Here is a 144,179-nt window from a genome sequence, read left to right on the forward strand (position 1 = left end):
ACTATCAATTCAAGAAATTATGCCCCCCCCCCCAAATTCAAAAGGCAAGAGCCAGGCTGGCATGGTGGTACAAAGCTTTAATCCCAGAACTCTGGAGAGAGGCAGAGGTAGGAAGATCACCATGAGTTCAAGGCCACCCTGAGAGTACATAGTGAATTCCATGTCACCCTGGGCTGGAGTAAGACTCTGCCTCAAAAGGACCAAAAAAAAAAAAAAAAAAAAAAAAAAATTGATAATAATAAGATGAAATGATGTTGGAAAAACTAGATATCCATATACAGAAGAAGAAAATTAGACCTATTTATGATATTATATACCAAAAAGTCAACTCGAAATTCATTAGAGACTCACATATAAGACTTAAAATTATAAAACCACTAGAAGAAAATATAGGGAAAACTCCATGACATTGAACTGGGCAGTGATCAAAAGCTCCAAAGCACAGGCAACGAAAGCAAAAATGGCAAGTGGGGTTGCATCACAGTACAATCTGTTGTGGCTAAGGAAACAGTGAGCAGAGTGAAAGGCAATCATAGAATGAAAGCAAATATTTGCTACTCACAAACCCGATAAGGGGTTAATGTTGAAACTAGATAAGGAACTCTCATGGTTTGATAACAAGAAATAACCTGAATTTTAAAAGGGAAATAGGCCAGAATAGACATTTCCCAAAAGAAGAGACACAAATGACCAGCAGACATAAGAACAGAAGCACAACATCCTCATCCACCAGGAAAACACAAACTAAAACCACAGTAAAATATTATATATTATGATGGTTATCATTAAAAAGATGAAAGGTCAATGTTGGCAAGATTTTGGAGAAAGGCAACCCTCATACATTGTAAATGGAAATGCCAACTAGCTCAGCTGCTACATAAAAGTTCCTCAGAAAACTAAAATAGAACTACTATATGAGACAACAATTCCAAAACCAGTTATATATCCAAAAGAAATGAAATCAGTAGATCAAAGATGTATCTGTATTTCTGTGTTCATTACAGCATTACTCATAATGGCCAAGACATGAATGCAATATAATTTTATATCAGTAGCTGAATGGATAAGGAAAATGTGATATATATTCACCATGACATACTATTCAGCCTTAAACAAGGAGAAATACCATCACCTCAGAAAACAGATGAGCACAGAGAGTTATGCTAAGTGAAATATACCCAGCACAGAAAGATAAACACCACAGAAGTTCGCTTAAATGTGGGATATTAAAACAAATGCACTTAAGGAAGTAGAGTGAGATGGTGGCTGTCAAGAGCTACAGAAGATGGGGAAGGAGATTTGGTCAAAGGATATAAAAAGTATGATAAGAGGAATAATTCCAAGAGACTTTTGTACAACAGTGACTATAGTTAATACGTTGCATTTTGAAAATCACTGAGAGTAGATTTTAAGTATTCTTACAGCAAAAAATGGTAAGCATGTGAGGTAATATATATGTCAAAGTAGCTCAACTGGACAAAATGTATACATATTTTAACACACTGTGTTATAACCAATAGATATTTATTAAGGTTTTTATTAAAAGATGCAAAATATTTCCCCATGCAATAAAGAAGATCATATAAAATCATGTCCTTTCCATGATCATTTCTTCAGATATGAATTCTGCAAGAGATGAGAAAGAATTACAGGTCAGGCATGGTTGCACATGCCTGTAACTCTACTACTCAGACATGGAGGCAGGAGGACCATGAGTTTGAACCAGTCTGGGGTAGTGAGTTGAAAGTTGACTTAACTATATAGCATAACTCTGTCTCAGAAGTACCAAAGCCTGGGCTGGAGAGACGGCTCAGCAGTTAAGGCACTTGCTTGCTAAAGCCAAAGGACCCAGGTTCGATTCACCAGTAGCCACATACAACTAGATGCACAAGGTAGTACATGCATCTAGAGTTCATTTTCAGTGTCTAGAGGCCCTAGCAGGCCCATTCTCTCTCTTCTCTTCTCTCTCTCAAATAAATGAATAAAATATTTTTAAGATATCAAAGTCTGATTGTGTAGCTAAATGATATAATGAGGCCTTGGCAGGAGGCGGGAAGGGGGGTATTAAACTACAGTAATGAACTCCATAGTTAAAGTTGAGCACTTCTGGGATATTCCTTCACTGAAAATTCTTTTCCCTGCTTTCAGTCTCAACATGGCCATAAGCAGTGCTGATCTGGACAGTATTTGCTAAAAACATATTGGCATCTAGATTCCACTGCTATTAACTAAACCTAAAGCTCAATCTAAACGAGGGGTGCTGGAGACACAAGAGATTGCACAGTCTCATGGTAAATGGCAAGAGACCCCGTCACTCCTGGTCCACTTACAACAGAAAGATAAAGCCCAACATCAAAATTGTTTGGGTTGATAATCTTCTGCTCTTTCTCTTCCAGACAGCAAATAACCTACACCCCCCAAATCCCTCGATATTTCATGCTCACATTTTCCAAATATTTAAGGCTGCTGCTGCTTCTAGATAGCGGGAAGCAGCTCAGCATGTCATGTTATCTCTCCTTAATAACAAAACGCAGACTGCCACAATCAGCTGACACCAAGATGCACAGGCTGCCATCTGAGATAGTCGTTAATGGGAGAAGCACGGCGTCCGTGGCCCGGGTCTCAGAGTCACCGTCAATGTGTATTAACCCTGGATAGCTCTGAGATAATTGCAAATGCACATGAAAATGTGTGAGACAAGAAGTTCAGCATCTTTAATATTTGATGAACTCCTTGGTATGTGGCCAGGCTCTCAGCCCTGCCATCACCCTTCCCCCACACTCCCTCTTCCTGCTTAGGTTCTGAGTTCCAAGTCTGAGTTCTCATCATGCTCCATGTAGACACTGTTCTCATGCTATTGGGGTGCAGATGGCCCATGTCTGGCTATCCCACAAGGGTATTCCCTTTATCCCACTTGTTAAAGATACACAATAGTTAGCTGAATGATATTACCTTTCTAAAAATGAAAGAAAAGGCAGGAAAACAAATTGAAAGGCACCCTCTTTAAATTCACTGTGTTTTCCAAAGCTAGGTTGGTGCAATTTAAAGTGATTTTTTTTTAAGTACCCACCATTTCACTTACTAGGGGAAGGAGGCTGTGATTGGGAAATTATCTGTTTAGTTCAGTGTGCTCTCAGTAATATTGTAATGCATCTGCTCCTGCTTTTGTTTGTTTTAGGAAGTCATTATCTCTTCACCTTTAAAACACACTTTTCCCTTTTGATCTGTAGTTGGCTGTGCCTATTAGCAGAAGTGTGTGTGGATTATATTTCTGAGCAGGTTTCTGGGTAGGCAAGGCTGTCTCCAAGACCCATGCAGGGCTGAGGCTGAGAATAGAGAGGGTTAGGGTCTGCTGCTGGGTCTATGGTGTGGTTTAAGGTGGATGGAGCCATTGCTAGAAGTAAACTGTTATCACAAGACCTGCTTGCAAGCAGTGCTGAACAATCTTGAAATTGAAGTGAAAGATACTAAGTAACACAAACTCATGCACATCTATAAATGCCACCTGAGGGTAAACATAAAGACAGAGCATTTTACTGCTATACTTTTTAGCACTTGTACATAAGTTATCAAAATTATGGTTAGGATAACTATAATCATACAAGTTCATGGAAGCACAACCAAGAAGAAAAGAAATCTGACATCAATTACATAAGGTGTGTGTGTGTGTGTGTGTGGTAGATGGTGTAAGGTGTAGAGTATCTTATATTTGTCAGCTTAACACAAAAGAATATGAGAAGATGTCTGATGTGGACCTCGTGATAACCACAGGGAAAAGTATCCAGCAGACAAAGGATAAAAAATAGTCAAACCACACACACACACATGTGTGCGCCACAGAAAAAGAAAAGAATAATACAACTGTAAAACACATGGGAAACAACAACAAAAGCAATATTGAATCATTACTAATCAATAACTATTTTAAATGTTAATGGACTAATCCTCTAATCAAAAGACAAAGACTGGCTGAATGGATTTCAAAATACAAGGAGTAAGTATATATTCTCTATAAGAGACCTACCTTAGTTTCAGATTTAAGGACACACATAGTCTAGGGATAAAGGCATGGGGACAGAAATTCCATGTAAGGGGTAAGCAAAACAGAGCAAGGGCAGTTATATTTACACTGGCTTAAATAGATGTTCAGTCAAAAACCTTCATGAGACAAAGTAGATCATTATTCAATGATAAAAAGTAAAATTCAACAGTAATCTATAGTAATTACAAATATATATGAAGTCAACAAGAAGTCACCTAAATATATAAATCAAACTGACAGTTCTGAAGGGAGAAACAGATAGCAATGCAATGATTGCAGAAGCCTTTGGTGTCCCCATTCTCAATGGTGAATAGATCATTTAGACAGAAAATTAATAAGGAAACAGGCTGAACAGCATTGTATACCAAGTGGCCTTCACTGAACTCTACAAGACTTTCTTCCCAATAACAGAATAATATACAATCTTCCCACAAACTTGCAGGATAGACCATTTGTGAGGTCACAAAGTATGTAATAAGCCAAAGAACTCCAAAAAAATCATTGCAAGTATCTTTTCTGACAATTATTTATGTATACAAATATATATAGCTTCAATATACAGGAATAAAAATAAAATTAGAAAGAAGTATTAGAAAGAAATTAAACAGACATGGAAACTAAATGGTATATTCTTGAACAAACATTGGACCAGAGCTCAGATTTTGCTTCTTTCAAAGAAGAGATCAAAGAGAAATTTAAAGATGACAGACAAATGGGAAACAAAACCTTACCCACACTAACTGGAGACAGCTAAAGCAATAGTAAGAGGGAGGTTAGAGTAATAAAAGCCCACATTTAAAAACATCACAATAAGCAATCTAAACTTACACCTCAAAACTCCAGAAAAAGAAGAATAAACTAATAAGCATAAGAAAGGACATAACTAGAACTGAAATGAAAGTAGACTGTAGAAAAACAATAAAACAGGTCATCAAAAATCTTTGAAAAGAGACTGAGCAACAAACCCTTAGCTAAATTATCCATTTATTTATTAAAAACAGTAATTAAAAAGGAGATGTTACACTAAAAAACATTATAAGGAACTGTTATATATAATTATGCAACAGCCAATTGTCCAGAAGGAAGGAGTAAATTCCTAAAAATAATTAGTTAAACAGTATCAGGAAGAAATTGAAAGGCTGAATAGATTAATGAGAAATAGGTAGAATGATTCAGTGACAAATGTCCCAACAAAGCATGACTCAGGGTCTGAATCCACGCCAGTGAGTTACACCAAATGTTCCGATAAGAGCTAATGCCAGCCTTTCCTAATAGAAATACATTCCCATAGACCCACAAAGGACCCTGAGCCAGAGCAATCCTGAGCAAGAAGAACAAAGCTGGATGCCTCTTTATTTCAAAATGTATCTCAGCTCTTCAGTTATTAAAACAGCATGGTACTGGCTTAAAGGCAAACAGAGATCAATGGCATATAACAGAAAACCTAGAATTCAATCTACACATTTTAGGTGAACTGGTATCAAAGAGTGCTCAGAACACAAAATGGGGAAAGTGTAACCTCTTCAGTATATAGTGTTGGGAAACTGGATGTCCATATACAGAAAAATAAAACCTTTACATACCACTGATAAAAGTCAGCTCAGCTAGGCATGATGGCACATGCCATTAATTCCAACGCTCAAGAGACAGAGGTAGAAGGATCACTGTGAGTTCAAGGCTATCCTGAGACTACATAGTAAATTCCAGGTCTGCGAGAGCCTACCTAAAAACAAGCAAACAAACAACAAAAAAACAGCTCAAAATGAGTTAAAGACATGACTTAAATGTAAGACCTGAAACTAAAATAACTAGAGTGAAAAGGCAACCTGTAGAAAGAATCATAAATCTTTGTACATTTTACTCATGTATCTGATAAGAGTATATAAGGAATGCCTAAAACAAAATGACAAACAAATTAATTTTGACCTATATAGACATTTCTCCAATGAAGACATACAAATGGCCAGTGGGTACATGTGAAGATGCTCAACACACCATTAATCACCAGGGACACGCCAGCCTGAACCACCATGTGTTCCCATCGCATGCTTGTTAGGATTATCATTAAGATAAATGATAGTGTGTTGGCAAGGTTGCGGGAAATGGTGGTGCCTTTTCTGTCACTGAGAATGTAAATTGGTTCTAACACGGTGAATTCTTGAATCTGACATATTTGTGTGACCTAAACAAGCTCCGGAAGCTTACAGAAAGAGAAAATGGAGTGGTTGTTGCCAGGTGTTGGATGATTGGGGAGAAATGGGAGGATACTGCTCAAAAGACACAGTATTTTGGAAGGAGTAAGATCTGAGATCCAGTGTACACCACTGCGACTATGGTTACCATTGTTGGGATGTGCACTGGTGCTTCTCACCTTATGATGAAGTTATATCCCAAGAAACTTGCCATAATAAGTTGAAAATGCTTTCAACACACCTAGCTTACTGACTGATAACTTAGCCTAGCCTGCCTCATACATACTCATAACACTCATATTAGCCTGCAGCTGGACAAAATCATTTAATATGAATGTGTTTGATGATACAGTGTTGAAAATCTCATGTAATTTATTGAGTGTCTCTATCCAGAAAATGCTGGTGACTGCACACTGTAGGCCACAGTTTGGTATCCTCATAAGCATGTGGCTGACTGAGGTTGCAATTCACTGCTACTGCCTGACATTATGAGAGTCTGAACCTCATATCGTTGGACCAGAAGAAGAACAAAATTAAAAACAAACAAACAGACTGTTCCTACTGAATGCATATCACTTCACAAAATCATAAAGTTAAAAAAGTCATAAATTGAACCATTAGAAGTCAGGGACCATCTGTATTTGAAACCTGCTAAGAGGGTAAACTAAGTGTCCTGGGCATGCAGATGTAGTGAATATTTTACGACAAATATATGTACATCAAAACATCAAGCTGGGGGGGAGGAGGGAGAAAAGTTATCAATGATCTTAACCAGCAGTGGACCCTGCAAGCTCTCTATGGCTGGCCAGCCAGGCCAAATGTACCAACTGGTACAATAGTGGCATGTCTGTTATGGGGAAAACCAACTACTCTCTGAGTGGATTTGAGGTCTGCTTCGCAAGAGGGAATTCCAGCCTGCTACTGAAAACCTTATTAAAAAGCCTATGATTGGGGAGGTCATAAACTCTAGGGGTGAACTACTTCTGTTGTTCAGCTAAATGGTAAGTTATGACCACCATACTGTCCTCTAAATACTTATGTTTATGCTTATATATTAATGCTACTTTCACATTTGGGTATGGAGGCTTCAGATGGCAGTGACCACTGGGGTGACTTGAAACTTACTAAAATGTTGAGAAGTGACAGTGGAGTGTTCAATTCTGTATGGGACATCTCTATCACACCCTCCAAGGCCCAGGGACCATTGTGGTAGAAGTGGCAGAAAGTTTGTCAGAGCCAAAGGAAAGGAAGGAGTGCTTGTGTCTGGAGTGTGTCTCCAGACACAAAGTGCCCTTGATCTCACAGTGGCTGATGCTACCTACAAAAGACATGTATGAAAGAAGGAAAAATGATGACATCAAAATAGAAAAGATGCGGGCTGGAGAGATGGCTTAGCGGTTAAGCGCTTGCCTGTGAAGCCTAAGGACCCCGGTTCGAGGCTCGGTTCCCCAGGTCCCACGTTAGCCAGATGCACAAGGGGGCGCACGCGTCTGGAGTTCGTTTGCAGAGGCTGGAAGCCCTGGCGCGCCCATTCTCTCTCTCTCCCTCTATCTGTCTTTCTCTCTGTGTCTGTTGCTCTCAAATAAATAAATTAAAAAATATTAAAAAAAAATAGAAAAGATGGGCTAAAGAGATGGCTTAGCAGTTAAGACACTTGCCTGCAAAGCCTAAGGACTCATGTTGGATCTCTCACCAGATCCCACTTAAGCCAGATGTACAAAAGGTGAGGCAAGTGCAAGGTTGCACATGCCCACTAGGCGGTGCAAGTATCTGGAGTTTTATTGCAGTGTCTGACCCCCTGGTATGTCAATTCTTTCTGTCTCTCTTGTTATTTCTATAAAATAAAAATACAAAAAATTTAAAAAAGTAAAGAAGAGACTAGTTGGAAGGAAGAAGGGATTCCGTGACTGGGGTACTTGGGAGGAAAAAGAGGGAAGGAAGCGGGAGGGGGCTATGATCATAATATATTGTCTATCTTTATTGAAGTTGCCAATAAATAATTTTAAAGGAACAAAACACATCAAATTGTATGCCTTAGATATGTACAATATAATTGGTCAATTATATTCCAATAAAGCTGAAAAGCCAGAGCTTCCAAACAGATTCCATCTATAAAATTTTAATGCAAGATCATGTGCAATTGCCATCCATATGTACTGCATCTGTAGCCAAGCAAAACACCATTTGATTTATTACTGCTGGAGAATATTAAGACAGTGTCTAGGGAAAGGCGCAATCCTTTGTGCTCACGCATACAATAAAGGTCAGCAGTGTCCTCACTGGCTTATGGCTCTGAAGGAATGAGCACAGCCATTGCGCCTTTGAGCTTGGTGAGACAGGGACCATGTCTGTCACGTCCACGCTTACATATCTCTTCCAGGAATCGGCACAATGCCTGTTTATCCATTGGCAAGAGAAGTGAGTGATTCTTACCTCTTAGTGATTACAGGGATTGAATAAGAAAACAGAATCTGGTTATTCCAGTTTTCTTCTCCTTCCTTCCTTTCTTTCTTTCTTTCTTTCTTTCTTTCTTTCTTTCTTTCTTTCTTTCTTTCTTTCTTTCTTCCCCCGCCCCCCTCTCTTTTTGCATAGCAAACAATGCAAAAGTTCAATGCTCTAAACCAGCTACAATATTTACCTGCCCATGCAGCTTCATTTTAGGCGGGATGTGGAAGGAATAGGTCATTCCTGCTGTAATAACCATCGGCTGGGGGAGCTTCATGGTGGGGGCTGGAACTACCATTCATTTGTCTGGTCCCGATTCTATGCTAACTTTCCATTTAGTGACCCATGTTTGGGCAGCCTGCCAGGACATCTACACCAGCCTCTTCATATGATATGCACTTACAACATCTTCCATGCTTTCCTAGGGTGAACAGCTCAAGAGAGACAACCACTTGAAACACAATGGCTTGGAGGTATGCTGGGGGCTTCCAGAACACTTCTATTCACCCAGGCAGATGGTCATAAAGATCAATTCAATGTTAAGGGGAGGGAAACAGACTTGAGAGCTTGTTGAGCAGTGATATTCGGGACCAGGAATATTGTGTGTCCTTTTGTATTTTTTTTTAATTTTTATTTATTTTTGAGAGCAACAGACAGAGAGAGAAAGAGGGAGAGAGAGAGACAGAGAGAGAGAGCGAGAGAGAGAGAGAAAGAGAAAGGGAATGGGCATGCCAGGGCCTCCAGTCACTGCAAATGAACTCCAGATGCATGTACCACCTTGTGCATCTGGCTTACATGGTTAATGGGGACTTGAGCCTTGAACCAGGTCCTTAGGCTTCACAGGCAAGTGCTTAACTGCTAAGCCATCTCTCCAGCTCCATTGTGTGTCCTTTTATGGAAACACAACCTGCCGTACTCACACTATGGAGTGATGAATGTTTGACATCATTTTTAAAGATGAAATGGTAGCTGGGTATTACTAACCGTTTCATTTACAGTGGGAATACCTCTCTTCAAATATTCCCTTATGTAATGATGGCTTTGCCTTCTGCAACAATAAAGAAGCTCCCACTGGTGTGAGCAGGTCGCAGATTCCTACAACACAACACGTGATTTTGTAATAGAAATGTGAGAGTTAAATAATAAAAACAGGTTCTCTCTCTGGGAAATGTATGTGAAATGAGACTTAAAGTAAGGAATAATATTGATAACTTTTTTTAGGCCACAACAAAAATAAGATCACCTGAGCAGATGGCTATGTTTTGCTGGGGTGTGACTTCAGGGGTTTTTCTAATGAAGTAGAAAGAGAAAGAAAGGGCTGGAGAGATGGCTTAGAGTTTAAGGCACTTGCCTACAAAGCCAAAGAACTTAGGTTCAATTCCCCAGGACCCACGTAAGGCAGATGCACAAGGTGGCACATGTGTCTGGAGTTCCTTTGCAGTGGCTGGAGGCCCTGGCGCGCCCATTCTCTCTCTATCTGCCTCTCTCTCAGAACAAACGAACAAACGAAAGAAAGAAAGAAAGAGAGAGAGAAAGAAAGAAAGAACAAAAGGAAGAAAGAAAGAACAAAAAGAAAGAAAGAAGACTTTTCTTTTTTCTCTCTCTCAGAAAGAAAGACAGAGAACGCAGGCAGCATAGCTTCTGCAAGCATAGCCATCTTCCTAGAAACCAATTTTCAAGTCTTGTGTTCACTTCTGAACATAATAAGGAAAAGTTCCCTCCAGTTCTTGAGGTAAATCAGAGGTGCATGGCCTCATGATGGCAACAGCCAGAACTCTCTCTTCTGGATCTGAAAGCCCCTGGAAAAGGCATTTCCCTAATTCTGGAGTTGAAAAGGTGTAAGAGAGCCTTCTGTCTGAGTCAGCCACAAAGAAAGAGTTCTAGGATTTGGACAACATGCAACTTAGTAAACAGGGATTTCTTTTCCAGTGGTCTGTCTTCTCAAGCCACACAGACCAGCTTTGTGTGCCCAAATAACTGCTTCTGGGGCATGTGTTAAGCCTCTCACTAATAATATTCCTTATCTGTGGAATGATATTTCTTGAAGGTCAACAGTCTGTTGGATACAGGCTCAAAATAAGGAAGACAAAGAGACACAGTTCCTATGTTCATGACCCTGACAGACACTACAGATGAGCATGAAGGGTGTTCTGTTAGTTCTGGGGTTTAGATTAGCTGAGGGCAGCTCAGGCTGGGAGGGGAGCTGAGCGGAGTAGGAGCCACCTGCCATTCGCTTGTGAGCCCTGGGTGACTGGTTGCTTAGATGTGGAGCAGGAGCCTCAAAGGAGACCAGAAAACAGATGGATTTCACGTGGTCAGCTTTAGAGGCTGGCCAGGTTTGCAAGATGGATGTGCAGTGGGTCCGTCTCAGGACCTGGAATGGAAAGGTGTGGAAGGAGAAGGAGGAGACAGGAGGCCATAGCTGCTCCTAGTTGTTTTTTGAGGTAGAAGCAGATAGGAGGCCTCCGTAGGGATAATACGATACCTTCCACCAAAAAGAGAGGGGGAGGGCTGGAGAGATGATTTAGTGGTTAAGACGCTTGCCTGCAAAAGCCTAAGAAGTCATGTTCACATCTCCCGGTCCCACATAAGCCAGATGCACAGTGACACAAGCGTGCAATGTCACACTTGCACCCAAGGGGGCACATGCATCTGAACTTTGTTTGCAGTGGCTGAAGGCCCTGGTGTGCTCATTTTTTCTTTCCCTCTGCCTCTTTTTCTCTCTCTTAAATTAATAATAAAAAGAGAGAGGGAGAGGATGGAAACCATCCCAGTTTGGATCCTTCTATATCTTCCACAGTCCTTTTTTGTCCAAAGTGTGGGGTAGCATCCCAAAGCTTGTCACGTGATGCTGATCCGACTTATCTCATTTTTACTTTTAACATTCTCTATGAAAGAAAGGGCTTTGGAGTAGGTCCAATGGAACAAGTGCAGCTTGCACTAAGACTATAGTCATCTCCCCAGACTTCCTTCCCAAACTGATCATTCTTCATAGCATCACTGAACAAATTAACCATGAGAACGCTATAGACACCAACATGTCACCAATGTATTACGACGCTGGCAAAGTGGTCATTTTGTCTTTGTGGATAAACTTGAGAAGTTGGGTAAATTAAATAGCAAAAACATGCATCTTGAGAATATCGATGAGCCAGACAAGATGTCTCATGCTTACAATCTGGCACTCAGGAGGCAAAGAGAGGAGAAGCATGGCAAGTTTGGGGCAGGCAGGGTTGCATAGAGAGGCCATCATTTATGGGGGTACTAGAGGCCCAAAATGCCAGTCTTCACATTTACACGACAGGCTCTCCCTTCATTGAACCATTCCCCCAGTCTCTCAGCAAGAAATTTTTACATACTAGTTTCAACTAATTAATAAAACAGCACTAAGGTTAATAATTTTAAGGAACTGAAATCTCGGTCAAATGAGAATTTAATCCACTTATTTCTGGAAATAAAAGCAGATTTTCTTTATACTTAGAATATTTCCTGACAAACTGGTATTTGAAAGAAAAAAACCTAAATTTTATCTTCAAACCTAAGTATTAAGTTAACACCAGCATTTACTGAGCATAGTGTTTCAACTAGTCTGAGCTCTGTGAACACAGGACTCATTACAATTTTGTATCTGAACTTCTAGAAACTTTTCTTTTTGTGGGCTGCTACAATGTTGTGTGCCTTTCACACAGTGTGAACATAGCAGCAGTACAAATACAGGCGTGGGTTCTGAAGATGAAGGAGCATTCATCAGATGAAAAAGAATAGTCTCATGGGGCTGGAGAGGTGGTTCCGTGGTTAGTGCACTTGCCTGTGAAGCCTAGGGACCCAGGTTTGACTCCCCAGTACTCCATATACAGCCAGATGCACAAGGTGGCACATATGTCTGGAGTTCTTTTGCAGTGGCTAGAGGCTCTGGTGTGCCTATTCCCTCCCTCCTTCCCTCCCTCCCTCCCTCTCTCTATCTCTCTCTCTCCTTGCAAATAAATTAATAAATATTTTAAAAAGTATACTCATGGTATTTTCTGAAGACTGTCACTCAGTGTAAACCTATATTGAAAACTACTCTTCCAAACTCATGTTTTAGAGTGAATATTTTAAGAAATATTTATTTATTTATTTATTTATTTATTTATTTATTTATTTGACAGAGAAAGAGGGAGAGAGAGAGAGAGAGAGAGACAGACAGACAGACAGACAGAGACAGAGACATCCACCACCTTGTGCATCTGGCTTACACAGATACTGGGGAATCCAACCTGTATCTTTGGCTTTGCAGGCAAGTGCCTTAAGTGCTAAGCCATCTCTCCAGCCCAAGAGTGAATATTTTTGAGCAAGTCTAGCTAAATGCTTAGAGCTTGTCAGTAAATGTAAATGATTAATATTCTTGTTGTTTATTCACTGACTATGTCTAATTGGCAACATAGCCAAAAGAAAGGGGCTGATATTGAAGCAAGAGGTCACACTAGCCAGTTCCTCTCAGCTATCCCTGGAATTTGAATGTTTGTATCCACAAGTGAAACCTTCTAGAATTTTGGGCAGGATTAAAGGAGTTTAAACTTTCACTCAATTGATGTCTAGCATGCTAAAACGCTGAGGCCAGTCATATGGCATCATATAACAGTGCCCTGAGAACCAAACTATGGTGCACACATCTTAGAGGGTCTTTGAGTAGACATGAGCCAATTTGGTAGAGAAATAAGGACTGGAACATTACATTATTGCCCACGGACAATTTTTACTATTCTTGCAGACTACTGTGGTTATTCTCAAATAAGATCATTCTGCAGCTGAGAAAAGATTTTACAGCTATATTTTTTTACCTAGAATTCATAGACAAGAGGTTGTCAGCCTCTGAAAGTGCATGCGGTATTTGGGGTGCAGGTATGTAGGGATTTGTGCATGCATACAAAGCAAAAAAGGATTTTGATTTCATCAGATTGACAAAGGTTTATAGGAACCCCAAACTAAGATTCTGAACTTTTTTTTTTTTTTTTTTTTTTGAGGTAGGGTTTCCCTCTAGCTCAGGCTGACCTGTAATTCACTATGTAGTCTCAGGATGGCCTTGCACTCACAGCAATCCTCTTATGTCTGCCTCCTAAGTGTTGAGATTGAAGGCGTGGGCCACCAGGCCTAGCTCTTCGTTTGTTTGTTTGTTTGTTTGTTTGTTTGTTTTTTGAGGTAGGGTCTCACTCTAGCCCAGGCTGACCTGTAATTCACTATGTAGTCTCAGGGTGGCCTCAAACTCATGGCAGTCCTCCTACCTACGCCTTCCAAGTGCTGGGATTTAAAGGTATGTGCTACCATGCCTGGCTATATTTTTTCTATATTTTAATGTATGTGTGCATGTGCACGTGTGTGTGTGTGTGTGTGTGTGTGAGAGAGAGAGAGAGAGAGAGAGAGAGAGGGAGAACGGGCGCACCAGGGCATCAATCACTGCAGTCAAACTCTAGGCCCATGTGCTGTCTTCTGCAGATGTGCAGTCTTGTGAGCTTGTCTCTCCTTGTGCATCGGGCTTACTTGGGATCTGGAGAGTGGAACATGAGTCCTTAGGCTTCATAGGCAAGTGCCTTAACCACCAAGCAACCTCTCCAGCCCAAGATTCTAAACTCTTAATGTTAATTAAGAATAAAATTTAATCTGGTTAGAGTTATTGGACTTGGAGCTACAGAATTTGTTGGCCCTGTTTGTTTTCAAGCTTGTATTGGTTCAATTTTTCCTTGTTATGCTCAGTGCTATCTTTTGCGGTGTTAATGTTTATTCTGTGCCATTATGGTTATGGTTTTTTTGTTTTTGTTTTTGTTTTTTGTTTTTTTGGTTTTTCGAGGTAGGGTCTCACTCTGGTCCAGGATGACCTGGAATTAACTCTGTCATCTCAGGGTGGCCTTGAACTCATGACAATCCTACCTCTGCCTCCCGAGTGCTGGGATTAAAGGTGTGCGCCACCAGGCTATGGGTTTGTTTTTTGTTGTTTTTTTGTTTTGTTTTGTTTTGTTTTTTGGTATGGCTCAGACTATGGGAATGTTTGAACAACATTGAAATTGATAGAAACCTATGGGGCCTTTTTGTTTTGTTTTGTTTTGTTTTCTCATGGTAGTGTCTCACTGTAGCCCAGGCTGACCTGGATTTCCTAGTCTCAGGGTGGCCTTGAACTCACAGCAACCCTCCTAACTCTGCCTCCCAAGTTCTGGGATTAAAAGCATGCACCACCACACCCAGCCCCATGGAGACTTTTAAAGTTGGGTTGAATGCATTGCATTTTACATCATGTATGGTTATCAGTTTATGGGGGCCAGGAGTGGTATGTGGTGGTGGTTTGATTCAGATGTCCCCCATAAACTTAGGTGTCCTGAATGCGAGGTCCTCAGCTGGAGGCAGTTTGGGAATCGGAGCCTCCTGGAGGCAGTGTGCTCTTGGGAGGAGGCTGATGGGTTTGTCACGCAGCCTTGCTGCTGTTGTCTACCTAAGTTGTCCAGCAGGTGATGTCCACACTCTGTTTATGCCAGTGTTTTCTACCAGCAACCGGAAGCTGACTGTAACACCTGGGTACTAGGATATCAAACCCAGGCTGCAGGCTTTGCTATCCGGCGCCAGAGACTGAGTGAATGGGAGGCCCCAGCAGGAAGGAATCCCGTGACCCTGGGGGAAGCCTGGCGGCTGGACAAAAGGCTCCCTAGGTTGTTCGCAGGGCAGCCACACGGGGGCAGCAAAAGCAAGCATCAGACGCAAGTGACAGAGTCCTTCCAAAAAAGTGTGTTTTTAAGGATATAAATCTGTCACAGGACCCAGAGTCAAACTGCTGGGATTCCGTGGAATAGTTCTTTAACGACTCATACAGTTTAGCCCAAAATAATGCACACATTTAACTTAAAGATTCGAAGAATCCAGTAGGAAACGTGAGTATGGTGCAAGGATTTTCTGAGTAGGAAAAGGAAGGAGGTGTGCTCTTCTTTCATTTCTTCTCGGGGTTGGGACCTGGGAACTCGGCACCGAGGGGAGGCTTTTCTTTAAAGGGGCGATAGGCAGTTCACGGTGCACCGATCTTCAGTCAGAACCGGGGACGAATGGAACCACTTATGAGGAACTTAATGGATGAGACTCCTCTTTAAAGTTATACCCGGGGAGCTTCAATGATGGTCCTTCCCGAAAAGATCCCTTGGCCCGTTTCGTGCTCTGGGCTTTGCTCTGCAGTCCAGTGGGAGCAGCAAGCCCAGGCACTTTCCGTGTTTCCCCCATTCCCCCCAACACTGCTACTTGTCACGTGACGGCTACGTCAGCTATCACCTGTAGACATGATCATTCAACACTCATATGGAGAACCTCAATCAGATTTGTCATGAAGCACCACGGATGAATGTAGCAATGAATGTGTGTGTGTGTGGGGGGGGTGAGGCTTGGGGACCAACTTCCTGCATGAGATAACATATTCATGAGACCTTTTGTTTTGTAGCACATATAAAAGAAACGTGAATATAAATTACACTGCAAAGACAGTGGGCTGCAATTACAGCTTTATATAATAATACTATCTAAGAGAATATGTTTAAAAAATGAATGGAAAAAATATTTTTAAACATTAAAGTACTTTTTAATTTAATTTTAATTTCTGAGGTAAAATGCTTTTTTAAAATTTCGACTTCTGGGCTGGAGAGATGGCTTAGCGGTTAAGCGCTTGCCTGTGAAGCCTAAGGACCCTGGTTCGAGGCTCGGTTCCCCAGGTCCCACGTTAGCCAGATGCACAAGGGGGCGCACGCGTCTGGAGTTCGTTTGCAGAGGCTGGAAGCCCTGGCGCGCCCATTCTCTCTCTCTCCCTCTATCTGTCTTTCTCTCTCTCTGTCTGTCACTCTCAAATAAATAAATAAATATTTTTTTAAAAAAAATTCGACTTCTGTAACAAAATACAGAACTATCAGATACCCCTGGAAAAAATATGTATATTGGGCTGGAGAGATGGCCTAGCGGTTAAGCGCTTGCCTGTGAAGCCTAAGGACCCCGGTTCGAGGCTCGTTCCCCAGGTCCCACGTTAGCCAGATGCACAAGGGGGCGCACGCGTCTGGAGTTCGTTTGCAGTGGCTGGAAGCCCTGGCTCGCCCATTCTCTCTCTCTCCCTCTATCTGTCTTTCTCTCTCTCTGTCTGTCACTCTCAAATAAATAAATAAAAAATGAACAAAAAAAATTTATAAAAAAAATATGTATATTATACATATATTTCTGTAACATTACATACATATAATATATGCAAACATTTGAAGACTTTATAGAAAGCAGGAAGTCTAAAAGGCACTGCATGATGGAGCTCAGAGTACTTACACCTTATGTACACAGGGAACTATGAATTCATCTTTCAATCAAATAATAAAAGGTAAATACTGAATGTAATTTACTGGTTAAAAAAGGCAAGGAAAGCTAAAAGGAAATAAATACAGAAACAATACCAGCAAATACATGCAGAAAGAATATAAATTAGTCAATATTTATGTACCAGGTAAAATAAGAAGGAAAACAATAATTAAGATAAAATATTAGATTATAGCCAGGCATAGTGGTGCACACCTCTAATCCCAGCACTTGGGAGGTGGAGGTAAGATGATCACCATGAGTTCAAAGCCACCCATAGAGAATTCCAGGTCAACCTGGATTAGAGTGAAATCTTACCTCAAACCCTCCCAATATGTGTGTGTGTGTGTGTGTGTGTGTGTGTGTGTGTGTGTGTGTGTACTAGATAATAAATTATCAAAATAGTGATATGACAAGTTCAATTAAGAGTGCAGACTTCAAAGCAGGATAAAATGTAGAGAAGCTACTCCAGAAAGCTTGGAGTTTATAGGGTTTTATTTTATAGCCCTTTGGGTTGTGGGAGTTGCAGGATGCCAGCAAACAAATTCCTTGTATATGTCTGAAATTTAAGAAAAGATGCTCCCATAACCTGTGGTAGGTAAGTGTCTCCAGACCTTTAATTTTTTTAGCTTTCTGGGGGAAAAAAAAGTGCTTATTAACTTTGGCCTGGCTCCAGCTGTTCTTCAGTCCTGGCCCCAGTGGGAATTCAGTCTGTGCCTTCTCATTCTTGCTCAGGCTGGCTGGCAGACCCACATGTGCTCTCTCAACCTAATACAGGCACTGTTTCTCAATAGAAAATGCATAATTGGCTCAATCATGTGCAAATCACACCCACACCTGCGGAATCCTGTTTAGTCCACAAAGGACAGCTACCCAATTCACAAGCACAGTGTCTAAAAATAAATCAAGACTAACTTCACATGTCCAATTGCCAAATGATGATAAATTCTCTTCTCCCTGGTTCCTTCTCTGGTCCATAGCACAGCAGCCTGGGAAACTCTTGAGGTCTAGAAGCTTGCCTTTGTTTCTAACTTCCACGTTCAGCCTCCACTTAACCAGCCACTTTCAAGAACTGTCTCCCACCCTGTGAACACTGGAGGGTGTGAGGGTGCTTTTCATTATGTCTGAGTCTTGCTGCTAATGATGAATTACATTCATCTCCAATGATGGAAGTTTTCTAAACTCTTATCCTCAAGTCTTACAAATAAATACTAAATGAAAATAATATTCTTATTATGTGACACTTCCGACCAAGATGGCAAATGCCTAGCTGTGCTGCTGATCCCAGGGAAAGAAAGGCAGACCAAATGGCTGAACCTTCACCAGGCCCTTAGAGGGAACACCTGAGCCACAAGACACTGGAGAGGGTATGATGAAGACAGACCTCAATCTTCTACAACTTCCCTCCCTCCCTCTTTCAATCTCTCTCTTTTTCTTCCTTTTCTTAGTGGGCACTGACCTGTAACTCCCAGTACCAGCATGGGGCTATCATCCACAATGAGCTTTTGATCAGTGAAACCTACAAGGTTTCCTAAAAGAAAGACAGATTTCTGTCGGAGTACTTGATGACCCACCAAAGGTTAGTGGTAAGACCCTACTGCTGAAGACACCTTATGCGGTTGACACATAAAATGGAACGGCATGGCTGGAAGCTGGAAGAGAGTCAGTCCCCAGACAGCGCGTCTAGCGCCAAAAGGCGCTACATGGGCAACTGGGGGAAAATGACCAATATCTGTCCAAGCAATTTATGGTCTAACCTACTTAGCAGCAATAACCTGTTGTGATGCCCACACAAGTGCAATAGTGGCACACAGCCATGGTGGGGAACCAATTGCTCTTGATTCAGCTAACTGATCTTCTCAGTGGCACGGGACCCATAGCTGGAGCTAGGAAACAAGTCAGAACCATATCCAAACATAAGCCCACTCTCCATTATCAAGCTACCATCAATCATGGGCTACAAGAGGGCCTACACCTACTAAATTCTCTATAAAAAAGTAAGGGCTATCTCATTTGTCCTGGTGCTAACTTACTCTTTGTTGGAGAATCTGCTTCTCTTTTTCAGAGAGGTGTAGATCCTAAGGAGAGAGCCACCTCATCATACCTCAAAAGGGCCCTGGCTGAAACTAAGAACAATTGACAAAACAAGCAAGGGTGCTGTTTTCCTGGTGAACTGGGTACCAGCACAAGGGGGAAGGAGATCAACACAGAGGAAAGTCAACTCCTACCAAATCAGACAGCCAGAGACCCAGAGGCCCCCACCACCTCATCACTGAAGCAGACCAAAAATGAACCCAACATGTCTCAGGGAAATTTTGCGGAAGAGGGGGCGGAAAGAATGTCAGAGCCACATGTTGGGTCGATATGCAGAGACATTTATCCTATCTATAACTGAGGGCTAACTTCACAATGCATGACCCATATACCTCAACAAGGAGGGGCCGGGGGACGGGGTAGGACATGGATGAGCCTAATAATGGTACCAAACTGACTGTATTTGCTGAATACAAAACTAATTTATAAAAAAAATAAAAAAATTAATAAAAAATATTCTTATTATGTGACAGTAGCAAATATAAATAAATGTGAAAAATACATAAATTATTCTGTTAGCCTGTGGGGGTAGGTGCTTGTAGTGTGTGTTTTTGTTTTGGATTCATACTATTATTAATTTTTTTTAACACAGTAGATATCTTTTGGGCTGAGTGAAATGGCTCAGTAAATAAAAAACTTCCTGTGCAAGCATGAGGACCTGAGTTTGGATCCCCAGAATCTGTGTAAAGCATCTGTAATCCCAGTGTTCCTATGGTGAGATGGGAGTCAGGGGCAGAAGGCCCGCTGGACGCTCATGGAATGGCTAGCTGGGTAAACAGCAGACCCTGTCTCAAACAAGGTGGAAGGTGACAACTGACACCCAAGGTTGTCCTCTGACTTCTACATGTGCACCATAGCAATGCGTGCACACACACACACACACACACACACCCCGATAAAAGAATGGATACCTTTTGTATTTGTGTTGAGAAACGGGAAGTAAATGTAAAGAATACAGTACTGGGAGAAAGAACCCTCCCTTTACAGAATTTACCTTCTAGAATCTTTTACAAAAATGGAATCATTCCATACCTACAGCTTTTTAAAAAAGTATTTTATTTATTTATTTGCAAGCAGAAAGAGACAGAGAAGAGAGAGAGAGAGAGAATTGGCATGCCAGGGCGACTAGCCACTGTAAACAAATTCTGGATGTGTGTGTCACTGTACATCTGGTTTTAAGTGGGTACTGGGGAAGTGAACCCAGATCATTAGGCTCTGCAGGCAAGTACTTTAACCACTCAGTCATCTCTCCAGCCTCATGCTTACACTTTTAAAACCCGATTTGAATCCATTTAAAATGCATATTGCATGCATTGTCATGGTGAATATAGATCAATGTCATAATTAAATTTTAACTAATTTATTTTTTGCAAAGAAAGAGAAAGGGAAAAGGAGAGAGAGAGAGAGAGAGAGAGAGAGAGAGAGAGAGAGAGAGAAAGAATGGTTACCCCAGGACCTCTTGCCACTGCAAATAGACTCTAGATGCATGGGCTACTTTGTGTATCTGTCTTACATATGTGTACTGGCAAATCAAACCCAGGCCAGCAGGCTTTGCAAGCAAGTGCTTTTATTGCTATGTCATCTCCCCAGGCCCAATGTAGTACTTTTAAAAATATATATTTGCACTCAGAGAGCTAGAGAGAAGACACAGAGAGAATGGGCACACCAGAGCCTCCAGCCACTGCAAATGAATTCTAGATGCATATACCACTTTGTGCATCTGGCTTTATGTGGGTACTGGAGAATTGAACCCAGGTTGTTAGGTTTTGAAAGCATGTGACTTAACCACTGAACAATTTCTCCTGCTCCTGATGTAGTACTTTCAAGTAACTTCATTCTCTCTATATATGTGCCTTGTTGTCTCTCATAAATAAATAAATAAAATATATTTTTTAAAGGGCTGGAGAAATGACTTAGCACTTAAGGCACTAGCCTATGAAGTCTAAGGACCCAGGTTCGATTCCCCAATACCCACATAAGCCAGAAGATCAAGGTGGCATATGTGTCTGTGGTTTGTTCGTAGTGGCTACAGGCCCCGGTGCACCCATTCTCTCTATCTGCCTCTCTCTCTCTTTCTCAAATACATAAATAAAATATTTAAATAAATAAATAACTAATAGTCATAGTCATTTAAAAGTAGCACTGGAATGCACCATAATTTTTATATAATTCCATAATTGTAAATGTTAGCTTATATTATCATTTGATAATTTTTTATGAACTCTTGAGGAACTTTGTACATTGATACACAGGAAGTGGGTATATTCATTCCATCACATGCAAAAGATAAAAGTTTACACTACAGTATTTTGAGTCTTAGAGCAGAGATCTACTTTCAAGTTAGCATGTACATATATCTTCTCATTCCCTTTAGTTTTCTTTGCACAAATATTCCATTTTAAATGAAGTTAGTCGTGATGAACAGTGAAGCATTAAATATTCTTATGCATATAACTATACACAGTTATATGAATATTCATCCCTTCATTTAATCAGACTTTGTAATTGGAATGCATGCTTGGTATAAAATTATAAGGAGAGAAATTCATTAAATACAAAGTGCAAATGGCATTTTCTCCTTTCTTCCTTCCCACAGTCCAGCTGCTTGGAGATAAACAACAGCCATCTCCTAACATTATTACTCTTACCAATTCCCCTCACAGAAACCATGTGTGCTGTATAATACTTAAAAAAATATTTTTTTAAATTTATTTGAGAGAGACAGAATCAGACAGAAGGAGAGAGAGAATGGGCACACCAGGGCCTCAAGCCACTGTTAATGAACTCCAGACACATGTGCCATCTTGTGCATCTGGCTTAGTGGGTGCTGGGGAATCAAACCTAGGTCCTTTGGCTTTATAGGAAAGTGCCTTAACCACTAAGTCATCTCTTTTGACCACATAACATCTGTGGTATCTCTTCTTTTGCAACTGCACCCTGAATTTTAGGCATATCCATTCTCCCACTAAATTCACTCCAGCTACTTATTAGTTCTTGTTATTCCTCATGTAGGCTGAAGGAAACTATGAATATTCCAGTCTGGGGTCTTTCTATTTGCTGTACTCACTGCTTGGAAACCTTGACCCTAGATTCCCATGGTTCCCTTCCTTGATTCTTCAGGTCTTCATTCAGCCTTCACCCCTAATTACCACATTAAAAGTAGCAGTGCACTTACTATGTCCTTTCTTGGCCCTACTGTCCTCAGGACCCTTGTTTGTTGTCTGCTGTTCTATTTTTTAAAAATTTTTATTATTATTTATTTATTTGAGAGCGACAGACACAGAGAGAAAGACAGATAGAGGGAGAGAGAGAGAATGGGCACGCCAGGGCTTCCAGCCTCTGCAAACGAACTCCAGACGCATGCGCCCCCTTGTGCATCTGGCTAACGTGGGACCTGGGGAACCGAGCCTCAAACCGGGGTCCTTAGGCTTCACAGGCAAGCGCTTAACCGCTAAGCCATCTCTCCAGCCCTGCTGTTCTATTTATCTTACCCATTTATTTGTTCCTCATTTGAACTTCCCACTAGAATGTAAGCTGTATGTGGGTAGGAAGTCTATTATTTCACCTTCAAGCTTAGAATAGTTATTGACATCATATAGAGATTTTAAAGGGATACTCATTTAATAGAGTGATGAATAGTAGTGAAGGACACAAATAAGTCATGGGTAAATTAGATATTGGTTTTCCAAAATATTTTTATTTATTTATTTTCAAGGAAGGAGGGAGAGGAAGAGAAAGAAAGAGAGAGAGAGAGAGAGAGAGAGAGAGAGAGAGAGAGAGAGAGAGAGAGAGATTGAGGGAGAGAATAGTATGCCAGGGCTTCTTGCCACTGTAAATGAACTTGAGTCACATGTGCCACTTAGTCCATCTTTTTTATATGGATACTAGGGAATCAAACATAGCAATTGCCTTTAACCACTGAGCAATCTCTCCAGGATATACATACATATATGTATATATATGTATATATCATATACATATGTATGTATATTATTTTGAGTTTCAGCTTTACCAAGGTCATATGAATGAACTCCATGATCTTGGACAAATTTCTTAAAGTGACTTAAGACCATAGACTTAAGTCTTAAAAAATTTAAGACCACTCAACAAAGCTTTGTTTTTCCTCTTTATTGTTATTATTATGATATAAAAAAGCATAACCTTGCTATTTTTCTTCTTTAAACTTTTTGCTTAGCATACACAGCATCTGAGAGCTTCCATCTGAAGCACACTGACTCATGGTACTTTTTTGGGTGTATCCCAGCATTCTGTGCAAGTAATTGTCAGTTAACAGCTTCATTTCTCCAGGCTGGCTTGGTACTAGGGAAGTCCTTTGAATCTGGGGACACCCTAAGCTTCCTTTTGCACACAGCCTGACATAGCCACAGAGGTGGATCAAGGTTAGATTGTTCATGTTCATGAGCACCGGGGCCTGGTGTGCTGCTGTTTCCCTGAGAATGTCCATGCTAGGTCTTTTCAAAACAGCTGCTGCCTTCCTAAAATAGCTGCAAAGGATAAATTAGCCCACCAAGAATCTGTTTAGTTCTTTGGCATTTAAGAGAAGAGGAAATGACCTAACCATGTCTCTTATAAACTAATTTCCAGGAACTTCTTTTGGCCAAGACTCAGGTTCAAGTTTATTCATTACCACATTTTTCATTCACTTGACAAACACAAACTTTTTTTTTTAGTAAACATTATGGAGACATAACTAAAAAATTTGCCAAGAAGATTCTTTCTGCCTGATATTCAGGGTGCAGTTGCAACAGAAGAGATATTACAAATGTTGTGTGGTTAAAAACATAAAGCACACATGGTATCTATGAAGAAAATTGATAAGAGAAATAATGTCAGAAGATAGCTGTTGTTTATCTCCAAGCAGCTGAACTGTAGGAAGGAGAAAAGGATATTTTGTGCAAATTATTCAGTTGCAGACATGAAGCTTTTATTTTGAAGGCATGTTAGATGGTTGAAGGAAGTGTCAAATTGTGAATAAGATAAAATCCTTCCAACAAAGTTATGTGAGTTGCAGGAGAATGGATACAACGGGAGATAATCATGTTCAGTGAATTAGGCCAAGCTCAGAAAGACAAGTACCACGTGTTTTCTCTTGGGGCTCCTAGATTTTATATACATACATAAAGTCACACATGTATATTGACATAAATGCAGAAGTAAGACTGTATAGGGATTCAAGGGAGCTCATGAAAGTGGGAAAAGGGAGGGTCGAAGGTATGAGAGGCATGTGCTCAACATGCAACATACACACATTACCAACCTTAAAAACTCACAAAACAGCTGGGCATGGTGGCACGTGCCTTTAATCCCACATTTGGGAGGCAGAGGTAGGAGGATCACCATGAATTCCAGGGCAGACTGAGACTACAGAGAGAATTCCAAATCAGCCTGGGCTAGTGCGAGACCATACCTCAAAATAAATAAATAAATAAATAAATAAATAAAACAACACAAAACCCCAGCAAAGGCCTTCCATACTCTCTCTAGGTGATAGTGCTCTTATAACAAATAAATGATGTTAGAACTGAGCTAACAGCAGAGAGCCTTGCTCAGATCAGAAAAGATCAAAGAAATTACACAGTTGGGGAAGCTCTCCATGTCTGAGAGGTGGCACAGTATTTCAGCAAGTGGAGGAGGGCAGGTGGAACACAGTGAGGCCAGACCTGTGCCATACTATTGAGCACGAGTAATATAAAGAGGCAGAAATGAAGAAATTTGCTGGCCATAGGAGAGGAGCCACGTGGTCAGCAGGAAGAGTTCGTGGGGAACTGATAGAAGAAAATCAGAATGAGACCACAGCAAGAATGAGGCGTCTGGAAAGAGCTGGGTGCTGAAAGATCATGAGTGCCAAGAGCCATTTGGAGAGAAGTGATAATAATGAAGTGTACATAGAATGAGCTGTCCACAAGGTTTTGTCGGAAACTGTGGGGTGGGGACAGGGTCATTTGGTGAGGTTTATAATGCCCACACTTAGTTTTCAATCTAGGCAAAGCCCGCATCTGGCTCGGGATTCACATGGGCATGGATTCACTGGAGTGGGACCAGTGAAGACCTTTGCTTCTGCTATGACATCTGGAGAATAAAGCCCCCAGTGCTAGAGTATTGATAAAAAGCTTAAAACTTTTCCTGTATGGTGTCTTATCCCCAGTAGGTCAAGGAAGGCCCTCTTCTGAGACATAGCTCCCAAATATGCAGTCTCCAGAACTTTGGTAATAGTTTCTGAAACTATTTGATTGCAGACCTAAGAAAGACTCTTTGGAAATTTAACTTGGGTGTATTTTGCTTTATTCTGTGACAGTACTTACTGTTAAACATGGAAATGGAAGATAAAAGCATAGTATTCTGATAGAGATGAAAACACACAGGTGACTGTTATTTTTGATTATCATTATTTGAACCTGCTTATAGTTGGAGTGTTTCAATTTATTTTATGCTGGAAATGTATATTAATGGTGTCTAGAGACTATTTAACTATGTAATTGATAATAGTACACTTGGGTTATTTCTAACATACGTGGGTTATAATGTGCTTGCTCTTGTGGCCATTTCTTGTACTTTTGAATACCACATATGAAACAAGTGCCCATGAGCCTTCCTTCAAAAAATTCTATTAGGAAGGGAAATATAGAGCAGGGAATGGCCAGAGGGGGAAAAAAACCTGTTAGTAGAGCAAACAATACGTATTTTGTAATGCTACTGGCTTATATAACTGCTAATATTTTGTCTCTTTCAAATGTATTTCATGTGACTGATGTGCTACCTAGTATGCTTCAAATATATTTTAGGAAAAGGTTTATCTTTGGAAAATCTGATACTTTTTGTCGTGACTGGGGCATTTTAAATTGTGGTCTTATTGCCATTTGTTTTCATCATCAAAAAAACTGGACTTGTGTTTAAGGACTATATTATATACTGAACAGTATCAACACTATTGGCTTTGGAGAGTAGACAGAGTAAGATTAGCTACACCATAGCAGATCGAAAAAGGATGCAGTGTCTATGGTCATGCCTCCCTGAACACACATGGTCTCATCTGGCAAACAGGTTGTAAAATAAAGGATAAAACAGAAATGTTAACAAATTTCTTTGAAAGATAAGATAAAGGTTAAAGCCCTTTTAAGTCAACTTTCTTTGTATACATAATCCCTCACTATCCATCACTGTCTTTCCTTATACCACTGTGACTGCTGATCAAAGCTTAGGACAAAGTCTTACACTACAGTCACGTGATGCTCAACAACAGGAATGATGCTAAGAGATTTGTTGTTAGTTGATTCCATTGTGTGAACATCACGGAATGGACTCCCACACACCCGGACAGTTTAGTCAATCGATTGCTGTGACTGTGTGATGGAATCGAGATACAAAAGACTTGAGTGTGTGAGGCTGCTCTGGCATAATGCAGCATAGTGCTTTACAGTGCATTTGTAGGCAGAAATATATTCTAAAATCATAAATATTACAATAAATGCATAGGCCACAGCAATTTTTTGTTGTCATTCTCAAGAGTTATATACTATGCATCATCGTATTGCTGCCCTGTTATATGATCAACAGCGCAATAGATTTTGTTTACGCCAGCATCACCACAAATGCATGTGCAATGCTTTGCATTTCAACAGTTTGATGGCTATGACAAGACAAGGCAAGGTTTTCAGACCATTATAATCTATATGATCACCATCATTTAGGTGGTCCATCAATGTCGAAAAGTTATCATGTAGCTCACGAAGGCACATTTGGTCAAAATGTAAAGGATGAATTCTTTATGTATGCATTACGTAACTTTTCCAAAAGTATTTCAGCTCCCTCCCTATAACAAAGATGGGATAAGGAGAGAGACATACAGACATTAAATGTTTACATAAGTATCTGTGAATCAAGAAATAGCTCTAGGGGGCTGGAGAGATGGCTTAGCGGTTAAACGCTTGCCTGTGAAGCCTAAGGACCCCGGTTCGAGGCTCGGTTCCCCAGGTCCCACATTAGCCAGATGCACAAGGGGGCGCAAGCGTCTGGAGTTCGTTTGCAAAGGCTGGAAGCCTTGGCACGCCCATTCTCTCTCTCTCCCTCTATCTGTCTTTCTCTCTGTGTCTGTCGCTCTCAAATAAATAAAAAAAAGAAAGAAAGAAAGAAATAGCTCTAGGGGGCTGGGGAGATGGATCAGTGGTTAAGCACTTGCCTGTGAAGCCTAAGGATCCCAGTTTGAGGCTTGATTCCCCAAGGACCCATGTTAGCCAGATGCACAAAGGGGGTGCATGCATCTGGTGTTCATTTTCAGTGGCTGGAGGCCCTGGCGTGCCCATTCTCTCTATCTGCCTCTTTCTCTCTCTGTCTCTGTCACTCTCAAATAAATAAATAAATAAATAAAAATAAACAATTAAAAAAATAGCTCTAGGGATTGGATGCATGTAGTTCAGTGGTAGTATAGAAATGGTAGTGTAGTATACGTGAGGTCTGAGGTTCAATACCCAGCATAACATGTACAAGAAATCCATTCATTGAGTATTCAAAGTTGGCAGTTCTTTTCTTTCAGTACTTTAGAGCACTATCACAGTGTCTCTGGCTTCTGTCACTTCTGATGGAAATCAACAGTAAGTTATATTGTTGACCTTTTGAGATAGTCTTATTCCCCCATTTGTCTGATCTTTTTTGAAAAAAAATTTTTTTACTGACAACCTCCATAATTATAGACAATAAGCCATGATAATTCCCTCTCTTCCCCCACATCCTCCTTCACAAATCCACTCTCCATCATACCCCCTCCATTTCTCAATTAGTCTTTTTATTAATTTTTAAATTTATTTGTTTTTATTTTTTTTAATTTAAATCTACTTATTTGCAATCAGAGAGAGAGATAGAGAGAAGAGAGACAGATAGAGAGAGAATGGGCACACCAGGGCCTCCAGCCACTGCAAACAATCTCCAGATGCATGTGACCCTTGTGCATCAGGCTTATGCTGGTCCTGGGTAATCGAACTTGGGTCCTTTGGCTTCACAGACAAATGCCTTAAGAACTAAACCATCTCTCCAGCCCTAAATTCATTTTTTAAAATATTTTGTTTATTTTTATTTATTTGAGAGCAATAGACAGAGAGAGAAAAAGGCAGATAGAGAGAGAGAAAGAATGGGCACGCCAGGGCCTCCAGCCACTGCGAACAAACTTCAGATGCGTGCGCCCTCTTGTGCATCTGGCTAACGTGGGTCCTGGGGAACCGAGCCTCGAACTGGGGTTCTTAGGTTTCACAGGCAAGCACTTAACCACTAAGCCATCTCTCAAGCCCTCATTTTTTTTTATTGATGACTTCCATAATTGTACACAACAACTCATGGTAATTCCCTACCATCCCCACTTTCCCCTTTGAAACTCCACTCTCCATCATACCCCTTCCCCCTCTCAATCAATTACTCTTGTATTTTAAAGTCTTCATCTTTTCTTCCTATTATGATGGTCTTGGGTAAGCAGAGTCAGGCACTGCAAGTTCTTGGATATCCAGGCCATTTAGTGCCTGGAGGAGCACACTGTAAGGAGTCCTACCCTTCCTTTCGCTCATACATTCTTTCTGCCACCTCTCCCACAAGGGACCCTGAGCCTTGGAAGGTGTAATAGAATATTTCAGTGCTGAGCTCTCCTTTGTCACTTCTTCTCAGCACCATGGTGCTTTCTGAGTCATCTAGAGGTCAACACCATGTGAAAAGAAAAGCTTCTCTAGCCAAAAGTTAGAGTAGCATTAATATATGGGTATGGACATTAAGAGAAGAGTTTACTGGGCAGTTTGGTGAGCATAGTATATACATTTAACCAGACACAAGCAGACGTTACACCCCTAGGGCTCATGACTATCCCTCATGTAGGTTTTCAGTCTCAGGGGTGTATTCCCTTCCCATGGAGCAGGCCTCCAGTCCAAGTAGAGAGTGGTTGGTTTCCCCCATAACAGACATACCACTATTGCACCCATTGGCTCATTTAGTCTTGGCTGGCCAAATATAAGGATTCCAGTGTACACTGTTCAGTATCATTACTGATGATTTCTCTCTCTTCCATTGAACTACATGCAGCATGGCTTTTTCCAGCTCTCTGAGAGCTGGTATACATGGAGGAGGTTTTCAGCTCAGCACCAGCAGGATTTCTCAGTGACCTTACAGCCCAAGTATGTGGAGTCTTTAGCAATAATGACTTACCATCTATTCCTGGTGGGAAACCAAGGGCCTTTGCAATGGCCTGTAATGTTTTGTAGGCATCAGGGACCTCCCTGGCCAACAGCTCACTGGGACGTATCCCATCCTTGGCACTGAAGATTTTCTAGTAACAATCTATGGCTTTGGAGTGTTCCATTGTCCAAAAAAGTAGTTCTCCATATGACTTATTTATATCCTCTTACACTTTGATTAGCCTCCCTCCACATTTCCTTTACACAATTTCTTCCCCTGACCTCACTTAGGCCCCCCCCCACCATAAATCTGTTCTTCTACTTACATATATACAATACCCTCCTATTAAGTTCCCCTCCCTCCCTTTCTATTCCCTTTATATCTCCTTTCTAGCTTACTGGCCTCTGCTACTGAATTTTATTCCTACTCACATAGAAGTCCAATCATTTGTATCTAGGATCCACATATGAGAGAGAACATGAGACTTTTGGCTTTCTGGGCCTGGGTTACCTCGTAAGTATAATACTTTCCAGACCCATCCATTTTCCTAAAATTTTTCATTACTTCATTGTCTTCACTGCTGAGTAGAACTCCATTGCATCTAGGCTGGTCCCATTTCCTAGCTATTGTGAATAGAGCAGCAATAAACATGGTTGAGCAAGTATCTCTAAGGTAGTGAGATGAGTCCTTAGGATATATGCCTAGGAGTGCTATAGCTGGGTCATATGGTAGATCTATTTTTAGCTGTCTCAGGAACCTCCACACTGATTTCCACAATGGCTGGACCAGATTGCATTCCCACCAACAGTGTAGAAGGGTTCCTCTTTTACACATACTCGCCAGCATTTGTGGTCATTTGTTTTCATGATGGTAGCCAATCTGACAGGAGTGAGATGGAATGTCAACATAGTTTTAATCAGCATTTCCCTTATGACTAGGGATGTAGAACGTTTTTTAGATGCTTATATGCCACCTGTATTTCTTCTTTTGAGAACTCTGAGTTCCATAGCCCATTTTTAATTGGGTTGTTCGATTTCTTATTACTTAATTTTTTGAGTTCTTTATATATCCTAGGTATTAATTCTCTATTAGATGTACAACTGGCAAAGATTGGGTTGTCTCTTTGTTCTATTCACAGTGTCCTTTCATGAGTTCCCAGTGGTTGATCAGTGGTTTTTATTTCCTGAGCAATTGGGGTTATATTCAGAAAGTTTTTGCTAAAAACATTATGTTGAAGGGTTTCCCCCACTTTTTCCTCCAGCAGTTGCAGAGTTTCAGATGTGATTTTTTTTAAATATTAACTTTTCTTATTTTTATTTTTTTAAAATATTTATTTCAGAGAGACAGACACACACACACACACACAGAGAGAGAGAGAGAGAAAGAGAGAGAGAGAGAGAGAGGGAGAGAATGGGAGCGCCAGGGCCTCCGGCCACTGCAAGCGAACTCCAGATGCGTGCGCCTCCTTGCGCATCTGGCTAACGTGGGTCCTGGGGAATCAAGCCTCGAACCGGGGTCCTTAGGCTTCACAGGCCAAGCACTTAACTGCTAAGCCATCTCTCCAGCCCTCAGATGTGATATTAAGGTCTCTGATCCATTTGGACTTAATTCTTGTGCATGGAGAGACATAGGATTTATTTGTATCCTTCTACAGATACATATCCAGTTTTCCCAGCACCATTTGCTGAAGAGACTGTCTTTTCTCCAATGAGTATTTTTGACATTTTTGTCAAATATTAAGTGGCTATAGCTTACGTCTGTGTCCTCTATTCTGATCCATTGATTTACATGTCTGTTTTGTGCCAGTACAATGTTGTTTTTGTTACTTTGACCCTGTAATATAGGTTAAAATCAGGTATAGTGATGCTGCCAGTCTTATTTTTGTTGCTCAAAATTGTTTTAGGTATTCAAAGAATTTTGGGTGCTTTCAAATGAATTTTTTGGATTGTTTTTTCTATTTCTGTGAAGAATTACATTGGAATTCTTTTTAAAATATATTTTATTAATTGACTTATTTATTTGAGAGAGAGAAAGAGGGAGGGAGGGAGGGAGGGAGAGAATGGGTACACCAGGGCCTCCAGCCATTGAAAAGGAACTCCAGACTTATGCGCCCCCCTCGTGCATCTGGCTAACATGGTCATAGAGAGTAGAACTGGGATCCTTTGGCTTTGCAGACAAAAACCTTAACTGCTAATCCATCACTCCCAGCCTGCATTGGAATTTTTATGGGGATTGCATTAAATGTGCAGATTGCTTTCGGTAAGATTGCCATTTTCACAATATTGATTCTTCAGATCCAAGAACAAGGGATATCTTGCCATTTCCTAGTGTCTTCTGCAATTTCTCGTTTGAGTGTTTTAAAGCCTTCATTGTAGAGATCCTTTACTTCCTTGGTTAGGTTTATTCCAAGGTATTTTTTAAATGAAATTGTGAATGGGAGTAATTCTTTGATTTCATCCTCTGGATGTTTGTTGTTAACATATGAAGGCTACTGATTTCTGTGTGTTTATTTTGTATCCTACTACATGGCTATAGGTGTTTATCAGTTCTAACCATTTGCTGGTAGAATCTTTAGGGTCCTTTATATATAGAATCATGTCATCTGCAAATAATGATAACTTAATCTCTTCCTTTCCAATTTGTATCCCTTTTATGTGTGTCTCTTGCCTTATTGCTATGGCTAAGACTCCTATACTATAGTAATTAAAAGTGAGGACAGTAGACATCCTTGTCTTGTTCCTGATTTTAGTGGAAAAGCTTCACATTTTTCCCCACTTAGTATTATGTTGGCTGTACTCTTGTCATAAATAGTCTTTATTATGTTCAGATATTCCCAGTCTTCTGTAGGACTTTTATCATGAAGGGATGTTTGATTTTTTTCAAATGATTTTTGTGGATCTAATGAGATGATCATGTGATTTTTGTCCTTCAGTCCATTTATATAATATATTACATTTATCGATTTGTGTATGTTGAGCCATCCCTGCATCTCTGGGATAAAGCATACTTGGGTGGAGTGAATGACCTTTCTGATACATTACTGTATTCTGTTTGCCAATATTTTTTGAGAATTTTTGCATCTATATTCATGAGGGAGTTTGGTCTACATATTTCTTTTTTTGTTCTATGTTTGCCTGGTTTTGGTATCAGGGTGATGCTGCTGGCTTTGTAGAAGGAGTTTGGTAGGATTCCTTCTTTTTCTATTTTATGGAAAAGTTTAAGAAGCATTGGTGTTAGTTCTTCCATGTAGGTCTGGTAAAATTCACTAGTGAATCCATTTGGGCCTGGACTTTTTTTAGTTGGAGATTTTTTTTTTATATAACTGCTTGGAACTCCATACTTGTTATAGGTTATAAGTGGTTAATTTCATTTTGATTTAAGTTGGTAGGTCATATAAATCAAGGAATCATCATTTCTTTCAGAATTTCAAACTTAGTGGGATATATATTCTTATAGTATGTTCCTATGATTATTTAAAAAATTTCCCTGGTGTCTGTTATTATGGTGACTTTTTCATCTCTAATTTTATTAATTTGTGTCTCTTCTCTTTTTCTTTTGGTCAAATTTGCTAAGGATTTATCAATCTTGTTTATCCTTTCAAAGAACCAACTCTTTGTTTCATTGATTCTTTGGAATTTTTTGTTTATACTTCATTAATTTCTGCCCTAATCTTTATTATTTCTTCCCATCTACTGATTTTTGGTTTGCCTTGTTCTTCTTTTTCCAAGGCCTTCAGGTGAAGCATTAAGTTGTGTACTTGTGACCTTTCTAATTTCTTAATATAGACACTTAAAGCTATCAGTTTCCCTCGTCACACTGCCTTCATTATGTCTCAAAGGTTTTGGTAAGTTGTGTTCTCATTATCTTTAATTCTATGAATTTTTTTGATTTTCTGTTTGATTTCTTCAATGACCCATTCATCATTCAGTTGTGTACTGTTTAGTCTCCATGCTTTTATATATGCTCTGTAGTTGTTCTTGTTGCTGATTTGTAGTTTAATACCATTGTGATCAGACAGAGTACAATGAATTATTTCAATTTCCTGCGTTTGTTAAGATTTTCTTTGTGTCCTAATTTATGAAACATTTTTAGAGAATGTCCCATATGTTTCTGGAAAGAATGTGTATTCTGCAGCATTTGGATGAAATATCCTATAGATATCTGTTAGGTACATTTGTTCTATGACTTCTTTTAATCCTGATGCATCTCTGCTTATTTTTTGCCAGAATGACCTGTCAATTGATGAGAGTGGAGTGTTGAAGTCACCCACTACAACTGTGTTTGGTGTTATCTGTGACCTTAGTTCTAATAGTGTTTTTTTTTTTTTTTATGAAATTGGGGGCGCCCATGCTAGGCGCATATATGCTTAGGATTGTAATGTCCTTTTGTAAGAGAGTTCCTTTAATCAATATGAAGTGACTTCCTTAACTTTCCTAATTAATGTTGGTCTGAAGTCTACACTGTCAGATCTTAGGATAGCAACCCCTGCTTGTTTTCTAGGCCCATTTGCTTGAAACAGTTTCCTGACCTTTCACCCTAAGATAGTGTCCATGTTTATAGAAAGTTGAGTTTCTTAGAGGCAAAAAACTGAAGGATCCTGATTTTTAACCCAGTCTGCAAACCTTTATCTTTTGGGTTGGGGCATTGAGGTCATGATATTAAGAGTTATTATTGAAAGGTGTCTATTTACTCTTGCCATTTTTCTTGTTTCATAGTTCTTCTAGTTTTACCCTTGCTCTCTTATATTAACTAGTATTTAAGTATGGTTTGCTTTTTCCAGGCTCCTTATATGTGTGATTTTCTTTCTCTTCAGCATGGAGGATCCTGTCAAGTGTTTTCTGTAGAGCTATAGAGGTTTTGTCTTCAAATATTCCTTTAGCTTGCTTTTGTTGTGGAATGTCCTTATTTCTCTGCTATTTAAATGGATAGCTATGCAAGATAAAGTAGTCTTGGTTGATAATTGTTATCTTACAGAACTTCAATACATCATTCTAAACCCTTCTGGCTTTTAAAGTTTGTGGTGAGTTCTGCTGTTATCCTAGTGGGCTTATCTTTATATGTGACTTGATTTTTCTCTCTAACTGCTTTCAAAATATTTTCATTGCTTTGTGTGTTTTGTAGTTTAATTATAATATGACAGTGAGAGATTCTTTCCTGATTTTGTCTGTTTGGTGGTCTACAAGCTTCCTGTATATTGGTATCACTTTCCCTACTTGGGGAAAGTTTTCTTCTATGATTTTGTTGAAAATACCTGTTATACCTTTGGAGTGAATTTTTTCTCCTTCTACTATGCTCTGAATTCCTATGTTTGAGCTCTTCATAGTGCTCTGAATGTCATAAAATTCCCACTCATGCCTTCCTGTAGTTTGTCTTTCTCCTTGTTGGACTGTATTAGATCTGCCAACTGGTCTTCTAGCTTAGATATTCTGTCCTCTCCTTGATTTGTTCTACTGGTGAGACTTTTTACAGCATTTTATATTTGACTTACTCTGTTTTTCATTTCTAGTATTTCTGATTGGTATTTTTTCATTATTTCTATTTCCTTACTCATGTTTTGTACTGACCTACTTATTTCATAAAGTTGGTTTCCTCTGTTTTCTTGGGATTCCTTCAGGAGTTGGTTTTCTTCTTTGATTCTTTTGATTTCTTCTTTGGTTTCTTTGAACATATATACATGTATAAAGATAATTTTTTTTTTGAAATCTTTGTCAGGCATTTCATCTAAAGCATTCTCACTGAAGGTCATTTTGGTGGATTTATAATTTTTGGTGGGATTGTATTGTCTTGATTTTTTTGTATGTTTCTTGTATTATAATGTAGAGATTTTTGCATCTTAAGTTAATTTGATGCTTGGGTTTTCTAATTATCTGCAGTGTTATTAGCCATGTAAATCCAACATTATCTATCTTCAGTGTAGGAGTTTAAGATGCCTGGTGTAGCTCTTATAATACTCAAAACAAAACAGCAGAAGTGGCCCTAGGTGTTAAGTTTGCCTGCTATTCAAGTATTGTAGTAGACTGGGTAAAGCAAATTACTGGCAAATTCTAAAATTCAACTGAGCAACATAGACATTCAATCAAAACCAGCAGAGAGTATTTATACAAGTGTTGGCATTAAACAGATAATCTAGTAAAGCCCAAGTCTCTAAGGGTGTGTGTTGCCCCATACCCTTAATCCTGTCCACTAGGAGGTTGAGATTTCTAGACTGAAACAGGTTCCAAGTCAGTCTGGGGGTGAGTTAGTCCCTGCCCCCAATAGTGACAGAAAAAAAAAAAAAAAAGACAAAGGCCCTAAAAATCAAAAGATATCAAAGGCAACCATAGTCAACACCAAAATACAGCCTATTTGTGAAGGGTAAAGGCAACCAAGGATATAGCATTCAAATGTAATACATAACCTTTCCCGACATGGAAAGAGAGATAAGCACTTCCAGTGAAGGTCTATGTATCTGGCTTTGTATAAGTAGGTCCTGTTACCTTTTGGGATGGATTCCAATTTCACCAATGCTGAGTGCCCACCTTGATCCCTCTTAGTGCTGGGTGGCCTGATGTGAAGGAGTTCTCCAGATGTTCATGGTCCTGATGGTTGGGGGATGGGGAACTTTGCAGAGTGCTGGAGTCATACCAGAACTTTAGCAGTTCCTTAGCTGATCTCCACTGTCTTCCCTTTCAGATTTCTTCCCTTTGTGAAGAGGTTGATGTGAGTGGGAAACCCCAACACCTTGTTTCTGCTCCTGCCACTCTGTGCTGCTGGCCAGGTGGGTTCACGGACCTGGGATGCTGGTGTGTTGGTGGGATTCTGGCCAGTTTACTCCTTTCTGGAAGACTTGTTCTCTCCTGCTTCTCTGCTTAGTTGATAAGAATTTATACACTTCCACTTTTTAGTACAAGAGTGTATTTTACTGTATTTATGTTTATTTCCCTCACTAGGCTGCTTTGGGGTGGCTAGTGTGCGGCCATCATACCCCGAAGTCCCTGTCTGCTCTTAACTATGTGTGTGTGTGTGTGTGTGTGTGTGTGTTGAGTGTGCATGTAAATTTAACTACTATCCACTTTAATATGGTTTGCATAGCATTTATTCTTCTTTCTGTTTGAAAATGATCTGTTCACCTACTGAGACATTCTTAGCTCTTCTCTGTTCAAATATTGGTTCTTATTTTCTCCATGCCCTGGATTTTAGTTACAAGTAATATCAGCCTTCCTCATTGGATTTCAAATGTTTTTAATGGGTTTTTCTGTATTTCTCATTTTTCTTCTTACTTCATTTAGGATATTTGTTTATGACCTTGTTATGTGGATTATGAATTCTAACTATGTTTCAATACAGCATTTTCAATAAAATATCTATGTAGTCCTCCAGTGTTTGTGGATTCCAATTCCTGGGTGAGATTTTTTTTCATCTGATTTCCCATATTTTATGATATATATATATTTGTTGTTGTTTGTTTTTTGGAGGTAGGGTCTAACTCTAGCCCAGGCTGACCTGGAATTTACTTTGTAGTCTCAGGGTGGCCTCAAACTCATGCAATCTTCCTACCTCTGCCTCCTGAGTGCTGTGATTAAAGGCATGTACCTCCATGCCCAGCTATTTATAATATTTTTAAAAAATACTTTTATCCATTTGCAAGCTGAGAGAGATAAAGAAATGAGAGAGGGAGGGAGGGAGAGAGAGAGAGAGAGAGAGAGGGAATGGGCATGCCAGGGCCTCCAGCTGCTGCAAATGAACTCCATATGCTGCCCCATTTTGTGCATCTGGCTTTATATAGGTACTGGGGAAGTGAATTCAGGTCATTAGCCTTTGCAGGCAAGCACTTTAACTGGTAAGTCATTTCTCCAGCCCTACTTATTATGTTTTTAAAAATATTTTAGTTTTATTTTATTTACAAGCAGAGAGAGTGAATGGATATACTAGGGTCTCCCACCACTGCAAATGAACTCCAGATGTGTATGACACTGTTTTTTGGTTTTGATTTATTTATTTATTTATTAAAGAGAGAGAGAGCAAGACAGAGAGATAGAGAAAGAATATGGGCATGTCAGGTCCTCTAACTGCTGTAAACAAACTCCTGATGCATGTGCTACCTTGAGAATTTGGCTAAATGTAGTCACTGGGGCGCAGGGGTCTTTGACTTTGCAGGCAAGTGCCTTAACTGCTAAGTGATCTCTCCAGCCCCACATATGCCACTTTTTGTGCATCTAACTTTGTGTGAGTACTGGGGAATCAAACCCAGGCCATTAGGCTTTGTAAGCAAGCACCTTTAACCGCTGAACTATTTCTGCAGCCATTTTCCTAAATTTTAAATACACAATAATACAATTATTTGAGTCCTCATCTCTGAACATTAATATCTAGAACATCTATGAATCTATTTCTATCACAGTTTATTTTCTGCTTATGATTTGTGACCAGATGATGTTCTTATCTTGCCTAATATTTTTTTGTTGGTTGCTGCTAAAGATGGTGTTTTTAAAAATTATAGATGCGGGCTGGAGAGATGGCTTAGCGGTTAAGCGCTTGCCTGTGAAGCCTAAGGACCCTGGTTCAAGGCTCAGTTCCCCAGGTCCCACGTTAGCCAGATGCACAAGGGGGCGCACACGTCTGGAGTTTGTTTGCAGAGGCTGGAAGCCCTGGCGTGCCCATTCTCTCTCTCTCCCTCTATATGTCTTTCTCCCTGTGTCTGTCGCTCTCAAATAAATAAATAAAAAAAAATTATAGATGCTCCAGGAAATGTTACGTTCCTCCAGGAGATTTCTTCTTCCCTCTACCAGCCAAGTAAAGATACTGCCTCATAGTAAACTCATCAGAGCATGATCTGATCTCAGGCTGGAGTATGGCTTTGGTAAGAGCTGGGGTCTGGGTTTCTTCTACCCCTGAGCTGCAGCTCATGAAGAGCTTCCGTTGAAGACCTGGCGTGTTCAAGGCCATGATCTTCTTTCATTATATGCTCTCTTTCATTGTAGCTGAATCTCAAAAAAAATGCTCCACTTTCAAAACTTAGTAAGAAAAAAAATCACCTCATATTCATGAAGAGTCAGAATTTGGCATTGTATTGTGGAAGGGGAAGTCAAGTTTGGGGAGGAAACCTTTCTGGTCAAGAACTTCTGTCTGTCTAGTTCTGTAAAACCCCCAGAGCTCTGCTGACCCGCCTTCCTTAGCTTAGGCAGAGCCCAGACCTTAGCTGTCTGCTTGTCCTCAGAGCAACAAAAACCCAAGGGCAAATGCAGGTACAGAGTTTTTCAGTTGGATTTTATCCCTGTGGTCTTCATTGCTTCTGCATACCTCTAGTACCTTAGAGTATATGATTTAGGATGAAGTACTTTTAAGTTCAGATAGAATTTAGATAGCATGTCATCAAGCAGCATTATAATATAGAATGTTTTTTCCTGCTTATTTATACCTTGCCATTAATGATCATTAGAAGCTTTTACTTTTGTAGATATTTTCTTTCTTAATTATTTATTTAGTGGTTGGCTAATATGATTAAAAATCAAAGCTATATTATTGAGCTCTCCCAAATGATACTTTAAATATTCTTAGATCTTCAAGTATATCTCCTCAAATGGTCTTGTATATATGTATGTAGAAGAACAGATTACAGGGAGTGGAATGACCTAAGTGAGGCCAGGGGAAGAGATTGAGTAAGAGAGGGGTGGAGGAAGGGTCATTCAAAATTCAAGATTTTTTTTTGTTTTAGTTTTAGTTTTTGCTTTTTGAATTTTGTTTTTCAAGGTAGGGTCTCACTCTGGCTCAGGCTGACCTAAAATTCACTATATAGTCTCAGGGTGGCCTCGAACTCTCAGAGATCCTCCTATCTCTGCCTCCCGAGTGCTGAGATTAAAGGTGTGTGCCACCACGCCCCAGCTTCAAGATATTTTGAGTAAGACATATGAAAGCCTACTTCTTTGGATAATGGCACATCCAGAAGCCATAGATTGCTACTAGAAAAATTTCAGTGCCAGGGATGGGATACCTACCAGTGAGTTGTTGGCCAGGGAGGTCTCTGCTGCCTCCTAAACATTACAGGGTTATGCCAAGGCCCTTGGTTTCCCAGAGTAACAGATGGTAAGACCTATTGCTAAAGACTTCACATGTGTAGACAGCAAAATCAATGAAAAATCAAGCTGGTGCTGAGCAGAAAACTTTCTCCCTATAGACCAGCCAACTGAAAGCTGGAAAAAGCTGGACTGCATGCAGCCCTATGGGAGACAGAAGTCATCAGCAGTGAAAACAGTGGACACTGGAAGCTTCAAGTTTGGCCAGACAGGGCAAATGAGCAAATGAGCGCAATAGTGGCATGTCTGCTTTGGGGGAAACTAACTGCTCTCTAATTGAACTGGAAGCCCACTCTATGTGAGGGAATACAGACTTGGTACTGAAAACCTAATCAAAAGCCTATGGCAGGGCTGGAGCGATGGCTTAGCGGTTAAGCACTTGCCTGTGAAGCCTAAGGACTCCGGTTTGAGGCTCGATTCCCCAGGACCCACGTTAGCCAGACGCACAAGGGGCGTATGCATCTGGAGTTTTGCAGTGTCTGGAGGCCCTGGCATGCCCATTCTCTCTCTCTCTGCTTCTTTCCCTCTCTGTCTGTCACTATCAAATAAATACATTAAAATAAACAAAAAAATTAAAATTAAAGAAAAGAAGCCTATGGCAGGGAAGTCATGTGCCTTAGTGGTTTAAAGCTTGCTCTTGTCTGGCTAAATGCATATATTATTGTCAGTAAACTGCCCTGAAAGCACTGTACTTGATGTTCATATTCATATATTAATGCTACTCTCACTTCTGGTTAGAGAAGCTTCTCTTTTCATATGACAACGACCACTGGGATGTCCCAAAAGGCAACACAGTGCTGAGAAGTAGTGATAGAGGGGTGCTTAGCACTGAAACATCTCTAGCACACCCTCCGAGGTCAGGGTCCATTGCGAAGAGGTGGCAGAAAGAATGTAAGAGCGAAAGGAAGGGCACCACTGCTAACAATGCAACTGCCCAGAGAGAAATTGGCCTAGATATCCAAGACCTTGCAGTGCCTAGCAACACCTACACAACACCCTCAAAACAGGAGAAAAAGACTATGGCATCAAAATGAAAGAGACTGGGCTGGAGAGATGGCTTAGCAGTTAAGTGCTTGCCTGTGAAGCCTAAGGACCCCGGTTTGAGGCTCGGTTCCCCAGGACCCACGTTAGCCAGATGCACAAGGGGGCGCATGCATCTGGACTTCGTTTGCAGTGGCCAGGGACCCTGGCGCACCCATTCTCTCTCTCTCTCTCTCTCTCTCTCCTTCTTTCTCTCTCTGTCTGTCGCTCTCAAATAAATAAATAAAAATAAAATAATATTAAAAAAATAAAAGAGACTAATGGAGAGAGGGAGGGGATATGATGGAGAGCAGAGTTGTGAAAGGGAAAATGGGGTGGGGAAGGAAATATCATGGTTTATTGTCTCTAAGCATAGAAGTTGTCAATAAAACAATTAAAAAAGAAAATTATTAGGCTATCAAATCATTCAGATTCATTTTGTTCCTGTCTTGTTGCTCTAGGAAGAACCCGCTGTCCTTCACAATCCTTTCTCATGTGATGGTAAGTTCAGGAATTTCTGGAGTAAGATATAATCTTGAAGTGATGCCAGGGCCCTTATGCAGGCTGTGCTTTGATGGATTACCCGGAGGAAATTTGCCCCAAATTGCCCCAGCAAGGATGCATTGAGGAGCTGTTAGCAGGGTTGGGGTGGGCAGTGCCTACTCAGAAAGGGAAGGTGAAGAGGGGCTTCTCCCAGAGGGGGTCTTAGTAGCCTGCTGGAGTATCTCTGGTCAGAGGATTCCAGAAAGCAGCATCAATTTTACTTAGCTATAGCTTTCTATTATCTGTGGTTGGCAGGTGTTGTGCATAGTTTTAACATATTTGTAAAGAATGCAGATAATGCCCAGCCATCTGCTCACTCGGGATACATTTAAAATAAAATTTTAAGGTTTAGTACCAATGAGTAATAAAAACCTTCACTAATCAGCTCAACATGAGAACTCTTCTCTGGCCTCTTAATTTCTCTGTATACATGAGTGATCTTACATGACTTCATTTCCCTTTCAGCTTCACCTTGCTTCTTCTCGAGATCTTTCACATTCTATTTTATTCTTCTACCTGTAGTCTCTTGCCTAAGATGGATATGTAGATATGTAGATGAATACTAATTAATTTAAATTTTTTCATTTATTCCATTTTCTAATAAGTACAGCACAGTTAAATTGCCGTAAGTGCTAAATCACAATATGTTTGCAGTGTTACTTGTTTCTGGCCAGTTAATTTCTACTTTATTTCTTTTGTTTGTTTGTTTGTGTGTGTGTGTGTGCGCACATGTGCATATTACATAGTTATGCACATATATGTGCCCCGTGCACTTGCTCTACAAGAGCAGAACATCAGAAGTCCCACTCAGGCCCTCCTCTGTCCATTCTCATTTTGAGCTGGAGTTTCTTTTACTGATACCACAGCTCCTTGTTTGTCATGAGCCATGGCGATCCCTCAGCCTATGCTCCCCTTTAAAGGACTGGGAATATAGGCACATGTGGCCACACCACGCTGTTTCCATGGATCTGGAGATTTAATCATGGATGGTTTCAGTTCCCACAGGCCCCTTACCTCTTGCAGAAAGCACACTAGTCTGCAGAGCCATCTCTCCAGCCCAGTTTTTTCTACTTCACCGTCCATCTTATGTCAGTTATGCCTCTAAACCATACACATTACGATCAGGAAAAGTCCATGACAAGACCTGAAATGAATTGGGAAAGTTAACAGTAGTTGGTTGCGATGATTGAATTATGAATAATTTACTTTCCTTGTTCAAAGAGTTCTCCCAAGAGCTGTAATGATAAAAGTAATGAAACTGTGAAATTAAACATCCAGAAGTATAGATAAGTGGCACAGTGAAGTAGACTATATTTGTGTTAAAATATGAGTCTTATTTAAATGACTTTGTATATTTCTCATTCTTCATCTTAAAGATTTCCTAGCAGCAGTGATGGTAAATAAATGACCTAATTGAATACTATTGTGAAAGGCTCTGGGTTCAGTCCCCAGCACTGAAAGAAAAAAAAAGCAGTATTGCTATCATGTTGCTCAGATATTAACTTCAAAGGAGAAGGGAATTTTTCAACTTCCAGATGTGCTCTAAAGACATGAAAATAAATCTGAATGTTTGTATTTAAATGATTCCTTAAACCAGTGATAATTTTGATTATGCTTTCTAATTGCACAATCAGATTCTAAAGGAAGGCATATTTCTTGGTATTAGTGACTGGAAAGAAAATGTGTAGAAATGTTGCTGACTGATTATTTCATGTTACTAGCTTCCTGTCTTTGGTTCAAATCTCATGAAAGAGAATCAGTGCCTACTTTGCTCAACCTCACTGTCAGTCTGTGCTCTGCACAGCCTTGGCTGCATTTCCCTTCTATTTCATTTGATAACAGCATTTTGCAAGAAATGGAAACAAAGTTAAGTAAGGACATATCTGAAACAAAACCTGGAGAGGGACTGGGGAGATGTCTCAGTGGTTAAATGTTAAGCTTAATGACCCAAGTTCAGATCTCCAGAACCCATGTAAAGTTGGATTCAAGTAGCACACAGGTCTATAATTCCAAGGCAGCTATGGTAATGGGAGGTGACATCAGGGGACTCCCAAAGCTCAAAGCTCAGAGGGTCTGCTAGTCTGGTGTTTACAGGAGCAAACAACAGAGGTCCTGTCCCAAACAAGGTGGAAGGAGAGGACCAACACCCTGAGGTTGTGACATACATGCATATACATACATACATGAACACACACACACACACACACACACACTAAAATGAAAGCTGGAGAAGAACAGGAGAAGTCATGACTTAAGAAACAACAAACGCAAAGGGCTGAAGAGATGGCTCATCTTTCAAAGGCTTTTGCTGGAAAGAATAAATGTGACTTTTATTTTGTCCATCAAAACCACAGAGGGTTTCCACAGAATCCTTTCAAAAGATTCTGAATGGGAAAGAGGAAAATATTTGGTTGCTTCTCCACAGACCTCTTATGTGAGTTACATTTGATGGAGATCTTTTTATTTCAAGTTACTAAGAATGTTTAATGCAAGTCTTAGCTTTATTTACCAACCTTCCCTTCATCTGCCTGACCCCTATTTGGGTTCATATTAACATGTATACCACACATGCTTATGTAAAATTTTCTTTTCATAAAACACATTCAGGGCTGGAGAGATGGCTTAGTGGTTAAGCGCTTGCCTGTGAAGCCTAAGGACCCCAGTTCAAGGCTCGATTCTCCAGGACCCATGTTAGCCAGATGCACAAAAGGGTGCATGCGTCTGGAGTTCGTTTGCAGTGGCTGGAAGTCCTGGTGCAACCATTCTCAATCTCACTCTCTCTATCTGCTTCTTTCTCTCTCTGTCACTCTCAAATAAATAAATAAAAATGAACCAAAAAAAATTAAAAAAAGAATTTTAAAACACATTCAAAGTTTTATTCTTACATTACTGTCTCTGATCCATGTTAAAATGATTTTGCACAGGGTCAGAGATAGATATTTAGTTTCATTCTTCTACATGTGGATATGTGGTTTTCCCAGCACCATTTGTTCAAAAGGCTACCTTTTGTCCAATGTACCTACTTTGGTATCTATGCGAAAAATTAAATGGCTGTGACTGTGTATCATTATTTCTAGGTCCTCATATCCCGTTAATCATGGTATCTGTTTTGGGGGCCACAGCCATGCTGTTTTGTTACTATGGCTCCTTACTATAGCTTGAAATCAGGTATGGTGATGCCTTTAGCCATATCTTTCTTATTTAGTATTGCTTTGGCTATCCAGAGTCATCTGTTCTTCCAAATGAATTTTAAGATTGTCTTTCTATTTCTGTGAAGAATGCTATTAAAATTTTGATTACATTGAATTTGTCGGTCTCTTTTCATAAGACAACCATTTTTACTATCATAATTCTGCTCATCCATGAGTGTGGGAAGTCTTTCTATTTCCTAGTATCTTCTTCAGTCTATGTTTTCAGTGTCTAAAAATATTCATTGTAGAGGTCTTTTACTGTTTGGTTAGGATTACTCCTAGGTTTTTGTTTGAATTTATTGTGAAGGCGATTTGTTTTCCTGATTTCTTTCCTATTTTGTTATTGGTACAAAAACATATATTAACTCAAAAAACATGACGTGAGAGATTTGTTTTAGAAAGGATGGTCCTGATATCATAGCAGCACATCCTCCTAAGAAAATTAGGATGTCAGCCTTGGATATTGTTCAATATGACCTCTTAAAAAATCTCAAGTATGAGCTGGGCATGGTGGCACATGACTTTAATCCCAGCACTTGGGAGGCAGAGGTAGGAAAATCATTACGAGTCTGAGGCCCTCCTGAGACTACATAGTAAAATTCAGGTCAGCCTGAGCTAGAGTGAAACCTTACCTCAAAACAACAACAACAACAACAAAATCCCAAGAATGAATTGTATAAACAGATGTAGCTTGGCTATCGATGTCTGTATCTATATAGGTATAGATACACATGTGTTTAAAATTAATTGATAAATGCACTGAAAGTCTCTTTTTCTAATTTTATTTATTTGAGGGGGGGGGATGAGAGAGAGAAAGAGAATGGGCACACCAGGGTCTTTAGCCACTTGCAAACGAACTCCAGATGCATGCACCACCTTGTGCATCTGACTTGCATGGGTCCTGAGGAATCAAACCTGGGTCCTATGGCATTACAGGCAAGCACCTTAAGTACTAAAGCCATCCATCCAGATCCGTAAAAGAAGTCTCTATATTGATTACAAGAATCTCTCTGGCTCCTACAGACAAAGCAAGGAGCTGAGCAAGAAGAGGCTGAAAACCTATTACTCGAATTACAAGCTCTGGAGCCTGTGAATGCTCAGTCAAGTCAGGCATATCTCCCCAAACTAGACCTTCAGAGAGCATGCTGAAGCATGAGCTAGGAAATCTAGGTGCATCCTCCTTGGATCCTGACCCTGTCTGGCAGAGGTAGCCCACCTTTATCTAGGTAGAAAATGTGATATGATGTGCTTGAATGCTGCATAAACATCCTCCTCTCTGACCAGGCAGCAGATAATCTACTCCAAGATACCCTTGCTTCTTCTCTTTAAGGTGCCAGGTCAATTGCTAGAGTTAAATCTTGTCTAGTTGAGATACATGCTGGTCCAAGTTAGAAAGAAAAGACACCATGTGTCATAGTCAGCTTTACCTTGCTGGGATGAGCTTCCAAACCTGACACAGTTTATATGAGGGATAGAGTTTATTTCTGGCTTACAGATCCAGGGGAAGCTTCATAGTGGTGGGAGAACCTGGTCCACTTTACATGGATCCTCGCAGAGAGAAAAACCATCACCAGCACCACTAAAAGCAAGCACCAAGCTACAGAGGCCAGGCAGAACCCACCCTGCATACCTTAGACTGGAATTCAGTCTCACTCCCAGTGACAGCTCCTCTAGCCAGGGCTGGAGAGCTAAGTTACAAACTTTAATAAACTCCTGAATCTATTGGGGGACATCTATTCAGACTATTATCACCTTTCCCCCTTGGCTGCCAGTAGATTCATAATCAGCTCACATTGTAAATTGTGTTCAGAATGACTTCAAGATACCAACTTAAGATAGTCTTAAAGTCCCAAGTCTCATTTGAGGATTTAAGATTTTCTCTTAGCTGTGAGACCTGTAAAAATCAAAACGTATTATATGCTTTCAACATATAAAGGCACAGAGTAAACATTTCTAACTGCTGTAAGGCATAGCAAAGACAGACTGGAATGATGTAACTTCAAGAACCATCAAGCAAGCATCAAACATTGGCAGTTTGAAGTCCAATATCATAACTGGTGACTGACAGTCTCCAAATTTTTCAATTTCACCCCTCCAGCTGAGCTGAGTAGCCAGGGAAAACTTTCATCCTGAGCCAACAGCATAGTCCTTCTATATCTAGACATCCTTGGGTCTCCACAGCAAATCACAGTCCCTCTTCCAACTGCTTCATTGCTCTCTCAGGATCATCACACCCTGCCTCATGCCGCATTTCAGCAGCAGCTCCTGGAACTTCATGACCCACTCCACACATTTTCCATGCTTCCAAAAATCACTATCAGCTATGCAGAGGAACACAGCTATGTTGTTAATTAAGGGATGGAATAAACCATGACCTTGAAGAGCAGGTGCCTTCCTTTCAGTCAACTCTTTGCACCTCTACCATTCAGTCTTTCCTCAGGCATCCTTTCCATTGTTTCAATGTAAAGCAGTTGGACCATCATTAATCACTGTAATCCCTGTTTAACAATAGCAGACTCAGAAACCCATCTCAGTGCCAGTAATTTCAAATTTGTTTGAATTTTTCCAACATTAAATCTTATATCTCTCTGTTCCATATTTTTACCAAATGCATCAGTCCATTACAAATTTAACCTTGATCAAACTCTCTGGGCATAGGTAGCAGAACACAGCCAGTCCTTATGCCAGTAGCCCAATTCCAACAAAGTTCTCTTCAGTCTGTCCTTCTGTTTAGAAAGTTCATAAGCAAAGTCTCCAAATATACTCCTCTCTGAACATAACATTTTCAAACTCTCACCAGAACAGTCCATAAAACTTGACATACTGCTCTGGAAGACATCTTCAGATGCAAGTATCAAGTCCATGTCCTCCAAAACAAAAATTCCAGAAGACCAAATCCACATGGTCAGATTCTTCTTGCAGCAACAGCCCACTCCTAGTACCAATTCTGTCACAGTCAGCTTCATGTTGCTGGGATGAACTTCCAAACCTGACACAGTTTATATGAGGAATGGACTTTATTTCTGGCTTACAGATCCAGGGGAAGTTCCATAAGGATGGAAGAAGCTGGCCTCCTTTCATAGAGAAATACCAGCACCAGCACCATAAGCAAGCACACTCTGGGAACCTCAGGCAGAGCTCAGACACTCTGTATATCTTTTACTGGAATTCAAATTCAGACCCAAATGCCTAAAGCCCAAATGCCTAACAAAGAACTCTTGTTTCTACTAATAAATTCAATCACTTACCCGATCAATAAGAATTTCGGAAACAAATGAAAACCATCTCAGTGGGAACAAATTGATGCTGTTTTGTCAGAGCTTACAATCGGAAGCTGCCCATCACTGAGTGAGGAGGCAGAGGCCAGGCAGAGAGAAAGAAAACCCTGATGGTGGGCAAGCCCAGAGGGCTTCAGGTGTATTGTGGTGGAGGGCTTTGGCATCCAAGCAAAGCTGAAGGCAGGATCATAAGCAACCAGGGAATTGTGTGTGGTTATTGTCAGGGAACATATCTGACTTCCTCTGGTTGGTCCTGAGTTAGAAATGATGGTAGAAATGGAAGAAGTGGTCAGCTCCTTGCCTAGTGCTTTGACGTTTGACTTAGGCTGGCTCCTGGGGAGGTTGCAGCTCATGGTCTTTTGTTACATGCCACCTGGCCGTGATGTTTGTATGCGCAACTTTGGAGACTAAAGAGCTGCGTGCATGTGTATACATATACATACATTCACACACACATGTGTGTGTGTGTGTGTGTGTGTATATATATATATATATATATATATATATATATATATATATTTTTTTTTTTTTTTTTTTTTTTTTTTTTGAGGTAGGGCCTCTCTCTAGCCTAGGCTGACCTGGAGTTCACTATGGAGTCTCAGGGTTGCTGCAAACTCATGGTGATTCCCCTACCTCTGCCTTCCTAAGTGTATGTGCCACCACGCCTGGCTTACCTGAGAACATATATTCATTTATTTATTTTTAAATTTCTATTTTTTAATGAGCATGGAAAGAATTAGTTTTCACTACAGCATTTTCAAACGCAATTTATTCTTATCACTCCTTCCCCTCCAACTTCTCCCCCATCCCACCTGGCTCCTTTGTGTCCCTATACCCCAAGTATGCTTCTTTGCACTTTCACATCACGTGTGTTTTGCTCCCTCCCCGTCCTCAATCAGTGTTTTCTCCTACTTGTGGTCTCCTTTCTAGGCTCATAGCCTATGCCCATACCCACATGTGCACACAAATATTTAAACATTAGAAGCTAGGATCCACAAATGAAAGAGAATATATGGTATTTGGCTTTCTGATTTGGGGTTAGTTTGCTTAACGTAATAATTTCCAGATCCCTCCACTTGCCTATAATTTTCATTTTTCACTGAATAAAATTCCATTGCACATATTTACACACATTTTCCATTTATTTGTTGGTGGACATCTAGGCTGGTTCCATTTCCTTGCTATTATGAATAGAACAGCAATAAACAAGGGCATGTCAGTGTATCTGTGGAAGGACTGGGAGTCCTTTGGGTGTGTGTCCAGGTACAGCTGGGAGGCCTGAGACTACAGATGACCCCATAGTTGTAAGTGTTTAGAGTGCAGGGAAGATGCGAGGATGGAAGGAAGGACCTGCACCCTCTCAGGCACTAAATGTTCTCTCTAAAGACTCGCACCTCAGAAAATTATTTGCACCCCTTCCCAGATAATGGCAAGAAATGTCCTACCTACCCACACAACAAGCCATTACGTGGTGCAAATTATCAGCAGTGCCAATCCAACCCATACTGTGTGGAATTTATGTTTTTCTCTTTGTATAAATGTGTGATAAAAATTTAATAATAGGCAGCATTTCCTTTTAGCAGTGTGTCCTAATGACAATATAGCTAAAAATTTTGTGTGATGATTTGTTTTAAAATTTTTAAAAATATTTAAGCTTGGCATGGTGGTGCATGTCTTTAATCCCAGCACTCGAGAGGTAGAGGTAGGAGGATTGCCGTGAGTTCAAGGTCATCCTGAGATTACTTAGTGAATTCCAGGTCAGCCTGGGCTACAGTGAAATCCTACCTTGTAAAACAAGAACAAAAAAATTATTTTTTATTTACTTGAGAGAAAAAGAAGGCAGGAGAGAGAGAAAGAGATTGGGCATGCCAGGGCCTCCAGCCACTGCAAACAAACTCTAGATGCATGTACCATCCTGTGCCTTGGGCTTACGTGGGTCCTGGGGAATCAAACTTGGATTCTTTTGCTTTGTAGGCAAGTGCCTTAACTGCTAAGTTACTTCTCCACCCCTGTGTTACAATTTTGCTTATGAATCAGAACAATGGGTAACTGCTTAAACAACCAATAGGAAATGACTTTTGGTTTATCTACCCAGTGTGCCCTTAAAGATGATTTCATTGAAGAATATTGGGTGACATGAAAAGGGCATATAATTTAATGTCATCTTAATCTGAACATTCAATACCTTCCCAAATTTGGATATTGACTCAGATGATCCCATTAGAAAGTCAAGCCCTTTGGAGGTGATTGGCTCATGGGGTCTCTGCCCTCATTAATGGGATTAGTGCCTTATGAAAGACATCCCATAGAGCTAAGAGGCCCCTTTAACAAAGTGAAGCCAAACTGAGGATGTCACCTATGATGCCTTCATGACACAGTCCTCACAGACAGTAAATCCATTAGTGCCTTGGTCTTGCATTTCCTTTATGGAACAATAGACAATAAATTTTTATCATTTATAAGGTACCTAGCCCATGACATTTTTTAAAACAGCCTGAACAGACTAATACAAGCATTAGGTGACTAAATGAAGACAGATGATTACTGTGTCTGCCCTGTGCAATGCTGGGTAATCACCTTGGTTCTTCCATGTTTATACCATGCCCGGGCCACCCTGCCTGTGATTCTCACGTTCCCTGGATCTTTTTCAAGTTCAAGCATCTCAGTAGAACTTCAGAATTGAGTCGATTAGGACATTAAATAAAAATTGTCCTTTTCCAGTTCTCAAAAATTTTAATGGTTGAACCTTAAAAGAAAATTAGATAAGGTAATCTCACAGAAGCCATTAAGTTCCAAGTGATTCCTCACATGTTCTATCATGTACCTCATAATTCTTCACACATGAAATGCAAGATGCCAGACTGGTTTGAGTGATCTAAATACATCAACACAGGATTTAAAAAATATATATATGCCTGGGTTAGAGAGACAGTTCAGTGGTTAAAGCATTTGCCTGCAAAGCCTAAGGACCCAAATTAGATTCCCCAGTACCCATGTAAAACCAGATGTACACGGTGGCACATGGATCTGGAGTTTGTTTGCAGTGCCCATTCTGTCTCTCTCTCTCTCTCTTTCTGCCTCTTTCTCTCTCAAATGAATAAATAAAGTAAAATACTTTATAAAAATATGCCTTCTTTGCTCAGGTCCTAGTGCCTCTTTTCTAAACAATTTGCCTTCTTAATGGAGATATAATTTTTCATTTTCATACAGGTAAAGATTCTGTAGTAATCTTTTTGATAATAATTACTCATCTCTCTACTATAAGCTAGGGCAAGGCCTGGATGAAACAAATATTATTTCTATTATTGCTATGGATAGGTAGTGATTTAAGTCCTTCCTTTCTTGGATATAATCCAATCCCATATATATCCCAGCCTGTACCCATAGATACTATCATTTAAATCTGTAGTTTATTATTATTATTATTTTTATTTTTTATTTTTTTGGTCCTGTGTTGCCATGGAAAGCAAAATCTGGTTTTGGCTCTCCCTGGCTATAAGTTACATGGTTTCCAAAAGAGGACGTGGTCACACTAAATTGAACATTACATCTCCACCTGTGAACAGTACTAGCTATTACTAAATCAACAAGACTAGGGGAGCCTTGCTGGGATAGAGAAAAAAAACAACTGACATCATTGAAAAAACAACTGAGTAGTTGTTGTACCCATTAATCTATATGTACTGCCCTATAACCGTAACCACCATTACCATCCTCACCACAGCATCTGTCACTACTAACAAGAGACCTTCAAGATTGGGCCTGGTGATGTTCCCAGGGAAGGAGGGGATGGGGAGGGTCATCGGATGCTTACCTGAGATCTCAACCATAACCTATGTCTCCCTGCCAGCTATATATGTAATACTGCCCACATTGAATGTGGGTCTCAAGATCTTGGAGTCTGTTAGAATGTATGGTGTGTGAGGGCTGGAGAGATGGCTTAGCGGTTAAGCGCTTGCCTGTGAAGCCTAAGGACCCCGGTTCGAGGCTCGGTTCCCCAGGTCCCATGTTAGCCAGATGCACAAGGGGGCGCACGCGTCTGGAGTTCGTTTGCAGTGGCTGGAGGCCCTGGCGCGCCCATTCTCTCTCTCTCCCTCCATCTGTCTTTCTCTCTGTGTCTGTCACTCTCAAATAAATAAATAAAAATTAAAAAAAAATAAAAAAAAAAAAAAAGAATGTATGGTGTGTGAAAGGGGCACTCCATCTATGCAGCTATGGGGAAGTCTTCATTCATGTTGGGGTCACACTCTGGTAACACAGCTGTTCTGAGGTCCCCTCTACTCCTGTAAAGAGCTACTCCCCCATGCTCCTGTAAGTCCCATAAACTTACTAGCTTACCAAACAGTACTTTGATCTGTCTTTGGTGGCCTGTTGGGGTGGGAAGATATTTGTTTATGTCTCCCCAAGGAATGTGCACACAATAACCGCTATCTCAAAGCCTTTGAGCCTGGGCGTTGGAGCTCCAAATTGGGTTTCCATTTGACCACAAAAGGGCTTTCTACTTTCCTCTAATTCTTTCAGTGAATCATGACTCTTTCTGTTCATGTTTGGTCAGAGGATGGTATTTAAATTAATCTCTACTTTTTTATTATTGGTGTTTATAATTGAGTGATCCTATTGGCTATGTTATGATTCTTGTCTTGGAAAGAAATGTGCAAGGATATTTCTGGATCAACCAATATTTAATTGCTGTTTTTCTTCATTTGGAATCTTCTTCTCAATGAGCCATCTGCTTTTTCTCCCCATCTAGTAAATGAGGCTATTCTAATTTTTATTCAAGATCAAGGCTTTTTATTGCATATTTAAAAGGCTCTTCATGTGTGGGCATGACTGTCATGCAAAATGTTCCCTCCTTTGTTTTTCCACATCACATGCAGCAGACAGAGTAGAGTATCTGCCCTGAAACCATCTTCCTAAGAACACAATGTGGATAATTAAGTATGAAGATCTGGGATATTAGAGCCCACGCCAAGTCAACACAGATTGCCCAATAGTCCTGTGTGTGTGTGACGGGGGGCGGGGGAGAGAGCCGTGGAGGTGAAGGATGAGGGTTTCATTCATCATCTCTTTGAAGTAACTGCAGTTCAGGCAGGGATCTATATAGGGCCCAGTGGCAGCAAACAGAGCAGGAACTCAGCCTAGATGTCTCTCTTTGCACACATCTTGGAAAGAGATGCTGGAGCAGGGGCAAGAACGACATGTTCAGCTTCCCTGAGGATGTCTTGGTACAAGCTCAAAGAACTAGCTTCCAGAGGTGGGTAAGCTTTCATGCAGCTTTAAGAAGACATCTATGAGTCTCTGTCCCAGGATTAGTAATGACTTGCAAGAGATTTTCTCCCATTCAGTGGGTAATCTATTGGCTCTGCTTATGGTATGTCTGTCTGTGCAAAGGCTTTTTAGCTTCATAAGATCCCATTGGTTGAGTGCTTGTTTAATTTCCTGGTCTGCTGGGGTTTTGTTCAGGAAGTCTTTTTCCAGTCCTATGCAGTGGAGAGTGCCTCCTAGTTTTCTTCCAGTAGTTGAAGAGTTTCAGGTCTTATATTGTGGTCTTAATCCATTTGGACTTGATTTTTGTGTATGGAGAGATGAGTGGGTCTAATTTAGTGTTTGTACATATGGTCATCCAATTTGTCCAACATCATTGTTGAAGATGCTGTCTTTTCTCCAGTCTACATTATTGGCACCTTTGTCAAAGATCAAGTAGCTGTAGTTATTTGACCTAAGGTCTGGATGTTCAATTCTGTTCCATTGCTCTATGTTTCTGTTTTTATGCCAGTAACATGCTGTTTTTGTTACTATGGCTTTGTAATATAGCTTTAGACTGGGTATGGCGATACCTCCAGAGGTTTTTTTTCTTTTTTATGAGGATATGTTTGTATATCTGAGGCCTGATGCCATTCCATATGCATTTTGAGATCATTTTTTCAATCCCTATGAAGAATGATGCTTGTATTTTTATTGGTATTCCATGAAATCTGTGTATTACTTTTGTGGAATTGCCATTTTCACAATTTTAATTCTACCTATCCAGGAGCATGGGAGGTCTTTTCATCTTCTCAAGTCCTCCTCAATTTCTTCTTGATTTTTTTTTTAAATCTCTTCTTTATATAGGTCTTTCACATCCTTGATTACTGCTATTCCAAGGTATTTACTTTTTTTGTTGCTATTGAAAATGGGATAGCCTCACTGATTTCTTTCTCTGTATATTTGTCCTTTGCATATAGAAAAACTACCAATTTTGTATCCTGACACTTTACAAGGAATTAGTTACTTTTAGAAGCTTTGAAATGGAGATTTTCAGGTCACTTATATACAGGATCATGTCATCTGCACATAGGGCTAACTTGACTTCTTCCTTTTCAATTCAAATCCCTTTTATTTCTTTCTCCTGTCTTATTGCTTGGGCTAGTACTTCTAGTACTATGTTGAAGAGCAGTGATGTCAACAAATTGTTAAATAAATATTTTTATTTAATTATTTGCAGACATGGAGAAAGAGAGAGAATTGGTGCACAAGGACCTCTAGCCACTGCAAAAGAATTCCTGATTCATGGGCCACTTTGTGCATATGGCTTTACATGGGTACTGGGGAATTATCTCCAGATCATTATGTTTTGCAGGCAAATGCTTTAACCCATGAGCCATCTCTCCAGCCCCAACAAGAAATTTTTATAAATCAGTTGTTATTGTTGCTCTCTGGGGCCTCCCTCTGCAGCACATTCTTTCATAGAGGAGTAATAGTTCCCTGGAACACCCAGAGTTTACAACTGTGGCTTTGGCACTGACCTTGGCCATTGGGTCATGCTGTTAGAGGCTAAACTACTTCTATCATAAAAGCTATCAAGTGGCTCAGGAACCTGGGCTGTCACTAAGCATGCCATAGGTGACCAACATTTGAATTTGGGGGTTCCTTCACAGCCGTGATGACATTTCCCCCATATTCTTCTACCAAATGACTAGTGATAAAAAGTCATGTACCAGTGTGATTCTCCTAGTTTCATAGTGATTTTCTCTCTCTGTCTGTCTCTCTTTATCTTGATTTCAGATTATTTCCCCCCTCAAATTTTACTCTAGTCATTCTACATATGGAAGTCATTGATTCACTGCCTGGCCCTCAGCGTCTATTTCAAGATGAAGTGTGTTAATCGTTCATCTCTTGGAAATCGTTCTATTATTGTGTGTGTGTGTGTGCATGTGTGTGTATGTGGGTGCCTGTGGGGGGGGGTACATGTGCACACGTGTGTGTTGAGAGCAACCTTAGGTGTCATTCCACAGTTCCCTGTCCCTGCTCCATCCACATTTTTGGAGACAAGTCTCTCTTTGACCTGGAGCTTACCAATTAGGAGTTATGAGCACACACCACCACACGTGGCAATTTATGGGTTAGGGGCATCAAACTCAGCTCCTCATGCTTGCATGGTAAACACTTTACTCCTAACCCTGTGCTGTTTTTGATCTAGGAATTCCCTTTGCTGGGGTGATACCTTTCCTACGTAAATCCTCTAGATGCTAGATTTTTTTCTCAAAAGGGAGCCTTTGTCTTCTTGTGTTTTGTCAAGATTTATGCAATATTTTCTTGGAGTCATCTTCCAACGCTGCTATTCAATTTCATTATTTGTTTATTTGGTAGATTATATTTCTCACAACCAAAGGTGTTTGTTTTTAACCTACAGACTATTTGTGGGTTTTTTTTTGCCCTCCACTCTTGTTTGAAGGATGAAATAGTTTCATAAAGAGAGCTGTAGCCAGCTTCTCTTCTGTTCTGAATGCTGACTCTTTCCTTCAGGCCCATGACTTTCCCTACTTGTTTTGGCCCTTCACTTTGGAGACCAACCTCAAAAAATGCTGTGTGGTTTAAGATGTTCATTTAGGACTGGGGAGATAGCTCAGTGGGTAAAAGATTTGCTGTTGGAAGCATGACAACCTGAGTTCAGAGGCCCAGAACCCGTGTACACCTGGCCGTGGTAGCAAGTGTCCATCATGCTGACATACCCACAGCAAGATGGGATGTGGAAACAGAAGGGTTCCCAGAAGTTAATGAGCCTGTTAGTCTGGCATACGCACTTGGGAGCAGCAAGAAACCCTGACTCAAACAAGGTGGAAGGCAGGGACAGACAGCTCTGTCCTCTGACCTCCATGCTCATGCTGTGGCATGTGCACGCCTGCACTCACACATGAACACCCACACAGGCAAAATTTTCTTTTTAAATATCCACTAATATTTGAGAGCAAATATAGGAAAAGCCTCAGAAATTCATGAGTTTTGCTTTCTGGTGACCAGAAAGGGGAGCACGGCATTTCAAAAGCCTCTACTGTCAGAATGTGGACAGCTTTGCTTCCAGTTTGGGGTCTGGTAACAGTGGATAGAAGAACTGGATTGGAGAAGGTGTGGTTTATAAAAGTCCTGGATATAAACTATTAACCGTGGCTTCTCACACTGTGATTCTTCCCAACCTGTGCTAGGAGGCTGACTCCGGGAGTGTCGGGGTTTCCAGTCTCTCACTTCCCCGCCCTGTTCCAGCAATACCACTCCTCCTCTTACACTGTCTCCCCGACCCTGTATTGGAATCTCTTGTCTGCTGCTGGCGTCCCTCCCTTTTGCTTCTTTCATCTAGTCTACTGAACTGAGTATTAGAGGAGAGAGACGAGCAGGGCAGCAAGCCTGTCAGGCCATATTTAAACGGTCTTTGGTATGTTGACAACGCATTAGGCCCGATGGGTGGGTTTCTCCATCACTGTGGAGGTTTTGCGGTTGCTTCTAAGTTGATTGAAAGTCTTAGGTGTTCTTAGTGGATCTAGTATCTGAGTTTTTGAAAAGTTTCTAGGTAAATGATAAACTTTTGACTTAGCATTGCTGCAATTTATTGCTGTTTCTCCATTATCTCATTATGTCAATGCCTTCAGTATTATGCTTAAGTGGCAATTAAAGGCAATTTTATTTTCTCCCAGCATAGATGGGGATATCTCTGGCTATAAATATTTCTGAAAGGTACTCTCTATCATGCAGAGGAATTTTCCTTCTCTTTGTAGCTTGTGAAATGTTTTCTCAGAAACAAACACCAAGTTTCAACAGATGGCCTTTGACCAGGGAACATTTTTCAAAATGACAATAGGGATTTTTTTCTTCTTTAACTTCTAAGCCATGTATATTTTCTATTTTAATTTCATATTTATATTCTCTATATTCTAGATTACTTATCAAAGTATTTTTCTGATGTATATTTTCAATTTTGCCTTTTCTGGGATTCATCACCTCAATAAAGTATTGAATACTACTAAGCTTTATATTTTAAATCTGTGGATGTTTTTCATGCTTGATCTCATTTTATACTTTGAAATAAAGCAATAAATTCATATTATTAAACTGCTTTTATGTTTCTTGAATTAATATTGTATCTATGGTGGTCATTTACCCTGAGTGTATCACCTTAGACATTTGTTTGTTTTGTGCTTTAAAAAATTTCAGTGAAATTTTATAAAGTTTTTCTGTGCTTTAAATACAAAGATATAAGTAAGCAAACAATGTGATATATAGAGGAATCATATGTCAGTACTTAATTTGCCACCCCTTTAGAATAGGCATTATTTCCTAATCAGTGTACTTAAAAGAAGCTTCCAAACTATGATTATTTTCCTAAAAGTTTGTTTTTATTTTTGATACTTTCATGTAAATGTATATATTTATATATTTAAAAAGTATATAAATATATTTTGATCAAATTCATGCCTCATTAACCTCTCTTATCCCCCCATTCCAACTAAAGCCTTCTTCTTCCTCACTAACCCCTTCCTATTTTCATGTCTTTTGTTTTCTGTGACTCAGTGAGCATGAGGGGGAGGGTCTTTACTAGAGTTGGGCAACTTTCCAGTGCATGCCCCACTGAAGAACACAACCCCCATCTCCCAGGAGCTACTAACTGCCAATAGCTCCTCTGGGAGGAGTGGAATCTCATGAGCTCCTGCCCCATCTGTGATGGAATGGGACAAAAAGCCAAGCTGCTGTGAGTGCATGAGTGTAATGGCCATGTCCTGTCCAGAATGAACGACAAACTTTAATCATGTGTCTCATGATGTTTCCTTCCCTACCTGTGCTGATAAATAAGAGTCTTATTTCTAGACATTTTGTAGTAGTGTGAACACAATAAGCTTCATTCACGTAACCACTTAGTTTCCGTTATTGCAGATAGGGAACGTGTGTGTTTCTCTGTCTTATCCCACCCTAACTTCAGTAGCCAGTAGACTAAGCTTTCAAATGACACAAGTGGATGGACTCATGTGAACCATGTGAGACTTGTGACATGTTAGGAAATTTCAGAAGAGCCTGAAAACCCTCTTTATCATCATGGCCCGTGCTATGGAGACGATAGTGTGAGAGTCATTTGTCTATGATGAAGTCTGTTTCCCAACTGAGTTTTACATGTAAACTTCTTTGCTATGTGTTGCAAACACTACTTACTTATGTACGCTGTCTCCTGTGCTTGTGAAAATTTATAGGTCTTTTAAACCTTACCAGTTTTGTAGCATTTTTTTTTCTGCTTGAAGGTTAAGTTATTCTATAGTCAATCACCATAATAAATTCATTAACAGTCTGAAAACCAAGAATATGTCATCAGAAAGTGCCCAAAGCAGATGAACTCTCAACCAAAAGAGTTCTGCTTGAAGTTCATCAAACATCAATGAACAGAAGCATGGGACAAGAAGAGCCTCACAGGAATAACTGTTCCTTTTCCCTCCATTCTTTCTTCCCCACCTCTTTCTCCTGCTCTCATCCTTTCCTTCATTCCAAGTGAGTGATGATTATTGGACTCTGAGAGTTTATAGACTCTAGGAGAGAGGAAGAGATCTAAAGACAAAGGGTTGTTCTCAGAGAGCCAAGGAGAATGGACACAACTAAGAGAGGTGCAGAGAGCTAGAACAGAGATTCTCAGTCGTGGTCCACATAGTACCTACATCCTGTTTACCGGAGACACCTTTGCGTAACACAGATCTCTGAAAGCTGTACTAGACACACTGTCTCGCAATAACAGTTCATTCCCAGGACACCAAGTGTTTCACAGACCTCCCAGGTGGATCTTTTGACTCCAGCATGACTGTCACATCTGAGGGCTTGTTCTTACCTCCTAACCTCAGCAGCCCCCAAAGTTCTTCAGTCAGTATCTGCAGTTGAGGGGCGCTGGCAGTGCCATTTACAGCAGCAGCAGCTGAAGGTTGTGAGTTTTGACAAGGTTTCACAGCAATAGAAAAAACAGCTGCCTCCACAGACTACCTTGCTACACTCATTTCTGCCAGGTAGCTATCTCTTAGAATGGCATTTGGAAGCAGGACAGGTTTTCTTTGATGGTATTTTTAAATTTTATTTTTGGTAGTTTTTATTGTTGCTCTTCCTGGTAGTGGTGGTGGTGGGTGTGTTGCATTGAGCAGTTCCTGAGATTCTTTGGAATAATTTAGGGTTAAAGATAGGGGAAGCCACTGGACCCGAGCACTTCCCACTAGTCAATCAATTCTTCTACAGACTGAGACTTTTTGTTTCCTTAAAGGGTGATCAAAATGTCTAAGAATTGGGCTGGAGAAATGGCTTAGCAGTTAAGGCACTTGCCTGCAAAGTTCCCAGGTATCCACATAAAGCCAGATGCACAAAGAGGCACATGCATCCAGAGTTCATTTGCAGCAGCTAAAAGCCCTGGCATACCCATTCTCTCTATCTCTCTTCTCTCTGTCTCACTTTGCTTGCAAATAAATAAACTAAAATATTTTTTAAAACTTAAGAAAAAAGGGCTGGAGAGCTGGTCTAGTAGTTTAGGTGCTGGCCTGTGAAGCCTAAGGACCTAGGTTCAATTCTCCAGGACCCACATAAGCCAGATGCACATGCATATGGAGTTGGTATGCAGAGACAGGGAGCCTCAGTATGCCATTTCCCTCTCTTTCCCTCTCTCTCTTTCTCTGCCTCCCCACTTCTCTCAAAATAAATAAATAAAATTTAAAAATAGCCTAAGAATCGAGATAGAGCATATTTTGTGATAATAATTAAAAAATAAACATTTAAAAAGTCCATGAAGAACAATATATCAACTTTTTAAATCGGATCAGCTTTACTGATTTTTCCTATTGTTTCAGTCCTCAGTATGACCCAGACAGACACTGTTACTGATTCTATATTTAAAATTATGAATTTTATTCATAAGAAACTTGCTTTCATTTTTATGCATGGTTTAAAATATTATGGGTTTCATGGCTGTAGTGATACATGTCCGTTTAAAGTTTTGCAACAAGGGCGGTGTCTGATTCCTCCTAGCTTAAACCCTGCCCTCTTCTTGCTTCAGAGTGCAAAATCCCTGGATTCCCAACCATGTGCTTCCCTGAAACCTGAGCCAGTTTCCTAGGTCAGATTTTCACAGAAATTTCCTATTCACTTACCCAAGTTTGCCTCTTTTTGACTTTAAAACAAGCACCATGTAATGATTACTTCAGCCTCTAGTAACTGACTGGACTCGTTCCAAATATGGTTTCATCTCTGAGAGACAGTGACTGTGGACTATCCACGTAGTTATAAAATAAATGGTACATTGGAGGATCAGTATGAGGTAACATGTGAAGTGTTTATTGAGCATCTGATGCATAGTCACCACCAACGGTTGCTTCTACTAGGACACTAACTATTTTTACTATGATCCTCAATTCTGGGGAGGTTTGGCCCTGTGAATCTCCTATAGTCCGTATTTCATTTGGTGCTTGTCAGATCTGCTTCCTCTTTTCCTCTTCAGTTTTCATTCTGAAGCTATGTGTCTCATCACCAACACTCTAACTTCCTTCAGTTCTTTCCAAAGGCACATCTTTCTTGTCACAAAGATAAGGAGAGTTCCGTGTACTGACAACCCTTAAAACATCTGACAGCCATGGAGAGTTGCTGCTAATTTTCAACAGCTCATTCATTCCTAGCACATACCTTATGCTATGGCCAGTGGCAAGTTTCAGAAAAGGAATCAAACACTGGGACGCAGGTCAGAGGTGACCAGCTTCAGGTGCCAGTGACAGACAGAGGCGTTCACATGACTGTTTTGTAATGCCTTACCAAAACCAAGTGTATCTCATGTTAAAGAGGACACATATCATTTGTCACCATAATCAATGGTGTCTGTCATGTGGGGGAGGGGACGCAATGAAGTTCTGGACACAGGTACAAAAGGAGGGAAAGGGGCTGGAGAGATGGCGTAGCGGTTAAGCGCTTGCCTGTGAAGCCTAAGGACCCCGGTTCGAGGCTCGATTCCCCAGGTCCCACGTTAGCCAGATGCACAAGGGGGCGCACGCGTCTGCAGTTCGTTTGCAGAGGCTGGAAGCCCTGGCGCGCCCATTCTCTCTCTCTCCCTCTATCTGTCTTTCTCTCTGTGTCTGTCGCTCTCAAATAAATAAATTAAATTAAATAAAAAGATATTTAAAAAACAAAAGGAGGGAAAGTACACAGACACTTCTGAACGGAAGGAGAGGGCCATTGCGCAGGGGCGTGCCGGCTCTGGCTGCTGCGGCACCCTGACCTTTTCAGCCACACTTACCTTAGACCAAGAAAGAGCCAATTGTGTACCTTATGAATCCTACAGGAGACTGTTTTTCACCATGTCTGGGGCAACTTCTATCCCAATCCTACCCCCATCTCCACCATCTCCCTGTGGGTCACTCTGACAAGTAGTTTGTGACTGACACACGCAGAGGCCAGAGCTCGACAGGGAGATACTCCAACCTTCCTCATCGGCCTTCAAGAGCTGAGAACGGAAATTTTGACAGTAGAAGGCCTTGACTATAAGAAAAATAAAAATTCTGAATTTCACAAATGCTTCTTGCTTTTAAACAATCTTCCAAGCATTATATTTCTTGCATTTTTTCTTTTTTGGTAAGATTTGGAGGTTTAAATATAGTCAATAATACACATACCTGTGTGCATGTAGAACATACGCACAATGAACCACTGTTATAACCCTAACCAGATGAGTGCAAGATCTATACGAGGAAACCTAGAAAATTCTGATGCAAGAAGTCAAAGGTCTAAATACATAAGTGGGGAGGTATTTCACTTCCATGCTCACAGGGAGTAAGACTTCATGTTGAGAATACGTCATTCTTGTGCCAGGAGCGGCGGCTGAGGTCTGTCTTCCCAGCATGGAGGAGGGTCAGGAGTTCAAGGCCAACTGTGGCTGCATAAGAATCAATGGCTACAGGAATTTATCTCTTGTGTTAAGTGTGCCAAAATTTGAATTCCAATTGGAGATCTTCATTTGAGGTTCTTCACAAATGTGGGCCTTGGCTGAATAGTGAGACTATTTTAAAAAACAAAACAAAACAGGGGCTATGGATGTAGCTCAACAAATCAAGGCCTGGGGATGGTAGAGTGCCTGCTGAGGATGTGAAAAACCCTGGGTGTGATCTCCAGCAGTGGGGGGGGGGGAAGGGGTGTCAATTCTTTTCAATTACAGATGTTACTTGGCTTGCAGGGGACACTATCCAAACAGACAAATCATAAATTGAAAGTGACTTCAATTGAAATGCATTGACTTTGCCTAAGCAACTGAACACCATAGCTTAAGAACACGGTGCCTACACTACAGTGTGTCTGTGCTTGCCCTGGGGTACGTGCTCTCTAGGAGTAGTGGCTTGCTGCTGCTCTTCTGCTTTCTGAGCAAGTGGTAAACTTCACATGGCTACCTTAGGACAAGAGTAAAATTCCTGGTCCAGCCGTGGTGGAAATCAGTGTGGAGGTTTCTGAGACAGCTACCATAGGACCCAGCTATATAGCTCTCCTAGTCATATATCCTAAGGACTCATCTCACTACCTTAGAGATACTTGCTCAACCATGTTTATTGCCACTCTATTCACAATAGCTAGGAAATGGAACCAAGCTAGATGTCCCTCAACTGATGAGTGGATAATGAAGATGTGGCACATTTATACAATGGAGTTCTACTCAGTGGTAAAGAAAATATGAAGTTTTTAAATTTTCAGGAAAATGGATGCAGTAAAGGAAAGGTGGAGGGAGGGCTAATCAAAATCTAAGAGGATATAAATAAGTCATATGGAAACCTACTCTTTTAGACAAAGGAACACGCAGGAGCCATATAATGTTAGTAGAAAGTTTTCAGTGCCAGGGATGGGATATCTTCCAGTGAGTTGTTGGCCAGGGAGGTCCCTGATGTCCCCAGAACATTATAGGCCACTGCTGAGGTCCTCAGTTTCCCACCAGGAAGTAATGGTAAGACCCTTTGCTGAAAACTCCACATACTTGGGCGGCAAGGCCACTGAGAAATCCTGCTGGAACTGAGCTGATAACCTCCTCCATGTAGACCAGCTGACAGACAGCTGGAAAAAGCCATGCTGCATGCAGTTCAATGGGAAAGTGAGAGAAATCACCAGTAAAAATACCCAACAGTGGACACTGCAAGCCTTATATTTGGCCAGCCAGGCCAAATGAGCCAATAGGTGAAAAAGTGGCATGTCTGTTATAGAGGAAACCAGCTGACCTCTAATTTGACTGGAGGCACACTCCATGGGAGGGAATACATCCCTGATACTGAAAATCCAAAACATGGGTAGTCATGAGCCCTAGGGATGTATTGTCTGCTAGTATCTGGCTAAATGTATATACTATGCTCACCAAACTGCCCAGTAAGCACTTCTCTTAATGTTCATACCCATATGTTAATGTTACTCTCACTTTTAGTTAGAGATCCTTCTCTTTTCAGATGGCAGTGGCCTTGGGATGACTCAGAAGGCACCATGATGCTGAGAAGAAGTGACAGAGGAGTGCTCAGCACTGAAATATCTCAATCACACCTTCCACAGCTCAGGGTCCATTGTGGAAGAGGTGGAAGACAGAATGTAAGAACCAAAGAAGGGTTACAATGTGTTCCTCCAGACACAAAATTTCCTGGATATCCATGACCTCATAGTGTCTGACACTACCTACACAAGACCATCATAATAGAAGGAAATGATCATGACATCAAAATAAAAGAGAGGCTGATTGAGAGGGGGAGGGGATATGCTGGAGAGTAGAGTTTCAAAGGAGAAAGTCAGGGGAGAGAAGGAATTACCATGGGATATTGTTTGCAATTATGGAAGTTGTCAATAAGAAAATGGGCTATGGAACTAAAAAAAACAGTAATAGTTAAAGCGTTTCTTTTTTTCTTTTTAAATCACAGCTATTAGGCTGGAGAGATGGTTTAGTGGTTAAGTGCGTGCCTGTGAAGCCTAAGGACCCTGGTTCAAGGCTCAATTGCTCAGTACCTATTAAGCCAGATGCACAAGTTGGCACATGCATCTGGAAGTCGTTTGCAGTGGCTACAGGCCCTGGCAAGCCCATTCTCTCTCTCTCTCTGTAGCCCTCTTTCTTTGTTAAATAAATAAAAATAAAATATTTTTAAAAAATATACTCTTCTGAAAAATATACTTTCAATAAATGGCAAAAGACAAACCGCAGACTGGGAGAGAATATTTGTGAATGCTTATCTGATTGCTAACATTTCTTTTTAAAATTTTATTTATTTATTTTTGATTTTTTGAGGCAGGGTCTCATTCTAGCCCAGGCTGACCTGGAATTCACTATGGAGTCTCAGGGTGATCTCAAATTCACTCTGCCTCCCGAGTGCTGGGATTAAAGGTGTCTACCATGATTGCTAACATTTCTTGATGTTTCTTGAGTCTTTGCCTTGGTTGGCCCAGTGTGCTGCCCCAGGATGTCCCTGTGTTTCTCCTTCACTTGCTTCAAGTGTGTGTGTGTGTGTGTGTGTGTGTGTGTGTGTGTGTGTGTGTGATAGAGAGAGAGAGCACATGTGTTAAGCATGTGTGTTAGTGCCAGGCTCTCGTACTCTTGCAAATGAACTCCAGTCTAGCTTTATGTATGTGGCTGGTCTATTAAACCCAGACCAGCAGGCTTTGCCAAGCAAACACCTTTAACCACTGACCCATCTCTCCAGTCTCTCAAAGTCACTTTTAAATAGGACACATATTAACCAACTATATTTAAATGCTTGCCTTCTTCTCTTCCTTTGCTTTTTAAAATGTGCAGTTCTGAACTGGAGAGATGGCTTAGCAGTTAAGGTGCTTGCCTACAAAGTGAAAGGACCCAGCTTCAGCTCCCTAGGACCCATGTAAGCCAGATGCACAAGGTGGCAAGTGCATCTGGAGTTTGTTTGCAGTGGCTGGAGGCACTGGCACAATCATGCTCTTTCTATCTGCCTCTCTCCCTCTCTCAAATAAATCAAATAACAATAAAATCTGCAGTTCTTATTATCCCCTAGTATACTATTTTGCTTACTGATAGATTGAATATATTTTTTGACTGTCTCTATATCTGCTGACTTGACTGCTGTATTCCCAGCACCTAAAGTCTGCCTGAATCATAGTAGATGCTCAGTAAGTATTTGTTGAATGAATAACTACCCCTCCAAGAGCAAAGCACCTCTTTAGTTTTCCACAGCAGCACCTATAATAAATCTGGGTTTCCTTCTAAAGCACTTACTTAGACACAGAAATATTTCTAATGGACATGAGTCTAAACGTGTAGGGCGTAGGAGTGGCCTCTGACTCTCACAAATGCTTTTCGAGGACTCACGGAATAACGGTCACAATCACACAGGCAATAATTTTATTCTGAGTAACTGCTAAATTTAACCACCTCATTTTCTTTGTGGGAGAGATGTTCAGCTTTCTCTATAGGAATTTTCCAGTCACCTACTTTTATGTTTTTCATATCAAATTTATGGTCAGATATCTTCCAAAGTGAAATGTATCAATTTATTATTTTTTTAAAAAAAAAAAAATCAAGCAATGATTCTGTTTTACAATACTACTTAATATGAAAGCGAGGAGCAGCCCTAGCTGTCCGGCAGTTTTACAGTCGAGAGCATGGTGACATCTGGCGGCCGCATCTCGGTACTACACATTACAAAGCCGATCCGCGTAATTTGTGCCTCCAACACCCAAGAAATGTTTTAAAACGCCAAAAATCGGTTTGAAAAGCTTGTTTTTAAATGTTCCCTGTACTTTCTACATAAAGCTATGTTGCTGGAAATTTATCACTGTCCCATTCCACAGTTGAGACAATGCTCAGAGCGACTAGGCATTCTCGATGTTACTTAGCTAGTGTGGTGTAACAGAACTTGAACCCAAGTCTGTGCGCTCTAAATCTTCAGCTCGTGGAGACTGATCTTCCTCGCTGTTGCCAGGCTTCCTCGGTGCGGACAGTGTGTGAGGTCAATGGAGATGCCTGTGAAGACAGTTTTCTGAGCAATTGCCACGGGCAACAAAGATGAGAGTCTTCCTATATAAACACATAATATATATTTAAAAAATGATGTTGCCCCGAGTGGTGGCATGCTTTTAATCCCAGCACTTGGGAGGCAGAGGTAGGAGCATCACTGTGAATTCGAGGCCAGCCTGAGACTTCATAGTGAATTCCAGGTCGGCCTAGAATACAGTGAGACCCTGTTCCAAATAAATAATTAAAAATAAAACGACAACAACAAAAACTTTATTGGGAAGAAGAGCTGGAGAGAGGGGCAGGAATATCTTGGAACTATCATCTTTCAATAAACTAAGTGTATAGCCTGTTGTTTAAAATATCTTTATTTATTTGAGAGTGAGTATGGGCGAGCCACTGCAAACCGACTCTAGACACATGTGCATCTGGCTTAATGTGGGATCTGGGGAGTTTAACATGGGTCCTTAGGCTTCTCAGGCAAGCACCTTAATCATCAAGCCATCTCTCCTGCCCCAGGGGGAAAAAAAATGGCTTTTATATTAAGGTTGTCACAAGTAATGTCTCAGAAGAGGGAAGGTCTGTGGATTTTTCAACCAAAAATCTATTTAGACAAACAAATAGGCATATTTTCTCTGCCCATGCGTCAAGACCATAGATGACAGGAGTGTTTCCTATGCTCCACCTCGCCTTGTTTCTTCTGTCGCAAGCTCATCAGCTCACCCTGTTGATGACAGGAGCGAGGAGAGAACCAGTACCTGAGTATGAATTTGGGAGAGAAAGGAAGATTGCCTGTTTCTTGTGATTGCAGACTGTGTTAGTTTTCTTGCTGCTGTGACCAGATGCCTGACCGAAGCAACTTTAGGGAATAAGGACTCATTTTGGCTTATGGTTGAAGAGCACCCAGTCAGTCCCTCACTCGTGGCAAAGTTCATGGCAGCATAAGCATGCGGCTGGGGTGCCTCACATCCCAGGGGACCAGAAAGCAGAACAAGGGGAATTCAGTCTGGAAGCCTACACCATGGCATGGTACTGTTCAGTACTCAGGGTGGGCCTTCCTCCTTAGTTAAACCTCTCGGTAAACACCCCCACAGATATGCCCAGGTATGTGTTTTTAATCCTGGCAAGTTGACAATGAAACTTTCCCATCACAGGTAAAGATGCTCATTTCATAGCCCTTCCCCTAGGCAATACAACCTGATATTACCATTATCACCTATATGAGAAGCAACTATAATATGATAGTAGTTTGGATAGAAATTATCCCAGCTGAGCTGGAGAGATGGCTCAGCGTTTAAGACACCTGCCTGCAAAGCCTAACAATGGGAGTCCAATTCCCCAGTACTCACGTAATGCACAAAGTGACACCTGTTCCTGGAGTGCGTTTGCAGTGGCTGGAGGCTCTGGTGTGTCCATTCTCTCCCTCTTTTCTCACTCCTCTCTCTCTGCATGCAAATAAATATTTTTTTTAAAAAAATTATTCAAGCTGAAAACCTTAGTCACTCTTGTGTGCTACTCTCCCTGCCATGTATGACCTAGCTTTTTCAACATATACATATACATACATACACATATACACATATGTGTGCACATACACATGCATATATATGTGTGCACACACACATACATAAATATGCATATATAATGCCACCTAGTCTTTAAAATTTTTTATAAGAACAATGAGATCACCCCAATATCATGGATGTTTCCATTGGCTTAGCTGAGATGCTTATTATTTTTACCTAGACAATCATAGTTTTCTTCTTGGCTCCAGAAGCATAACCTCTCAAAAGCCTCACACAGTGCAGTCAGAGCTCGGGTAAAGGAAGTATCTTTTATGTCCAGTAGACCTATACTAGCTGCATAAACTTGGACAAGTTGCTTGCTTGTGATTTCCATATCGGTAAAATTAGAATAATTACATTTTACTCAGAACGTATGGCTGTGATAAATGCTATGAACAGTACAATGTGAAGCTGTGTACTTAAATGGGATAGCTGAGAACCAGTTACCAAAAGACATGATTGTGGACTTTGGAAAGGGTCTGTTTGAAGTTGGAAGTACCGCAGTGCTGAGAAAGGGAGTCATCCTCCTTCAGGTCCAAAGGAGCAAGGGGGGGGGTGATACCTCAACCCAGTGGTGGTTGTGTCTGTGGCTGCGGTTGGAGCGAGACCTGGCTATCATTATAGCTGAGGAGAGGACCAGTAAAAGAGGGCAGCTGGCCCTGGCTGACGCAGCAGCAGTGAGATTGAGGGATCACTTTGAATTAAAGTCCCCTCTTTCCTCCATCTGATCTGCTGTCTATGGTTCCAAACCACCAAAGCACAGTGGAAGCAGAAAGGCAGGACGGCCTCTGCGTGGAGCCCGCCAGCTGCAACGTGCTGGAGCGCAGACCAGATCAAGAAAGGAATAGAAAGGAACCACTCGCTGACCAACAGAGCCCAGGTCGAACCAGTGCTGGCTGCTTCTTCACGGAGAAAATTCTTTGCTCCTGCGGTAAAAGCAGGATTGGAAGGATCAAACACGAACTAGACCTTTCTACGGCACTACTGAGCTTTGTATGGGCACAAAGAAGCCATGGTGGGTGAATGAATGCACAATGCACCCTTCGTAGATCTGAAGAACTCCATATCAGCGCACCCTTGGGGTCCACACAGATGTGCCTGGTGAGGACAGGGCCTGACACAGATGAAGATGCCTGGGGATGCTGAAGGAACAGCCGAGCTCTTGGCATTAGTAGGGCATGGTAGTGCTGACCTGAGGTGCCCAGCTCCAGGCCAAACACTATGTGTGATCGTTCAGCCCTGACCACAGGTCGTGACAAGGCTTTGCCTGACAGGCCTCGTGACAGGAGACCGCCCTCCCCCACCAGTCTTGGAGAGGGTTACATCTCTGGAGGGGGTTGCAGTGAGGAACTCAAGGCCCCCTACCCAGCCAGGTTCATTCCAAGATACAATTGTAAGAGAGATGCCTCCATTTTAAGGTTCTATTATCAGGAGTCCTAAGCTAAAAGGAATAAAAGATGCTCTATGTAAATGGTAACCAAAAGACAACAGGTGTGGAGGATGATCTTTATGTCTGATTAAACAGTCTTCAAGTCAAAAACTCCCACAAAGACAAAGAAGGTGATTACTTACTGAGAAAGGGTTCAGTCCATGGAGGATATAACAATTCTGTATGTATACAACAGTATCTAACATTGGAGCACCTGATTACATAAGGCAGATATTGGAGGACATAAAGGAAGAAAAAAATAACAAAACTAGCAGGGGACTTTAACACACCTCTTTCAATAGTGGTCAGATCAACCAAATAGCAAATGAATGAGGAAACGCTGGACTTCAATGATACTGTTGGCCAAGTGGATCTAACAGACGAGAATGTTCCATCCAACAGTACAATGCACCTTATTCTTTTCATTCCACATGGAATATTCTTCAAGATAGATCAAATACTAGGTCTCAAAAAAAAATCTTAACAAGTTAAATTTACTACGTTTGAAATTGTATCTGCTATTGTTTCAGAAAGCTGGTATGAAACTCAAAAATCAAAAGCAGGAAGAATCTTGTAAGGTAACAGATGGGTGAAAATTAAATAGCATATCCTGGGTAAGCAAGGGGCCAGGAAATCAAACACAACCAGAACCACAACTAGAAGTATAGTTTTCACTAAAAGATACCCCAGAAGGATTCAAATAAGAGATTGTTATCTAATCGCCTCCAAAGAAAAAATGCAATAAACACTGTGGTGAGCTGAAACGCATCAGAACAGAAATGCAACTGGAGAGAATTCCACACTGAAAACAAACTGATTATTGGGGAAGAGGGGAAGGGAAGATTGTAAGAACCACAAGGTGGGTAGAAATATCCTGAGGCAAGCCTCAACCCGCTCCAGAGACTGGCAGAAGCCCTAATTACCCCACAGTGAACACCAAGGACCCTACTGAGAAGGGCTGTCAGAGAAATGAGGACCTGGAGTGAGGGAATATAAGACTATAATTTGTGTAAAAAAAATACACATATAAAGAAAATAAATAAACAAACAACAAAAATCAATTATAGTTCAATTTTAAAATAAAGTAACTAAGCCAGGGAAAGAGTTGTCAGCTACCAAAGACCAGTTGAAACAACACAAATTGTGGAGTGGAAGGTAAAAAAAAAGGCTCACAGCAAGACGCATTACTTCTGAAACAATATTGCTAATTTTCCACTTCACTTCTCCAGTGTCCACAGGATACCAGAAGGGTAGCATGTCAAGACACTGGAAGCTTTCTATTCCAACTACCATCAAATGCTTAGATGCATCCAAACATTCTGGGGAAGGGATTACCTTACACTCTGTCTTTAAAATCCGCGAAAGGTGAAGAAGATCCATTTGACACAGCCTTGGCTGTCTGAGGCAACGATCTCACCTCCTGTGAGGTCACTTCCTCTTTGTGAGCTGTTCTCACCCCCACTATTATCTGGAGGCTGACCAACCCCTTGTCTCCATTGTGAGCTGTTCTGAGCCCTGCACAAACGGCCTGACAAGGTGTTGGTTTGGTCCGTTCTTTCCTCAGCACACAAAATGGGTCACTCTACATCTCCAGCAAAAGTTAACTGGGGGACAGTGGAAATGTCTCACTCAAAAGGAAAACCTTAATTTTATTTTTATCATTACCTTTCGTGATGATTTTAATAGAAATAACATGCAGCTGAGCATGGTGGTGCAGGCTTTTACTCCCAGCACTTGGGAGGTAGAGGTAGAAGGATCACTATGAGTTTGAGACCACCTTGAGACTACATAGTGAATTCCAGGTCAGCCTGGACTAGAACAGGACCCTATGTTGAAAAATACAAAACAAACAAGCAAAAGAAAAAGAAAGAGAGAGAGAGAGAGAGAGAGGGAAAGAGAGGGAGAGAGAGAGAAAGGAAAAGAGTAGAAATAGCATACTTATATCAATGAATTCTATTTAAGATATGCAAGGCATTTTGGATGTGCTAAGCTAATGGTCAGCACCCGTGGGCGCAACAGTACGCTGGCTTATCCTGGAGCTCTGCGAGGGTTGTGAGTGTTCTGGGAATGGCTGGTTTACTCTGTGGCTGACCTCACAGGCAGCACTCTTGCAAATGCTTACTCTGTTCACGCAGGGAAACTGCCCTTAGGTCTCCTTGCTGATTAAAATGTGTAGAAGTCTTCCAAATGGCTGAGAGAAATCACTAGGCCAAGATACAGACAAATTCCTGAGCAGAAGCAGTACAGTTGAGGCAGATGAAAGGCCTTTTCATGAAGTTCACCTTACAGGGGTATTTCTAGGAAGCTCGGGTTTTTTAAAACTCTAAGTCAGGTATGGTGGCACAAGCCTGAGACCCCAGCACTTGGGTGGCTGAGGCAAGAGGATCTCTAGTTTCAGGATTGCCTGAAGTATATAGTAAGATCCTGTCTTAAAAACAAGCAAACAACAACAATAAAACCATCTTCAGGACCACAGAGATGGCTCAGTGGTTAAAGGCATTTGTTTGCAAAGCCTTCAGGCTGGAATTCGATTCACAATACCCATTTAAAGCCAGACACTCAAAGAGGAACATCTGGTGTTTTTTGGTAGTGGCCAGACGCCCTGGCTCACCAAATCTCTCTCTCTCTCTTTCTCTCCTTCCTTGTAAATAAATAAGTAAAAATACCTTCAAACAAACAATAAATTTAGGAATTTATAAAATTGCAATTTGGAGTTATTCTTTCATTTGACTTAAATGGTAGAATTCAGGTTATTATGGCTTGATTACTACAGGAAAAAAAGATACCTATACAAATGACAATGGAGACCCAATATTCTAAAACTTCAGAATGTAACAAAAGCAACTTCAAAACAAAAAATGCCCACTTTTTTTTAAAGATAAGGGCAGAGCTGGGTACAATAATACATTTATGAAGGTAGAGGTAAGAGAATGAGGAGTTGAGGGTTTTCCTTGGTTACATGACAAGTTGAAGGTTGGCCTAGGTTAAAGAGATAAAATATCACAAATAAATAGCCAAACATTATACCTCAAGGAACAAGGCATACAAACCGAACAAGGTAAACCCAAATGCAGCAGGAGGAAGAAAATAACAAAAGTCAGAAGAAAAATAAATAGAGAACAGGAAAACCATAAAAGAATTGATAAAACTAATAGTTTATAAAACCTAAACAAAATTGAGTTTCTTAAGACTCTTAGTAAATCTAAGAAAATGAGAAAGAATGTTCAAGTCAGTAAGCAAGAAGTTACAACAGTCACCTAAGAGACAAAGAATAAAACAAAGGATTTTTATGGATAATCTAGAGGAAATGAATAAACTCTTAGCAAAACACAATTTACCAAGACTGAGTCAGGAAGAAGGAAAAAGCCTGAACTGACAAAGACTTAAGAAGTCATCCGAAACCTCCTGTGATAAACTTGCATGGGACATGTACTTGACAGAGTCTAGACGTGCGGAGGAAACAAGTCTCTGAGCATGCCCATGAGGGGGGTTATCTTGAATGGTTAACAAGTGGGAAGACCCCCATTAATTGTGAGCAGGCAGCACCATTTCATGGCTATAAGAAAGGAGAGAGCTGGCTGTGCAGCAGTCTGCATCTATTCCCACTTCCTAAGACGCTGATCATGCTTCTGCCACCATGCCTTCCATGTCCAGATGGACTGTAACATTGAATTGTAAATTGGTTTTTGTCAGGTATTTGGTCCCGGCATGGAGAAATTACTAAAATACAAACCCAGGAACAAACAGATGATTTCATGGCCGCATTATACCAAACAAAGAACGAATGCTAGCACTTCTTAATCGCTACCAAAACATAGAGCTAGGATAAATGCAGCCAAAAATGTCTTATGAAGACAGCATCACTTTCATACCCAAGCCAGACAGAGACATCACAAGAAAACTGAGGTGCTCTTTCTGATGAATACTGATGAACAAAATCCTCAATAAATGATCAGAAAGCCAGCTACATTGGTAGCACATGACTGTAATCCCAGCTCTCAAGAATCTGAGGCAGGAGGATTGTTAGTTTAAGTCTAGCCTAGGCCACTTAGAAAGACCCTATAACAAAAATAAATCATAACTTAAGTCAAAGAACACATCAAAACTATTATACATTATGAGCAAGGGAGATTTATCCCTATTTTGCAAGTCTGGCTTAATGTACACCGCACATTCAACCTGGCACAATCGCATTAGCAGAACGAAGGAGGAAAAATATGGCTGCTAGGCATGGTGGCTCATACATGTAACCTCAGCACTTGGGAGGTAGAGGCAGGGAATCATGAATGTAAGTCCACTTTCTCTCCAAAAGAAGAAGTTGGAGAAGGAAGAGGAAGGGAAGGAGAGAGAGAATGAGAGAGTGGGCAAGGACACAAAGAAAAGAAGCATGGACCGTTTTGATACAGAAAAAGCATTTGACAAAGTCCAACATTTTTTCTTGATTAAACTTCTTGATGATTTAGGCACAAGAGTCCTCTAGATGATAAAGACATTTATGAAAACCTCAGAGCTAACAATCAATGGGCAGAGGAGCTGAAATATTTTCCACTGAGATCCAGCACAAGGAAAGGAAAGGATGCCTCCTCTCATCAGGTCTTTCAACCGGGCAATGTAAGCAGTCAAGAAACAAAGACAACCAAGTGAGGAAGAGGTAAAATTGTCTCTACCTGCCAATGACATAATCAATATATAAAACTCCCAGAGGCTATACAAAGAAACTTCTACATCTAATAAATCAATTTTGTAAAGTTACAGGACAGAAAAATCAATATACAAAATCAATAGTATGTTTATGCATGAAGACCTGAGAAAGAAATAAAGCAAAATCCCATTTTGATAGCATCAAAAAATATCTACTAAGAATTTTAACAAAATAGGTTGTAAAAAATCTAAATTGAAAACTATAAACACCAATGAAGTAAGTTGAAGGAAACACCAATCAATGGGACAATATCCCAACTTCATGGATTGGAAGAAGCAATATTGTAAAAACAGCCATACTAAACAAGGCATGGTGGCACACATCTTTAATCTCAGCACTCAGGAAGCAGAGGTAAGAGGATTTCTGTGAGTTTGAGGCTAGTTTGGAAATTACCAAGTTAGTTCTAGGTCAGCCTGGGCTAGAGCGAGACCCTAGCTCAAAAAAATATATAAATAAATAAGTCCATAGTACTAAAAGCAATATGTCTATATATTTATTTATCTTTGTTATAGCACAATAAATAACAAGTATATATTATATGCTATAACTAATATATTCATGTATGATAAATAATAAATATATTACATTTATATATAGATTGATCATCCATCAAAATCCCAGTGGCATGCTTCATAAAATTTTTGTCATTGTTTTTTCAAGGGAGGGTCTCTCCCTAGCCCAAGCTGACCTGGAATTCACTATGTAGTTTCAGGGTGGCCTCAAACTCTGGGCAATCCTCCTACCTCTGCCTCCTAAGTGCCGGGATTAAAGGCATGCACCACCAACACCTGGTTACTTTACAAATTTTTAAAAAATATTTTATTTTTATTTAGTTACTTATTTGACAGAGAAAGAGGGAGAGAGAGGGAGAGAGGGGGGCGGGAATGGGCATGCCAGGGCCTCCAGCCACTGCAAACAAACTCCAGATGCATGTGCCCCCTGTGCATCTGGCTAATGCAGATCCTGGGGAATCAAACCTGGGTCCTTTGGCTTTGCAGGCAAATGCCTTAACTGCTAAGCCATCCCTCCAGCATTTTAATAAAAAATTTTAAAGTATCTTAAAATTCAAATGGAAACATAATAGGACATAAATAATCAAAACAATTTGAAACAAGGAAAACACATGTGATTCATCCCTTAAAGAATGAGATCTTGCCATTTACCATACAATATAGATGAGCCCAGGGGATACTAGGCTCAGGAAAAATAAGCCAGACACTGAAAGAAAATACTACATGATCTCTCCTATATATAGACTTTAAATATGTGTATGTGTGTGTGTGTACAAATACTATATACATAAAGAATAGAGTATAAAATATCGATTATCAGAGGTTTAGGAAAAGAAAAGGAAAGGGAGAACAGACATGTAGGATGAATCATCTGGAAAACTAACATATAACATGGTATCTACAGGTGATAACAGTGTACTGTTCTAGAATTCCTGCTAGTTGAGTAGATTTGAGAGGCTCAAAGATTTGAGATGTTTTTATTCTTCTTTTTTTTTTTTTTTTTTTTTTTTTGGTTTTTCAAGATAGGGTCTCACTCTAGCCCAGGCTGACCTGTAAATTCACTATGTAGTCTCAGGGTGGCCTTGAACTCACATGATCCTTCTACCTCTGCCTCTAGAGTGCTGGGATTAAAGGCATGTGCCACTACGCCTGGCTGAGATGTTTTTGTAACAAAAACCAAAAAGAAACCATGTGACATAATGAATATGGTAATTTGCTCCATTCTAGTAACTTTTTTATTATCCTTATATATCCCATAACATCTGGTATCACTTAAATATACACAACAAAACATTTTTATTTCTTTTCTTTTGTCTCAAAGCCTGTTTTGAGGACTTTCAAAGAATGCATAATGCAGTGGTAAAGCTGTCATTTTCACAAGAGGAGACACTCAAACACATTGCCAACACTGTCCATGGACCTCCCTCTCTCCACACCAAACATGATGGCCATGGATTTTTCTCCAACATATGTTGGGCATGACCCATTCGTCAGTCAAGCTTTTAGTATCTGCTGCAGTCAGGAAGTTCACATTGCTGGTAGAAATCACCCAACCAAGAGCAGCTTGTGGGGAAAAAAAGGTTTATTTTGGCTTACAGGCTTGAGGGGAAGCTCCACAATAGCAGGCGGAAATGATGGCATGAGCAGAGGGTGGAAATCACCCCCTGGCCAACATCATGTGGACACCAGCAACAGGAGAGAGTGCAAAACACTGGCATGGGGAAACTGGCTATAACACCCATAAGCCGGCCCCCAACAATATATCGCCTCCAGGAGGCATTAATTTCCAAATCTCCATCAGCTGGGAACCTAGCATCCAGAACACCTAAGTTGATGGGGGACACCTGAATCAAACCACCACAGTACCTGAAGGGATATTTGGAACCTAACTGATTTTATGTCCACTCTATGGTTTGCAGTGGGATCCTTGGGTGTGGCCAGTTCTGTCTATTATTACCATGAACACAGATTGGCCAATGCCTGGGAACTTCATCCTGTGATTCACAGCTAGGAGCATCAAAAAAACAAAAACAAACAACAATCTCCATTATTCCCTGTCTGCCCAGAACTCTTTCAGCTTAGTTTCACCTAATGCACGTGCCATGTCTGCCATGTGTCCTCCTTGCACCTAAGAGTAGCTCCCACCTGCGGCCACCAAACTTCCTTGTGTTCTCACCTCACCTCTGGCCCTGTTGGTCTCTTGTCACCTTTCCCCCTTTCTCCAGGTTCTTACAGCCCTGAGCTTTCCCCTGTGCCTTCCCAGCATCTTCTGGCATCTTCATCATCCAGCAAGTCACTTCCATCTTCCTCTCCTGATACCCTCTGTTCTATCCAGGCATCACTGAGACTTTTCTGATCCCACAGAACTTTGCTGTTCATTAAAGCACTCATTCCTGTGGACATGCTGGTCACATTGACGTGTGAACCCCAGAAGACATAAATCAGCAGTCTGTACATTGCAGGGCTTCCAAAAAAAAATGCTACATTTATTTGGATTGTCTTGTGTTTTTCTTACAGTATTTAAAGATGACTTAGGCACATTGCTATGTTAGAGTGGCTTATTTTGAATATGTAATTTGCAAAGTGATGTGGGAAATTATTATAAAATCAACTACATGTCTGCACAATGGTATTATTTTCCTACTTATGAGGTTATTGCGAAGATCAGATTAAATGATGCATGCAAAGTGTTGAGCATATAAATGCTCAACACATTTAGTTATTCAAAATATTTACAATGACTGGCACTGATTTGCTTGGCTAAACTGATATTCTACTTCCATCTTTGAGGTTCCTGGTAAAACCCAATTTTAGCAGAGTTCTGTCACTCTGGTTAGCAAGAACCTTGTCCTTCATATCTGATCACCCTTGATGTCTAATCTTCATCTTCTACCATGCCCAAGCCAGGCCTGATCATCCTGCATCTCTTTAAGAAAAACCCTTTTAAGTTGACTAGCCCTTCCCTGCCTGTGAACTCCCCTTCCACTGCTCCTTAGTTATGACGTCCTCTCAATCATTCCGTTTTCACAACTGATCCTACTTTTCTCCCCTGCTACAAGACCCAGTACAGTGGTAATTATAACTACTAAAATGGTCTCAATAAAGCCTTTCTTACCATGTTTCAACATATACCCTCGATGACAGTACATAATCAGTGGTCAATATTCTGTATCTAACATTGATCAATGTAATTAATAATAATTGAGGTAGTAATTGTATTATAATTCACATTAGAGTATCTACAGAGCCACAGACCTTAAATCCTCAATTAATTTAGTTAGGTATATTAATCAGAAAATATGAATATATATATAATATAGTTGCAGAAATATTTCCTTAAAGGATGAGGGCTAGGGAGATGGCTCAGCAGTTAACAGAACATCTAGCATAAGGATGAGGGCCTAAAGGAGACTGAGCACAGAGTCCCATTCCTCAGAATCCATATAAACAGCTGTGAGACAAAATGAGCCTTTCCTCTTTTAAATAATTCCCCACAAGTACTTGTCACAACCACAAAGAGCCTAGTACTACTAGGAAGTGATATTTATAGCAAACAGAACTGAAAAAGAATCAATACTCAAAATGTATTCAAAGGAATATAACTCCTATAAGCCACTAAGTAGAAGATAAATAATACAGTAAAAAAAAATGCAAAGTTGGAAGAATTACACAAGAGAGGAACAGAAATGAATAAAAAATGGCCAGCTACATTGGCATGTGGCTATATTCCCAGTTAACAGAATCTGAGGCAGAGGATTGCTTGATCCTAGAAGATCCATGGCCATCTGGGCAACATAGGCTTCATTTCTCTAAAAATAATGCTAATTTGGGGCTGAAGACATAGCTCAGTGGTTAAGGTACTTGCCTGCAAAGCTTAAGGACCCAGGTTCAATTCCACAGTAAGCACATAAATCCAGATGCACAAAGGGAGCATGTGTCTGGAGTTCATTTGCAATAGCTGAAGGCCCTGGTGTTCCTATTTTCTCTCTCTCACTTTTTCTGCCTCTTTCTCTCTCACTCTTTCAAAGAAGATTCTCAGCCTCTAGAGACATAGGATCTATAGCAAAATCCCAATGTAGTATAATTCTTACCTACTAATAGCAGAAATATTTAGATCTGACAATAGCAAGTTCAAGTCAAATTTTGGAGTAATGGAAATGCATATGCACTTCTGATAAGAGCAGAAATTGGGCAACTACTTTGGAAAATGTCTTAGTAACTATGCAATAGCAATGTGTAAGGGTGTAACAGCTGGGATGCATTGACAGGTAACCTTCATTGTATTAACTTTAGTTCTACTTCATAAGTTGCATGGTAAGCCCAAGGGAGCTCATTATTCTTGTTAATTTATGGGATTACATGATTTTCATATATCAAATGTAACACAGTGAAAGGTTTGGTAAGGACCATTGAGATTTTGTTTTTAATTACTTATTATAATATTAGATCCATGACAGATACTTGTGTTACAAAAGGGACCAAAAACAAGGCACTTTGTCCATACAGAAATTTACTGGGGAGGGTGTAGTTCAGCAAACATTAGAAATGACACATTTTATCTAATATACACCAGTCATTATACTGAGGCCTTTGCATCTATTTATTTACTTATGTGTTTAAGTAAGCAGTATGGTTTGAATAGATTTTGTATTCTCAGTCTTATATTGGAGACTGTGGAGCTTTTAGGAGGCAGGCCCTGGCTGGTGGAAGGAGGTTACTGGAGGTGGGCCTTTGCAATTTATAACTGCCCCTGGTTCTGGCCTGCTCTTTCGGCTTGCTGGCATGGTGCCTTGAGAACAAGCTTTCCCCATCCACTCTTGCTACCACAGACTGAGTCCCTCTGCCATGGCTTCCATGCTAGGATGGGCTGAAATGGCTCTGAAACCATGAGCCGCCATAGACTTTTCTTATCTTAAGTTGTATCTGACAAGTGTTTTGGTCACAGCAATATAAAAGTAACTGATTCAGGGCTGGAGAGATGGCTTAGAGGTTAAAGCCCTTGCCTGCAAAGCCTAAGAACCAAGTTTCAATTCTCCAGGTCCCATATAAGCCAAATACGCATAGTGGCACATGCATCTGGAGTTAGTCTGCAGTGGCTGGAGGCTCTGGTGCTCCCATTCATTCTCTCCCTCCCTCTTTCTCTCTCCAAAACATATTTATTAACTAATACAAAGAGTATCAGATAATCATTTGCTTAAATTGTAGTGTTTATGTAATACACACATTATTGTTACAGTGGATTGCAAGATTTTTTCAGTATTTTCTCAATTTAGTGGAATATATAGTTAATATTTTAGTAATGTTAGCAAGAAAAGATGTTTTTAGTACACACTGACTATTTTTTTTTGTAAAATTTTCAAGTTGAAAATTGTTCCAAATATAAAATTCTTCTATGTCCTGTTATTTCTCTAGAAATTTGGAAAGACACTTGTGATTATCTTTGGAGAAGTTCCAACCAAGTACTGATAAACATGCTTGTAGCAGGCTCAAGAAGAATTTGAAAAAAAGTGGAAGAAATGGAGAGTTGGCATTTAGTATATATTTTGGAACTGTTAAGAAGCTTTGGGAATAGGGGGAAATTGATATGGAAATGTTCATTTTCTTTGTGAACAGCTTTTTGTTTGACTTTACAAAGTGATAGCCAATTGAGAGCACTCTATATCACTGATACAGTTTTATTTGGGTAATTATGTTATCCAGCTCACTTATAGGGCCCTGTCTGGTGAATTTGTTTAGACGTAACAGGGTGTATCTCTAAAGTATGTATAATTTGTATGACTATGACCTTATGCAAGCTTTGAAAGGCAATATCCATGAGATCTTGAGCTTCTAAAATGGCCAAACTTTGATCCCAGACATAATTATGAGAGTTGGTGATAGCTACAGACGTATTAGTAAAGCCTTTGAATGTCACTTTCAAATCAGTGAGTGTGAGTTCAGATGGGAAGGGAAAAGAGTGTCCTGCTTCAGTCACCTACTTCCATTGGACTAATTTAGGCAAAAGGTGTCACTGCCAAATGCAGACTGGTCCACAAGAACTGTGATGAGAGGCCTCAGGACAATGAGAGCCAGGCTTTGCCTGGTCTGGTCCTTGCACCTATCTTCCTGGGATATCTGAGTGTCAGGAATGGACTGTCCCTCCATCTCTTTGCTTCACTTACCCCAACTCAGCACAAATTTGCCTAAAAGTTTTCCAGTCTCTTCTAATCTTCTACCCAGAGAAACATTCCTGTAATCTGTTGCCTTAAATAATGTCTTGCCTTACCCAGTGCCAGCAAGAGCACTGTGAGATCAAAGGACCCATAAATTAGGATCAGAAGAAGTGAACTAGTGAACTCAAGTAACAACTTCCTCTTACAAAACCTAGGTGTTTGATGTTCTTGTACTTACCTCAGGGTAGCTCAGAGCATCAAATGATCAAAGATCATTATGATCATTATGAGAAAGCTTTATATACATGTTAATAATCTGTGAGCTTTCCATTAGACAATACTCCTATTTTTTGAAGATGAAAACTTAAGCACTATAGTTATTTTGGTTTGAATAATCTTGATCTAGGTGTTCAAAAATGTAGGATAAGGACTGGGGGGATGGCTTAGCAGTTAAGGTGCTTTCATGTGAAGCCTAAGGAGCCATGTTTGATTCTCCAGATCCTACTTAAGCTAGACACACAAAAGGTGAGGCAAGTGCAAGGTCGCACTTGTCCACTACGTGGCACAAATGAATGGAGTTGATTTAGATGGCTGAGGCCCTGGCATATCAATTCTCTCTTTCTCTCTCTCTCTCTCTCTCTCTCTCTCTCTCTCTCTCTCCAAAAAAATAAATAAATAAAAATAAATGTGCGATAGCATTTTAGTACAGTATTTTAACACATGATTTGTATTTGTGTAATGAAGTTATCATAAGTTATATACATTTTGCATATGAAGTTGCATCCTATATAGTGTACATTAATAAATAACACAACAATATATAACAAGAGAGGCACATACATTATCTACCTACATATAAATGTGCATGTGTATGTATGTATATATATATATACATATATATATGTATATATACATACATATATATATACATACATATGTATGTATGTGTATATATATATATACATATATATACATACATATGTATGTATGTATATATATATACATATATATATGTATATATACATACGTACATATATATATATATATATATATACACATACATATATGCTGATTGTTTTTATTATGTGTTTAGCAAGCATTAATTAAGGATGCATGCTTACTATGCAAGGTGACAAAATAGTACCTTTTCTATCCCCAAGTCCTGAAAATGGCCATAATGATGCATTGCTTGCACAATTCAGGAACATGATAGTTTGAGGGATTACCCACAAAGCATAAATGACACAAAACATCTGACCAGTAGGTATTTGGAGAGCAACTGTCCCAAGAAACAAATTGAGCATCTCTTCCTGGTGGCTTTCCTTCTGCTGCTGCTTGCTTGCTGATGTTGTGTGAGGAGAATCCCAGCAACACACACAGCACATAGGGGAAACACGTGAGCCAGCCACCCTATATCCAGGAATTTATTTCCCTTGGGGAAACGATCAGCAAAAAATGAGACCTGTTCAAGAATATCTCTGGAACATTATTTATGAGTAAGGAAATAGGAACTAAGATAAACATCTAACATTACAAGATATTTTCTGAGTAAACTACATAATAAATCTTTTGTCTCTCTCAAATAAATAAACTGTAAATAATTTTAAAAATAATTTATTAGGGCTGCAGAGGTGGCTTAGCAGGTAAGTCACTTGCCTGCAAAACCAAAGGACCCAGGTTTGATTCCTGAGATCCCATGTAAGCCAGATGCACAAAGTGGTGCACATGTGTCTGGGATTCATTTGAAGTGGCTAAAGGCCCTGGCATGCCCATTCTCTCTTTCTCTCTCAAATAAACAAATAAATAAAAATTAAAAAAAATACAAAAAACACTCTGTAGTCTTCAGTAGTTGCCTTGTGGAAGCAACTAACCATCATATACATTCCTGAGTTCAGAAAAAGGTTTTGTAGAGGTTGTAATAACATTTATGGGGAAAAGAAAAGAAAAATGGAGAAATGTATCATTTATCATAAAATAAAATGTAAAAATATTCTCTGTTACTGTTGAATGAGCTAATTTTTGCTACTGAATCCAATTTTATTTTCTCAATAGTGATGTTAATTGCATATATGATCCCCAAAGTTTTCTTTAAAAATTTAATTTTTCTAAGTTGTAGATTTGAGGTTGCTCTTGTGTAAACATACCACATGTACACAGAGACACACACACACACACACACACACACTAAACCAAAGGTCGTTCTTTTGTTCATTTCTTTCCATCCACCTTTAATTTTTTTGTTGTTGTTTGGTTTTTCAAGTTAGGGTCTCACTCTAGCCCAGGCTAACCTGGAATTTACTCTGCATTCTCAGGGTGGCCTCAAACTCACTGCAATCTTCCTACCCTGCCTCCTCCCCCACCCCCCCAGTGCTGGGATTAAAGGCATGAGCCACCATGCCTGGCTCCTTTCCTTTCTTTTTTTTTTATTTTTTAAAGACTTTATTGACAAGTTTCATACACACAAACAATGTCTTTTGCTCATAATCCCTTCCGATTACCTTCTTCTGTCTTCCACCCCCTGGTTTTTGTCTTGAGACAGGGTCTCACTATGTGGCCCAGCTGGCCTGGCACTCATGATTCTCTTGCCTCAGCCTCCCAGGAGCTAAAATCACAGGTGTACATGCTATGGCTGCTATGCTCTAGAGAGACTATACAGAGTGGAGTTGAAGCCAGAGATCTGTTACAAGAATCACCCAGCACTCCAGAATCTCCAGAGATGCTTCAGTGAGTCCTGTACACCCAAGGAGGTCCTTCTGTCTCCTATTTTATCACCAACCAACCCCATTGCCTAATCTTTTGTCAAATAAAAGAAAAATTAGTACTGTTATTTATGTAAGTTTAGGTAATGTAAAATATCTAGGAAGGCAGTCTATAAATGTTCATTCTACAGCTCTATTCCCCATAGGTGTTAAATTTACAATTTTTAAACAACCCCCTCTTCTCTTACCTATAGAAAGTTCTCAAGTCCAGTCTCAAGTGCTTGTGGACTTACGTTGGCTTAGTTCTCTACTAAAGCTGTGCTGGCCTCCCAGAAGGAATATCTTTGTCCCCATCAAGTGGTAAACCACAAAAGCAGTCATCAGAGCCTGGCGTGGTGGCACACACCTTTGATCCCAGCACTCAGGAGACAGAGGTAGGAGGACTGCCATGAGTTTGGGACCAACCTGAGACTACATCATGAATTCTAGATCAGCCTGGGCTAGAGGGAGATCTTACCTTGAAAAACCAAACAAAATAATAATTAAAAAGTAGCAGCCGGGCGTGGTGACACACATCTTTAATCCCAACACTCAGGAGGCAGAGGTAGGAGGATTGCTGTGAGTTCAAGGCCACTCTGAGACTCCATGGTGAATTCCAGGTCAGCCTGGGCTAGAGTGAGACCCTACCTCGAAAAATCCCAAAAAAAAAAAAAAAAAAAGCAGCAAATCATCAGCACATACCTAGGACTTGAGGGGCAACCTCAAGTCTCAAAGTAGAGAACTAAAGATCAGTGGAAGGATGCACACGTATAGTCAGATTGTTTAAATTTCAAATGTCTCTTCCCCACAAACAGAAACACGGAAATAAATAACAAAGGAAATGCACAAAAGCAAACAACTCCAAAATATTTGTAGCAAAATGAAATGTGGATCCACCTGCATCCTGATAGGAAACACCCTGGAATATGAAAACACACAGAGGAAAACTCATTCAGGTTCTAGGGAAAGTCAGTCATCTTAGAACAGATGAAAGAATAAACTTTAGTTATTCATGTTTTTGCTTGCCTTTAGAAAGCAGATGAGTACCACATAGCTCATCCTTGTAATACATGAAGGTCAAGCTAGAAGCCTGAGGCAAAACAGCCAGGACTTGCTAAAAATCATTAAAATGGAGACGTTTGGTTCAGGTGATGATGATGCAATCAAATTTGGCTATACGGGAGATGAGATATTGATGATACCAGACCTGTTCCCTGGGCTCTAGACATTCAAGAAGTAGAAGAAACACAGCCAAAGTTTCAAGACTTTGGCATCTATGGAAAGAGGAAGTTCCGAGTGAGCCTGTGTTGCTGTGGGGCCCTCCGTGTACAAGCCAGTTTGAAATCATTTCACATGATCTCCACATGCTCCTGGTGGTAGAACAGTTTCCCACAGAGTGTTGGGATTATCCAGGCCTGAGACTGTACAGAAAACAACAACCCTGAGTCATGGCCCAGGGTGGTAAAAATGAGGCACTGAGAATGACGTGTCACCTTGCTGAGGTGGTGAGGCTCTTGGAACCCTCCTTCTAGCTGCATAGTGTGTCATCTTTGTCACCTTCTCAGTGGGATGCTTGACAGAGTGCACTGTATTTCCTTGTGATATCTATTTTCTTGATGTTTATTAATAGCCCACTGTACTGTTTGACCCCTGGCAAGTCTAAAATTGTATTTCAACATAGGTCTCAGCTCATGTGCAACACATAAACACATAGATTCTAATCATCCATGTCCAGCATTGTATCACCTGTGCATATTTCTACCCAAACTCTTGGCATAGATAATCCATCAAATTTATCTGAGTCAGACAAACTAACAATACATATTCTTGAAACTCCACTAAATATTTCTACAAGGTGGGGATTTTAAATTTTAAGAACCAGCACAGGTGTATAAAAGTGGAAAACCTCATTCAGTGACTGGACATAAAGCTTTTCTTGGCAGGGGAGATGGCTGTCTTCAAGAAAACCACCCCACAACTAAAGACAGACACTTCATCAGGGTAAAACAATGGAAAATGATATTCAAAGCAAATGGAAATAAGAAATAAGCAGGAGTAGCTATATTAACATCTAACAGAATATACTTCAAACCAAAAGAAATCAAAAAGGACAAAGAAGGCTACTTCTCACTCATCAAGGAAATGCTGCAATAAGAGGACATCACAATCATAAATCTATATGCACCAAACACAAGTGCACCACAGTTTATAAAACAAAACCTACTTGATAACAAAACAGAAATAAACCCAACACCATCACAGTTGGGGACTTCAATACCCCACTATCATCAATTGACAGATCATCCAAACAGAAAATCAACAGGGAAATAATAGAACTCAACAGCACCACAGATCAGCTATACCTAACGCGCATCCACAGAACATTCCATCCCAGTTCTACAGAATGCACATTCTTCTCAGCAGCTTATGGAACCTTCTCCAAAATAGATGATATGTTAGGCCATAAAGCATACCTCCATAAACGTAGGAAAATTGACATAACTTCCTGTATCATATCCAGCCACAAGACTTTAAAGCTAGAAATTAACAGTAAGAGATGTAACAGAAATTCCACCAGCTCCTGGAGACTGAACAACATGTTTAAATATTGGTTGAGTTGTGAAAGAAATCAAAAAGGAAATTGTAAAATTTATAGAACTGAATGATAATGAAAACACAACATGCCAAAACTTATGGGACATGATGAAGGCAGTCCTAAGGGGAAAATTTTATAGCACAAAATGTCTCATAATGTGAGTCTGAGAATCGCTGAAGAAAGACCCTGGACTCACATAGTATGTAAAAACAAAGCGTGTTTATTCTGCAGAATCAGACACCTTGCAGGGGTCAGCCATTCATACAAAATGGTGACCCTGAGAGGAGCATGCAGGCCCCTTTTAAGCACAACTAGGGGAATTTCAGGCGGGGTTAGGTAATCTTCTGAAGTGATTGGCTAGGCAAGCAGCAGTTACAGTTGTAGGTCTCTGATTGGTTGGGGGTGAAAGGTGCAAAAGAGTTGCTAAGGGTGTGAAAGGGACATGTCTGAGCATGTTTGGACATGTCTCCAGGATCTGACTCAGCCCCTGGGCGGCCAAGTTCTCTGGCCACATGTCAGGGTCACTGCTGATGAACAGCCCACCCTTTCCCAGATGTCTTGTCTGCCTCTCCAGGAAACTGAAACTTAGGCCTAGTTAGGGCGGCACCTTACTGAATCCTGTCATGGCATCAGTTTGGCCCCTTCAATAACAAAAACAGAGCGATCTCAAATTCATAACCTAGTCATCTACCTAAAGGCACTGGAAAAAATCAGACCAATCCAACCCTAACAGCTCCAGATGGAAAGAAATAATCAAGATCAGAGCAGAAATCAATGAATTGGAAATTAAGTAAACAATTTTAAAAAATGATGAAATGAAGAGCTGCTTCTTGGAAAAAATAAACAAGATTAATAAACCCCTGGCCAATGGGATCAAATAACAAAAAAAGAGAAGTGTCAAATTAAACAAAATTAGAAATGAAAAGGGAAAGGTCACAACAGACATCATCAGGACATATTTTCAAAAACTTTACGTCACAAAATTGGATAATATCGAAGAAATGGATGAATTTCTAGACACATACCACCTACCAAAACTAAATTCAGAGCAAATTAATTTCCTAAACAAACTTATCACATCCATTAAGATTGAAAAAATAACCAAAAACCTCCCCAAAAAGAAAAGTTCAGGATCAGCTGGCTTCTCAGCTGAATTCTATCAAACCTTCACTGAAGACTGAAACTACTTTTTCACACAAAAATCAGTAGCCTTTCTATATGCAAAGGACAAATATACAGAAAAAGAAATTAATGAAGTTGTCTCATTTTCAATAGCTGCAAAAAAGTCAAATTCCTTGGGATAGCACCAATCAAGGATGTAAAAGATCTATATAATGAAGGCTGGAGGGATGGCTTAGTGGTTAAGGCATTTGCCTACAAAGCCAAAGGACCTAGGTTCAATTACCCAGGACCCACATAACCCAGATTCACAAGGGGGCGCATGTGTCTGGAGTTCGCTTGCAGGGTCTAGAGGCCCTAGCATGCCCATTCTTTCTTCCTCTCTCTCCCTCTTTCTCTGACAAATAAATAAATATTTTTTTAAAAAAGACCTATATAATGAAAACATAAAAACACTCAAGAAAGAAAGTAAAGAGGACTTGAGAAGATGGAAAGACCTCCCATGCTTCTGAAAAAGTAGAACTGATATTGTGAAAATGGCAATTCTACCAAAAGCAATATACAGACATAATGCAATACCAATAAAAATCCCAACATCATTCTTCACAGAGATAGAACAAATGATCTCAAAATTCTTATGGAATGGCAGTAGGCCTTAGATATCCAAACATATCCTCACCAAAAGAAACACCTATGGGGCTGGAGAGATGGCTTAGCGGTTAAGCGCTTGCCTGTGAAGCCTAAGGACCCCGGTTCGAGGCTCGGTTCCCCAGGTCCCACGTTAGCCAGATGCACAAGGGGGCGCACGCGTCTGGAGTTCGTTTGCAGAGGCTGGAAGCCCTGGTGCGCCCATTCTCTCTCTCTCCCTCTATCTGTCTTTCTCCCTGAGTCTGTCACTCTCAAATAAATAAATAAATAAATTAAAAAAAAAAAAGAAACACCTATGGAGGTATCACCGCACCCAGTCTAAAGCTATACTACAAATCCATACTAACAAAAACAGCATGGTACTGGCATAAAAACAGACATATAGACCAATGGACCAAAACTGAAGACCCAGCCCATAGATCAACTTACTACAGCTACTTGATCTTTGACAAAGGAGCCAGTACTGTGCACTGGAGAAAAGACAGCGCCCTCAACAAATGGCACTGGATCTGGTCCCACTCATCTTGCCATGCTCAAAAATCAACTCTAAATCATTTAAAGACCTCAATAAAAGACCCGAGACTCTTAAAATACTGAAAGAAAAAAATTGGAGGAGCTCTCCATGATATAGGAGTGGGGAAGCACTTCCTAAACAATACCTCAATATCTCAGGAAAACAAATAGTCACTTAACCAGTGGGATCTCATGAAGCTAGAAAGCTTCTGCACAAACATACCATAATCGGAGTCAATAGATTACCCATGGAATGGGAGAAAACCTTTGCCAGCTATACCACTGACAGAGGCCCAGTATCTAGAATCTACAAAGAACTCAAAAAAACTAAATCATAAAAACTCAAACAACCCAGTCAAAAAATGGGACAGAGAACCCATGGCTTGAACTGAGAGCCAGGTCAGAATACTCTGGAGACCAAGATTATGGTCTCCAGTGACAAGCTCCCACTAGTCTTTGGTCAAAAGAGGGGCTACATCCATCAAAATCTCCCTAAATTAACAATGCTGATCCCATTTAACCTATGCTGACTTCATTCTCCATTGAAGAACTCGTTTTTATTTTTCAGAAGGTAGCAAGACCTGAAGAGATAAACCAGCCCTCACATCTCAGCCAAGGCCCAGGTAAAATCACAGAGGAACTGCGGAGATGAGCAAGAATGCTGCTTCCATGGTGACTCTGACAGTCGGCACCAGGGTGAAGGAGACAGACCCTGAGGACACTCAACACCTACCAAAGCAGAGCTCCAGAGGCTCCTAAGAGCTCACCACTGAAGTAGACTTAAAACTCACCCACCACGGCTCAAGAAATTTTGCGTTAAGAGGAACAGAAAGATTGTACAAGCCACAGGTTGGGACAGCATACTCCAAGGCCTTGGCCCCCTTCCCCATAACTGACTGCTGTTCTCACAACTCATAACCCACAACCCCATGGGGACTACCAGCAACTCCACTAGGAAGGGCTGTCAGTAGAATGGGGCCAGGGAGGAGGAAAATGGTGGTCCAACACATGATGTGTCCATAAAAAGTATATTCATAATAAATAAATGATATGTTTTTAAAAATCAAGCTTTTAAAAAGATGGGTAGTAATAATAATCATAATGAAAAATCAACCCAAGAGATACATAATTAAGAATCATTACAAAAAATAGCAAATAAGGAATATCTATCAGAAAATTTTAAAAGAAAAGTTTTCTTATATTATTAGGAAAAAATTACTCCCAAAACAGTCTTTACCCAAGACTAGGCAAAGCTTTACTCAAAGAGAAGATCTTAAAGGTCTTCATCCTCCCCTATGGTATGCCTAGGTAAAAAGCTTTCAGCATCTGTGTTGATATAGAACCCTTCTAAGTGATCTTGTCTCTGCAGTGGTTCTTTCTGGAACCTGGAGAGTGGCTAGTTCTATCTGCTGGTCCCCCTCCCTTTACTTGCAGTGTATTTGTGTCTGTTGCTTTGCTGTAGCAAATCATTACCCCTTTAGGGGATTAATACAACACATTTGTGGTTATACTTCTGGAGGTCACGACTTCACTCACATAGGATCTCACTCCAAGGTGCCAGCTGGACAGTGTGCCTCCTCCACTGAGTCCCTTCTTATTTCAATGAGGTTCTCTTCTATTTGAGGGCCATCATTTCTTCTCTCCTGTTATGCAAGTCTTGATGCCTGCATAGCATCACCCACCATGAGATCATGAATATCAAGTCCACTTTGTGTCTGGAAGACTGCTAGTGTTGTAAGCGCTCCTCCTTTTCCTTCTGCTCTTACATTCTCTCTGCCGCCTTTTCTGCAATGTTCCCTTAGCCTTCATGGATGTATCTACTTATTTATTTATCTGGCCTTTGGGAATAGGCCCTATCCACAGACAGGGGAAATCAGAGCTGTCAAAAAAGTCTCTAATTCATTCATTGTCTCCATGTCCTCACACTCACTAAGCTCATTCTTTTCTTGTCTTTTCTTTTTAAATTTTTCAAGGTAGGGTTTCACTCTAGCCCAGGCTGACCTGGAATTCACCATGGAGTCTCAGATTGGCCTTGAACTCACAGTGATCCTCCCACCTCTGCCTCTCAGGTGCTGGGATTAAAGGCATGTGTCACCACGCCTGACTCATGGCTCATTCATATTCTTTATTTTCTTTTTCTTTATTTCTCTAATGCTGAAGATCAAACCCAGAGTTCCTTCCTAGAGCTGTCCCCCAAATCCCGAGAGTTTGAGCTTCCAGATGGAATGGCCTCACCAGAGAAGCATTGTCTAGGGTAAGAAATTCAAACATCTTGCATGTAAGTGTTTTTTGATAAATGGGATCTCTAGCAGACTTTTTAAAATGTGGCAGTATACTTACGACTTGGAATGCTATATGGCTATGTACAACAGAACGGAAGTGCATGGAAATACATTTACATTGTGTTTACATGCATTAGCACATGTGCATTGGTACTGACCTACAATGACTATGTAAAGGCAGGACTCACATTGATGCACCTTCAGTTGCCTATTTCCAAGGTGAGAGGCCTTTAAGACTTTAAAAACAGCGACTGGCCTGCTATCTATCTAACCCAAGTGTGGGCCCATACCACTCCATTTTATGACACCAGATCTACTAGACACAGCCTTAAAAAAAAAAAAAAGATCAACTGGGAGTGGTGGCGAACGCCTTTAATCCCAGCACTCGGGAGGCAGAGGTAGGAAGGATCACTATGAGTTCAAGGCCACCCTGAGACTACATAGTGAATTCCAGGTCAGCCTGGGCTAGAGTGAGACCCTACCTCAAAAAACTTAAACAACAAAAAAAAGATCAATGTGTGGTTGTTAAAAATATAAAATGCAAATGTTTGAATCTCTCAAAATAAATATAAAATGTGATATAAACACTTCTCTTTTATGATGTTGGCTAGGAATTAGGATCTCATTTTCACAATAAATAATGCAGAATTTCTAAGTTCTTTAAAGCTGTGTGCCTGTCTACCAGCCTTGGCCCAGCTTTTCAAATAGGTCCCCTGCTGCCTGGAAGGGATTGCAAGTAGGAATTTGATCTAAACACTATAGAATCCTGACACAGAACCTCATTTTGATTATCTTCTTCCTTTTTACTTGGTAACCCAGCATGATCCTCCACCTCAAGTATTCTTTGCTTTATTTTTATTTACTTATTTATTTGAGACAGAGACAGAAAGAGATGGGCACACCAGGGCTCTAGCCTCTGCAAACAAACTCCAGAAGCATGTACCACCTTGTGCATCTGGCTTACATGGGTCCTGGGAATCAAATATGGGTCCTTTGGCTTTGCAGGCAAGCATCTTAACTGCTAAGCCATCTCTCCAGCCCTCAAGTGTAGTTTGAATCAACTATCTGTTCATGTACTACTCCTTCTTGAGTAGGGAGGTGAAGGGCTCAAGAGAGTTCCCTCCAGACACCAGCAGATGGGCTATGTCTGCATAGCTGACTGGTACTTAATAGTAAAAATTGGTAAGCTAATGATAATGTGTGCTGTTCATTTTTATAAGTGACCTTGAGCTTTGAGGCAGCAGTATAATCAAAATACACTGGGTTTCTTCTTTTTACTATGTGACGAAACAACAAAGCCCTTTGTTAAAAACTCTTAGCTGAGAAGCTGTGGGGACTTTCAGCTCAATATGAAAGATCAGCCAAAGTTCTTAAGCAAAAAAAAGTGAAGCTGACCCGACCCGGTGCCAAGCAGCTGCTTTAGATGTATAGCTGGCGTGGTGTCAGCTTGTGCAGAATAGGACAGAGGATGGCTTTAACATCTCAGAACTAAAGGGGGAGGAATCTCATGCCTTCATATGTGCTATGATTTCTAACAACTTATATTTAGCATGTGTCTATTAATGTTGGTTGTTTGTCAAGATAATTTTTTAAGCTTTCTAAAAGAAATTTAAGCTTAGAGCCCTGAATTTATAGATTTAATGCAAACCATTTGGACTTTTTAAATGGCATCCAAAGGTTTCTGTGCTTCAAAAATGTTTCTGTTTGGAAGTGATACCTTCCAAACAATCAATTAAAGTATTTGAGAATATAAACCTTCCATTTATAAAAGAGTAAAAACAGTTTTTTTTTTCAAACTTCTCTTAGAAAGAATATACATAAACTTTTTCTTGAAAAGCATATATACATAATATGCACATCTTTCTATATATTCAGTTTTAGGATATGTTCTTAATTAGTTCATCTAAGATGCTATAATAAACTGTTTAAATCAATACTTTTGTTGCCCAACATAAATTTATAGAAATAATTCAATTTCTATGTGTTTAAGGACTCATAGCATGCCAAACTACACTAAGGTATAATCTTACATATGTAACTTGGCATCTGTGTTCAGCTCTACATAATAAGAGTCCAAACTAACAATGTTTTAAATATTAAGTCTATTTTGCTATCATGCACTTGTGTTGAAGTTGGTGGTGCATGCTTGTTGAGGACATCTCCTCTGTGAGGTTTGCAGGCTCCCAGGCTCCAATCTTCTTGTGATCCCAGTGCTGGAATACCATCCTCATGCACAGTCATTCACCATCTCACCCACAGTGGCAGCCAGGGTAGGAAACACAAAAAGGACAGATCAAGGTACACTTCCTATACTTTAAGGACACAAGTCTAAAGTTGCACACAATGCCATTTATACTTTTTAGGGGGCCAGAACTTCTTCTCACAGCCATATCTATCCACAAAGGAGTGGGGAACTCAGTGGAAATTCAGATCTCTCTTAGAAGAATTGAGTTGTTACTAGTGAAGCTGGCAATCCGTCTCTTGCACAGGCTGCCCTCTTCACCTCAGAAACAACTAGGTAAGATCCCCCCTTTCCACAGAAGATTCCCCCAAGGTTCCACCTGCTCCATTATCAAGTGTAAAGTCCGGGGTCTCTTGGAGACAGACCATTCTCCCTACGTGACTCTCAACCCCACCTTTTTTCCAGGATGCCGGACATCTAAGAGAAGGTTCTTTTCCCACCTATGCTGAGAACTTTGGAATAGAAAAGGGAAGTGGAGGAAGTTTCTGTGCCACATTCTTCCTGTGGGACTACACAGTGTTCTGTTTCTGGAGGTCAACACTATCTGTCAAAAACGTTAATGTTTTACAGACTAATATTGAAAACGATTGCATTTTATGAAAATTATCCTAAGTGTATATTCTAGTAAGTGTGACAAAAGGGACAAGGATTTTTGCAAGGCAAGAAATGGTAAAAAGAAAAAAAGAGCTAGAGCTAAGTGATATGTGAGGTATCTGGTGGCCTGTTTTAAGTTTTTCAGACCTTGAATAGTTCAACTGTTTTATGTTCTTTTTTCACTTATAAAGAAAAAAATAGCCGGGCGTGGTGGCGCGCGCCTTTAATCCCAGCATTCCGGAGGCAGAGGTCGGAGGATCGCTGTGAGTTCGAGGCCACCCTGAGACTCCATAGTGAATTCTAGGTCAGCCTGGGCTAGAGTGAGACCCTACCTCGAAAAAAAAAAAAAAAATTCAACCATTGAAGGTAAGAATAAAATGGAAACATCCAGGTGGATGTATATACCCCTATTCCCAAAACCCAAGAGGCTGAGGCAGGAGGGTCATTAAATTTGAAACTATCTTGGCTACATTGTGAAACTCTGCCTTGAGAAAAAATAACAATAAAACCAAACCTACAGCATACCTGTTGCCTGGCATCATGTCCCCCAAACCCATTCCCCACCCATCATGGTCCTAGTGAGAGACTTTCATAGATTCTGATGTGCCTCTCTTCAAAATGGATGCATTTTTTTCCCCACCTGGTTAGATCATCTATATAATGTCATAGGCATCTAAACTTAGGATGATCTAGAAGGAAAAGGTGAGCCAAGATTTTACCCAAGTAGGATAGATGGAATACTGATTGAGTCTGGAAATCAGAAGAGATGTCTGTCCATTACAGTAGAGAGGTTTTTGTTCGTCAGCACCTCAGTTCAAGTTATTACCTAAGAAGAAGTAAGGTCAGTACCTCTCTTTGGAATATATTTCACTTTAAGGTTCAGAAAGAAGGAAACAAGCCAAACTAACATTGGCTCAACTAGTTTATCTACTATGTAAGGACAAGTCTCATAAAACAGAATATTCTGTCTGGGTCTTGTTGACCCTCACAATGTTCTCTTCAAATGAACTCTCATTATTTTAAATCTGAACTGGAGCATGGTCATGGTTGTTATATTTTTATAAGAAGAGGAAAAACATCTGCAAAGGAAAGTTTCTGCTTACAGATAGGATCCTGGTAACCATCACAATCCCAATCCCAAAGCATGATCACCACAATAAAAATGTTAAAAGCTCACTGCTCCCTAAATGGGAAGTTTCACTCATTACATCTATGTTGGTCAGCATGCAAATATACATCTGGCCATTTGTTAATGTTATCAACTCTATATTTTTCAGACATACAGGGACTAAATTCAATGTATATTTACTTAATAGTTGCACTAAATTAACGTTATATTAACATTTAATATGCACTTAACATTCATATCAGAATTTTCTAACATATTTTTCTTCAAAATATCATTTTAATTGGCTGCATAGCATTCCTATAGATGAAAGTACCAGTTTATTTTTAGGGGAGTTTTTGGCTGAATAGTTAAGTCATATTCTATTTTTATTATATATACTTAAAATATTTATCATTTCATTATATTTATTATAAATAAAGCTGAAACACACATGTATGTAAATCTTTTATTTAATTTATAAATTTTTGGGGGATATGTTCCCATAATGAAATTCACTGGGCAAGTCTACTTGCAAAACATTCACCATTCTCCTTGGTGGGAACAGATCCTAGAGGAATGTCCCTTCCTATCAAAATGAGCAAAGATGTTGATTTAGTGTTTACTTTAAAAATTATAGCTTAATAGTTTGCCTGGGATTATCTATTAATAACTAGAAATCTATTTTTATGTTTAGGCTTTTTGAGTTGTAACTTATATACCAAAAATCACACACAATATGTGTGTATATCTTGATGAGCATATACTCATTTCTACATAAATATGTTCCCATGATACACCCCCACACACACATGCGCATAACCAAGGTCATAAACAGATCCATCTTTCCCAAATGGTCCTTATATTCTTCTGTCAGTTCGTTTGTGTGTTTGAATTTATTGGAATTTTGTTATTATTGTTGTGTTTTAATCATGATATTCATAAATGGTATTAAAAAGGATACAATATGAACAGTCAGGTGAGGAGATGTATTGACAAGATATATGGAATGAGGTAGGGAGCTTCGACACACTTTCTCAGCATGTTTAGAAATCCTTTCAGCACCATTGTTCAGAAATTTTCATATTAACATTACCACATTGTCATGATCAATTATTAACTTCCTCCCTGCCTCCTTCACAGAGAATGTGGGGTTAAAAGTTTATTATGACTGGCGCTTTTTGGTGATTACACCCAGAAGCCCACTATGACTCACCGCGTGAGAACAAAAGCTGCTCCTACCACCCAAGAAATCCAAAGAACGGGCTGGAGAGATGGCTTAGCGGTTAAACGCTGGCCTGTGAAGCCTAAGGACCCCGGTTGGAGGCTCGGTTCCCCAGGTCCCACGTTAGCCAGATGCACAAGGGGGCGCACGCGTCTGGAGTTCGTTTGCAGAGGCTGGAAGCCCTGGCGCGCCCATTCTCTCTCTCCCTCTATCTGTCTTTCTCTCTGTGTCTGTCGCTCTCAATTAAAATAAATAAATAGATAATTAAAAAAAAAAAAAAAGAAATCCCAAGAACTAGGAGCTCCATGTCTGGAACCAGGGCCAAAGGCTGAACATTGAACAAAAGATGTACTGAGCACCCTCAGTGCTTGGGAATTGTGATAGATTTGGGGGTTCTGTGCCTGCACCAGGGCAGAGGGCAGCGGAGCATTCTCCATGACGTCACATTCCCCTGTGCAGCGCTCTCCCACACGCTCTTGGGGCCTTTGTCACCCAGGCCCTACTCAGTTTCATTTCCTTTGCTTTTTACACTGCTGGCTTTGGCTCATCTCCATGGACCTGGAGAAGCATTAGTTCCCACTCTGAGGGTTCATGGATTTTATTGAAATTTTTTAATATGCTGTTTTCCTTGTCAACTTTTTTAGACTTGTAAAATATTTATTGATTTGTGAGAGATGGAGTGGGAGAAAGGCAGAGAGAGAGAGAGAGGGAGGGAGGGAGAGAGAGAGAGAGAGAGGGAGAGAAGGAGAGAGAGAGAAAAGGAGAGAGAGAGAGAATGAGCACACCAGGGCCTCTAACTGCTGCCAACAAAGTCCAGATGCATGTGCCACCTTTGTGCATCTGGCTTACATGGGTACTTTGGCTTTGCAGACAAGAGCTTTAACCACTAAGCAATCCCTCCAGCCCTGGCCTAGAGTTTAGACAGAGATAACTCATCCTGAAAAGCAGCCAAGTATTCATTCCTTCAATCATTATTCGTTCACTTATGTGAAGAATTCATTTTAATCCTTCCTGTGGTATACCATGGACAATAGAAGCAGGCCCACATAGTTTGCTGCAGGCTGGTTTGGTTGACATTTCTTTATTTGAGAGACAGAGAGAGAGAGAGATAGGGAGAAAGAGGCAGATAGGGAGAATGGGCATACCAGGGCTTCTAGCCTCTGCAAACAAACTCCAGACACATGCACCACCTTGTGCATCTGGCTTACGTGGGGCCTGGGGAATCAAACCTGGGTTCCTTGGCTTTGCAGGCAAGTGCCTTAACCACCAAGCAATCTCTCCATCCCTTTAGGCTGGTTTTGGAACTTCTCCAAGCAAGATTCTATAAGATGGGACCTCCCAATCAATAGGAGGAAGATTCCCAATAGTGACTTTCAGGACTGACAAAGTGAAAGGATGTTCTTTCTTAGCAGGAACTATAGTGAGACTCAGTGTTAGTAACCAGGTTAAAACCCAACTTGGCACATAAAATTATTTGGGTCTAAGAGACTTGTGAGAAAAGAGTGCTAAGGAGACACCCACATAGAATGATCCAAATGACCATGTGACCCTAGAACTTTATGTAGCATGCACGCATTTGATTATTTGCCCACCTAGTCACTATATCAGCTATGCCCTTTGCTACTTGGAGTGTAGATGGCACAGTCATTTATACAGACATAACTGGTTCATAATGTGTTTTGGAGAGAGTAGCTTCTGCTTGTAACTATACTCCCCTGGAATGCGCCTTATGTGTGAGATACACTGATATCTAAATATACTGATATCTAAATATGGTCCTAGCATAACTGATATCTAAAGCTGATGCAACTTAGCCACATGTGGTGGTGCATGCCTTGAATCCCAGCACTCAAGAGGCAGAAGGAGGAGGATCGCCATGAGTTTGAGGCCACCCTGGGACTACAGAATGAATTCCAGGTCAGCCTGAGCTAGACCCTACCTCAAAAAAACAAAACCTAAATAAGACAAATAAATAAAGTTGATGCAACTTTTAGTAATGAAGAGTTTTAGTAATGTGAAGCTTTCTTTTTCTCCTTTTTTTCCCTTCAAGCAAGCAAAGTGTGCTTTGTATTTTAGTTCTCCAAATATCACTCGCAACACTTTATTTACTTCTGTGCTCTGTGACTTACAGTACTTTTCATTAATGCTATGTGTTCTTCTAGTCTAATTTTTATTATTGTCTCATTCAATTTTTGGAAATTGGCCTTCAGTAATTAGCACAGAGAACTTAAATGATGATTTTGACTGAAATAGGAGCAACATTCAGTGGAAATCCCCAAGGATAATGAGACCATTCCTTCACTTAGCAGAAAGAGAAGATCAGGAAGATCTCCCAAGAGAGCCCAGCATGACTCCTAGGTCAGAAATGGTGCCCTGCAGAATGGGCTCGGATGCACCCGCTGCTCCTGTCCTATCACTGATCCTACTTAGAGAGCAAACTGGCATGCCCTTCCTTAATTTTGTCCCCACTAATAGGCAAAGCTTTCAAGTCTATAAATAACTTGGGAAAAAATTCTGAAAAGTGCATCTTTGAGAACAAATAAACAATCACTTCATATGGGAAAATTAATAGGATACACTCTAGAAAAAGACTGATGGGTCCTGCTTGGGATATAGCTGAGTTTTAGAGCACTTGCCTAGGATGTATAAGCTAAGGCTCTAGGTCCCAGTATAGAAAGGAAGGGATATTTACCCTTCTTAGAAACCATGTGTCCATTGTTTTATCTTTACTACTCCACAGAGATCCAAGACTCTTTTCTCTGTGGACATATTTGGCTTTCAATATTGTGGGAAAACATTGAAACTGCCAATAATTTGGAAGACCACCCAGTCTTACTTTGCCTTAATTCCATTTCTAATTTTTTTTATTAGCAAGAAAGTTGGTTTTTTTCTGATCAACATCTCACTGTTAGGGTGTCAGGCACAAGGTAGCTTGCAACTTGGACCCACAGGTAGTACTGGCTATTATGTGAGGCAGACACTTCAGCAGCAAATTTCTATGTCAATGTACCTTCTAAAGGTCAAAGTGTCGTGCACATAGCCAGACATTAGCAAAGCAGAAATAAGAGAATATTCAGAGGAAAATGCTTATGATATATTAAACTTCCATAATTACTGTTGATGGCTATAGGACTTCTTTCTACTTTTCTAGAACCCTTTGAGTATAACTAACTGGTGCCAAGTGTGACAAAAAAAAAAAAAAAAAAGACTTGAAAGTAACTCAAAACGTTGGGTTTGAACCCAATCTGTGACCTCTGGGGAATGCAGAATCCAACCCAACCCACTCCAGTCTAGCAGGCCCTTGTCATTGGTGCCCTTGTTAATTAAACAGTACAGCAAGGTGATCCTACATGCGACTACGATAATTAAACTGAGGGAAACACAAAGTGAACTGAAGCAATGACATTTGATTTCCTGCCTGCGTTGCCTCAAGAACATGATAATTTTCCTTTTAGAGAAATACAATTAACTCAGAAAATTAAGTGGCTCATCGAAATTCAGCACCCCTGGCTTTCCTCTCAGCAGACTGCTGCTTAATCTCTCGAGATTTCCCCAAGTCCCATAAAATGTCTAAATTCTGCAGGTGCTGTGGCAGGGCTACTTCAAAGAAAGAAAATGCTTTGTTTGATCTGTATAATAAAACTGCAATTAGCTGAGGTGTTGGGAGACTAGAGGATCGTGGTTGTCTTGTGGATGCCTGATACAACAGATCCATTGCCACAAGCCCCCCTTTCCTGCCTTAGTGAGCTGCACTTACTCATGCTAAGTCCTATGTGGTCTCGGAATTGTGTTTAGTAGCACAGCAGACTAAGCTCTGATCTACCCTAAAAGTCCAGAATGTTCTTGGAAGAAGAGTGTAGATAAATAGAGGATCAGTGTCCTTCAACTCTGGCACTAGGAAATTATGCAACACACATATCCACTAACTCATACCAAGCAGCCTTCTGACATGCCACGGCCATGTTTTCTGAATGTCTACAGCCGCTGAGGAGTGATACTTCTGTCATTCCACAACGCCTAGGGAAGAAAGATTGCCCGCTTACAAAAAAGTTTTACTTACTTGAGTTCCAGTTAATTGGGAATTTCTAGCTTTGCAGCCATTCTGGTCTCTCCATATGGTAGTACTTTGCAAAACAAGATAAAAAGGGGGCAGCTTGCCCAAATTAGAACCAGAAGAGAGGGCAAGGAGGGGAGCATGCATAAACTGTAGTAAAGGAGCCGGTCACGCATCTTCTGAGATCAGTCACCATCCATTAGCAAATTTTCAGCCTGCTTGGTTCTCTAAGGTGCTTCTAATCTACGTTATGATTTACGTTGGGGGCTCAGGAGATGGCTTAGCAGTTAAAGGCACCTTCCAGCCTGGGTTGAATTGCTCAGGAGCCATATAAAGGTAGATGCAGAGTGGCACATGCATCTGTGATCCCAGAGCACCTACAACAGTGGAAAGCAGACCAGAATCCATAGCTCATGGGCCACCCAGTCTGAGGTGGGTTTTCTGTCTGGCAATTTGTTTCAGTGGCAAGAGACCCTGTCCCAAAGAATATGGAGAACAGACTTCTCAAAGTTGTCCTCTGACCTCCACACATGTGCCATGGCATGTTCACACATACACACATACACGCACAGACACACACAAAAACTAATAAAATATTTTTAAAGACTTGGGTTGGAATCACCATTATTTTTATTGCACATTCTTGTAGTTTCGGGTGTGTGTATATGGAAGGGAGTTCCTAATGAGTGTCTTGAACAGCACTGAGACCAGTCCTAGGGTAGAGACTAGGACGCTGTCACTGGTGGCCAGGACAAAGTGGCCCTCTGTTCAAGTCTGACATGAGCAGGCATAGACACAAGGTGCTGTTTGGGTGTGTCTGGAAGCAACAGAGGATACTTTTACAGAGGCAGAGGTATGGAGGAAGGATTCGCTGGTATCCTCCTGCCTCCACAGGCAGCTCACTGCTATTATTTAACGGGTTCAATTGGGACAGTCATTCCTAAGGCTGCTTTCCCATTCCCCTCTGTCATTCCCACTCCATTGTCATTCCAAATGCATGGTGTCCTGCCCCTCGTGTGTAGGACTCTGCTCTGCTAGTTACCTTGTAGGGAATGTGAATGAATCACTGAAGCTAGTGCACACTAAGGTTTTAAGACTTCTTTTTGCATATGGCTATGTATGGTATATGTGCATGCATATATCCATTTTTATATGTGTGTGGTGCACATATGTATGCATGTGTGTGCACATATGTGTGCACGCATGTGAAGCCAGATAGGTGTTCTCCTCAGTTGTTTTCTATCTTGCTGACTTTTTTTTCTATTTTTTTTTTAAGACAAGAGTCTCTCACTGAACCTAGAGCTCACCAATTCTGCTAGATTAGCTAACCATCAAACGCAAGGGGTCCTTCTTCCTGTGTCCTTCCCATCACTGGGATTACAGGCCTATGTCACCATGCCCAGCATTTTCCCTCGTGTTCTGGAAATCTCTCAGTCCCTCATGCTCACACAGCTGGCATTTTACCCACTGAACCATTCCCCCAGTTGGCTTTTAAAGACTTTTAACAACTTCATGTGAATATACCCCCAAATAACAAATTAAAAACTAAACTCAAATAGCAGTTTATCATCCCATTAGCTCCCTCCACATAAACAAGCATCTGATAGTGAGCTTTCAGAAATCTCAGGAAAGACGAAGTCTGAAGGGAAACAACTTTTTTGAAGTCCTGTGTAACCGTGACAGGTCCTGTCCTGCTCTACGTGTGAGGTAACCCGGTTCAGGGTTCTCCAATATGCAGAGGGACTTTTCAATATTCTAGAATTTGGGGCTCTTGTATCTAGTTGTTTTCCAGGATCCTCCTACTACATAAGGTCTCAGCACAAGGAGGAACAAAGATGTTAGCTCAGCAGAATTTGCAGCCTTGTTTTTTATCATCACAGCCACAGTTGTTCACAGCCTCAAACTAGGTCACTGGAAGCAAGATCCACACCTCAGCCGATCTGGGTACAGCTAAGGCAACAAGAAATCTGTTTATTTTAATTTATTTTAGTCATGATTTGGAGCCTGTTTACTGTCTCCAGTTCTGTTGCTTAGAGATCCTGCAATTCTGACATGAATCCAAGTTACAAATGGAACATTTGGAAAACTGTGGAAAAATGTTCTTGGAACTCTCTCATCATCCAGGAAACGTTTGCTCCATGTTAATTCTGCACATGTCCCACACAAATGAGCAACTGCAGGAATATAATGTAAAACTATATCACTTTGATTATCAGCCTGTGTATCACATGCAAGAAAACTTTCCTTCTTTTCCCCAAGTTCCTACCTCAGAAGATAAAAGAGACAGTTCCATTAAATAGGTGACATTAGAAAGAAACTTTTCACCTTCTGTCCTCCCTTCATCCATTCTCCCAGGCAAAAAAAAAAAAAAAAAAATTGGTCAAACTACTGAACAGACCTGCCTTCTCTTGGGGAAGGATCAACGTGTCAGCAGTTGCCACCTCTAGTTAGGTCTCTCCATAGAAACAGTCTACATGCAGCTGCCTGTGCCCACCTGACTTCCTCCTGTGAGCCAGCTGGGGAAGGGCCTGCTCCTACATCTACCTGTGCCCGCCTGACTTCCTCCTGTGACTATGTTGGGGAGGGATCTGCCCTTATAGTATAAAGCCAAATACCTTCTGGCTGCTTGGCCAAGACAGGGTTGGTATACACAACTCAGAGCACAAGAAGTGAGAAGGCTCTTGCATCTCTTGCTCAACTTGCATCCTCTAGCCCAGCTTCTATACTCCTAAGTTAGTCCATTTAGAAGTGAAGAGAAGAGGGTGATTCACTCAAGCCCCAACAGACTATTTTAACAGAATCATGGAATAGATTTCTTTTTCTTTTCTTTCCTTTTTTTTTTTTTTTTTGTTTTTTTGTTTTGTTTTGGTTTTTGAGGTAGGGCCTCACTCAGGTCCAGGTTGACCTGAAATTCACTATATAGTCTCAGAGTGGCCTCAAACTCATGGTGATCCTCCTACCTCTGCCTCCCGAGTGCTGGGATTAAAGGTGTGTGCCACCATGCTGGGCTAGAATAGATTTCATTAGCCATCATTTGGGAGGCTTCCATATCCAAAGAGATCCCATTAACAAGGATGTCCCATTATCCTGTTTTCTCATGTCTCATGAATCTTTAGCACCACCCCACCCTAACCAATCACAATAAAAGTCACACACAGCATATGGTCCATAGTCCAAACCTCTCTACTGTCAAGAATCACTACCTCAGACACTTTTGTTTCTTCCTGTGCCCTCTTCTTCCTTCTTCTCTTGCTACCTGTCATTGGTATCTCTGCAACCATTTCTCATCCACACTGCGGCCTCACCTTGTCTCTACTTTCTCAATATCAAGCTAAATATATGAGAGGTTGTATGTGTTTCAGGTGAAGCAGCCTAATTCCACTGCAAGGGAATCATCATACCAAATCTAGGGCCAGCGGTGGGTCCGGAATTAAACTGTGCCTAAAGAGAGGCTGTAATTGGGACATCTGAAGAAAAACCCCTTTCTGAGAAAATACTAGACACTTTTTCCCCTCTTTTTTCTCTCTCTCTTTTTACTTTTTTTTTTTTTTATGCAGCCTGGAGAGTGTAGAAACCCACTCCACAGCTGCATAAAGGAGTCGGTCTAACACCACATAAGGCAGGGAAAGAAGTGAGAAGCTTATGGCTTCCTTACACTGCTGAGTCTAATCATCCCTGAAACCTGCGATCCCTCCCGGCTTTCCCAGTACATAACCTTTTATTGTTTGAGCCAGTCTAGGTTGGTCTGATTATTCGTAACTAAAAGCATTGTTTCTGATTCAAAGACTGGCTTCTAATCTTTGGGTCTCCTCTAGGTTAATTTTAGTCATTCTTTTCTTCTTAATTGTCATTCACCCTATGACCTCTGATATCATGTATACATTGAGAGTCAAAATTTTATCTTTTGACTTTTCTTCTAAAAGCTGGAGATAGACAAATACTCTCTCTTTCTCTCTCTCCTTCTCTCTCTCTCTCTCTCTCTCTCTCTTTCTCTCTCTCACACATACACACACATACACACACACATATTCTGCTGACCCAGAATTGTCTCTTAGATAGCAGCTCACAAGTACCTCAAACTCATTATGTCCAACACGTTCATCGTTACTCCTCCAACTAAGCGCCTGAGGTACTCATCCATGACTTGCTTCTTATATAGAAATCCATGGCTCAATAGATACACCAAGCCTGAGACTTGGGAGTCATCTTTTTCTCTTCCTTATACTCCAACCCCACACCCTCAATCAGTCATTACATTTTGCAGATTCCACCTCCTAAGTAACTTTGCTACATCAACTTCTTACCATTCCATTTTAACCCAAATCTCCAGAAGTCTTGCCTAAAATATGCAAATATAAAAATAGTTAAAAGAGAGGATTTTTTTTAATGGTCTTACCACAAAGAAACGAGATGTATTTGAGGTGGTATGTGTGATAATTATTCTGCTTTGAACGTTCCATCCATATATATATATATATATATATATATATATATATATATATATATGTGTATATATATATATATACATCACATTGTACCCCCACACTATGTAGGTATAGAAAAGTAACAGTGACTCAATATTTGGGTAGCTTCATTTGAAGTCATAAGCTGTAGTATACAGTAATTTCCAAAACAATTCTTAAAGCATAATGGAATTTTAAGTACTAATGGCAGAAATTAGTGATCCAGTGCAAACTGGTCATTTAGAGACTAGTATGGTTTTGGAGGAAATTGGAAATTCCTCAAGGTTGGCAACTGGGATTTCTGCTTACCTACCTGCAGCAGAATTTGGGAAATAAATGACAAATTACATGTTTGCCAATTGGTATGTGATAAATCAAGCTTTTGGTGAGGAGAGTTAGAAGTAGCATCCATGGAAAATGTGAGAAAGGCAAGAGCTTTGAGCAAGAAAGCTCAGCTGTGTAGAGAGCTGTGCCATGCCTGGCACAATCTCAGGGTCAAGTTCCTGCCACTCTCAATGGGCTGTGAGAGCAGCAGGATTGTCTTCAGCGCTGTCTGCAAACAGTCAGAGAAGCGTCTCTCTGTAACCCAACGGGCACCGGACAAGGTCCATTGTGAACTGTTGATATGCCACACATCCTGACAGCCACCCAGTAAGGCAGATCTAAATTTTGTATGCATGGAAGTTATCTGACGTGAAGACTGGGAAAAAGCTCAGAATTGGGCCCTGACAGCCTTGGCTCCAAGCTCAGCTCTGAAAATGTTTCTGGCTCACATGAAGATGATGCCGGTGGCACAGAGATGACCCAAGGATCACTTCTGAGATAAGATGCACGTTTTGTGAGCCATGGTGCACGGTGCCACGTGCTCCACCCCATCCCTACGTACCTATTTCTGGATTACATACTCCAACCACCTCTGGGTTTTTGTTCTACAAAGAAATCCCAACACACACACCCACCCCCACCCATCCCCCCCCCCCACACACACAAACTCTATGTGAAGACAGAGGAAGAGACTGAAGCAATGTGACTACAAACCAAGCAGTGTCAGTGATGGCTGGCAGTCACTACACACAGAGAAGCATGGTTTTCCCTCAGAGCCTCTAACGCAGGTGAACCTTGGTGGCATCTCCACATCAGGGCTCTAGCTTCCAACATGATGAGAAATGAATTCCTCCTCATTTAGACCCTTATATCTATTGGTCATTTATTAAGTACATCTGAAAGCTGAACATTCAAATTCCTTAGCACTCATCAAGCAAGTCCCAGAATTATGCCCAAAGAAATGTCTACACATGACACTTCATTCATAAAATGTTGCAAGTTCTCATGGAGTATAACTTAGCTCACCATTGAGCTGACACTGTAATACCATCGCAACGTGCAGCATTTACACAGCAATGAAAGTGACATATTGCTGGTCTCAATAAATGATGAGTGAAAAGTAAGTCTTAGAAAACTGCTCTTGTACAGAACACAAATGCTGGTAAGATTAAGCACAATATTGTTAAGCACACGTATGTCTTGCTAAGCAATTTCTCACAAAACCACACCCATGTTTATCAGGTGATTCAGCCATTTCACTCTTGGGCATTTATTCCAGGGAAATGATGACTTCGATTCATACCAAACATGTACATAAATGTTCATAGCCGCTTTCTTGTTAGTAGCCAACAACCAGAAACAAGTCAAATACCCCAGACAGAGGAGTAGTTAGGTTTAACTGCTTTCATTCACAGAATTCCATTTAGCAATGGGAAAAACCCATCCAATAACATGACAACTTGGCTAGATCGCAAAAGAAATAGCTTGAATTAAGAACGCCAATATCAAAAATTATATATGACACCCATCCATGTAGCATTCTTGAAATGACAAAATAGTAGAGGTAACTATAAGATATTGCTGAAAGAAATTAAAGGCATAAATCAAAATCCTCCATTTGTGGATTGCAAGGCTTGACATTGTTAATACATCAATACAATTTCAAGGTTTAAAAAACAATCCCTGTGGGGGCTGGAGAGATGGCTCAGCAGTTAAGATGTGCAAAGCCTAAGGGCCTGGTTTGATTCTCTAGTATCCACATAAAACCAGATGCACAAAGTGGTGCATGCATCTGCAGCTGGTTTGCAGTGGCTACAGGCCCTGGCATACCCATTCTCTCTCTCTCTCTCTCTCTCTCTCTCTCTCTCTCTCTCTCTCCCCTTGCAAATAAATAAATAAAATATTTTTTTAAAAAACCTGTGGTAGTATAAATGCATACTGTTCTTCATAGTCCTCTGTGTCTATGTTAAGCTTCATGCTTAATCCCTAGTGGATAGAGATTAAAAAGACATTCCTTCAAAGAAGAAATTTAAACAACCAACAGGCATAGGAAAAGTTTGCTCGATATCACTAATTAAGAGTGAAATGCACATCAAAACTACTTGGAGATATTTCTTCATACCTCTTAGGGTGGCTATTATTTAACAAAGAAAGATTAGAGGCTGGGGAGATGGTTCAGTGGGTAAAGCACTTGCCATTCAATCATGAGTATCTGAGTTCAGATCCCCAGAACTTACAGAAAGCCAAATGCCTTAGTGCGATGGTCTATAACTCCAGGGTACCTAAGACGAGAAGGGAAGCAGAGGCTCACAGGCTGGCAAATGCAGTAGCAACCAACTTGAGACCTTTCCTCACAGCCTACAGGAAAGGAGAAAATCCCACTCGTGCAGCTTACATGGAGCAATAGTGATGTAACTGTTCTGGGGAACCAGCTGCTCTCAGAGTGGCTTTGAGGCCAGCTCTGCAGGAGGGAATTCAAGCCTGCTACTGCAAACCCAGTAAGGGAACTGAGACATCAGGGAGGTCAGAGGCTGTCTAAGTGAGTCTTGATCTTGGTGGTAGTCAGGGTGCTAAAGTCTTCAGCAGGTAAGTTTTAACAGTGGCGCCAATTAATGGCTGGAGAATTTTTAATGCAACTAGTAATCGCCCTTAACTCCTGCTCCCAAAGCCAACCATATCTTAGTAGTAGAAGTAGTTAAATTATGGTCAGGGGTAGGAGATCGATTGCTGTGTGGTAGAATGGAAAGCTATACATCTTAATTGCTAGAATAGGTACATGGCCAGTGTAGAAACTCAACACTTTACATGGGACTCTGCCTCTCTTCCTCTTTGGAGGATTCTTACGGTTTGCAGATACACGTATCAAATGGCCATCATTGTGCCATTGCCTCGGTGTCCTCACACTCACTGAGCAAATTCTTCTTCTTCTTCTTTTGCTTTTTTTTTTTCCTTAAGTTTATTTTAGTTTTCCAAGGTAGGGTCACACTCTAGCCCAGGCTGACCTGGAATTCACTATGTAGTCTCAGGGTGGCCTCAAACTCACAGTGATCCTCCTACCTCTGCCTCTCGACTGCTGGTATTAACGGTGTGCATCACCACACCCAGCTGAGCTCCTTCTTTACAGAGAAGCTTATTAGAAGCCTGGGGGCTGCAGGTGAATGGTATCCAGGTGTCTGAGGACGAGAAGAACCCTGACTATCTCATCTTACTGATGGTTGCTGTGGGCTACCTAGTTGAGGTCACCCCTGTTCCACTACATTTCAACTCCCACTCCACACCAGGTTGGGGGAAGTCTACTAAAATTATAAAAGATTGTTTATCTTTGAGCCTGGAGAGTGAAGACTATCTTTGAGCCTGTGGAGAGGAGAAAGTATGAGAAAGACAAGAGCCTCTTGTTTTTGTCAGAGATACTTCCTGAGGGCCTGAAGTTGGGCAGCCTCATCTGTTTAGCTACAGGAGAGTAGTCAAAGAAACTTACTGTTTATCCAAGAAGATGAAATAGAGCAGTGTAGACCAATGACAAGACAGAAAAAAAATTCAAGACCAAGCAGAGTGCTAATAAGGCTAGAGTCATTCTACAGTAAAATATGAAATTATCCTAAATGTAAAATGCAAAACCATTAAACTTCTGGACTGCATAGGTGAAAATCTAGATGGCCTTGAGTATGGTGAGGGATTATTAGACCCGATGTCAAAAGCATGATCCATGAAAGAAAAAACTTATCAGCTACTCATTATCAGAATTATTTCTGTTAAAAATATTAAAGGTACCTCAATGATGGCTGATGTTACCTATATCTGCATAATATGAGAGAAAAATGATGACATCAAAATAAAAGAGACGCTGGGTGTGGTGGCACATGCCTTTAATCGCAGCATTTGGGAGGTCAAGGTAGGAGGGTTGCTGTTAGTGTGAGGCCATCCTGAGACTACAGAGTAAATTCCAGGTCAGCCTGGGCTAGAGTGAGACCCTACCTCAGAAAAAAAATAAATAAATAACAGGCAAACCAAAAAACAAAAAAAGTCAGCATGGTGGTGCACAACTTTAATCCCAGCACTAAGGAGGCCAAGGTAGGTGGATCACTTTGAGTTCAAGACCAGCCTTGGACTACAGAGTCAATTCCAGGTCAGCCTGGGCTAGTGTGAGACCCTACCTCACAAAAAAGTGTTAAAAATAAAAGAGAGACTATTTGGAAAGATGTAGGGATTCAGTGTAGGGAAAATGATGGAAGGAGGAAGGGGTTATGATCATGGCATATTGTCTGTGTATACAGAGGTTATCAATAAAAAGCTTTATATATATATATATATATATATATATATATATATATATATATATATATATACACACACACACATACACACACACACACACATATATAAAAGATCTGCTCCCAGTGATACCTCTTCTAGCAGGCTTCTGAAGACTTAAATTGCAAGCTTAATCAAAAATACCTCAGGCTGTGGGGTCATACATTCACATTCAAACCACCACACCATATGATTCATCCATTACGCAACTTGGTATTTTAACAGGAGTTGAAAACATAGGACCACACAAGACAAGCACAGTGATGTCAATAGCAGCTTTAGTCAAACTTGGGAGGAACCAAAATGTGCTTCAGTAGGTGAATGGCCGAAAAAGACATTAATGATGAAACCATGAAAAGACTAAGTGAAAAAAAAACAGTAAGAAAAAAAAAGACACAAATTGTATGATGATATTTATATAAAATCCTGGAAAATGTGAAGCTGTGGAGACAGTATAAAAGCTCTGTGGTTGTCAGAAGCTGGGGGCGTGAGAGGTGATGAGGAGGAGCACAGAGAGACACTATATTGTAAGATGGGGGTGTATTCCATTATGCATTTGCCCAAACCCACAAGATGTATAATACCAAGAAGGAACCCAAACATAAATAATGTGATAATATATCTTTATTAGTTACAGCAAGTATACCTTTCCGGTGAGGGATGTTAATGATGGGGAAGGATATGGATCTGTATGGGCAGAGAATATATGGTAAATCTCTGATTTCATTTTAATTTTGCCGTAAACCTGAGATGGCTCAGCCACTAAAGGCGCATGCTTGTATGCCTACCAGCCAGAATTCAGTTCTCCTCAGGACCCACATAAAGCCAGACATAAAGTGCACAAAGTTGTAATCTCACCATGCCCATGGACAATGGCATGTGAAGCCAGAAGAATCCAGAAGCTTGCAAGAGACAGCAAAAGAGACTAGGTCTCAAAAGAATGTGAAAGGGGAGGAGAAACATACCAACATTATCCCTCGGACCTCCAGACATGCTCTGTGTCACATGTGCCCATATACACACAGACACGCATGCACACATGCCACATATATGTACATCCATACACATATGCATACACACAAGTAATAAAAATGAAAAAATTAAGTCAAAAACGTGTGAGTAAATGTATTAACCTGAGTACCTTGCAACTTGGATGTTTTATTTGTTTACTTGTAGGGCATCATGAATCTCTTTTCCATGAGCAATTTACTATTTGGTTTATAGTGATATATCAATAAAAATTTGTATTTGGTTTCAGTAAATCAAAAAGATACTTCTAGGGCTGGAGAGGTGGCTTAGTGGTTAAATGCTTGCCTGTGAAGCCTAAGGGCCCCAGTTGGAGGCTCAATTCCCCAGGACCCACGTTAGCCAGATGCACAAGGGGGCGCACGCATCTGGAGTTGGTCTGCAGTGGCTGGAGGCCCTGGCACGCCCATTCTCTCTCTCTCTATCTGCCTCTTTCTCTCTCTGTCTATCACTCTCAATAAACAAATTAAAGAAATAATAACAAACAAAAAGATATTTCTAAGTAACTTCTAAATGCCATTCACCTCTGATGACTTTCCCTCCTTTTCATTGATACTGTTTTTTTGGGGGGGTGTTCAACATTGGGGTGTCTCCCTCAATCCTTCTCCTTTTTGTTGAGGTGGGTCTTTTGCTGACACCAGAGCTTATCAACTAGGGTAGCTAGCCAGCTTGTCCCAAGGATCCACCTATCTCCACCTTCCAAGAGCATACCAGCACACCACTGGGTAACATGTACCTGAACTTAGGTTCTCATACCTGTGCAGTAAGAAGAGCTTTACCAACTGAGCCATCTCCCTAGCCAGACTTTCCCCTCTTAAGTAAGGACACTGTGACCTTTTCTTCCATCTCTGTGGTGGTTTGATTCAGGTATCCCCCATAAACTTAGGCTTTCTGAATGCTAGGTTCCCAGCTGATGGAGATTTGGGAATTAATACCTCTTGGAGGCAGTGTATTTTGGGGGTGGGCTTATGGGTATTATAGCCATTTCCCCCTTGTCAGTGTTTGGCACACTTTCCTGTTCCTGTTGTCCACCTGATGTTGGCCGGGGGGTGATGTCCACCCTCTGCTTATGCTGTCATTTTCCCCTGCCATCGTGGAGCTTCCCCTCGAGCCTGTATGCCAAAATAAGGCTTTTTTTTTTTCCCCCCACAAGCTGCTCTTGGTTGGGTGATTTCTGCCAGCAGTGCGAACCTGACTGCAACAATCTCTATAACAAAGCCGTTGGTAAATCCAGGCGGCACTTTCAGTTCCCATTACTTTACACTTTCTGCAGCATTTAGTCCCTTTGGCCACTTAGGCTGCTCTCCTTAGGATACTCTCATGTCTACGGTCTTTCTTGATACCGCTCCTGCTGGCCCCCATCTATTGATGTTTGCAGTTCCTGCTTCTAAAACTGCTCTTTAATTATTCCGTTTCAGCTCAGTGTTCAAGAAAACTTCAAAATCAAGTGTTCAAGTCAATTCAAGACATATTTTGAGCACAAATAATACACTAAGCATGATCATCAGTGCTGTAGATATAAAGGTGAATCAGGCATGCACATCATGAAAGAGGCATATATATAAGCAAGTATACTCTGACCTGTAAGCACTGCAATAAAACCATGTGGGCCTCATCCACAGGACCACAGAAGATAATATAAAAGGGTGACTCTGTCCTTTTCTTATAGTCATTAGATTCTCAATAAATGAGGCACACCCCACTGATTCAAATATGATACAGTTTATTTTAATAATGCATATGGGACAGTAAAGTACAGTGATATTTTCACAGTATCAGTTTGCACACTGCACATGATGGTTCTGTATGTTTAGAATCTTATTTGTTTCAGCCACCTCTATTGATTGTCACGTACTCAATGTTAATACAAACCATGTGGTGGTTTGAATCAGATGTTCCCCCAATACACAAATTCATATGTTTTTAATGTTTGGTCCCCCAGCTTGTGGCAGTTTGGGAGGTAGAGGCTCGCTGGAGGAGATACATCACTGGGGACAGGATTTGGGGTATTATAACCCAACGGCCCCTTGCTAGAAATAAACTCACACTCTAGCTGCTCCTCCTGTGCCCGCCATCATGAGGTTATAAGCCAAAATGAGTTCTTTCCTCCCATTAACTGTTGTGGGTCAGGTGTTTTGCCCTAGCAGTGCAGAGGTAACTACAGCAAACAGGGGCTCAGGAAGTGCTTGTCAGTGAGCGTTGAGTGTTATGTAGAAACGCAGCGGTCTAAGGCTCTCCACAACAGGGCTGTAGCTGGGAAGACATCCTTCCTAACATCTGCCTCAAGGGCTGAGCCTCCCGTGTTTCTGCTGCGAATGTTTTCCACACCTGCATCTTAGCAGCCTCATTCTCTGTTCTCATTTCAGATCTGCATTTCCAACTTCCTCTAAAGATCTTCAACCGGACACTAGGCTTATACTTGTCTTCCTACTTTCCTCCTATATTCTTCTGTGGGTTTTTTGTGTATTTAAAAAAAAATCATTTCCTTATTTAGTCACAAAAATCAGAAATCCAATAATCTTTTTACTAACCTGCCCCTAAAAGCCTCTTAAATAAATCTGAAAACTTATTTTTTTTCTCAAGTTATTGCAAATCCATCCTCCTCTCATCATTTTTATTTCATTTACTCATTTTATTGTTCTCTCAACTGAACGACTTAAATTCCCTCCTGTGAGGCCCCTGACTGTTCCCCTCAGCCTGACCTAGTTACACAGCTATATCATTAAGACAAGCTTTTATGAACACAAAGCTGACCGGAGCACTTCTCTCTTTAGAATTCTATGTTGGTGTCATGGCCAAGATAATTTGCAAAGCTTTTTGTTACTGATTCCTGCCTGCTTTTCTGCTCTTCTTTTCTACCATTTTTTCCTGTCCCTTGCACTTGGTCTGTTATACTGAATGCTTTGCTTCTTTGACTTTGCTTAGATGAAGGCACATCTGATGCTTCCTTCACCCATGTCACTCTTCAAACTCTGAAATGGACAAACTCACTTGCCAGAAAGGAAGGAAGGAAGGAAAGAAGGAAGGGAGGGAGGGAGAGAGGGAGGGAGGGAAAGAGGAATGGTGGAAATAAGTTAGTCGGGGAAAAATAAATAGGTTACTGCTTGTCTGAGGGCCCTAAGAAAAAGTAAAAGGGGTTGAAGTCCAAGTTCATGGACATTTCAAGAGGATGCTTTGAAAAGCAAAGGGGCTGGTTATCTATAAAAACTAACAATTATCACAAAGATCTAGGAGGTGAGACTGCAATGACCAAAGCTACAAGAAAAGCAACTGCTACGTTCCTGTGGAGTCCTAATTAACACTTGTCATCAGGATCAGAGGTGCCCATGGTGTTAGCCTTTCGGACCAAACGATGTTAAGTTAGAATCTTCACAGTCACAAGTCTCTAGCTAGAAGCTCAGCTGTTAGGCTCAGTTCGGGGAATGAACCAGTCCCCAGCATATTCATGACAAAATCACAAAGCATATTGTCTTGATTAAAAGAAAAAAAAATCTCATTGCTCAGCAGTTATGACATGACTTATGGCATCTACACAGTTGACAATGTCTCAGGGACATCTAACCTACTGTGGCATGCACTTGTTTTCTCCATGAGGTGGGATGAAGAAAGAGACCATTCATCTTTGAAGAGTGGCTACTGGATAATTTTAGATTATATTATAAGAATGATCCAAAGAGCCTTTCCTTGACTCATTGAAGGAGGAAAAAGAAGATAATCTATGTGGAGATAATCCCTTCGGTGAAGCTTTTCTTTTCTCTCTGCTCCGAGAGGGAAGTGATGCTCCTACGACTTACCTTAGTATCACGTAGGTATGTATATCTATTCTTGACATGCCACTTTGCTGTAGGCATTGGTTTATATGTCTGTTTCTCTCACTGGACTGAAAACTATTTTAGGACAGAGATACCTTGCATCATTTTGCCATCTACGTCTGGCTAGGCTTGACCCGAGAGCTGCTTGGTGAGCTACTTATAGTCTACTAACTTCATGAAGAAGGATCCTGTTTGTCCTTCCAGAGAATGTTACTGGCACAAGAATACTTTAAATTAAAATAAATCATATGCATGTATTTTATTGACTGGAACTCCAAGACCTAAGTAAGAACAATGTCCAAAACATAGCCAAATTCCCTGACAGCCCTTTAAATCAAGTGTTCTCTGTGTTTGAGAATCTATGTCAGCTTCTTGATGTCTTGGTCTGTTAACTCTTGGTGATTGCTTAATGCTCTCCAGCTGTTTTTAACTCTCAAGATTTTAGCCTTTTCTTCCACTGACCAAAATAAACCAGACAGCAGCTTATAAGGAAGTGTTATTTTGAGTGGAATTATTTCTCATATTTTACTGCATTATTTTACACCCTTACCCCTATCTATCCTACATATAACCTAGCCTCTTTCCCACGGTCCATATGTTAGTGAGGTGTAATTCCATCACCTTAGACCTTAACATAACCCAGGATTTCTGTCTGCCGTAGCAGCTCAGTTCCCCCCATCCACCCCAGGTCTCATTGGCAATGTGGACTTTACTCTGCTCGCTATCATTTATCGCTGGTGCTTCAGAACACTGGGAAGTCACGAAGCTGATTTTTTTTTTAAATGAAAATAAAACTAAGAATAGTCCACCAGTCTTTTCAGGGGAAAGCTAGTGAAGTAATTAGTCTGAGAATAATATTATTCAAGTTCTAATTTTCTAATAGAAAATATTCTTTTACCTTGATAAAATGTCTATACTGATAAAAAAAAATAATGTTTCCTTTGTATACTCTTTGCCCAAGATGCTTAACCAAGTGTTAATGCCATTTACAAAAAAGATCAAAGGCCTAGAAGAATGACGTGGGGTTCTAGATCCAACTTGAATCATAATCAACTCACTTCTTGAGTTGTTGTAGTGGAGTTTATCCAACAAGCACTTGGGCTATTATAATTATGATAATTATTATTATTTTAAAGAGGGTTGAACATGTGCTAAAGGTACTTTTTAAAATATAATTTCATGGACTGGAGAGATGGCTTAGCAGTTAAGCACTTGCCTGTGAAGCCTAAGGAGCCCAGTTCGAGGCTCGATTCCCTGGGACCCACGTTAGCCACAAGGGGGCGCACGTGCCTGGAGTTTGTTTACAGTGGCTGGAAGCCCTGGCGTGCCCATTCTCTCTCTCTCTCTCTCTCTCTCTCCCCCTTTCTCTCTCTGTCTGTCACTCTCAAATAAATAAATAAAAATAAAAAAGAGAGAATCTCATTTCATTAAAATATAATTTCATAACTATGAACAATCTAAGGCTTTACCTTACTTGAACTGTAAAGAAGTGTCCTGTCACATTTTCCTGGATGTTGGCAAAAGCCATGAGATTCCTGGGTTACAGAGAGACTTAAGGCTGCATCCTCACCATTGTCACCCACAAGCAGCAGAACCGTCAGCATATCTAGTCAGATCCCCTGGCCCCCAAATTGCACTGAGCAGCACATGGTTGCACTTGAGAAGGGAAACCTTCAATTCGGGGAACCTGAGTCTTACCATCGACACCAAGCATGCCTGCCTTTGCTCCAGAAGCAGCCATGTTCTTCATCTTCCAGCCAAACTGCCATAGGAACATGCTTGCAAATGTTAGCCCAGAAAAAAAGACAGTCAATTCCTTGCTCCTAAGACCTGCAGGAATGTGAGAGAACCAGGGAGAACGTCCTCCTGCACTTGGCAGTCATTATGTAAAGGAAGCATTTCCTGCACACCTGTCACCTGACTGGGAAAACCATTTCTACAAAATGTACCTAATAATGAGTTTTCTCCATAATTCAAATTTAAATGTAAATGAAAGTATATTTTCCTATAAGCATCTCACATTACAAATGGGCCCTTATTCTCTCAAACACCAAGCCTTTTATCTATTTACTGGAATTTCACATCAACTGTCAATTTAAAGTCCAGTGAAAAACAGCTACTGTGCTAGGTCCTGTGTTTGACCTATATTATTTCATTTTGTCCTCAAAAAATACGGCACGAGCTAAATAAAGCAAAGTAAATCGTCATCATCTAGATACTTCTAGTCCCTAAAGCATGCCTTTAAGACCTGGCTGAATGGCTTGGCTTAATATTCAACAAATGCCACATGGAAACTGAGATGAGCTGAAGCAACAGTCATGGTCATTGACAGTTTGACCCACTGAGTGCTGCATGAGTGGACATCTTTTTAATTGTGAAATCTGTAGTATCAGTGTGGTTGGTGGGCACCAGAAATCTCTGGGAAGTAAAAGGGATGCAGATTCTTGAGCCTCACCAAGAGATTTTGACTCAGTTGATCTTTGCTGGGGCTCCATAATGTCTAAGTTTTCTTAATTAAAAATTAACATTTTATATTTATTTATGAGTAACACAGAAAGAGAGTGAGTATGGGTATACCAGGGCCTCTTGCCACTGTAAACAAATTCCAGACATATGCACCACTTTGTGCATATGGCTTTATGTGGGTAATGGGGAATTGCACCATGGCAGGCAGGCTTTGTAAGCAAGTACCTTTAACTACTAAGCCATTTCCCCAGCCCTATTTTTAAAAACTTTTTTGCAGAAAACTTTCATAAATCCAGACAATATACCATGATCACAATCCCCTCCTAAGACTCTCCCTTTTCCCCTTCCCAAGCCTCCCCTACCTCACTGAACCTCGTCTTCTTTCAACTAGGCTCTCTTTTATTTTTATGCCATCATTTTTTTTTCTATTAGACAGGTCTTATGTAGATAGCTTCAACCACCATAAGATTATGAATATCAAGGTGTCTGGAAGGCAGTATTGTAATCTCTATTAAAAGAAAAACACTTCAGTGGCCCTAGAAACTCATCTGAAGAACACTGGGACCTAAGAGAATTATTTGGAGGTTCCTGGCATGCTTCTGTGGAGCACTGTGGCAGCTGACTGATAGAAGCCAATTGGAACCAATTGGAAGGGAAAGTGTTTTTAAATAAACCTACAACAAAGCACACATTATTAGCAATTCACTGTAGGAAATTTCTATGAAAAACTTAGGAAAATATCATATCCAAAAAATCAAGGGTTTTAGATCCTGAACTTTTCACACAGAAGACTTATTTCTTACTTGACAATTTTTTTTTTTTTTTTTGGAGAAACAGTACAAATCACCAACCAGAAAAACGCTATGAAAGGTGTGGGCTCTGAGTCTCATGAGCATGAGCATAAATGAGTCAGTTTTGGCTGGGCATGGTGGCGCACACCTTTATTCTCAGCACTCGGGAGGCAGAGGGAGGAGGATCTCTGTGAGTTCGAGGCCAGCCTGAGACTACATAGTGAATTCCAGGTCACCCTGAGCTAGAGTGAGACCCTAACTGGAAAAAAAAAAATCAGCTTTGTAGGGTTGCTAGATTATTTTGCACGTGACTAATACACGATCACACTGTAGACACCTGCTAAATGCAGTGCTGTGGTGTGTTTTCTTGAGTTTCCAACCAATCAAAGCCAGATAAAATGACATATACACATGTGTATATCTATATGGATATCTATCATACATAATCCCATTTAAATTTTTTAAAATAATTTTTGTTCATTTTTATTTATTTATTTGAGAGTGATAGAGAGAGAGAGAGAGAAAGAGACAGATAGAGAGAGAATGGGAGTGCCAGGGCTTCCAGCCACTGCAAACAAACTCCAGATGCGTGCGCCCCCTTGTGCATCTGGCTAACGTGGGTCCTGGGGAATTGAGCCTCGAACTGGGGTTCTTAGGCTTCACAGGCAAGTGCTTAACCACTAAGCCATCTCTCCAGCCCTTAATTTTTTTTTTAATTTTTATTATTTATTTGAGAGAAAGAGGCAGAAAGAGAGAGAATTGGCACAACAGGCCCTTCAGCCACTGCAAATGGACTACAGATGCATGTGCCACCTTGTGCATCTGGCTTATGTGGGTGGGTACTGGGAAATCAAGCCTGGGTACTTAGGCTTCACAGGCAAGCACCTTAACTGCTAAGGCATCTGTCCAGACCATCCTACTTCTTGTTTGACATCTGTCATGCTGATGGTAAAATTTTCTCTTCCTCCCCTGAAAGCCTGATGTTTGGAAGCCTTGTGTAAAGTAGAGGATCCTTCTGAGAATGGTAAAGTGGTCTAAAGCAGAGCAGCCTTCAGGAGGCAGGTCTTTGCTTATTGGCAATACAGTGTTATCATGTGCCCAAGTCTGGTGTTTCCCTCAGGCTTCTCCCTAGTAGATCTTAAGGTAAATATTGATTTTATTTAATAGTGCCACATGTATTTCATGAATGGAATAGAAAATCTGATTCCAGAGAAATGAGGTATTTTATTGTATTTATTTAGTTATTGGTTTTTTCGAGGTAGTGTCTCATTCTGGTCAGGCTGACCTATAATTCACTATGTAGTCTCAGGGTAGCCTCAAACTCACAGCGATCCTCCTACCTCCACCTCCTGAGTACTGGAATTAAAGGAGTGCACCACCATGCCTGGCTAGGTAATTTATTTTAAAATATTTTTACTTATTATTTATTTGCAGGCAGAGAGAGATAGAGAGAAGAGAGACACAGAGAGAGAATAGACATGCCAACTCTTCCAGCCATTGCAAATGGACTCCAGATGCATGAGCTGCTTTATGTATCTGGCTTTATGTGGGCACTGGGGAATCAAACCCTGGTCATTAGGCTTTGTAGGCTAATTCCTTAACCACTGAACAATCTCTCTAGCCCAGTATTTTATTTTAAATGAAGGCTATGTAATAATAAACAGTAAAAACTGCAATCCAGGCTAACATGGATAAGTAATAAGAAACTGCAGAAAAATCCAATCCAGGTTGATATATGAAAATTTGTCATTTCCTGTGTGAGAGCTCTAATACATAATTCATGTATTTTCACTGTTCAAATCCCATCTTCAATACAGTGAGCCCAACACATCCAATTCCTTTCATGCCCTCTGCTGGATATCTGAAGTCAAACATCAAAGACATGGCAAAGAATCCAAGGCTAGATAACGCACACACATAGTATTCAAAACCTCCTTTTATAGCTTATGGTCCTTGATTCGCTTTTGCTTTTTGCAGACAAGGTTTCACTTGGTAGCCCAGGCTGATCTGGAACTTACTATGTAGCCCAGATTTTTCTCAAACACATGGCAATCCTACCTCAGCCTCCCAGGAGCTGGGATTATAGGTGTGAGCTACCACAACTGGATACAACTTCTTTAAACCAAAATTTAACTACATTAGTACATTGCTGTCAGAATTCCCTTTTCTGTGCCTAAAATGCAAAGTTCAGAGCTAGCTCTTCTTGTTGTATAGAAATGGCTGGGGCACGGGAGTGAAAAGATGTGGTTTCTATCACTGCCTCATTGGTGTCTTGCTGCTGGCTAACGGACAGTAAAAAGCCTGGGTTCTGCTTCAATAATAACATCTGGGGCTGGAGAGATGGCTTAGTGGTTAAGCGCTTGCCTGTGAAGCCTAAGGACCCCGGTTCGAGGCTCGGTTCCCCAGGTCCCACGTTAGCCAGATGCACAAGGGGGCGCACGCGTCTGGAGTTCATTTGCAGAGGTTGGAAGCCCTGGCACACCCATTCTCTCTCTCTCTCCCTCTATCTGTCTTTCTCTCTGTGTCTGTCGCTCTCAAATAAATAAATAAAAAATTTATTAAAAAAAAAAAAGATGTGTGCTACCACGACTGGCACTCTCTTAAAAAAAAAATAATAACATCTGCTGCTGTTTCAAACCCATATTAGAAGAGTAGAGGCCATTGCTGAAGAAATTCTGCATATTAGTTGCTCTATGGCACATAGAACTCATCAGAGGGTGGTCAGAGAAGTTCCTTACACAGTGACAGGCTTGCCATATGCCTTAGGAGTGTCTGAAACGATATCTCCAGTTGTGCTCACCTACCCCCTCCCAGGGCTGATTCCTCCTTGGCAGGATTATGCCAGTTATTAAATATGAAATACTTTCATAACACAAAGTTTTGCCCCAAGACAAGTTGGACTTTGCCAACTTAAAGTAACAGAAAGGTTAAGGCCCTGAGCACTGCAGGAAATTCCCTGGTCCAATCCATCTGGCCCACATGGTGCAGCCCTGTCTTTGCTAACCATGACCTTCAGATACCACTACTATAGACTTAGTGCAGAGCTGCAAGTTAGCAGGGGCCAAGGAAGAAATCAGGACTTCCAGGTTAGGCTTTTCTCTCTACGTAGTAACAACAGATAAGATGTGTGGGGCACTTATTATGTGGACAGGTACAATATACAAAATTCCATTTGCTGTTTTAAAATTTTGTGACAGAGTGTCATGTATCCCATGCTTGCTTCTAACTCATTCTATAGCCAAGGATGACCTCAAGCTCCTGATCCTCCTGCCTCCACCTCCTGAGTGTAGGGATTGCAGGCACGTGCCACCACTCCCGGTTCATGTGAGGCTGGGGTGGAGCCCAGGGCTTTTTGCTACATATACCACCTCTCTTTCATTACTCACCTGACACAGGTAGCAGCATGAGTCCCACAGCTAGTGCAGGGAGGAGCCAGAATTTGCAGCAGGCCTGACTCACGGCAAACCAAATGACTGCTGATGCTCACACCGTGCTGCGGATCCAAGGACAGTCCAAAGGCCATGCGGGCCCTCTGAAGGTCCTTCCAGCTCAGGAGCTCCCAAAATGCTTCGCACAGACAGGACCACTAGGCAAGTATGGAGCCAGCCAGTGGGGTCCACACTGGGAAGTGGATGGTGAGTTAGTCTCATTTACATTCTCTCCTTCAGGAAGGACTGGGGGACTAAGCATTGGTTTGCCTCTGGCACAACTCCCCAAAACATCATAAAGGCCAAGATTCCCAGGTGACTACTTCAGCTTGTTTTTACTATCACTAAAGACATTAGCATGAGGGGAAACAGCATAGTCATGACTCTTAAGTAAATAAAACAAATATATGTCAAACTTTTATGTATCTCATTGAGTGAGGGATCAGGCAAAATGAGGGTCTTAAATAATAGTTGATGTCAATAACTCAATATGAAATCCCATTAAATAGATGTAGTATAATTGGTGGCTCAGAGACTAAGATTGAGAGGAGAAGTCCAAAAGAGCAGGAATACAGATCCGAAATGCTGAAATGTTAAAATACTGGTGCATTTTTTTTGCAATGGATGTGGAGAGGAAATCAATTATCTACCAACAGTACTCCCTTCATTTACATGTCCATAGATATATTTGCAATGCTATCAGTTTTCTACAAATCAACTTTTATCTCTACAGAATTATACAATAGAAAGCCAGGTGGATGTGGCACACACGCCTTTAATCCCAGCACCTGGGAGGTAGAAGTAAGAGGACCATCATGAGTTCAAGGCTACCCTGTGACTACATAGTGAATTCCAGGTCAGCCTGAGCTAGAGGGAGACCTCAAAAAAAAAAAAAAAAAAAAAAAGAATTATAAAGTAGGGGCAGGGGAGATGGCTCAGGGTATAAAGTTCTTGCTGCCCAAGCATAGGGACTAGAGTTCAGATACCCAGCACCCATATAAATGCACTTCTCTAACTAGGTTTTATTAGCACCGACTGTATATCCAGATCCAAAAATCCATGACTCCATGTGGATTCCCACTGAATTAGGCATCTGGAAACATTGAGCTCAATTAAAATGAATTATAGAACAGTGAGTATTCTGTTCATTGTTTAGACAGCTCTCTGACCAGATTGCTTGGCTGTGGCCGGCACAACTTAGCTGTGAATTTTCATTAATACTCTCCTCTTCATCCTGTCATCCCCAGCTCCATGACAAGCACAGTCTAGGTCATGTTGAAGATCTATTAGAATACCCCCAGGAGAGTTTTCTTGAGACAGAACTCAGTGGTGAGGTGCTTACCAAGAAGATGCCAAGCCGTGGGTTTGATCCCCACTAGAGCATGAACGAGGCCAGCGCATGTACACCTGCAGGCCCAGCACCGAGGTCCTGGCTGCAGGAGCACCAGAAGAGCAATGACATGCTTAACTACACAGTGAGTCCAAAGCTCGCCTGGTGTGGGTGAGAACCTGTCTCATGTTAAAAAGAATACTGCCCTAGGAAAATCGTGGGTTTGACAGACAACAGCGCAGTAGGTCTAAGGTAAGAATTTTTTTTTTTAAGAGAAAAATCACATCATTCCCTCCAAACATGACAAGCTAAGGGACTTGTTTATGTACCTTTGATTATCAGCCATATTATCTGTGGTGGTTTGATTCAGGTGTTCCCCATAAACTTAGGTGTTCTGAATGCTAGGTTCCCAGCTGATGGAGATTTGGGAATTAACGCCTCCTGGAGGCAGTGTATTGTTGGGGGCGGGCTTTTGGGTGTTATAGCTAGTTTCCCCTTGCCAGTGTTTGGCACACTCTCCTGCATCTATTGTCCACCTGATTTTGGCCAGGGGGTGATGTCTACCCTCTGCACATGCCATCGTTTTCCCTGCCATCGTGGAGCTTCTCCTCGAGCCTGTAAGCCAAATAAACCTCTTTTTCCCACAAGCTGCTCTTGGTTGGGTGATTTCTCCCAGAAATGCGAACCTGACTGTAACATTATCTAAGGTGTTTTTTAAACTGAATTTTTTAAAGCCTCAAATCAAACTGGGGCTGTACTGACCAATTATGGATGGGTTGAGAGAAAGATGTCACGCACTCACCAGAAGGTGGCAGTGTTGTTTCTCCCATCTCACAAATCAAAAGGAACTTGACGCTTACAGCTAAAAACCCGGTGAGGCTATTTCTGAAACACGTTCCGTACTTAACTCATACATATTCCTTACAAAACAAGAATGTAGTCTGGCTCTAATGAAATTTTAACTACCATAATAATTCTCAAAATATAAACACTGGAAAACATATTTTCCCTTTAAAATACAACAAGCCAACAGACATGTATTGAGCCATCACTGCAAGGCTTCCTGCTGGAAGTTATGCATGGAAAACAAGAGAAGGAAAGGGCACGAGTCCTTAAGAAGACTGAACAATACATGTGAAGAACTATATTCGTAAAACCAGAATGCTTCACCTAAATGTTTGCTTCTAGCACTGAAGAGATGGCTCAGTGGTTAAGGTGCTTGCTTGAAAATCCTGAGGGCCCAAAGTCAGGTGCACAAAGTGGCACATGCATCTGGAGTTCGTTTGCAGAGGCAAGAGGCCCTGGAGTGCTCATTCATATTCATTCTCTCTCTCTCTCTTTGCAAATAAACAAAATATATATTTTTTAAGTTTTGGTTGCAATCTAACTAGATGCTTCCAGTTCTTTCCTCTTTTCAGACTCTTATTAATCCAGTTTAACACATAGATTCTTAGGTTTCTTGTCATGCTACTTAGCTGACTGTGGCCAAATATTATTTACCTATTTTGCTAGTTCAACTTCAAATATCTCAGCATCTTTTATTTCTGGTGCTGAAGGCAAAGAAAACAGGTACTGGGGGACATTTCTCCATCCTTCCCAGACAGCCAAAGAGCTCTGGTCATTGAGATCCTGGGATGACATCTGACTTAAGCCCTTCTCTGAAGGGTTATTTACCTTTTTCATTATTTATTGTTTTCATTTTTAGTTATCTGTGTATGGGGGTGGGGAAGGCTCACACATGCCATACATGCACCTCTTTGTACCTGGTTTTACACGGGGGCTAGGAAATCGAACCCAGGCTAATAGGCTTTGCTAGCAACCAACTTGAAAGGCTGACCATCTCTGCAGTGCAAGCGGCTTGTCATCAAGATCTTACCTATAGAATGCTCAGCATCCTATTCACACTTCACAAAAGCTCAGTAGCCAAAAATTAGAAAGAAAGAAGAAAAAGAGATCTTGATTTTTTTTGGTTATATTCCCCCACGACATTACCTATTTCGCAAATTCCATTGAGTCTATTTCACAAACTCCAGTTGGTATATTTACTAATATATTATGAAAAAGAAAGTAATTATCCTGCACCACTCTCAGCCCATCCAAACAACAGCAATAGTGATGATCAGTAGCCTCATCCAAGTCATGTTTTCATCATGAAAAGGCTGCTGTAAAAAGGTTGTCATGAAATGCAAGTCAGTGCATGTGCAATGCCCACATCTAGGTCGCTGTGCCCTGGCTCAGAAACTCACGGTGCTCTGTGTCCCTGGCACATTTTTAACCAACACTAGAACCACCCATATCACAGCAGGGTAGAAGGAGTGGCCAGTGGTACATCAACTTATTTTACTTGTCTATCGACCAAAAACTTATAGCAGCTCAAACCTCCTGTTCCCTCGTCACCTTCTCTCAGGTTTGAGACTGTTTTTCTGATGTTCATTGTTAAGAGCAGTGACTGATGCTACAGAGAGAGGAATGCCAGAATGCCAGGACAGCAATCCAACAGCTAAAGCCATGGGTACCTGATCCAAGAACACCCATACTTCTTTTTGAAAAAATATTTCTATTTTTATTTACCTGAGAGAGAGAGAGAGAATGGGTGTGTTGGGTCCTCTAGCCACTGCAAATAAACTCCAGATACATGCGCCAGCTTGTGCATCTGGCTTACATAGTCCTGGGAAATTGAACCTGGGTCCTTTGGCTTTGCAGGCAAATGCCTTAACTGCCAAGCCATCCCTCCAGCCCAGGACACCTATTTTTCATCATTAGTGGACTTCAAAGTTAAATGCTAGCCCAGGCAATGCAAACACAACTATGACCACAGCAAAGGACAAGAACTGCAGTCTGGCTAAAATTAAACCTGCAGGCTGGTTGTGCATTTTTTAGTATGAATGTTTATTAAAATTGACTCCATATTTAGATGGCATTTTCCTTCATTGATTATTTATGATGTTTTGAGCCTGGAAACATGAGCCCAACAGAAAAGCCAGAGCAAGGGGTGTTTACTTACCGACAGCCTTGTCCTCTGATGAAGGAAGACAAGTCATCGCTCTTCAAGCAGCGTCACGACAGCTTAGACAGAAACCGCCCCGGGGTCCCCCGCACCCTTTTTCCTTCTCAATCAGGAGTCCCCTGGAGTGTAATGTCTGCTTGGTCTCTGCTTTGTTTTATTTTTATTTGAGTCAGAGAGTGAGGGAAAGAGAAAGAGAGAGAGAATCAGCATGCCAGGGTCTCCAGCCACTGCAAACGAACTCCAGATGCATGTGCCACCTTGTGCATCTGGCTTACAGGGAACCTGGAGACTGGAGAATGGAACCTGGGTTCTTAGGCTTTGCAGGCAAGTGCCTTAACCGCTAAGCCATCTCTCCAGCCTGGGCTCTGTTTTGATTTTTTTTTTAATACAGATCTTCTGTCATATTGTTAGTTTTATATTTCCATGTAGTTATTTGGAAAAAACATTTTAACATTTTAAATAATTTTGAGAAGCCAATTATTTGATACTTTCAGCCAAGTAATAATAGTTAGTGGGCAAGAGATACTAGCATAAAAAGAATGGTAACATAAAATGAATATGATTTATATATTTGCAAACATACTTCATCTATTCATTAATCATTGATATTATTGATTTGATTTATTAATATTGCTGGTTAACTCATTGAATTAATAAAAATGGATAGTAACAAAAAAATGAAGTCTGAAAAATAGAAAAATATAAAGGATTAAGAAGCCAGAAATTGTGCTGGCCCCAAGTCTATCCAGGTCTCCCATGCTAATACAGTCTGTTCAACTTAGGCCTATGGAGGAGTCTTTATTCTAGAACTTGAGATTCTCTAGGAGAACACAGGTGGACATTAACTTGGGAGTAAGTTTCTGCCAGCAAATTTCCCCATATAAACAGTGAGAGACTAAACTCAAGTGTTGAGCCTCTGGGCCGCATTTGATCATACAAATTGCAAATGAAGATACATGTCGTGTGCAGTCTTCCAATCACCTGGATGATTGGCAAGTCTGCCATCTTCAGGGAAGCTGCTCGTCTCTTAGTCCTGAAAGAATGGACTTCACATTGAGGACAGTCTAGGAATATCTCAAAGTTGGTAAAGATGTCTGGGATAAACACAAAAGTTGGAGTTTTTCGGTCGGAAGTTCTTTGAGTTTATTCGTTTCAGGAGGAGACTCCATGAGTCACCCATCACCATTCCTGGGTCTAAAGCACTCATTCTAGTTTCTGCTTTAAGATTTTTAAAATATATTATTTTATTTATTTATTGGAGGAAGAGAGAGAGAGAGAATGGGTATGCCAAGGTCTCCTCCTAGCACTGCAAATGAACTCCAGACGCACGCACCACCTTGTGCATCTGACTTTATGTGGGTGGTGGGGAACCAAGCCTGGGTCTTTTGGCTTGGCCAGCAATCTCCTTAACCACTAAGTCATCTCTCCATCCCTGATTTCTGCTTTTAAGATGAATCCCAATGCTGAATAAAATACAGCAAACAACACACCAGACCTGTTATAAGTAGTCTCACCAGCCAGTTGCCACCAACAGTTATAATTAGCTGACTGCCAGCCAGCCAGTATAGGCCTGAGGGTGGCATGATTTGGAATAGTCCCAGAATATTTGCTGATATAGGCCAAGTTCATATAGTCCACATTGTCAGACTGGCTCATCCTGACTTCTACATTTCCTTGAGTCCCTTCTTACAGCAGCACACGGGAGAGATGACTGTGGTGTGGTGAACAGAATCTGCAGGAGCCACCACAGTCTGAAGCAGCTCCAAATGTGTGACTGTCACAGGGCCTAGCTGGGCTAGCCCAAGGGCAGGGTCACTGTCATAGCTGGGATATTCAGACATTGTGCATACCCTCTTCCATGTACGCTGGGATAACAGATAAAAACCAGTTCTAAGGGCGAGGAGTATAGCTCAGTGGCAGAGCACTTGTCCAGCATGTTCCAGGCCTGGGTTCATCCCCAGCACCACATGCACCAACACACATGTACATTGAATACACATCTCTAAAAGCATTCTATACTCATACACTTGGACCTGGCACTGGCTACCTTTGGTTCACATGAAATGCAATGTCTCTATTGTTTATGAAGTGCAGTTAAAGTTGTTTCATATTTTGACTCATATGCCATGAGAGTTTCACAATCTACTTAAGGTGATGTACATTTCCATATATACTTTTAATTTTTTTATTTTTATTTATTTATTTGAGAGCAACAGACAGAGAGTGAAAGAAGGAGAGAGAGAGAGTGCAGAGTGGGCGCGCCAGGGCTTTTAGGCACTGCAAACGAACTCCAGACTCCGTTGTGCATCTGGCTAACATGGGAGCTGGGGAATCGAGCCTCGAACCAGGGTCCTTAGGCTTCACAGGCAAGCGCTTAACCACTAAGCCATCCCTCCAGCCCCATTTCCATATTTAAAAAATGTTTTCAAAAATATTTTTATGTTTGTTGATTTGAGAGAGAGAAAATTAGGTAAGGAGAGAGAGAGAGAGAGAGAAGCAAAATAGAAAATAGGCATGCTAGGGCCTTAGGCCACTGCAAACGAACTCCAAATGCATACACCCCCTTGTACATCTGGTTTACGTGGGTCCTGGGGAATCGAACATAGGTCCTTTGGCTTTGCAGGCAAGTGCCTTCTCTCCTGTGTGTGTGTGTGTGTATTTGGTTTTTTGAGGGAGGGTCTCACTCTAGCTCAGGCTGACCTGGAATTCACTATGTAGTCTCAAGGTGGCCTTGAACTCATGGTGATCCTCCTACCTCTGCCTCCCCGACTGCTGGGATTAAAGGCATGTGCCACCATGCCCGGCCCCATTTTCATATTTTAGGTGAAATTATTTTTTTAAAGGTCGGCAGAGGACTGTTCCAGATATGGGGCCAACAAAGTGTGGTCCACAGGCCAAGCACCGCCACATATTGATTTACAAGCTATAAGCTACAAGTGGTCTGTGTGTTTTTAAGATATTGAAAAATCTCAAAAGAAAAACATGAATTGTGAGACATGAAATATTATTAATTTGCTCATGCATAATTACATTTCTTCCTTTATAAGTTGTCTATGGTTCTTGTTTTTATGTGCTAAACACCTAAAAGAACTTACCACAAAAACAGTATGGCTTGCAAAGCCTAGATTATTTATAGAGCTATTGAAACACCTTGTGTATGTAAGTATGCATATTTATGCCTAACTCTTTTTTAAAAAAATTATTCATTCATTCATTTATTTATTTATTTGCAAGCAGAATGAGTGGGAATTAGGCACAGCAGGGTGTCTAGCCACTGTAAACCAACTCCAGATGCATGTGCTACTTTGTGCATCTGGCTTTACTTGGACACTGGAGAATTGAACCTGGGTCATGAGGCTTTGCAAGCAAGTACCTTAACTGCTGTACCATCTCTCCAGTCCTTTACCTGGTCCTTAAAAATGTTTCCTGACTGTTTTTCTAGAATAAATAAAGTGCAAAGAACACAGATCAAATGAATATAGTGCATAATTCAAGGGGTTTGTTTGATCTAAGCATTATTTGTTTACTATTTTGGTATAATTTTTTTTTGTTTTTTTTTTCAAGGTAGGGTCTCACTCTAGACTAGACTGACCAGGAACTCACTCTGTAGTCTCAGGTTGGCCTTGAGCTCACAGCAATCCTGCTGCCTCAGCCTCCTGAGTGCAGGGATAAAAGGCATGTTTCACCATGCCAAGCTTGTTTTGATTTTTTGAGACATTATCTTGCTATGTAGCCCAGGCTAGCCTTGAATTTACCATCTTTCTGCCTCAGCCTCCCTAGTATTGGGATTATGAGCATGCAACTCTCCATCTGGCCAGTGATTATGATATCTTTTTTCTTGCAAATTTTAGGTTAAACCCTGGGACTTAAGCATACTAGGCACTTCACCACTGAACTACTTCCCCAGCCAGTGTATGCTTCTTATTGGATCCAGATCAGGGAAAAGAAAATAAATAAAAAGCAGAAGAAAAAGCTATAAAAAAATAACATCGGGAACTCTAAATATGTATGAATATATTATGTGTAATTTGACAATTTGCTTTATAATAATGTTAAACCCTTATTTTTCTTTTTTTTGAGGGGGGTAAAGTCTTGCTCTAGCTTAGGCTGGAATTCACTATGTTGTCTGAAGCTGACCTCAAACTCAGTGATCCTACTACCTCTGCCTCCCGAAGGCTGAGATTAAAGGTGCTTAAACTCTTTTTCTTAATTGAAAACTTTATTGTGTGAACATATTGCATATTTGTCATAGTCCCATTTGGTTACACTCTTATGTCCCTCTCACCCACCCTTATTTCAAGAGGGCCCTCCTCAGTGGGGTTAGTGATTATCACTGTGGGATCATGAATGCACCAGTCCAGGGGATCAATGCCTCAGAATACACCTTCTCATCCTGTGGCCTCTTACATGCTTTTCCTCATCTTCCACAATGAGCCTTGGAGGGTCCTTTAGTGTTGAGTTTTCTCCAATTTTCTGCTTTGATGAGTTTTTTTTTTTTTTTTCTCTTCAATGTCTATAATCATTTCCCTGGAGGAGGTTGTCAGGCTAGCAGTGAGAGCAGCACTCATAATCTGCCACTCTCTTTGTAATGTTTCCTGGGCCCTGGCAGATGCGATAGAGATGACGTGTCTAGTACTAGGCAGTTTTCTTGTCATACTGATGGGTCTTGAATCTCTGAGCACTTGCTGTCATCTATAAGAAGCAAATTCTCCAGCCAAGAGTGACAGCAGCATGGGCCAAAGGGGATAAACATGGGCATTTCAAAGACAGGCGTAACCTCTCCTTTTAGCCAAAGAACAGTGGAAGCTTCCTTCTAGGGTCTATGACCTTCTAAGCCATAGGCTTCTGACTTGGTTCTCAGCACCAAGACTGAATTCCCTCCCCAGAGCGGGCCTCATAGCCAATCAGAAAGCAGTTGATTACCTACTATTGCACCAGTGTGTTCATCTTGTCTGGCTGCTTGTTTCTGTAGCTTGCAGGATCCACTCCTTGTTGGTGACCTTTATTCCCCACCAGCTTGTGTAGTGTTTTCAGCATTATGAGAGCTAGCCAGCAGGGACCTGGCTTCCATCTCAGTTCTAGCATGTTCTCTCAATGTCCTGTGACTTAATCCCATGGTGTTCTCAGCAATAGGGTCTTACCATTTAGTTCTGGTGGATAACCAGGCGCTTCTGGCAGTGGCCCACTAGTGATGTCAAATTCTTGCTAAAACAATGGCATTGTGACTATGTGAGGGAATGTTTCTACACTTAGGAGACACATTTTGATGCATGTGGAACAGAAGGACCAAATTCCTGTGACTTATTTACAAATGGTTGGAGGGGACCAGTACAAAGAGCACACAAAGTTATCACAAATGAGATAAAATATTAATAATGAGTGAATGCAAACGAAGCACACAAAACTGTTGCTTTTACTGCTCTTCCAACATTCCTGTAGGGCTGAATTTTTCAAAGAAAAGATGTAAGAAATAAACACAAACCTAAAACCAATACTAATTTGCAAAGAAGTCACCAGTAATGACGTCTGTGATGGGTCAGTAGCATCAGTCACTCAGTCCCGGCAGCTTGAGGTTTGCAGAGAAACCTCTAACCGGCTTCAGCAGTCATACTTCAGAGGTTGCCATCCATCAACCCCACATCTCTCATCGTTGTGGCTTTTCTAAATTCCCCTTTCTGTTTTTCCTGAGCTGATTCCAGACTACAAGGGGTTTACCAAAGATTTTCTCGTTATTTGATCTCCACATTTAAGACAAATATGATAGCCAGTGTTTATCTTGTCTTTCAAAACATGTTTTAAAAAATACCTCCCACATAAATATATTTTTGGGTTTTTTTTCTAGTGGGACATAGAAATCCATCATTAGCTGTAACTTAACTTTTTAAATAACTTTTTATTGATGATTATATATTGTATTTAAAAATATTTTATGTATTTATTTGAGGGAGAGTGAGAGAAAGCAGGAGAGAGGTGGGGGAGAGAATGTCAGAGCCTCCAAGCACTGCAAACGAACACTAGATGCATGCACCACTTTGTGAATCTGCCTTTACGTGGGTCCTGGGGGGTTAAACTATGGTCCTTAGGTTTTGCAGGCAAGTGCCTTAACTGCCAAGCCATCTATCTCACCAGCCCAATATATTGTATTTTGATCACAGTCCTCTCCTGTCCTTTTCTCTTGTTCCCTGTCCTCCGTAACCTTTCCATCGAACCCCTTTTTCTCTCCAACCAGGCCCTCTTACATTTTGATGTCACTCTTTTCATTGTCTTCCTTCATCATCCATAATGACATGTTAATGGGCCCGATATTGTGTAGGTAATGACAGCTGTGAGGTTATGAATACAGCCACCACTGCCTGTCCCGAATACAATGTTCCACAGAAGTCTCCCTCTCACTCCCCCTGCCCCGCATCCTCTGGCTCATACATTCTTTCACTCCTTCCTCCGCAGTGTTATTGCTCTTCTCAGTACTTTGATGAGTCTGAGTCTCCCCACTCATCATCTGTAAAAAGAAGCTTCTCTGATCAAAAGTGAGAGCAGCACTGCTTATCCGAACATAAGCGTGACTATTTAGCGGGCAGTCTGATAGGCATAACATGCCCATTTAGCCAAGCCACAGAGGCAGCATCCCCCCTGGAGCCTAGGACCTTCCAAGCCCTTCACTTCACCTTTTGAGAATTAAATCCAAAATAAAAAAAATCTCTTCACTCATGGAAAAAAAAAATTAATACACCAAGTATGATCCGTAATGTATGGTCATTTTCTAACTGTTTCCTCTGTATATTTTTTATGAGAATTTCTTTTTTAATTATACTTTTGTCTTAATAGTAGTAATTTTGAGGTTTGGGAAGGAACTGGGAGGTCAATTGTCTCTCAGAGCTTCACATATGCACCAGTGAGGGCTTTAAATTCCCTTCAAAGTCATTTCTAGGCAAGGCCTGTGAAGAAGCTTGCCCAGGTAGGGAAAGCTGTCAATGCCATTATCACTCCTCATGACCAGGCCCGTGGCTCCCATGTCAGGTTGGCTCACTGTAATATAAAATCTATGTCGTCACATTCATTTTGCCTGATTGTCAAGCAGAGATGGTGCAGGTTGGGGCTTTTCAAGGAAGCAAAACTGGCATTTGTTGTATTAATAAAGCCGATGGCTTCTTCAAAGCAAAAATGTAGATTAGAAACAAATTAATTTTTACCCACTGGCTGAGATTTAAAACAACTCCCCCAACTGTCACAGAAAAGAACTAAACTTAATCCAATGTAAAATGCACGGACCAGTTTCCAAAAATAAAATTGGAAGCACTTTAGTTGTTACAAAGCTTCATTCCAGGAAAATGAGTTATATGAGTGTCTTATATTGTTTTATGGAATTTGGAGATTAAAATGATCTTTGGTAGACATCGTGTCGGCTTCCTATTTGAATCAGTCCAGGACAAAGCTGAATAGAATTATAGGGGAAAGAAATGAATGACCGTTGCTGGCAGTAAAACAGCCAGATGTTGCCAATAACTTTTTAAGCACATAGACATGTTCTTTACACTCCCTTCACATTTTTTTATTGGTTATGTCCGCACAGACTGGAAGTTCTACACCAGTGGTTCCTGTCAAACCTGACTCCCTATGACTCAAACTGTTTCATGGTGTGAGCTGCTCCAGGGTTTGGAGGAAGGGGATGGATGGCGCTAAGCTCTTTGCGACCCTCATTATTCCCAACTCCCCTTTGAGCCAGCAATGGATAGCTTTCCCCTCTACCTCCAAAGACATTAGACTCTGATAGGAATAAAATGTTTGGTGAGCCCCACCAAAAGCTGTTGCAAAAGGAAGTCTGAAAGTTAAACCATTAGACATACATGATGGAAATAAGATTATATATATATCCTTCTGGGTAATTCCTTTTTATGTTCCAGTCATTCCATCATGCATGCTGAATGTTAAGGCTGAGCCTCATGGTCCCTATGAAGAAATGTCACTGGTAGGTCATTAGAGAAGGGACCCTGAGAGGGAGGAGGCAGTTAGGTGACTGGGCCCCTGAGAGTGAGCAGCAGCAATGTCTTTGGGTCTTCCCCGAGTCTGCACTTTCTAGAGATCAAAGGATGAGCTGACTCCTTATCTCTTCCCCAGATCTGGTTTTCCAAAAACAACCTGTGTCCCTCCTGGGAGGGCTCTCCTGGGATTCAAATCAAATTCTCACACTGTGGTCAGTCAAGCTTAGACCCCAGAACATGGCATCATGGCTGGCCTCTTCCTCAGACAGCCTCTATCCCAAACCAATCAGCTGTCCCTCTGGCTCACCTGAGCTAGAAGGTAGAGCCCAACACCCAAAAGGGTTTGTGAAGAGAGAACAAGGCCTCTGACCACAGGGAATCGTCAGCTGCTGGAGAGTTTCCCCTCTGCGGGGCCCAGTCACATCCGGGCCAGTCTGAGGAGAGGCCCTCTAGACCTCACTTTCCACATGGGCTCCTTTGCCACAAAGCAGGAACTCTTTGAACCCTCTTTTCTGTCCTTTCCATAGTTTTCCCAGGCACACCATGCAGGCTCTCAAGTCATGTGGGTATCTTTCCTTGTTTCTGTACTTCCCTCAATAAATAGAATAATTTAATGATTATTCTTCTCAGTCTTAACTTATTCAATTCTTTGTTTAAATTTAGACGTGAACCTAGGGTTTGGGGTTCCAGGACTTTCCTGAACCCCTAGCACCCTGTTATAACCCAACCACCTGTTTGCCTGGTAACAACAGAAATTGAAGAGCCACTTCTCCAGACCACAGGAGCAAAGTCCTTTGGTTCTGAGTGGAGCCTGTCAATCATTCACCTGTCAAGGTACCACCCCCCTCACCTACAGATATACGAAAGAGATGGGACGAATAATTATCTCCTTCATGAGATAATGTACCATCTCCCAACTAGTCCCTCCCTTGGTACAGTGCTCATAGACCCTCACTGTGGAGTCTGCCCACTTCTTGAGCTCTGGTGCACCAATTCTCTCTCTCTTTCTCTTTGAAATAAAAATAAATAAATAAATAGCATAACTTTTTCCCCCACCTTCTTCCTCTTCTTTGGCTGCTTGGTGCTTTTCCACCTTTATAGCCCTGGCTCCAGTAACCCCCTCTCTTTTGCTTCTCTCTCTCCCTCTCCCTCTCTCTGTCTCTGTCTCTCTCTCTCTCTCTCTCGGGAGATTTCTTCTTCATAATATTTACTTTTACCCTCTTCTCCTTGTCTCTGTTAGGTTACTTAATTTGAGAGTCCTGCCCATCTGGGACAAGAAAGACCCCATTGGTCTCAAAAGTCTGTAACAGGAACACTTGCACAAAACCACCCCCAGAAAGGGCAACAGCAAGAACAAAACCTGACACTGTTCAGCAGCTTCTACTGAGCTCAAAAATAGGTTCTTATGCATATGATACAACAATATGCCAAAGGGAAGAGATTGAGATTCAAGCCAGGAATAAAAGACATGGAGGTTCTTACCCATATGATACAACAATATGCCAAAGGGAAGAGATTGAGATTCAGGCCAGGAATAAAAGACATGGAGCGCTTAGAACATAGCACTTCTCTAAAGCCAATGTCTGTTTGACTGTATCCCTTAAAAGCCTAGAAAACTCAACGGCAGCCACTGAAGAGAGCTGAGAAACTTAAGGTGGGTAAAGAGAGTTAATGATGTGGTCCCCGTGAAAGGGTCTTCTTACACACTGTTCCTTCCTGGTCCAAAGCTCTAGGACAGAAGAAGTGATGGAAATTTCCCAGAGACACGCAAGAAGCCAACACAGCAGGGAACTTCCTGTCTGGAAGGCCCAGAGGAAATCACCTTCCGAGACTGCCCATGCCAACATGGAGTGGCCAAGTTGAAATAGAAAAGACAAGGCAGGTGCCCGGGGACAAGATATGTCACCCCCACCTCACACCCAGACAGCTCCCACTCGAGGCTGGGGTGGGGGGTTGCAGAAGAGGGGGCGGCGAGTGGCCCACAGAATAAACTGGGGAGGGGGAGTGGAAAATGCAGGAACCTTGTCCACCGCGGAGTTGGCACCCACCAGCGTGGCTGCCCGCGGGGCGCAGCGCAGGAGTGCGCGCTCACACACCGGAGGGTTCTCACTCCACGCCGAGATCACGCGGAATTTCTCCAGAGCCTCGGACCACTCCTGCAAAGGTGGGGCATGGGCAGGACAGGAAAGACTAGCGACTCCTGAGGAGAATGCATAGGTAAGCTAAACGCAATGGTTCTCAACCCAGGACAATCCTGTCCCTCCCTTTCTGGTTGTCACAGCTACAGACGACGAAGGCTGTTGCCATCTTCTGGGTAGAGGCTGAGAATACCGCCAAGCTCCTTACCATGCACAGGTCAGCCCTCACCACACAGAATTATCTAGCCCAAAATGTGAGCAGCGAATAGTATTGAGGTTGACAGAAACTGGGCCAAAATGATTAAATCAGCACAAATCAGAACATGGGAAATGCTTTAAAGATAAAGGTATACCCCACAGAGTGGTGCATACTTGTCAGCCTACCACAGGGGAAGATGTGGCAGGAGAATCCTGAATTTGAGACCAGCAAGACCCTGTCTCAAAGACACAGTGGAGGGAGAGTTATAGATGAAGAGGATGGCTCATTGCTTGCTGTGAGTTCAGAGTCCCCCATCCCCCCACCCACGTCTGTAATCCCACCACCTGTACAGTGAGAAGGGAGGGAAGACAGGAGAATCTCTGCCAGAAAGCTCACTGACGAGCTAGCCGGGTGAAGTCAGAAGTGGATAAGGAGAGGCGGCACCTCCAGCAAGGTGGAAGCTGATGCCCAACACCTGAAGCTATCCCCTGACCTCTACACACGTGCACTCACAAACGTGAACAAGGGCACACAGCTAAGTGCACCTATTCACAAGTATGTAAATGACAGTACACAGATGGATGTTTGTAGGAAATTGTGAGCAGAACATGAAACGGTAAGGCAGAACTCTGAGAAATTTCACAGTGCAAGAATGAGTTCAGGGAGGGCGGGCTGCGTGGTTAAGACACTCGCCTGCAAAGCCTAACGACCTGGGTTTGATTCCCCAGTACTCACGAAAAGCCAGATGTACAAGGCGGTGCATGCATCTGGAGTTTGTTGGCAGCGGCTGGGGGTCCCTGGTGCATCCTGTCTGCCTTTGTCTCACTCTGATTAAAATAAATCAATAAAATATTTAATGACAATTAAAGAAAGAATGAGTTAAGGATTAAAAACAAACAGTAAAGGGGAGTTGGGAAGAGGAGCAGCATAACACAAAATCAACTGAGCGTGTAGTATCATTGAAAAAGAAGGAGGAGGGACCGCCTGGAAATGGCTCAGTGGATCAGGCACCTGCTACACGAGGGTGTGTACCTGAGATTGAATCCCTAGAGCCCCCAAAAAGCCAAGGGCATCTGTAAGCCCAGTGTGCCCATGGCAAGATGGGCGGCGAAGACAGGATATCAGGAGCTCTTGGGCCAGCTACACTAGCAAATGCAGCAGTGACCACCAAGAGACCTTTCCCCAGACAAGGTGGAAAGCATGGACTGACCGCAGGAAGTTGTCCTCTGGTCTCCACACATGTGCTGTAACACACATGTGAACACACATACACACAACCGTACATATACAAACACACATAAAAATAGGTATAAAGGACAGAGTTACTCAGGAACTGAGCAGCAAATGATAAAAAGCATAAAGTCCACTGATTAGGGGCTAGAGGAATGGCTTGGCAGTTAAGGCACTTGCCCACAAAGCCAAAGGACCCAGGTTCAATTCCCAGGACCCACGTTAGCCAGATGCATAAGGGGATGCATGTGTCTGGAGTTCATTTGCAGTGGCTGGAGGCCCTGGAACACCCATTATCTCTTTCTCCCTCTTTCTCTGTCAAATAAATAAATAAAATAAAAAAATTTTTTAAATTGTCAAAAAAATAGTCTACTGAGTAATAATAATAATTACCTTTGGATAGAGAAGGTAGAGAGGATGGAAAACAAAGCAAAGATTAGGTGTCCACACAGGGAGGTTTGCAAATTGTACTGCAAGTAGAAGTGGTGAATTTTTGTTTGTTTGTGAAAATAAAATTTTGATTTTTCCAAACAGGAGGTGACTAGTGAAATAGAGAAGAAGAGAAGCCCAAGAGTTTGAAGTGGTAATTATGGATTGCGGGTCGGTCAGTCAATGAAGGACACTTATGAGCAGTGTCCAGCACTCACCCAAGGCTGGGGACTAAGGAACTCCAGGGAGATAATGAACAGCTGTGGTGTGACAGCTCCCCAGCATGTCTCAGTCACCCCGTGCAATCAGAGGAGACAATCAGCTATGTTAGCAGAAGTGCAGTTTGGGTCAGAGCAGCAATTCTTGAGGCAGACTATGTGCTGGAACCACACAGACGACATTTTGGAAGCACTCCTATGTGTATGCATAAGCTACATCCCAGAGCGTCTGCCCTCAGGAACGAGATGATTGGTCTGGATTCAAGTTGCTCATGAAGAGCCCTGTTGTGTGCAGCCTCATTTGGAAATGTCATCTACTTAAATGCAGCCAGAAGACTGCCAAGGGAAGAGCTGGAGTGGTGTGTAGTGAAAGCCTAAGCCAACAGAGAAAGGTAAAGACACGGGTTCTCACAGAGAAGAGGGTACAGAGATAGTAGGTAGAAGGTCATTGTAAGGTTCAGGGGTGACCACTCTGAGGCAAAGACAGAGCATTTATTCGGGGAAAACATGAGCTGCCAGGACTGACTCTCAAGAGCGAGCGCGGCCAACTTTGAAATTACAGATAGTGCGCTATACAGAGTTCTTCAGTTGGGGGAAGGTGAGGAAGGAAGAAGAACAGTGAGCAGGTGGGAGATAAGGAGGCAGGAAACCTAGACCTGGGGCACTGTTAGGCAAGGAAGGGATAATGGCTGGGCGGTTCCCTAAGGAATGTGGATGACACACTTCCTTAAGTCTCTGTCACCCTCCTGCTGTCCTCAGTGACTCCATTTTGTCCTGACCTAACAGTCATAAAGTCAGGTAGCATGACCTATGTAGGAAGAGAGCTGATATCAGGTCTCAGATAGAGCATAGTTAGGGTATGTTTGCATTTCATAGTTTTTCTGGTGAAGGAAAAAAGAATCTATATTCTCTCACAAAGCTATGCTTTCTTATAAATAGTGGTCCAGAAATGTTTGTGAGCTCTTGGATAGCAATTCAATACCAACATTTCCACAGACAAATTATGTTACAGCATTATTAGCCCCAAGGGTTAAAAGCACCACTCACACTCTTCACAAACATCTTCCCACAGTGGATGAAGAAGAGAGATATGAGTTCACCTGAAGTGTTGAAACGTGATGCCATGACGAGGCAGTCTGTCCCCACCCTAACAGCTGAAGCCACAGAGGAACTCCATATCATCTCCTGGCACTATTCCTTCTCCAAACTATAAGAGCGTAGCACTAAGTAAGAGGCAGTAGTTATACAAAACCATGCATATCATATCTTGCCATTTTCCTACAAATTTACTTTTTTTTTGTTTATTTTTATTTATTTGAGAGCGACAGAGAGAAAGAGGCAGATAGAGAGAGAGAGAGAATGAATGGGCACACCAGGGCTTCCAGCCACTGCAAATGAACTCCAGACGTGTGCGCCCCCTTGTGCATCTGGCTAACATGGGCCTGGGGAGTCGAGCCTTGAACCGGGATCCTTAGGCTTCACAGGCAAGCACTTAACCGCTAAACCATCTCTCCAGCCCTACAAATTTACTTTTTAAATTCCCCTTAGAGTACATAAAATTATTCCTAGAAAGAGAGCATTCTTTTAGGAAGGAAACAAAAACTTTATTCCCAGTTTTGTTTTCACTTATGGACTCAATTTCTCCCTGTATAAAATAGGGGAATTGGAAACAATTGTGGCAAAGTTGTGGCCAATGGGTTCAATCTGGACCCATGCTTCACTTAGACATCCTTACTGTGTGTGTGTCTGTGTGTGTGTGTGGGTGTGTGTGTGTGTGTGGGTGTGTGTGGGTAGGTGTGTGGCACAATGCATTCCAACTCATCCCCACCACTCTCATACAGACATTTACGTTAGTAGTGTCTGGCCCCTTAAGGCACATTAATTGCCATCAAAAGGCCAGACAATCTCTAAGGGTTTTTCCAGATCTCACAACATATGAAATAGATTTACTCCAAGAGCACAGGCTTGGGCAGATGGTAAATGTACAAGCAAGGCATGATAGCCCTCAGCCTCAGGTACCAGAGACCTTACCAGCTAGAACTAGATGACGCTGAGGCCTTTATTAAACCATCAGATCCTCTTGACTGATCCCATATGGCTAAGGAAATCACGTCCTTTTGCCATGTGGCTTAGCAGCTATTAGCACCATCACTCCCAGGGTGCTCTGTTTTTTTTCATGCGAAACCAAACTGAATGCTCCACAAAACACCTGTTTCTTTTGAAGCTGTAACCCAGTGATCAATAATCATTATTTCCCTTCCCGAATAACAATTTACATGAGAGAAAATGGAGTTCTAATCATCGTCATTTGAATCCCAACCAACATCTGTAGTGAGGAAATCTGGAGTTCATTTCTCTCAGCCACTTGATTTCGACAGCATCACAAACCGCCGGAGCTCTCGAGCCCCCTGGGGAGGCTTGTTGCTCAGACCCTGTGATGCATGTGCGCTGACCCCCACATCCATCTCCTTTGACCAAAGCCCATTTTATCTTAAACGAGTTTGAACTGTTTTCTAAAATGCGCTAAATTACATGCTGCTCAGGTGTGGTAGAAACAAATTGTCCAATTTGCTCAAAGAGAAAATATGACAAGCACTGATGGACAGAGGACTGAATGTGATGGACTCTGAGAAGGCCTTCGAGCTCTGTTATTTAAAAATTCTAAACTCACTTTATTAAAAGATTGTACCAAAACTAGAGGTGCTTCATAACATGTCACGTATAGAAATTATTATTGAAAAATAAATATGAGTAGGGGCTGGAGAGATGGCTTAGTGGTTAAGGTACTTGCCACTTGCCTGCAAAGCCATAGGATCTAGGTTCAATTCTCCAGGACCCATGTAAAGCCAGATGCACAAGGTGGCCCATGTGTCTGGAGTTCATCTGCAGCAGCTAGGGGCCCTTGTGCATCTATTCTCTCCCATTCTATGTGCCTCTCTCTCAAATAAATAAATAAAAATAAAAAAAGAAATATAATTATTCTACAAAATAAATTAAGAAATCGCTCTTCCACAACTGGGGAGACAGCTCAGTAGTTAGAGGCACTTGCTTGCAAAGTCTGCCAAACTGGGTTCAATTCCCTGCACCCATGTTAAGTCAGACAAAGATGGGCATGTGTCTGAAGTTCTTCTGCGGTGGCAAGAGGCCTGGTGTGCATGTGTAAAAACTTAATTAATTAATAAAATTAAAACCAGAGAATTCTCTCCCAAAATGAAAACAAGAAATCATCAAGGACACATGTGTGGAGACATAAAATTCTGGACATCAAAGAAGAGGTCAAAGTAACACGGACTGGAGGAGTGGTGCCTAGAGATTTGAGAATTATGTTCAGGTGATGATCTATCTCTACTGCCCATGAGACACCAGGCATGGGGTACTTGAAATGATTTATAACTGTAGACACAACTGCAAGAAATCTACTTGGAAGGGGAGGAAGGAGAGATACGTTCGTGTCTTCATAAGTGCTTATAATTCTCTGAGAAATTGTGAAATCCTTTGGAAAGTTATAAACAAATACATGAACCTTCTGATCTCCATCAAGAATTGCAAAGTGAGTGTATACTGTTATAAGGAAAACAGGGCAGGAATTCACACAACCAGAATTATGGCATCTTTCAACTCATGCCATTTATTTGAAAGTTATCTTTAACTTTAAAAACATTTGCCCAGGCAGCATGTCAACTGCAAGCTGTATGTGATGGCGTATAGCATAGCCATGGAGCCACACCCAACAACGCACTCATCGGTATGAGCCTGGAGGGCCGGCCTCAACAACATGGCAAAAGAGGTCCAAATGGAAATGTGGAAAAGGGTAAGAAGGGAAATGGGGAGGAAAAAGAAAGGAAGGAAGCAAGGAAAAGAAGAAAGGGAGAGAAGAAAACACAAGAAGAGAGAGACTTTTCTGGAAAAGGTGTTTTATAGACTGACCTTAGCAAGGAAAGCATCAAAGCCCTGCGGATAGAAGGTTAAGCAGCAGGTAAGAAAAAGGTCAGGGTTTACCAAACAACACAGAAAAATGAAGAGCCAGGACTCGAACTTTCCCACAATCCCATGGTACTTCAATGTGGCTCTGAAGAAAAGCCCCACAGGCTACTGGTACGACACCTTTGCAAAGCACATCTTGCCACATTCCCCTTTCCCATGCCCTTCCACCTCATAAAGAATGATAGATTTGGAAATTGCTAAATTAGACGCATTTATAACCATACACAATTAAAGCAGATATTTATGTCTAAGTTACTCTAGAACCATCTACACTATTAATAAACACTTGGAAAATCTATTTTTTTCTTCTCCATGTAAATAGACATCCTTGTCCATTTGCATGGTAAAGTCCATGCATATCAGACATGCACGATGCTGGCGAAGATTCTTGAATGCCTTTTTTATGTTCATCACCTGCCACTTCCACCTTGGCAATCAAGGTGTAAGCTGACATATGTTGAGCCACACCTTGCTGTCCATTTTGTTGTTCCCCCAACAAGAAGGAAGTGCTGTCCATTTCAGCAGATCTAAAACCTTCCCCTTTTTATGGTGAGGAGGGAGATGAGATGGGATATTAAGTATTCCAGGCTGGCCTCAGACGTTCTGTGTAGCCAAGGATGACATTCAACTTCTGATCTTCCTGCCTCTACCTCCCAGGTGCTGGGATTAGGGCTCAGGCTGCTGTGCCACCCCCTCCCCCCCCCCATACCCTTGGTGTATTAAAGTCACTTGTCTTGTTACTCTGACAAAATATCTGACACAAACAACTGAAGGGAAGAAGTATTGATTTTGGATCACCATTGCAGGGAATAGAATTCCTTCATGGCAGAAAAAGCATGGTGGTGGGTACTTTGGATGGAAGTTTCTAACATGATCCAACCAAGAAGCAGAGAGACCTCGGGCCAGGCTATAATGTAAAAGCCTCGCATCCCACACCCACCTCCTCAGGACACTTCCTTGGCCTCACCTCCTAAAGGCTCCGCAACCTCTCTAAACAGGGCCAACAGCTACGCACTGTTGTTCAGACACATGAACCTGTGGGAGCCTTTCACCATAACAGTCGGCTGATTGTTATTAATGTTTCCTCACAAATGAACTCCACTGAGAATTTGAATGGACTTTTTTTTTTAAGAGGAAATTGTTTTAAGATAATATGCCAAATGTGGCTGTATTTAAAATACTGGTCAGAAATTGCTAGAAATATTTGTAGCATGGTTACTTCATGTTGTGAGTATATTATTCTCACATATGTATGTATGTATGTATGTATGTATGTATCTATCTAGCTATCTATCTATCTATCTATCTATCTATATATATATATATATATATATATATATGGAATTTATACATATGACAATAAAGTAAATTGGCCCTTTGAATTAAAAAAAATTTGTTTCAAATTGTAGCCAAGGAAAGCAATCCAAATCTGATTTATTAACTAAATATAAATTATAAGGCATTTGATATAGGTTCCCTTAAAAATTATGAGAAAACAGCCCACCTTGCTGCGCCCTCGCGAGTCCAGCACGTCCTTCTCGTACAGCACCCAGAGCCGCGCGGCGTCCTCGACGGAGCAGACATGGGCAGAGCGATGGTGGCCAGGCTGGGGCTGGGCTTGCTGCTTCCGGCTCTGCTCCCACCCATGCAGATTTATTCCAACCAAACAGCTGTTGTGCCAGTTTCAAGTAACTCCTCCCAGCATGCCTCTGCTGCCCCGAGTCCAACTAATGCCACCAGCAGAGGAAATTACGATGCCCTGCAATCAGCAGCTGGTCTCCTTGCCATCTCGCTTTCTCTTCTCCAACTCTACTGTTAGAGAGACTCAGGCCAAGAAACGTCTCTCCTCCCCCATCTTCTAACCCCAACCCGAATGGCAACTGCAAGTCCAACGTGGCAAGGAAGAAACCGGTCTGCATCCCACCTACTGATTCCACACCGTAGTGCATTCTGCAGAGAACGTGGAGATTCCGACTTTGATTGGTTTGAAGGACATGTTGAAGGGTTGACAGAGGCTGAATGCCAACGTGAAATCCACTAGAGTTCTATGCACAAGATGCAGAGAGATACCATTCAAAATTAAGACGGGATTTGCTTGGGTGTGGCTTAAGAAATATGGACCCTTTAAAACTCTACTTTGAAATCAGGAATAGGTTTTTATCTAGAGAGAAGGATGGGGCATGGGACGGAGATTCAGTTTTCAGTTGGTTCATTCAAATCTCTAAGGCCATGAAATAGGCAATATTAAAAGCTTCCATGATTCTATTTATATGTGTACATTTGAAGGAATGACCAGATGTTTGCTGTGAGTCCTTAGTGTACCATTGCAGCATTGTTAAGTTAATATGATAAACTCTAGAGAAAGTTTCATTGTTAAACTATTTCTGTTCTCCTTGGAAATGAACTGTGTCCCCAACTCCCTCTTCTTTGAGATTTGACATTTCTGTAGCAATTGACATGTGTCAGGCAATGGTGGATTGGAATCCACACAAATGCTAGGTGGGCCTTCCCATCACTTGTAATCACTCCACAGGAGGCCCAGGTTCACTTAGTCAGTGGATTTCAGAGAGCAGAACTGAATTGATCTCAACTAATTTCAAAATGCTGCTTTTATTTCTGCATATGTTGAGTACTTTTCACAATTTAAAGTATGGTCTATAGTGTAAATAAAAATCACAGATCTTGAAATTTTGAAAGGCAAATATGTGAAGGAGCCAAAACTTTAAAAAAAAAAAAATTGCTTAGGTGAAGGCTGGAAGCTAATTTGCATTAAATTCACAGAATTTTTATACTCTTTCTGTAAATACTTTTTTTTAATGAAAAAAAAAACCCATCAAAATCATGGATCAGAATAGCCACATTTGGAATACTTAATATTTTTAGGTAGTTTGAAGTTGGTCCTAAGCCTAAAAATGGGCTTGATTTCCCCAGTCGATTTTTTTTTCCTCCCAACTTTCTTGATACACAGAAATCTTTTAAAATAGTCAGGCTGGAGAGATGGCTTAGCGGTTAAGTGCTTGCCTGTGAAGCCTAAGGACCCTGGTTCGAGGCTCGGTTCCCCAGGTCCCACATTAGCCAGATGCACAAAGGGGTGCACGCATCTGGAGTTCGTTTGCAGAGGCTGGAAGCCCTGGCGCGCCCATTCTCTCTCTCTCCCTCTATCTGTCTTTCTCTCTGTGTCTGTCGCTCTCAAATAAATAAAAATAAATAAATAAATAAAAATTTTAAAATAGTCATTCCTGGAAACAGCTGTTTTGTTCGCATGGTCACACACTGATGCTTACATGTTCCAGAATTTAATACGGCCACAGTAGTATTGGTAACCAGAGTTAATTTTTCCACCCTTAGGAACTTCCATGAGAATGATCTGAAGTATTGTGTGTGTGAATGAATGCTCCCTCTTGCCTCACACCTGACTGCTGCACATATATTTGGACTGTATATTGTGTTTGTGTATTTATGCTTTGATTCATAGTAACTTCTCATGTTATGGAATTGATTTGCATTGAACACAAACTGTAAATAAAAGAAATAAATGGCCAAAAGAGCAAAAAAAAAAAATTATGAGAAAACAGCTAGGGATTCGGCTTAGCAGTTAAGGCACTTGTGTGCAAAGCCTAAGGACCCATGTTCAAATCTCCAGATCTCATGTTAGCCAGTTGCACAAAGTTGAGGCAAGCACAGGGTTGCACTTGTCCGCTAGGTGACACAAGTGTCTGGAGTTCAATTTCAGTGGCTGAGACCCTGGCATACCAATTCTCTCCCTCTCTTTCTCCCTGTTTCCCTCTCTTTCTCTCTGAAAAAAAAGAAAAAAGTATGAGAAAAGTACAACAGTAATGAAATGATCTTGTAAGAAACAAACCATCAAACACAAAAACTCTACCAATGGATAAACATCAGAAAGAATTATACATTTCCAGAGATCACACAACCATTGCATCCATGACATCACAGTGATTGTCATTACCT

General features: G+C 41.0%; 1 protein-coding gene across 1 annotated transcript; it reads left to right on the forward strand.

Annotated features, from left to right (window-relative positions):
- The first annotated feature begins 141,792 nt into the window (after positions 1 to 141,792).
- LOC101609413 (signal transducer CD24-like) lies at positions 141,793 to 142,125 on the forward strand. Its single transcript, XM_045155639.1, has one exon. It carries the CDS (start codon positions 141,793 to 141,795, stop codon positions 142,027 to 142,029), a length of 237 nt encoding a protein of 78 aa, XP_045011574.1. The 3' UTR covers positions 142,030 to 142,125.
- Positions 142,126 to 144,179: the final 2,054 nt, after the last annotated feature.

Source organism: Jaculus jaculus, chromosome 7, assembly GCF_020740685.1.
Source record: "Jaculus jaculus isolate mJacJac1 chromosome 7, mJacJac1.mat.Y.cur, whole genome shotgun sequence".
In the NCBI taxonomy this organism is placed as follows: Eukaryota; Metazoa; Chordata; class Mammalia; order Rodentia; family Dipodidae; genus Jaculus; species Jaculus jaculus.

Excerpts from the sequence above, each read along its gene's own strand:
- LOC101609413 (XM_045155639.1), top strand. The coding sequence starts at position 141,793 with ATGGGCAGAGCGATGGTGGCCAGGCTGGGGCTGGGCTTGCTGCTTCCG.